The sequence below is a fragment of the Pleurodeles waltl genome, chromosome 9 (genome assembly GCF_031143425.1).
Source record: "Pleurodeles waltl isolate 20211129_DDA chromosome 9, aPleWal1.hap1.20221129, whole genome shotgun sequence".
Classification (NCBI taxonomy): domain Eukaryota; kingdom Metazoa; phylum Chordata; class Amphibia; order Caudata; family Salamandridae; genus Pleurodeles; species Pleurodeles waltl.
Window position 1 is genome coordinate 948884576 of NC_090448.1, and position 144179 is coordinate 949028754.

Sequence of the window (144179 nt, forward strand, 5' to 3'; positions counted from 1 at the left end):
ATTAGAGTAGGTCTCCGCGATAATCTTGGGCAGCTCAAGTTCTTGATCCTTTGAAGGAACGTCCCGGAGCCGCATGTGCACCGCTACTGTGACTGTTTCCCCTTTCAGGTTACTTAATATAATTGAGGACACTGTGGCAAAGTTGCCCATTAGTTGCATCCCCAAGACCAGAGCCAGGGCAGCCCTGTATTCATCTTGAATTTGTTTCAACACTTCCGGTAAATTGGCAAGCATCGGTGTATCATGTGCGGTGGTATAGAGGGTGGCAAATACCGTGCCACATGTATTACAGTTGTCTATAGTGGGACTTATAGTGAGGTCCCGTATGGGGAAATACTGCTTCCAGTGCATTACTGGAGCCTTGAGAGAAGCACAGAGTGCTTGTTTAAGAACACAGTGCTGGCGCAAGCAAAGAACAGCTAGATAGAGAGAACTAAAACAAGACCGCAAATTTGGCTATTATAAAAATAATAAACAAATCTGAATAAAATATATCTAGGTTAAAGTGCACAGCGGCTGGCCTAGTGTGCTAAAAAATGTGCATGGAGCTATAACTAAAATGGCTACACAACAAGATGATTCCAAATTCTGATTCCAAGGCTCTAAAACAATTGGCCCGCCCGCCTCGAAGATGGTACACCAGGAGACCGGGAAAGGTTTTGTTGGCAGAGACTTTAAGTATAAAAAAAGCAGCCTCTGTAGGGTCCTCTATGTTCGTGGTCAATGAGTCTAAAGTGTAACAAAGTCCATCATGTCATATATAGGCCAGCCCACCTCCACTACAGCCTTGGCTGTCAAGTCAGTGTAGCTTGATGGGACACCATCTGCCAGCTCAAGGCCAGAGTCCTCTCTGGGCCACATTCCAGTAATAAATAAACAATTGGGGGACAATGCAAGAATCAAGTCATGTGTTTCCATTTTATGCTTCATGAGGTACCAGGTGTTATGCAAAGCACCACAGAGCCCTTTCAAGGCTAGGGTATGTCACTTCATGAACCTGCATACCTCTGACAGGTGGTGGAAGAGGATTAAGGCCATAGCAAATATTAAACAGAAAAGTGCAGTCAAGGCAGTGACTAACTGAGCACTTGTAAACATTTAGCATAGTCTGACAGGCTAACTTAGAGCCCTGATACTGACAGTCCATGAGTTGGGCATGAGCATAATGCCTTACCGTATCTAAGCTCTAGTGGGAACTGCATAGCATTACTAGTCCCTGGTGCCCCCCTGGTGCAGACAGGCTTGCCTTTGTGCGTTTATGAATTTAACTTTATGAATTCCATTTTGTATGAAGTAACTAGTACAATTACTGTATTATCACATTACATACTACAAAATGCAGATGTTAGAAATGGGGTCTTTGGTTGGCAGTCTGGTTACCCCCCGTCCAAGTAAGGAACCACACTCTAGTCAGGGTAAAGGAGAATCACCCTCAGTTAACCCCCGCTCACCCCCTTGGCAGCTTGGCAAAAGCAGGCAGGCTTAGCTTTGGAAGCAAGGTGTAAAGTATTTGTACCAACACACACAGTAACCCAGTGAACCCGCCACAAAAGGACACAACACAGGTTTAAAAAAATAGGTAATATTTATCTAAAGAAAACAAGACCAAAATGATAAACATCCAACATACACAAGTCCAGTTATGAATTCTAAAAGAAAAAGAGTCTTAAATCCTTTTGCACAAAAGTACCTGGGTAGCGTCACAATAATGCCGCACGGGCGAGTGTGCGTCAGAAAAGGCCAGCAATGCTTCAGTTTCGCAAATGAGACCGTGCGTCATTCCTCCTCCAGTCGGGTCGGTGTGTGCTGTTTCTTCTCTCCCGCAAGAGAGCGATGGGTCGATCCTGGATGGGCACCTCGAGTCCAGGCAGGCTTTGCGTTGATTTTCTGCGCCCAGGGATGGTGCGTTGAAATCGAGTCTCGAATCAAGCAACCACACTGCGTCATTAATAGCAGCGCTGCGGTTGTTGCGCGTCATTTCTCCAGCTGCTTTGCGTCGATCTCCCAGCCACGATGCAGGCAGAGCATTGATTTTAGCCGTGAGATCGGCGATGCATCGTTTAGCAGCCACGAGGCAGGTGGTGCGCCAAAAGTTTCCCCGCACAGCGGTCTTTGCCTAGATTGCTGTCCTTTTCTACCAGCTGCACCTTTCAAGGGCCCAGAGACAGGTTAGGGCACCACTTGACAGGCAGAACTCTCAGCAGAAAGCCCAAGTGCTGGCAGAGAGAAGTCTTTGTTGTCCCTGAGACTTCAACAACAGGAGGCAAGCTCAGTTCAAGCCATTGGAGATTCTTCATCAGTGGGAAGTCACACAAAAGTCAGTCTTTGTCCTCTCTCAGGCAGAAGCAGCTACTGCAGGCCAACCCAGCAAAGCACAGCCACAGGCAAAGGGGCAGTACTCCTCCTTCAGCTTCTTCAGCTCTTCTCCCGGGCAAACGTTCCTCTTGGTTCCAGACGTAATCTTATTTTGAGGGGCTTTGGGTACTCTTCTCATACCCCGTTCTGCCTTTGAAGTAGGCCTGCTTCAAGGAGAAGTCTCTGTTGTTTTCAAGATCCTGCCTTGCCCAGGCCAGGCCACAGACACACACCAGGGGATTGGAGACTGCCTAGTGTGAGGGCAGGCACAGCCCTTTCAGATGTAAGTGACCACTCCTCCCCTTAGCCCAGATGACCCATCAGGATTAGCTCCCTTTGTGTCTTTGTTTACAGGAGAGGTGCAAACAGTCCAACTGTCAAACTGACCCAGACAGGGAATCCACAAACAAGCAGAGTCACCAAATGGTTTAAGCAAGAAAAGGCCTACAATCTAAAAACCAGCTTCACTAAAAGATGTGTTTTTAAATTGTGAGTTCAGAGATCCCAACCTCCACATGTCTATCTTCTCCCAAAGGGAATCTGTGCTTTAATAATATTTAAAGGGACCCTCCATTTTAACCTATGAGAGAGATAGGCCTTGCAACAGTGAAAAACGAATTTGGCAGGATTCCACTGACAGGACATGTAAAACACATAAGTACATGTCCCACCTTTAACATACACTGCACCCCACCCATAGGGCTACCTAGGGCCTACCTTAGGGGTGCCTTGCATGTATAAAAAGGGAAGGTTTAGGCCTGGCAAGTGGGTACACTTGCCAAGTCGAATTGGCAGTTTAAAACTGCACTCAAAGACACTGCAGTGGCAGGTCTGAGCCATGTTTACAGGGCTGCTAATGTGGGTGGCACAGCCAGTGCTCCAGGCCCACTAGTAGTATTTGATTTACAGACCCTGGGCACTTCTAGTGCACTTTACTAGGGACCTACTAGTATATCAAATATGCCAATCATTGATACGCTAATGTACACATATAATTTATACAGGGAACACTTACACTTTAGCACTGATCAGCAGTGGTAAAGTGTCCAGTACATTCAAAACAGCAAAAACAGAGTCCAGCACACAGAATCAACCTGGGAAGTAGAGGCAAAAAGTTAGGGGAGACCATGCCAATGATGCCAAGTCTAACAGGAGATTATGAATCAGAATGACAGTTTTTGGTGTTTAATTGTTGGTCATGCCAGGCTGCCTGCTTCCCAATTCTACTGAGAAATCATGTTCCTCCCAGATCTGCTTAAACATCAAACACCACTATTTGATCAGAAATTCCTTAAGGAGATGTATTCACAATATACAGTCACTAATAAAAGAGTGCAAACAGTGTAGAATGTTCACTTATTTACCATCAGCCCAGGTGGCTGGGGCTGCCATTTCATTATGGCTGCTGAAAGTATGTGCTAAGCACCTGACCCATCTCAAATATGTCAGAGCAGAACGAAACCAGACGCTATGTAGTAGGTGAACTATTTCAGTAGAGTATTGATAAGGATGTGCTTTAAAGAAGAATTGGATAACCAGCTAGATATCTTTCTCCAGCATGCAAAAGCACATGATGTTGCAAGGACTGTGATGAAGAAGAGAGGTAAAAATGGCAGTTTGCTATTGACAAGGCAGTCGACGGCAATTTTGATTCCCGGTTCGATTAACCTTTTTCTCTCTGCTCCAAGGGGTGAAAAGCTCAATATACAATGCCAAACATCAATACTAGTGTAACGATTGGGTCACACTTTCAATCTCACGGACGGATTTAAAGTTTAAAGGGATTTTTATTAAAGACTCAAAGCCAGACTTACATCCATGACACTCAAAAACATTCCATAAATGTAAAGCATTACCAAAGGCAAATTTCAATAACATGTTGAAGACCAATATTCCAATAGTGAAATTAGAGGAATTGGGAAAAAGTGTATGGTGCCTTGAATTCAGGCTTGGGTTCTCGTGCCTAACCATCTATTCAATGTTCCTGACTATTATATATATCAAAAGAATTTTAGACGAAAAGAAATATCAGCACTACAGACTCCTCTGTAGAGGATCTGCAGCAGGTAGCCACAGAATTGAACAAAGAGTGAGAAGTCTGTACTTGTCATAGATCGGCTCTAGTCCAGGGTCGAAGGGAATCTGAATTCTCAGTGAACTAAACAATATTTAAAACCCTAGTTGCTCAAAATGCTGACCTCACAGCCATAATCTACTGGAAAACAAAGTTATGAATTGTATGTCTAATTGACACTTTCATCCTTTCATCCTAGATGTGCTTGTCCTTGGTCTCTCCCACACTTCAGGAATTTGGAAGGGAGTTCTGCTAAGTGGCTATTATCTTCGCACCTGTAGTTCAAAGAAATGCACAGCAAAACAAGCTCCTCGTTGAAAGTTAAACCATTAAAAGAAATTCAGGCCTTCACTCTGGCCACATTATTAAAGACATAAATGCATGCTTGATTTAAATGAGTATATGCATTTCTTATAGAAGCTGATGGATATAAATGGTCATCTAAGCACTATAGTATAAACGTGTTTAAGGAAAGGATTAATAAATGCGGTTTACATGGAAACACTCATAAGCTTTAATCATATGTGCACTTTATTAATATGCATTTAAGTGCACCATATTACATGAAAGCCATTTACACACATTATATATGAAGCTGATTAGTCCCTTGTTTACATTTTAGAATAACATAATGGCACAGCCAAGTTATGCTCTCTTACTATTTACTCATTGTTGCCAGGGACACCTTTTAGTGTTAGTCATGCACAGCAACTGCAACCCCTATAGTGCTATTTGAAAGCTCTGTGACTATTTTTCAGTCCTCATGATGATTAATAATGTATGTAGACCAAGTAAGGCTATGCCTTTTACTAACCTCTTCATTTGTTGTTTGAAACACACAACATTTAATTTTTAACAAAGATTGTGTTTGAAATATAAAAGACTCAACGTTTTTGGTTAATAGTTATAAAATGTTACTTCCTGTGATATCACTGTGGCCAATTCGCCTATGACATCATTTTCACTACCTATATTGTTCGGGTGGGAGGCATCACTAACTGTTTCTGCGACCTTACACCCTAAAAGACAAATCCACATAGTATTTTCACTACTATCTTGAGAGCTGTTTTCAGTTCATTCAATCAATCAGTCTACTGGTGTGCTATTCTCCAGTAGGGTCTCAAAGCGCTGTGGGGTATGTCCTCAGGGTTCTTGAAGTCCTTCCTGAATTGAGGTGGAGAGGTAAGGTGTTCCACAATTTTGCCGCAATGTAGGTGAATGATCTCCCTACAGGGAAGGACTTCTTTATGCGAGGTACAGTGGCGGGCGACTGCTGGGAGGAGCGGAGAGGTCTGGCAGAGGAGTAAAAGGTGGTGCAGTTGTTGAGGAGAGCCCCGTAGGTGTGAACGAGGAGCTTGAACTTGATCCTCTTCTCGACAGGGAGCCAGTGGAGATCTCTCAGGTGTCCTGTTACGTGTTCTCGGCGAGGGATGTTCGGGGAGAATCTGACGGAGGCATTTTGGATTTGTTGTAGCTTGCTCAGGTTCTTGTTTGTGGTTCCGGCATAGAGGGCATTGCCGTAGTCATGTCTGCTTGTGATTAGTGCGTGTGATCCATCTGAAGATTTTCTGTAGGAGACAAAGGGTGTGGAAACAGGTGGAGGCAACAGAGTTGACCTGTCTTGTCAGGGTAAGCGCTGAGTCGAGGACAATGCTGAGGTTGCATGCATGGTCTGTGGGGGTGGGGGCCTGCCAAGTGTTGAGGGCCACCAGGAGTTGTCCCAGGCTGAGGACGAGGGTCCCAGGAGGAAGATCTCAGTCTTGGCAGAGTTTAACTTAAGGCAGATCTCGTTCATCCAGGTGGGGTCTGCTTCCATCCCATCCTGGAAGTTAGTCTTGGCCATTGTGGGGTTTTCAGTCAGAGAGATGATCAGATGGGTATCCTCAGTGAAGGAGATGATGTTTAGTCCATAGTTCCTGATGATTGAGGCGAGCAGAGCCATGTAAATTTTGAAGAGCGTGGGACTCAACAAGGATCCTTGGGATACTCCACAGCTGATTTCTGTAGGTTCTGACAGGTGTGATGGGAGTCTGACTCTGTGTTCTGCCTCTCAGGGAGGAGTGCATCCACCTGAAGGGCCTTGCCACGTACGCCTGCTGTGTGGAGTGTGGCACGTAGGCTGCAGTGGGACACTGTATCGAAGGTGGGCGGTAGGTCTAGTAGGACGAGGGCTGCTGTTTGACCGTGGTCCAGGGGATGTCATCTGTGACAGCGAGCAGGGTGGTCTTGGTGCTGTGATTAGTTCTGAATCCTGATTAGGTGATGTCCAGGATGCTGTTGTCCTCGATATGTAGGCAGAGCTGAGCATTGATTGCTTTTTGGCGACCTTGTCTGGTAAAGGAAGCAGCGAGATGGGGCAGTAATTCTTGAGATCCATTGGGTCCAATGTGGGTTTCTTCAAGAGCGGGAGGATCTTGGTTCCCTTCCAGTCCTCTGGGAGGGTGGCTGACTCTAGGGAGCAGCTGATGGTCTTGCGGAGCACGTGTGCGATTGAGGCACCGGCCTGGTTGAAGATGTAGTGGGGGCGAGGGTATGTTGGGCGTCCAGAGTGGTTGCTGCTCATGATGGAGTGAGTCTCGTCCATCGTGAGAGGGGTGCAGGTGTGCAGGAACAGTGGGAATTTGGTGGATCCGGATTGGGGCGTTGTTGGTGAGTTCAGAGAGTTCGGAGAATCTTGGGGTCCGAAGCTGTCATAGATATCCTTGATTTTCTGATGGACGAAGGCGGCTAGTCTGTCACAGAGGTCCTGGGACATGTTATTGGTATCAGCTTGTGGTTTGGCGAATTCCTTGATGTCAGCGAAAAGTTATTTTGTGTTGTGAGTGGTGGCATTGATGCAGTCCTGCAGGGTGGTTTTTCTGGTCAATAAGATGAGGCCACAGCAGGATCTTGTGGCGGATTTCAAGGCTGCAAGGTTTTCTCGTGTTTGCTGTTCCTCCATTTCAGGCGTGAGCTGTAGGTGCAATGATGGAAAAATGGATGCAGTGGTAGTCAGTCCAGTGTAGCGGTGTTGAGTCTTCTATGGTGACGTTGCTACTGCCAGAAAAGCGATGTGCATTGGTGAGGTGACCAGTTGCTTGAGACCGACTGTGTCAAGGTTCTCGAGTAATGAAGAGATGTTGTGGTCATCGATATGGAAGTTGAGATCTCCAAGGAGTATGTCGATGATGGGGGCAAGTGCGTGGGGGGTTATGAGGTTGACTATAGAGTTGCTGAAGGCTGAGCGTGGGCCGAGTGGTCTGTAGATCAGGGTGCTGTGGATGGTGGTCTTTGGGGTGACATGCACTGGAAGTGGAGGTGCTCCATGAGGGGGGAGGGTTGCTGTGTGTTGATTGATAGTAGGAGGGTGGTCTTGTAGCCACTGGCTAGTCCGCCACCTGGTCTGGAAGGTCAGTCCTTGGGTAGCAGTTTGTAGTCGCTGGAGATGGAGATGACCATATCTGGTTCAGATGCTGTGTTTGTCCATGTCTTGGTGAGGAAGGTAATGTCCAGGCGGATGGAGTCTATAAGGTCACAAAGTTCCACGACATCCTTGTGAATGGAGCGGATGTTGAAAAGGATGCACTTGACGTGGTCTGGAGGAGTTGGTGGCGGTTCTGCAGCTGGGAGGTCTTGTTTTGGGTGTGCAGAGAAGGGGCGGTAGCAGTTGTGACAGGAAAAAGATCCGTGGGAGGCGAGGTGACAGGTGGTCGAAGGTCCTGGGTTCAGTGCGTGGAGGCTTTCGGCATCGTATTGGTGGATGGTGCGAGAGCCAAGGTCTGTGGCACTGGGCCTGGTTCAGGCGCAGATGGTTGCAGACAGAATTGCCTTCAGGGCAGCCCCACATCAGTCACCCTTAAGAAGGGGATGGATGGGGGAGGGATAGGTCAGTTGGGAGGCGGGAGGGCTGGAAAGTTCTTTGAGGGTGGGGCTGCGGGAACGCAGGGGCAGGGAGCGGGAAACGCAGGAGCAGGAAGAGTGCAAAAAATGCACAAAAAAACAGAGAAAAGGAGTAAACATCAAAACAGCAAAAAAGAGGGGAAAAAGGAAAAGACAGGCAAACCAGACAGACACAAATGGCCACTAGGCCACCAGGGATGAGTCGCTAGCTGGTGGAGGTGGGCCTCGAACACAGAGCTGGTAGGCTCTGTCAGGCACAACAGACGCAGTGTGCACGCAGTAGGGAGAGACGGACGCTGACCAGAAAGGTCAGTGAAGTCACCCCTCTCTGCGCAGCAGCCACCCTCAAGAAGGGGAGGGAGGGGGGATTGGTCGGCTGGGAGGTGGGAGGGTAAGAAAGTGCTTCGAGGGCGGAGCTGAGGGGTTCAGCTGTGGCAGGGAGTGGGAAGCACCAGAAGAGCGCAAAACGTGCAAAAAACACAGAAAGCACTAAAATGAGTAAAATAGCAAAAAATTGGAAAAAGAGAGAAGACAGGCAAACCAGACAAACACAGATGGCCGCTAGCCCCACAGGGATGAGGCACTTGTGGGTGCCTGCGGGAGAAGGCGATCCTTGAACAGAGAGCCGGCAGGATCTGTAAGACACAACAGTGGCAGCAGCAGTGGACATGCAGGTGGGAGAGGTGGACGCTGCCAGAAAGGTCAGTGAAGTCGTCTTTTCTTCAGTTCATTGGGATCTTCTGTGGGATATTAGAAGGAAGGAGCTTTTCACATAGAACTAAAGATAAATTTACTGAGAAGGGTCATCAAGAGCTCCAGAGGACTGGATGTATTTTAAACTGCCCATTATTGCCACAGTTTAGAGAAAAGTTTGTTCTTTTCAAATAACATCCACTTGGAAGTCCTTTAACCATCTCCTGTTGCGTTTAAATGTTGTTATTTAAAAGCCTCTTAGACTTGGACCACAGAAACTCGGCATTAATTGCTGCTCTCATATGGTACTATCAGGCATTTTAATTGTGCTCTGTATGTCAAGCAGCAAACAAAAGCGTTCAATGAGAAACTGCCAATTAAAAGCGCCGCCAGCACAAAAAACACGTCATGACTGGCTTCTCTGGGTTAACTGAGGTCATTACCACATCAATTTCACAGGTAACTATTTATTACAAAGGAAGTTTGATATGGTAGCAGTGCCTTGGTAACATCAAACACGTGCCCTACAGAGATTTTTTACAATATCTTAAATAGCAACAGTGACGGCAGACCTTCAGAACAATTTTGTTTAACAAAATTCGAGTCTTTTCTGCATACGTTTTGTCTTTTGAGAGTTGAATGGAGGGCACTTTATGATACCAAAGCTGCTTGTTTTGAAAACAGAGTAATTGTTCCAGCGCTTTTGTTAAACGTAGAACTTCTGAAGCATAACAGTACTCTTTTGGGACCAACCTGAAATTGTTTACACATAGATGTGCCAAGATGACCCCTTGCAACACAAAGACAACCTACATCCTGGTGTCTTCCACAGCAAATAGGGAAATGTATGAAGCGACTTCACATTAACTTAGGACCATTTTGGTGTTGATAGCAAACAATTTTCCAAAACGTTTATATAAAATAAAATCTGCGAATAGACAATAACTAGGAGTGAACAGAATTTGTAGAGTTTCACTCCGTTGAATTCAACGACTTAATTACAAACTCCACGAGATTGCACAGATTTCGGCAAGCTGGCAGAAATCAGTAGATCATGCTGATTTTTAGTGCCAAGAGCTTGTTCCGCGCTGAGAAATCAGTACAATTGCACCACTTGGCATGCCAAGGGGTTCTGCTGCTCAAGCTGGTTTTACTGCCGCTGGAGTAGAGAGCCAACATTGGGAAAGCTCACCGGATGCCCTCCTACAGACTGAAAATTGTGCTAGAGAATGACAACTCTCACTTGCCAAGTTACTGTTGGCCAGCTGCGCTCAAGAAAAAACTCTGTCACGTGGCAGTCGGCCGAATGTGAACAAAACTTTTGCGAACTCCACCAGAGGAGCAAAGTCTATCACTCACGCCCTAAAAATAACATCATGCAATGTACTTTTAAATATAGAAGCTAACATTTGTTACTATTACTAAAAGCTGGTTTATTTCACACCTTTTTAAAATGATGGCATACTAAAAAAAAGTATAAATAATATGCGATGATGTCTCATTTAATGTGGCAAACCATAGGCGAAGTACAAATCACCATCATACTTTCGCACAGTCAGCGAGATAACAGGACTTCCGCAACAAATGGGAGAAGTCATGTTTGTCCAGAGTGTGTGTTTTTCTGCCCTATTGAGAGAGCAAGAGAAAGTGGCCATCCTGATGGTGTTGTCTTGTCCACCTCAGCAATTGACGACATCATGTTGACAGTGTGGCTGTGACTAAAAATTGTATTACTCCACATGCCGAATGTAGGCTCTGCACTCTAGCATCATTGTCCTCAGCACCTGCTTCAAGCATCGAAGCTATGTTGGTCTTGCACGAACTGTCAATTAGTGTTCATGATGTGCTGGCACAAAAATCATAGCATGTGTAGGACAAATGTTATGTGTGGCAATCTATCCTCACGTCTGGGGTACATTCCCAGTACCTATGAATGGTGGTGTCAATTCCATATTTCCAGCGATGGAATAGCTGACACACTTTTTTTTATTCCTGCATAGCACCTCTAAACATCTTAGGTCTTCAGAGCCTACTTCAGTCTAGCGCTATAAATTTAGAATGAAACTACTTTTACAATAACATTACTTCACCTTAGGTTCAATTAAACCTAAAATATGTCTTTAGAGTTTAAAGATCAAGTATGAGTTGACTACAGATCAACGAAGCATCACATTTGCCAACACCTTTTTATTATTGTAAAGTTCTAGCATGATTGCCATATGTTTAATCCAATGCACAAAAGTTGATGGCAGAAAACCTCATACATTGTCTAAACCTCTGGCATCACAAACTGCTAGGTGTGGACCTCTCCAGAAGTGAACACATGCACCCGAGACTGGATTTGGTCTTGTTAGAAGTCATTAGTGAGGGATTGCTTGAATAATGTGGAACAGCAAGCAACTCAAACTGCACTCAACTGATGTGCGGTTTCTTGTGTTTGTACTCACAAGAGATATGAGTTCATAATTTAAGGTATGCTGTTCATATTGAAGGTGGGCCCATAGCAGAATCTAACATGGTTGGTTCCTGTCTGAGGTAGCATGGTGGCCAAAAATTGATGGACTGGATTGCGGCTCAGAGTCATTGCCAGTTGCTGAGAATTCTTCAATCAATTCACCCATTGCTTCTTTTTCCTCAGTGCAATTATTTAAGTGCGACAGGTATGTCCAAATGTAGATTCCATACTGACTGTGCAATAGGACACATTGTAACAAGGCCAAAATAGGCTGAACCAATCTGGAATTACTTGTGTTTCCTTTTGAACAGACCATGCCTGACAGTTCTGGTTGAACTGTTCCTATTGGAGCAGGACCAAAACTGATTTGCGTAGGGGTGGTTCCAGTCTTTGGAGGTATGTTGGGCACAAACATTGAGAATAGGATTGCAGGCTAGATTAATTGCCAATTGCTGAAATGAATGCAAGTAATCCACCCATTATTTTTTTATTTCCTCTATATCTATTCCAAGCTGCAGTTATGCACTCAATGGGCTCACTTTCTATCAAACTATCGTAAGCCCATATTGTATCTCAAGCATCCACATGAACTTCAAATACTTTCTGTCACATGCAGTTTTTATCTTCTTTACTTCATGTTTGCGATTAGTAACTCAATGCTATCTGTTGAAAAATATAGTCGTAGAAGGTGCATTCTAATTTACATCCCACATGGACCAAACAAGTTCCAAAATAATTATGTATAATTTTTAGGCCCATATTTATACTTGGTTTGCACTGAATTAGAGTCATTTTTTTAAGCCAATTCAACACAAACCTAACTCCATATTTATTTCTTTGGCGCTTGACACGTCCAGTGCCAAAGTGACGAGTTAACATCATTTTCTGGACGTGAACACCTACCTTGCGTCAATGAGATGCAAGGTAGGCGTTCCCATCCAGAAAAGGACGATATGGCCTTTGCGCCATATTTATCCCCCATGCTAAAATCCAGCACGGGGCAATGGGGGCCTTAAATGATGGCGCTAAGCTTGATTAGCGCCATTATTTAACGCCTGGTTATGGGAAGGCGTAAGGGGACCTGTAGGCATATTTCCATGGTCAGAGACCATGGAAAGTGCCAACAGGTGCCCTTCCCTGGCCCCAGGGACACCCCCACCCACACTATGAGGTCACCTAAGGATTGGGGACCCATCCCAGGTAAGTCCAGGTAAGTATATATCTTTGTTTTTATCCAACACCTCTCGGGCCCTGACATGGGGCCTCCTGCACGGCTCTGGCCCCAATGGCCATGCCCAGGGGACATTCATCCCCTGGGCATGGCCATTGGGGTGGTGGGCATGGCACCTGTCTTTACTAAGACACGATCCATGTCAATGGGGGTTGTGCACCAGAAAATGGCGCTACATTGCTAAGAGGCAATTTTTCTGCCTCTGAACAATGTAGTGCCATGATTCGGTGCACAAGCCCCGGTTTCCCCTACGCCTCCCCAGTCCTGTTAGTGTCCTTTCCAAGTATGATGACAAGGCATTAGCGCCAGCTAGCGCCATTCCATAAATATGGCGCCCAGCTGGCGTCTTGAAATGGCGCTAGCCGGCGCTATACTTTTTGACACAAAACTGCGCTAACACAGTTTTGCTTCAAAAAGTATAAATCTGCCCCTTTGTTTTGTATCGCTCAGGAATGTCTCTTACTGAGAACTGGTCTTACCAATACTGGGAATGGTAAATAAGGCCCATATTAAGTAATATGCTGGCTTCTACAAACTTCAATAGCACAGTAAAAGTGTATAAACCGTATGACAAATCGAAACTAAGTAAACCTACCCTTTTACAAACTACATCACGTTTACATAAAATTCAACCTTAAGGAATAGGTACTTGGGTGCATTCCTCAGATGCTGTCTATACAGATATCGAGCAAGTTGAACCTTGCCCCACCAATAAATCTGCGATTTATAGATATTCCCCATAAGTCATTGATGTGTATGCTTTGGTGAAGTTTAATAATCCATACCAGCTGGTAAGAGTCATAAGCCACAGACCGAATCATCTGCCCACATCACATACATTAGTGGGGTTAGACCTAAGCCTGGAGGAAACCTAATACGCTTTGCACAAATGTAGGCTGCTTTGCGTTCATGATTTTTATACATGCATACTAGGGAAGTACTCTGACCTATGGGTATGGATATTTAATTGTATCACTGAATGTTCCTAGAATATAATATCCACTGCAGCACTGTCACCAACATAACATACATAAAGGTACACTTTGACCATATTTAGTCCTTCGCATTTAACAAGGACAGTGCTCTCATGTTACTGGCCATGGATCCTACGCCCCTGAAACCACTTTGATTGTAAGGTAAAAGATTCCTCTCTTTTGTCCAATGGACAGGAGATGCCAGCAAAGGACTGGCAACTATCTCGCCATTAAATCCCAACAAAACAATTAACCTGTAAATTGCTGGAACTAGATTTCTTCTTTTAAAAATGGACTGAAACAAACTGACATTCAAAAAAGGGGCGTAGTTCCAGTCCTTCATTTAACAAAACAGAAATGGGCAAATGCACTACAATACCAGTTTCAAAACCTTGATTTAATGTGTGACCAGTCTTTTTGTGACAAGTATTGAATTGTAAGAAGCTCCCTACACAGTAATAGGTCAGCTGCTAACATTCTGAATAGGAGTGGGTTGCAATTCAACCTACCTCAGTAATATGCACGAGGTAGGTTGTAAATTGAGACTCACTCTGATTGGCCACAGTCACAGTGGTGATGGTCTGCCAAGGTGAGGAGACCAGTGAGAGAGCGTAGCTTAAAATTTGCATACATTAGATGTGAAATGCACATATATAAATGTCTAACAATGCTGCATATGAAAAATGACCATAAAACATTAGTTGCTTAGTGTGTATTCTCACCGTGATTATAAGTGTGAAGTTACTATTGTGCTTATGAACTAAAGTTGACTATAAGAAATAATTGCTTGCACCATGATTAATTGAATAACGCTTACGAATATTGCATTTGTATTAAAAACCCATAGGCCTTAAGTTAGCGTGAGTTAAAGATTTAGCCGTGTAACTCTCATATTAAAGCATATTTTCTGTTTTCCAGTGTGCTGACTCGCAAAGGGCCATGACCCAGCATTTGTTCTTTTTCTTCGTTTCATGTGACAATAATGGTTTCTTCCCATCTGCATATTAGCTGTTTTTGCAATGGACTCTATACAGTTTGCAACAAAAGTTGAAGTATTCAAGGACATTTGACCATGGAAAAGAGAACTTTTGACCTGAGAAACGTGCCAAAGCGATGACACCCTCCGGATGTGCCACCTCCGAAGACGTCAATTACGAAGACCAATCAAAGTGTTATAAATTATCCTGGGGTGACAATTTGGATTACCTAATGTATAATTTGATAGTCTAAAGATAGTGGGGTATAGCGAATATCCAATAGAATTTTGGGGGAAGGTATTGCGAAAAAGGGATAAAAACTCATGACACAGAAGAGTCGAGAGAATTAGGTAGGGAATGATATCGATTGCATTCAGAAACTTTGTCACTCTGTTTGGTGATTTGAGACTTAAACAAACCATCATCATCCATAGACTGCCCCTTTACACTTTTCCTCCTTATGAGGGAAGTGTCCCCTGTCCCTTAGACGAAGTAGACTGACGGCGGTCTAACTGATGCCCTGAAGACGAAGACTGATCCTGTGTGCTGACTTAATCCTTGGAGGGTAATTATGACAATGCTATTGTAAATTTGCCTATTTGCTTTTCCTTTCTAGGTACCAACTGCTGTATTTTGATTAGAGACCATAGTTTAGATGTTTTCCAAATTGATGTTCTAAATTGTTTTGCATGAAGTCCAACATGCCGATGCTAATTAGATCGCTAGACTAGGTAAATCTCCCTGACTAACACGAACTGACTTGACTGACATTATTCCATGCTGAACTAAAAATTACATGATATTCTATGTGTTCTGATCTATGTTTACTTTATGTTATGTTCTCATATTTGTGATCTTTGCATTACTGAAGTCCTATTACATTTACCATATTGTGACTATGCTTATATGTTTCTTGGTTTTGAGATTGACACTTTGCTAGTAGATTGCAATCAATAGAGAATAAAACTCATAACATGCTATCACAAAGTGTGGTTATTCATGGCTGAAAAGTCATGGTTGCGTCGACAATTTGATTAATGTCTTTATCCAAAGTAAAGTGTATTGTGGTGATAAATATAAGTGACCTTATTGATATATTACTTGACATATTGATTAGTTATCTCGTCCTACGGTGTCTCACCACTGGGTCAAAAGATTCATTGGCCTAAAACGAGTCCTGATGTGTATAAATTGACATAGAAGGACGCTTTAACAGTTCTGGTAGCAGAGCGACGGTTTGGCCCTTGGGGGCCCTAGGACGGAGATTCATTGTTTAATTTGTTTTTCTGTGATAATGCAAATTGGAGATATGATGGGTTTCCAAGTTCACCATGACTTTCCCGGGATCTCGGAGCCTGCCTAAGTGAGTTGGGAATGTTCTCGGCGCCATAGTATATGTGGTTAGGGTTTTTGCGCTTGCTTATGCATTTTGCAGGTGATTGTGAAGGTTTGTGTGTATTTAGGCCAAACTAAGTGTTGTTTAGTAGGAGTGGGCGTACTCCGCAGTATGAGAGTAGGGAAGTCGGAGTACTTCATATGAGTGTGACGCTTGGTGCTCAAAATTATCCACGTGGTTGGTTGTTTATGTACGGACCTGTTGAGGTCTAAGACTCCGGAGTATGAAGACAAAAATGGTTTATGTTGTAATTTGTATGGTTTAATAGGTCAATCAGGCGTGGTTGACAAGTCAAGTTTGAGTCATGATGTGTGTATGAAACCTTCGATGGAGATTTGACAAATTCTAAAGTGCACTAGAAGGAGTCATTGACAAGTCGAGAGTAGAATTTGTGGGTCGAATTCTGCTTGCGTATGCGGGAACTGATAAGGAGAGAGTAGCGGCCGAGGCTTCAAGTGAAATCTCTGTAAAGTTCTAAAGCGAATGTGTCACCCTTCCTGTAGTAAACCGGCAGATTTTGTTGTCATTTAAGGTGCTCGCAATAATTGCATTAGTTGTATGGGTTTTTTCTATGGGTTCAGTGAGGAGTAGACAAGCCACAAGACTTTGTCAGCCGCAGTGTGTATGTGAGTGTGACGTCAGTGGTGCCGCACTGAGATAGGTCAGTTGTCGAGAGGGGTCGCGCACGGATTGGCTGCCGTCCGTGAGAGGCAATAGGTTGAGAAAGGCGGGTGAAGAGTGTCCTGGGAATTAAGTCACTTCTGATTAAATACAAAACTAAGAAAATAGCAAAATGAATCTATTGGCATGATCCTATTTCTATTCCTAAAAATGCTGCAGAGCTGTTAAAGGATGCTTATTGGCATAATGTTCAGGTTGGACAATTTGCTGGTTCTATTCCATTGTCCATGTCCGACAATTGTTTACTTGTTAAATGCCATTACGAATTTGAGCCCTTTTTGGATGCAAAGTTATCTCCATTTGCTCGTGCCCTCTTTATCAGGTTTAGGATTGGGTCCCTCCCCCTGCGCTGCCTTACGTACAAATGGTCCAGTTCAACTAATAGATCTAAAGGTTGCCCGACGGGTTGTAAAAGTGCAGAAACTGTTTCACACGTTTTCTTCCACTGTCAAGCATATCACAAACAAAGAGCACTTTGGCTCATCCCGCTTTTTAAACAATTAGGAGTTAGATCCTGCCTCCATGCTGAGAGAATTTTAAAAAGCGACCCGTCCGTCAAGATAGCTCTACCAGTGGCAAGTTTTTTCGAGTCTATCTGGAGGTTGAGATTAGCAAGTTTAAGGGATAAAATGGTGTAGTTATTGTCTAGTATTATTTATGTATATTTATCTGACTTGGATGTATGACTGTAGCTTTTTTTTGCACAGGACATGGATCTTGGCTTGGGTCCTTATGGATTATTTATAGACCTATGGAACTGTTCCCTTATTTTATGCCGTGAGAATTTTAAAGCGAAAATCATCCACCAAGACAGTTTTTTTATTGGGGGGAAAAAGGGGAAAATTCTTGTACTATTATGATATCTGAGTTCAGCAATTTCAAGGAGCAAGAGTGGGGAACTAATTTTTAGACTTATCTATTTATATTTATCAAATTGGATGTGTGATTGCTCCACAGTATTCAGATATTGGTGTATTATATTTTTTAACTAGTGCTGATTTAGAGAATTATTTTCATTTTTGAGTATTGTTTTCATTATATTAAGTGATGTTTATCTGACTGCTTATTTCTTGTTTGTTTTTAAAACCTGTCTTGCCCCTTTTAACTGTACTTTTACCTTTTTTATTTTATTATTACCTCCGTGCTTTTAGAAGTCCTTTCTTTCTTTGTTGTGTATTGTACTTTAATGGTTTGTTTTTACACACCGAAATAAAGTTAAATGATGATGATGATGAATTTTGTTAAAGCGTTCAAGAGTGCTCTGAAAGGAGATGTGTATATTGTCGCAACCGATGGGGAACCCATACCACCCGAGGGTACTCCAGCTTATATAGTTATGGAAGAGAAGGGTGTCGCACCTTGTTTATGGATGAAACAATGGCGCAAATTAACAGAGAAAGAGGGATGTCTAGCGTTCCCAGAACATGGGACGTTTAATCCAAAGGGATTGGAAAATTTGAGGTGGATGTTAAGGACACCAAAACCACCTCCGAGACCAGCTCAGTATGAGGCTTTGGCAATTTGGGACTTGATGGCTCTTAAACATAGACAAGAAAGGTTTCAGAGAAGACTGAGAAGGGCAGAAAAATCTTATGCAGAGGCTAGGTTGGATAATGTGAACAAAATGTGGAGGCAGGGAACTGTAGACGGATTGAAATTGTTCCCAGCAATAGCACAGGGGGAAGAGACACAGGGAAAGAAAGCCTCTTGCAAAACAGATAAAGACTCGAACAAATCTAAAGAGAATAAAAGATCTTGGGAAGAGGAAGATGATTCAGACGACGAGAAATTTATGGATAGATTATTACATGATCGTCCGCCACCATATGCGGTGAGCAACAGTGCTCCAAGTACTAGTTTGGATCCTGGGAACCAGACGCAGGAAAAGGGAGTTACTGATACGGCACAGACTAGCGATATAGCTTCGATACAGAATGGTGTCAGTGTACCCACTGCACCAGACATACCGATACAGTTGCAGCCTCCACCGCAGATACAGAGAATCTACCCCGACGTCCCAGTGCTTGAGACAACTACAAATCTGAAAGTACCGCCAGACCCGATATATACAAAGCCAAAGCTAATACAGATTGAATCAACTCCGAAATTGCTTTCGCAACCACAGCCACAGCTGATACCAGGGTGTAACCCAGTGGCTGGACCGCCATTAGTACCTGTCCCGGGTACCTTAGAACAGACATATGGAGTTACTGCTCCATGGAGTTTGGGTCCGGGTCAGACACCTGCTGCCATATCATTACCAATTACTGTTGGTCCACCGGTACCACTATATGCACAGGACAAAACAGGCATGCGTGATCAGGGAGTGATGACTCAAGATGTGATAAGAGGAGGGTCGATGGGAACTCCCCAGATTATGGCCCCAGGAGAGCAAACATTTGAACAAACAAGGCCTTTAATGGACCTTAGTCCGGTAGGAGCACCGCTCGAAGCCATGCGTCAAGCAGGTTTAGGAGTTTTAACTCCACAAACAATGAGTACGAACACCTCACATTCCCCAATGATGCATGCAGGGAACATTTCACTGCAAGGTTTTACAGTTCAACAGTTAAATGAATGGTTAGAAAAAACCTATACTTCACAGAAGACCGCAGTGGTTACAGTCGAACCAGAGAAAGAAAAACAAGATGAATACCTGAACTTTGTACGACTAGGGGCGGAAGCTGGCGAGTTGGTAGAAGGGACAATGGGAGTAAATAGATTGGAGTCATACACAGAGGCAGAATTGAGATACTTATGCCCCAAGATTACTAAAGAAGTAGGTAAGGTGCATCAAAGATTATCAAACCTGGCGGACAAATACAATATCGATATTGGAAACACTAAACATTTGAAAAGAAGTTACAGATTAGATTTTGATTCAAAGGATTTCGAGCACATTAGATCTGCAGGAATGAAGGCACATTTGAGAGAACTGTTGCAAAGCGCACAAATTTGGGGTGCACTGGAGATATGGGAAGGCCGATGGGCAAAGAATAGAGATAAGGGAAAGGGTGACAGCCCAGGGTCTAATCAAGCCAAGACCTCACCGATTTGAATTTGGTAAAAATATTACCTATGAGAGAGACAGCTGGTGGTGTTTTAGTTCATGTGCCTTGGACTAGAGGAGACATTCAAAGATCATCTGCGGCGTCCCACAAGGCTCCTCGCTCAGCCCGACTCTCTTCAATGTCTACATGAGCCCCCTCGCCGACATCGTACGCAAACACAACATCAACATCACCTCCTACGCCGACGACACTCAGCTGATACTTTCCCTCACCAAGGACCCCACTGGCGCCAAGACCAACCTGCAAGATGGAATGAGAGATGTCGCAGAATGGATGAAACTCAGCCATCTGAAACTGAACTCAGACAAAACGGAAGTCCTCATCCTCGGAAACACCCCGTCCGCCTGGGACGACTCCTGGTGGCCCACGGCCCTTGGCACCGCACCAACCCCCTCAGACCACGCACGCAACCTAGGATTCATCCTGGACCCTCTTCTCACCATGACCAAACAAGTCTACGCCGTATCATCCCCCTGCTTCCTCACCCTCCGCATGCTCCGAAATATCTTCCGTTGGATCCCCGCCGACACCAGAAAGACCGTGACCCACGCCCTTGTCACGAGCCGCCTGGACTACGGTAAAACCCTATACGTAGGAACCACGGCTAAACTCCAGAAACGCCTGCAGCGAATTCAAAACACCTCCGCCCGCCTCGTCCTCGACATACCCCGCAACAACCACATCTCCGCCCACCTGAGACACCTGCACTGGCTTCCCGTCAACAAAAGGATCACCTTCCGGCTCCTCACCCACGCACACAAAGCCCTCCACAACAAGGGACTTGAATACCTCAACCGTCGTCTCAGTTTCTACACGCCCACCCGTCAGCTTCGCTCCGCTAACCTCTCACTCGCCGCCGTCCCTCGCATCTGCCGCACCACGGCAGGTGGGAAATCCTTCTCCTACCTGGCGGCCAAGGCATGGAATTCCCTCCCCACCAACCTTAGGACCACCCAGGACCACCTCGCATTCCGGAGGCAACTCAAGACCTGGCTCTTCGAGCAGCAGTAACCCCTTCCCCCTAGCGCCTTGAGACCCTCACGGGTGAGTAGCGCGCTTTATAAATGTTTTTTATTTGATTTGATTTGAAATAGTGCAGTGACGAGATTGAGTTGAAGCAGAAAAAGTTGAAGGAAAAGGTGATGGTGATGCAAATAAGGGCTGCACAGGCAGGAATACAGGGAAATGGAGTTCAACAGATGATACAACAGCAACCACAAATGAACGGTGTGTTTCAGACCCAACCAAGGGGTCGAGGTCGAGGGTTTGTGAACCGCGGTTCAGACTTGAATACGGTTGTAATTCAAAATGACATACAAGGGGCAAAAAAGATGTCACCATGTCATGCGTGCGGGGGCGTGGGGCACTGGAAACGGGAGTGCCCAAATATGGTGCAGGATGGTGTTGTTCAGCAAGGTACTAATGTTGGTGCATTACAAAATTCACGAGGCCCGAAAATAAGACATCAGAACCCGAACTTTCAGAAAAACATGGTGCAAATGCATGGGGTACAGCCCATGCAGCAGATGCAAATGCCGCATTTTCAGTTGATACAATTACAGCCGGTACAGCAGCAGATTCCTATGGTGCCTAGACAGCAAATGCAATTACCAATAGCTCCGATGGGCAGCAACAGGTGATGCTTTCTCAGCAGGTCACAGGCCAGGTAACAAATCAAAACAATACTGTACAACAGTTCCCTTTATGAGGTGAAAATGGCATGAATGAAGATTGGTCAGATGATAGTTCCGACAGTGAAGAGTGCAGGCTAGCAGCATCCTTAGAGGTGGATCAGAGAGGCCCCTATGTCGAGGGAAAGGTGATGGGGTATAACGTTTCATTCCTGGTTGACACAGGAGCTACACGCTCCACAGTCAGAAGTGCGGAAGTTCCAAGATTGCCTCTGTCAGGGCGTACCATAAGAGTGCTTGGAGTAGCAAATCAATATTTGACTAACCCGATTACAGATCCAGTGCAGGTTGAGATCGGCAACTTCCAGGGGCTACATAGGTTAGTAGTCTGTGACTCGAGTCCAGTCTCCCTATTGGGAAGAGATCTGTTGTGTAAAACAAAATGTTCGATTACCTGTTCCAATGACGGAATTGAAGTACAGACAAATAGTGACGATGAAGGAGATGAAAGTCAGTTTATAGAGGAAGAAACAGGAACAAATGAAGGCTACCCTCTGATTACTTTATTCCCAATGCATACACTGATCGATTTACCTGTCGAGCTACAAGGGACAGTAACAGAGAAGGTATGGGACTTGACTGGGAAAGAAGTAGAATTGATAAAAGGAGTGGAACCGGTTAAAGTTCAGATAAAACCAAATGCAGTGTTTCCCCAAGTGCCACAATACCACAAGACCCAAGATGTTCTTATCGAAGTGTCACAAATAATTGCAGACTTTCTCAGGCAGGGAGTTCTGAAAGAGGTCTTGAGCAGCCCATTTAACTCTCCAATAATGGGTTTAAAGAAGCCCTGTGGAAAAGTTCGAATTGTGCAGGATTTGAGGAAAATAAATGAAATTGTGATAAAATGTTGCCCTGTGGTGCCCAACCCAGCAGTAATCATGTTCCAGGTCCCTTGTGATGCTGAATGGTTTACTGTAGTAGACCTATCGCAAGCCTTCTTTTCAGTACCTCTTCATGAGGATAGCCAATTTTTGTTCCGTTTCAAATTCCTGGATAAAGTGTACAGTTGGTGCAGAATTCCTCAGGGGTTTTCTGAGTCACCGTCCATCTTCAATCAAATATTGAAGAAGGACTTCGAGCCAATAATGCTGCCTTTTAATTCAACTCTTGTGCAGTACATTGATGATTTGCTAATTGCGTCCAAAACAAGGGACAGTTGTAAGTATGATACTATTGCATTACTGAATCATCTGGGAAAGAACGGACATAAGGTGTCACCCAGAAAACTACAATACTGTCAGAAGGAGGTGAAATATTTGGGACATTTGATTGAGAAGGGTTCCACAAGAATATCAAAAGAAAGAATAACAGCTGTCTTGCAAATGAACCCCCCAACGACAAAAAGAGGATTATATGACGGAACACCGAATTAAAAACAACTACTAACCTTAACAACGAGGTCGGAACACCGACCTCGTCCTTACTACTAATGATTTTACCACGAATGCCTTAACAACGATATTTTGTTGTAAAGGCATTCCTGATAAAATCATTAGCAATAGGCACCATTCACCCTACATCCCTCACCCCACCCCCCCAACCCCACCCCAAAACCTAAAACCCGCTGACCCCCCACCCACTCCCCAAAACCAAAAACGCCCCACCCCCCAACCCCACCCTAAAACCTAAAACCCCCTGACCACCCACCCACTCCCCAAAACCAAAAACAGCCCACCCCCCCAACCTCACCCCAAAACCTAAAACCCCCTGACCCCCCACCCACTCCCCAAAACCAAAAACGCCCCACCTCCCAACCCCAAAACCTAAAACCTCCTAACCCCCCACCCCCTCCCCAAAACCAAAAACGCCCCACCCCAAAACCTAAAACCCCCTAACCCCCACCCCCTCCCCAAAACCAAAAATGCCCCACCCCCCCAACCCCACCCCAAAACCTAAAACCCTCTGACCCCCAACCCCCACCCCAAAACCTAAACCCACCACTTACCTTCGCCAACTCCCTTCTTTGTACCTTAACCACGCATGTTCGTTGTTCAGAACATACGTAGTTAAGGCACAAAAATACAAAGTTGTGGTTAAAAAAAGCGTTGTTACGCTTTCATTAACCACGACTTTCGTAATAAAAAAGTCGTAAAAAAGGATGTTTCCCCAAAAAGAGATGTCAGGATATTTTTGGGAATGGTGGGCTACTGTCGCCAGTGGATACCCAACTTCTCGATCATCTCAAAGCCATTAATAAAACTGACAGGGAAAGAAATTAAGGATGAGCCATATACTATAACCTTGTCAAAAGAAGAGCTTGAGTCATTTATGGAATTGAGAGAATGCATGTGCAGGACCCCAGCACTAGGAATGCCAGATTACGAGAAACCATTTCTGTTGTTTTGTCATGAACGTGATGCTTGTTCTTTGTCTGTCTTAACACAGGTCCACGGAGATGCAAATCGCCCTGTAGCATATTTCTCAGCTACCTTGGACCCTGTCGGAGCAGCCTTACTGGGTTGTTTGCGTGCAGTTGCAGCAGTTGGTCAGAGCCTTTTACAATGTGAAGGCATAGTCATGGTATACCCTCTAACATTAATGGTTCCACATTCAGTTGAAATTCTGTCAACTCGAACTAAGACTCAGCACATGACAAATGCACGTCATAGTAGGTATGAGACGATCATACTGGGGTCACCAAATTTCATTCTTAAGAGATGCACTGTACTGAACCCGGCAACGTTACTTCCTAATGAAAATACTGAAATCAAAGATGGGGAAGAATTTGAACATGATTGTCTTGAGGTGACTGAGCTGTGTACCAAACCCGTCCAGACATACAGGACACCCAGTTAAAATAAAATGATTGTATCATGTTCGTTTATGGGTCCTGTCTAAGAGATTCTACTGGAACACTGAGAGCTGGCTATGCGGTATGTACCTTAACTGGTATTGTCGAAGCCTCCTGGCTCGAAAAAGTGTTTTCTGCACAAGTGGCAGAATTAATTGCCCTTACTAAGGCATGCCACGCAGCTGTAAATTTGAAAGTCACCATCTATACTGACAGCAGATACGGATTCGGAATTGTACATGATTTTGCCCAGCTTTGGTCACAGAGAGGTTTTATGACCTCATCTGGTTCTCCTGTGAAAAATGGTGAACAAATAAAGGATTTGTTACATGCAATTCAGTTACCTCTTGAAATTGCCGTTATGAAATGCAGTGCTCACATTAGATCACAAGACTTTGTGTCCATGGGAAACTGCTATGCCGATCAAGTCGCAAAATTTTGTGCATTGAACTGTATATCGTTCAAGGAGCAATGGGAATTGTTACCACAAAGTGAAAATGACACATGTTTAAACTTAGCATTGCGGGTAGTTGACACATTGGACGAACTAAAAACATTACAAAGCCGTGCAAGCAAGGAAGAAAAACGCTCTTGGCAAAGAATGCAATGTGTACAGAGAGCTGATGATTTATGGGTTTCAGAGGAAGGGAAATTAGTCTTGCCAAACTGTCTCCTGTCACAATTTGCCAGGCTCTATCATGGGCAGGTTCACCTGGGAAGAGATGCCATGATCAGGTCATTCAAAATTGATTGGTTTAATCCAAAATTCAGACATGCCGCAGAAATTATTTGTCACAGATGCATCATCTGTCAACAGATGAATGCAGGAAAAGGAACTGTGGTAACATTAAGCCACATTGGAAGAGCTGGAGGTCCATTTAACAAAATGCAAATGGATTTCATTGAAATGCCTGCTTGTGGAGGACTGAAGTATGTGTTGGTGATCGTGTGTGTTTTCAGTCATTGGATTGAGGCATATCCCACACGTAGAAATGACAGTCTTACAGTAGCAAAACTACTACTTAGGGAACTGATACCAAGATTCGGGTTTCCGGTTTCTATAGAATCAGATAGGGGTAGACACTTCGACAATGAGGTTGTGTGCTGCACTTGACATCGAGCAAAAGCTGCATTGTAGCTATTGCCCCGAAGCATCAGGACTAGTAGAGCAAATGAACGGTACTTTGAAATCGAGAATGGCAAAAATGTGCGCAGCAACTAACATGAAGTGGCCAGATGCCTTGCCTCTAGTGCTGATGTCAATGAGAAACACCCCAGACAAGAAAACGGGACTATCCCCCCATGAAATCCTCATGGGCAGAGCTATGAGATTACCAGCAGTACCTGCAAATGCACTAGTGAATATTACAGATGATATGGTGTTGGATTACTGCAAAGGTTTGGCTGATGTGATTTCATCTTTCTCTCACCAGGTGGAAGCTAACACGTTGCCACTGATCGGCGATCCAGGCCACTCTCTACAAGCTGGTGACTGGGTGGTTGTCAAGAAGCACGTGAGAAAATCATGTCTAGAACCACGTTGGAAAGGGCCATATCAAGTAATATTGACGACTACTACTGCTGTAAAGTGTGCCGGGGTTCCCAACTGGATACATGCCAGTCATACAAAAAGGGTAACATGTCCTGTTGAAGAGGAACCTGAAGTTTCCGGCACAACAACTTTAGAAATAGAAGTCTCATGGCCAGAGAACAGTCAAGAAGAAACTGAGACTACCGGAGAGCCCACTGAGAACAGCCTTGTCCCTCAAACAGTCAATGAGTTCGAGAGAGGTGACAGAGTGCCTATCTCAGAAGAGGCGTCAGGAGAACTAAGTCAAGGAGAGGTTCTCCCAGAAGCAGACGGATACGGGTTAGAGTTCGAACCCGGCACAGAACCGGAAGAAGAAGGAGAAATTGTAGAGAGGAATCAGAACGTATCAGAATCTCCTGAACCAGCTGCAGGTCTGTCAAGAGAATGCACCATATCACAAGAGGAGGGTGCTATCCAGCGTCCTGAAGGAACACTTCGAGAAAAGACACATAAAGGCGACAATTGGCTAGATAAGCCACTCTTCAAGATAAAAGACGTATCAAATGACACAATAATAGAAGAAAACGATACTTCTAGAGTGGATGATCTGAGTGAAGGAGAACAACAGGGTGAACGAAGGTTAAAAAGAAAAAGAATCGCAAACAGAAGATATAGAGGTCCTGAATGGGCGTATGCTACAACTTCTGAATGGCAACAACAATTCTTAGCATTTTGCTTTGATCGAGAAATACCAGGCCAATACTACGGTACCTGAATGAATCTGGGAAAAACTTGGTTAAATTCTGAAAAACCTTGAAACTGAAAAGAGACATTATAAACTACTGAAAGTGACACGAAAAACTGGATTGACACTAGAACCTGATTACGACAAGCTGCTAACCTGATTTGACAAAAGAGGTCCTGGAGTGAGTGAAGACGCTGTGATATACGTAGAAAAAAAAAAAAAAAGGAGAGAAAGGGAGTTTTTATCCTCAAGTTGATTGTTGATCTGCTAGTCTGATTCTATACAAACATGGTTTATAATAGAGGTAGTAGCAAGGGAAGTAAAGTGTGTGGTTGGCTAGGACTTATTATAGGTGTTGTGTGTGCAGTGATAATTGTGGGAGTGATTGTAGGAATGCCATGGATAGAGAAAGAAACTATTAACGCTACTCTAAAACCTGAAACTACCACACTAACACCATGGGAAAGATTTGAGCAGGGTGCAAGGCATATGCATGAGGGAACTAATGCAAAAGGGGAACTTTCTACTAATGTCTTCTATCGCTTACTAAATGAGTATGTGGAAACTATGGATGCGAAAGATTGTTATGTATGTACTAAAATTCCTTCATCTGTGCAGGAGGGAGTTACATGTCATAGCCTCCCTTTTACTTACGGGATTAGTTGTAGCTTGCTATTAACAAGATTCTATAATCAAGAGCATGTGCAATATTTTTATTCAAACTTGGATGTTGTGTTTTCTTTTGTGCTTGTGATTGAATTTTTAAACAAATTAGCTAAGGAACATGATATAAAAATAGTTAGGGGATTCTTTGACCCGACGCTTACATTTGGGACTGCTTATGCACATCGTAATAATTTAACTTGCTTATTATCACCTGTAGAGAAAAGCTTTTTAGATCACACAGATGATAGACGCAAAGCATTAAATGAAAGATTAGAAAAAGGATTAGAGAAACGCACATACGCAAATGATTATGCTTACACTGCAATCAAGACACAAGGCAAATTAGCTATAGATGCATTACATGTGGGTAGGCTTTGCATATATAGGCCAAAATCTGAACAGGATAATTTGATTGTGGGAACGAGTGAATGCAGGCATGTGTTTTTATTTCATAGTAAATGGACCTTTATGCTAAATGGACAAGATCCAGCGATTCCTGGGATCTATTATAACTGTGGGCTAAATGCTTATTACCGTCTCCCTAAGGGATGGTATGGGACATGTTATTTGGGAATAGTATTCCAAAAGATTTACCAAATTGATGACTTAAAACAGATACCTAAGACGTCTGAACTACAACATCCTAGACAAAAACGAGAATCAGTGGCGGCTGTCATTGGTGATATATTTGGAGCTATAATCCCATCAGTAGGGGTTATCTTGAATTCTATGAAGATTCAAAAGTTGTCTACTATAGTGAATAACATGCTGACAAATTTTACAGGGACTATAGTCCTGATGGATACTGAACTTGCTGCAGAAAGAGCTATGACTCTTCAAAATCGGCTTGCTTTAGACATTCTTTTAGCTAAAAGTGAAGGAGTCTGCAAGATGCTCAATGAGCATCATTGTTGTTCATTCATACCAGATAACAGTAAAAAGATTAGAAGTATGCTTACTAACCTTACTAGAGATAGTACAGATTTGAAGGATTTGAAGGAACTCGGTGTTTGGGAGAAATTTGGAAAAGGAATTGCCAGGGTTGGGAGCTGGTTTACCAATATTTGGAATGGGGTACTTGCAAAAATTTTGATGGGTTTATTAATTGTTCTGGTTTGTCTATTAGGATTATGGGGGGCGTGCAAAATTAATGACAGAATAAAGAGATATTGGACTTAAAGAGCCAGGAGAAACTATGAAAGTGAAAGAGAGAAAATGTTTAACGAAATATAGGAAAGCTCACATAAAGGGCAAGATGTTGAAATGCGCATTATGCGCAAGGTGAAAAATTAAAAATTAAAAGTCAAAGGAAAGGTTTATGTGATGACGAGCGTCATCAGAGGAGGGACTGAGAGAGCGTAGCTTAAAATTTGCATATATTAGATGTGAAATGCACATATAAATGTCTAACAATGCTGCATATGAAAAATGACCGTAAAACATTAGTTGCTTAGTGTGTATTCTCAACGTGATTATAAGTGTGAAGTTACTATTGTGCTTATGAACTAAAGTTGACTATAAGAAATAATTGCTTGCACCATGATTAATTGAATAACGCTTACGAATATTGCATTTGTATTAAAAACCCATAGGCCTTAAGTTAGCGTGAGTTAAAGATTTAGCTCTGTAACTCTCATATTAAAGTATATTTTCTGTTTTCCAGTGTGCTGACTCGCAAAGGGCCATGACCCAGCATTTGTTCTTTTTCTTCGTTTCGTGAAACAATAATGGTTTCTTCCCATCCACATATTAGTTGTTATTGCAATAGACTCTATACAGTTTGAAACAAAAGTAGAAGTATTCAAGGACATTTGACCATGGATAAGAGAACTTTTGACCTGAGAAACGTGCCAAAGCAATGACACCCTCCGGATGTGCCACCTCCGAAGACGTCAATTATGAAGACCAATCAAAGTGTTATAAATTATCGTGGGGTGACAATTTGGATTACCTAATGTATAATTTGATAGGCTAAAGATAGTGGGGTATAGCGAATATCCAATAGAATTTTGGGGGAAGGTATTGCGAAAAAGGGATAAAAACTCATGACACAGAAGAGTCGAGAGAATTAGGTAGGGAATGATATCGATTGCATCCAGAAACTCTGTCACTCTGTTTGGTGATTTGAGACTTAAACAAACCATCCTCATCCATAGACTGCCCCTTTACACTTTTCCTCCTTATGAGGGAAGTGTCCCCTGTCCCTTAGACGAAGTAGACTGACGGCGGTCTAACTGATGCCCTGAAGACGAAGACTGATCCTGTGTGCTGACTTAATCCTTGGAGGGTAATTATGACAATGCTATTGTAAATTTGCCTATTTGCTTTTCCTTTCTAGGTACCAACTGCTGTATTTTGATTAGAGACCATAGTTTAGATGTTTTCCAAATTGGTGTTCTAAATTGTTTTGCATGAAGTCCAACATATCGATGTTAATTAGAGGCTAGACTAGGTAAATCTCCCTGACTAACACGAACTGACTTGACTGACATTATTCCATGCTGAACTAAAAATTACATGATATTCTATGTGTTCTGATCTATGTTTACTTTATGTTATGTTCTCATATTTGTGATCTTTGCATTACTGAAGTCCTATTACAGTTACCATATTGTGACTATGCTTATATGTTTCTTGGTTTTGAGATTGACACTTTGCTAGTAGATTGTAATCAATAGAGAATAAAACTCATAAAATGCTATCACAAAGTGTGGTTATTCATGGCTGAAAGGTCATGGTTGCATCAACAATTTGATTAATGTCTTTATCCAAAGTAAAGTGTATTGTGGTGATAAATATAAGTGACCTTATTGATATATTACTTGACATATTGATTAGTTATCTCGTCCTACGGTGTCTCACCACTGGGTCAAAAGATTCATTGGCCTAAAACGAGTCCTGATGTGTATAAATTGACATAGAAGGACGCGTTAACACCAGCATATATGTGTCTTTAAGTAAAGAAAACCTTTTTGAAAAGAAATAAATGCATCACATTTTCCTTAAAGGAAACAGGACTTAATTTAAAAACAAGCTCTTCTTTTTTAAAATGTTTCACTGATAATGAGCCATTGCCTATTCTCCCTGAAACATTTTTCAGCATTCACAAGGGGGACAGGAGTCCAAAACATATTCCTTCCCTTTTACCAATGGATTACCAGAAGGTTACATTTCACTGGGGGTTGGTCACATTTCAATGGGTTGCTACTCTAATTTGGATCACAAATCCTTGATACATCTCACTCCAGATCGAAGGGATGCCAACAACACGTCCTCTCCAAATAGTAATTTGGTTTGGAGTCACAAATCAATTTTTTAGGATTCTGTACACATTTACTTGCTCCTTAAGTGCCTTAAGTACGTTGTTAAAAAAGTTTTTGCTGTCACAAACAGCAATTCGGACTGTTTGCTGCCATAAAAGTATATTTAGCTCCTAGAGACAATAAGGGGGTCATCACGAGTTTGGTGGTCTTAGGTCCACAATGTTGGTGGTCATAATGCCAACAGGCTGGTGGAGAAGACCGCCATATTATGACCATGGCGGTCTTCCCAACAGAATACAGCCAAAGCACCACCGGCACCGCCAAAGGGGTCAAGCCGCCACGGACAACAGTAGCCACCTTCAGACCAGCGGAGACCATGTTTCCGCAGGACAGATTACGAGGCTTCACACCGCCAAAGTTTCCACCCCGGTTGCACCACGGAAAGCCTGGCGGAAACCAACTCTATAAAAGGATACTCACCTCCAGGACCACATACTCTTCTGGAGCCACCATGGAACCAGAACTACACGTCTTCCTGCTGCTCCACGACTTTGGAACCAGTAATGACGATGACAACACCAACCATTAGTACACACACTTACCTGCCACTCTTGTGAAATGTCAAAGTACCTACGCACACACAACATACACACACAGGATGGCTGGCAAGGGTGACACACACGATACCTCACATTGCCACGCACACTCACACACTGCCACATACGCACACACATATACAACTACACACAGTGAGCCCATCACACAGATACACACAAACAAAAAACACACTACAATACCCAGATACACAGCAGCGGCAAACTCACACAACAACGCACAACACAACTACCACAAAAACACAAAAGCACCCTTAAGAACACACCTCCACATCACAATACAATCATACAACACAACATCACAACTCCAGAGACAAGTGCCCACAATGAGACATGCAAACAGCGAGCCATTACACATACCACCCAAACACTCATCACAACGGTTCACACATACCAATCCACACACACACACAGTACAACCTACAAATGCACACAACACCGCAAATTACACATGTCAACACAACCACCTCACAATATCAGCACAATTACATGTCCCCAACATACACATGCCCATCACCATACACACCTATCACTGGGGGACAAATGTCATGCACACAACCATACATGAAGGCCAGGCACAACTGGTAGCACAACCACCAGTCACACACAAATGCTTACACACAAACAATATCAGCCAATAGCAAAACTGCCTTAAGAAGAGGCATGCAGGAAAAAGATGTTACTTTTGAACCAGCAACAGATTCGCCCTGATAATTATTAAAATACAGAAATTAATATCTAAAAATATGTACAAAGGCCATAGGCCAGTCCAAACTGTCCAAGAGATAAATGCACAAAATGCACATGTCTGTGCCCCAACTTGACTCCTGACTGCCATACAACCTCCACTGGTTGGGGCATCAAGGGAGCAGGCAGGCACCTCAAGGATGGGGGGCAAGAGAGGGGAATGGGTTTTGGATTGGGATGGGGATGCTTGTGTTTGAGCATCAGATGGGGGCTTTGGTCTAGGCTTAGGGGAGGATTGGGAACTCTTAGAAGGGGTCGACTTCTTGGTGTGGGGGGATGTAGGACGCTGGCCTGGTGTGTGTTGGGTACCTATGGTACTTACACCTTATACCAGCTCCAGTTAACCCTTATTAGTGTAGTGTAGGCAGTGTCTAGAAGCCAGGCTCTCTAGAGGTAGCTGTGGATGAGTAGCCAAGACTTATCTAGGAGACATGCAAAGTTCATGCAATACCACTGTCACACAGTACTCACACACATGAAAGACAATACTCAGTGTAACAAAAATAAAAGTACTTTATTTTGATGACACAAATACCAAAAATACCATAGAGACTATACTTCCTTAGGAGGTAAGTAATACACAAATTATATACACTAGTATGCAGAATTAGGCATAAAAACAGTTAGAAAACAGTGCAATTAGTGAAATTCACAATAGTTAGAAATGGGCCTAGATGGAGCGCAAACCATATACTAAGAAAGAGGAATGTGAAAGTCGGTCCCCCACCCAGACAAGTGTAGTGTGTAGAGGGGAGCTGGGAGTACTAGAAAAGCCCAACGTTAAGTACCACAACCCACCCCAGTGACCAGGAATGCAGGAGTAAATCACAGTAATTTTCACAGAAGAAATACGAAAACCCCTGAAGTGACTGAAAGACACCAACAGTGGATTCCTGGACACGAAGACCTGTGGAAAACGGGGACCAAGTCCAAGAAACACAGAAGGGTCCAGGAAGAGCAGGAGCCCTTGCTAACCCCAATGAAGGTGCAAAAGGAGATACACCAGTGGAGAAGAAAAGTCAGTACTGCATCCAAGAAGAGGAAGTCGGGTTCCTGGAGGGTGCAAGTGATGTCCCACGCTGGATGGAGGATTGCAGTCGGGTTTGCGTCATCATAGTCGGCCAACAAGCCTTGGCTTACGCAAAGTTCGCGGTTAACAGAAAATGGTGCTGCCTAGGACTAGGAAGGACCAGGTGGAATTTACCCAGGAGGGGGAGTCAAAGGGGCCCTCAGCAACTCAGAGAGCCCACAGAAGAACAGGCAACACACACAGGAGTCCCACAGCATGGGGGCAAGAAAGTTGTAGAAGAGGCCCATGCAACACTACGATAAAGTTTCCCATGCCGCTGGAGAACCACTCAGGAAGCTGTGTGCCGCAGTATAGAGTGATGAGGGCTGGAGCTAAAAGATGCATGAAGGACTCCAACAAGGCTTGGCAGCTGCAAAAAACGTGGTGCACGGGGGTACTGTCTTGCGTGAGGAGGCAAGGTCTTACCTCCACCAAAATGGGACAGCTGGAAAAGAGGACCATCAGGACCACTTCAGTCCACCACCCATGATGCAGGATCCATGCAGCTCAGCAGGAGAGGGGATCCAGGCAGCCCGTCGTCATCACAGTTGGTGCCTGCAGAAGCAGGTGAGTGACTCCTTCACCCCAAGGGAGATTCATTCTTCCTTCTTTTGCAGGCTGAAGATGGGCTGTCTTCAGTGGATGCATGACTTGGAAGCTGTTGCAATTGCTGGCAGGAGCTGAAGATACAATGTTGCAAGAGGCCTCTAGCTTCTTTGGTGCAGCTTGTAGGTTCCGGGAGGGTCCAGATGCAGTTTCATCAGTGATGAGTCAAAGTGGAGGATGCAGAGGATTCCTGCTGGAGTCTTGCAATCCGAACCTGGGGAACCACCCAAGGGAGAGACCCTAAATAGCCCTGAAAGGGGTATTGGTCACATAACAAGGTAAGAACTTATCAGTGGAGGGCTCTGACATCACCTGCTGGCACTGCCCACTCAGATGCGCCCAGAGTTCCCTGCCAACCTTGAGTCCAAGATTGCAAAACCCAGGGACCCTCTGGAGTAGGTCTGAGCACCACCCCAGGAGTAGTGATGGACAGGGGAGTGGTTATTCCCCTTTCCTTCATTCAGTTTCACACCAGAGCAGGACTGGGGGTCCCTGAACTGGTGTAGACTGATTTATGCAAGGAGGGCACCAAATGTTTCCTTCAAAGCACTTCCAGTGGCTTGGGGAGGCTACCCTTCCCAAGCCTGTAAAACCTATTTCCAAAGGAAGAGTGTGCAACACCCCTCTCGCTAAGGAAATCCTGTGTTCTGCCTTCCTTGGCTTGAGCTTCTCAAGCAACAGGAGGGCAGAAACCTGCCTGTGAGGTGGCAGCAGCTGGGGCTACCTGGAAAACCTCAGAAGGCTGAAATGGCAATACTGGGGGTACTCTAAGGAGCCCCCAGAGTGTATGGAATCATACAACCAATGCTTGCAAAAGCCATGGGGTATGATTTCAACATGTTTGATATCAAACATGCCTATGTTCGGAATTACCATTATATAGCTGGACATAGTTAGTGGCATATGTCCAGTACATGCATAAAATGGCATCCCCATACTCACAAAGTCCGGGAAAATGGTCTTGGAGCTCGTGGGGGCACCTCTGCTAGTGCAGGGGTGCTCTCACACACAGGTACTTTGCGTCCTGCCCTCAGGGCTGAAGGGAATGCTATATGGGTGACTTATAAGTGACCTGGTGCAGTGAAAATGGCAGTGAAAGGGTGCTTGCACCTTTTCACACAGGCTACAATGGCAGTCCTGCAGAACCATTTGCATGGGCTCCATATGGGTGGCAAAATATATGCTGCAGCCAATTGGGATCCCCTGGAACCCCAATGCCCTGGGTACCTAGGTACCATATACCTGGGACTCATAAGGGGCTACCAGTATGCCAATTGTGGCCGAAATACTGTGTTAACAGTGACCAACAACCGCATTTATGGGAAAGAGCATAAATACTGGGATCCTGGTTAGCAGGATCCCAGTAGACACAGTAAAACACACTTACAAACAGGCCAAAAGTGGGGGTAACTAAGCTAGAAAGAGGCTACTTTCCTACAGGAGAGGGGCAAGGGAACTTGCAGGGGGGGTAGGGGAGATATTGGAGGTGGAAGGGCTGTATTTGGGGAGGGACACTGATGTATCACGGGTGGGAGAGGAGTAGGGAAAGGGAAAACTCTAAAAGGAAATGCTTCTTACTCATATGTGGACAGTCATGGCAAAATGGTTTGGGAGTGGAGGGAGAGGTAGCACTTGTAAGAGGTGTATTGGTGGATGTTTTGGGTGCATGTGTGAGTGAGGTATGCTTGTGGGTGGTGGGTGTCTGTTGGTTGGGTGAGTGTGGCCGTTTATGTGTCTTGGGAGGAGGGGGTGGAGGTGATGGGAGATGCCGTGGTGGATGGGTGACTGTTTGTTCGGGTGGTGATTGCAGGCATGGTGGATGTGCTGCATGTAGGTGTGTTTGTAGTTGTGGTGACAACGGATGTGGTGACGGGTGGATGTCTGATTATCTGCTATTGTGGTGACTGTGGGTAGGATAGGAGCTATGGCTAGATCTGTGGGTGTGTGGTGACTGCAGGTATGTCAGCTGTAGTGTCAAGGGTGCTGGGGTGGTGGGAGTGTCAGTGCAGGAAGTGACTGTTGCCGTGTGTGCAGGTTGGTGTTGTTTGTGTGCAAGCCGGTGGTAGGTCTTGTGGTGCTTGCGTTTGTCTGAGCTACCTTTGGATGTTGAGGTGGATGCATGCTAGTCTGTGTGCTTTGGCTGGGTTTGGGTTTGGTAAGAGGAAGGTGGAGGGGGGACGGTAGACAAAGAGTGACTGGCAGCTGACAGTGGAGAGGCCAGAGCCTGAAAGGATCTCCGTAGGCCTCCAGTGCATCGTGAATGCCCTCCAGGAATGCATTACTCTGCTGGACTTGAGTTGCCTCTCTCTGGATGGCATTTACATTGGTCACTGGACCCACAGAGATCGACCTCAGGAGGTCAATAGTCTCCTCTCTGAGGGCAGCAGGGCTGAATGGGGCAGGTGCAGAGGTGCCTGCAGCGAAGGAGACGTCCACCCTCTTGGGAGAGTGGGAACGGACAACTGGGTGGGGAGCTACAGGGAGGGTGGTTGTAGAAAGGGATATGGTCGACAAAGATGGTGCTGGGGTGGTCCCTGAAGGGTTGGCCACCACCAGGGAGTGTCCACTGGAGGAGAATTCCGAAGATTATGATGTTCGGGTCTCCCTCATGGCACTCCCCTCGCCCTCTGGGCCACTGGGTCCCTTGCTGTGGGTGGTCTCAGCACTCTAGGTCCAGTGGCTGGCAACTTACCCAATCTCTTGCACCCTGTCTCCTTAGCATGCCAGCGCTGAAGCGCAAAAAAAGAGAAAGGGAGGGAGGAAGAGAGAGGTGTAGGAGGCTGGCCTGGTTTGTAGTGGGTACCTAAGGTACTTACACCTTATACCAGGTCCAGTTATCCCTTATTAGTGAAATGTAGGCAGGGTTCTATCATCTCAGGCTGTCTAGGGGTAGCTGTAGCAGAACAGCCAAGGCTGAACCAGGAGACATGCAAAGCTCCTACAGTACCAATATAGTTACACAGTACTTACATACAATAAAAGACAATACTAAGTGTTACTAAAAATAAAGGTACTATATTTTAGTGACACAAGGCTAAAAATATCTTAGAGGCAATACTCCTTCTGGAGGTAAGTATTATACACAATATATACATTAATAACCAAAATCAGATAAGTAAACAGTCATAGAATAGTGCAAACAGTGGAAAATACAATAAATTGCAATAGGCCTAGGGGCAACACAAACCATATACTAAAAATAGTGGGGGACGCGCTGTACCGGAGCTGGTTGGGGCAGGAGCCCTTTAAATCTTTGATTCGCGCTCCCGCCGTCGCGGGAAGCGCTGCACCCGTCCAATAGGGCAGGAGCCCTTTAAAACTTGAACAGCGGCCCCGCCGTCGCGGGACGCGCTGTACCGGAGCTGGTTGGGGCAGGAGCCCTTTAAATCTTTGATTCGCGCTCCCGCCGTCGCGGGAAGCGCTGCACCCGTCCAATAGGGCAGGAGCCCTTTAAAACTTGAACAGCGGCCCCGCCGTCGCGGGACGCGCTGTACCGGAGCTGGTTGGGGCAGGAGCCCTTTAAATCTTTGATTCGCGCTCCCGCCGTCGCGGGAAGCGCTGCACCCGTCCAATAGGGCAGGAGCCCTTTAAAACTTGAACAGCGGCCCCGCCGTCGCGGGACGCGCGCGGGCGGCACCCGGGCAAAGCCCGGGCCAAGGGCGGGCCCGTCCTTGCCCGTCATTGCCAGGAAGAGGCAGGGCAGGGCCACCCCCCTGACATCTCTTCAATAATCTCTGGACTGGACATCTATGAACATAGGGCTCCCTGAAGGTACTGTGACGCTTTGTTTGTTCTCCTTGCCTCTCAAACCGTCCCTGTTACTGTCGCGCTGCATTTGCTGAGGGGGCAGGAGCCCTCCAAATCCAACTGTTTATCCGGACTGGCCATAAGGCCCATTCCACGAAGGAACCCTCTGTCCCCCGCTGTCACCAACGGGTAGAGATTTGTTCTGGGCCCCCCCCTCTGTACCCCTGTACCTTTGTGTTTCAACCCGGTCCCCTAGAGACTAGAGCCCTCTTTTTCCCTTTTTCCCTTAATATCAAAGTACTCTGCCTTAGATACACGAATATAGCTCTTCGAGCTACCGCCTACTACTTTAATTATGGGTAAAAGGAAGCACTCGAAACCAAACATTTCAACAAATTTAAAAGACAGTTCATCTATATTAAAATACATCTCTGGGGCGATGGGAATGATAGATAAGCAAATTGCTACTGTTGAAGGGAAATTGTCATTATCCAAAGATCAATCTCATGACTCATCAGGGTCTGCACTACTGCAACATAACTCTCCATCTAGTGAACCTGGGGACGGTAAATCAAATCCAAGGCTTACAAATGGTTGCATTAAAGACTCTTCGAATATAATCTACTCAATGGACGAAATATCCCCTGTTGCTAAGCGACCAAGGAAACCGGAGACGGGCTTGGGGGACAAGACCTTAAAGAAAACGCCAGTGATAGACTTAATAATTACCCCTACTAAAAAAACTTCTAAAAAATTAACCCGGAAGAAGCCCCAAACCTTAGCAGGAGACACTGTTCGATCACTCCTTATAAAACTTCAGGAGACAGTAAACTCACTGAAATTATCTATCGGCGTCACTCTGGACTCAATGTCGGAGCGCCTTAAGGGGGTGGAGTCTAGTCTTGAGGCAGGCCTTGAAACAATAAAGTCCTTACAACGGGAAGTCATGTATCCTACAAGTAAGGATCCCGGAAACACATTGCGGTCCTTAGAACACGAGAACAACACACAATCTATTCCATTTAACAGGCCAAGTAGTACACATCGAAACGCTGACTCCCAGAAGGAGCCTCAACTTCACCCAAATGCTTCCTCTACGAACCAGCATAACCAACCCTCACTTCCACCTCATAACTTTCCCTCAGATAAAAAACTACTGAATCCCACCTTATGCAAGATAGCCAGTAGTGCTACGCGCAGGACAGCAAATACAAATCCCCACTTAGAACCGGGGAGAAACACAAATAGCTGGCCTAGATCAGCGAATCTTGCTTATCTCCCTAGTGACCTATTACATCTTCCCCCGGAGGCTACACCATATGTAGTGGTCCTGGCAAATGTCCCACCTATAGATGGCCAACAACGAGAAACTTGGACAGCCTTAAGAAATAAGGCCCTTAATTGGATCGGGGCCCGTATGAGCCCTGGAATGGTGAGGACTCTTTTTGATGATATAAAAATGGTCAGAAGAATTAAATGGATAGGAACCAGCAGGAAAGCACTGCTCGGAGACTGCGTGGTCCTTTCTTTTGGCTCACCACATTTAGTGAATAGGATTATTCTTGACCTGGGAGCCAGAAATCCTAATTCACAAGGAATTTCGCTATTACCCTTGGGATATTTTTATCAAAGACCAGAGGGGAACAACTCCATCTGCTCACAGAGAGCTGTAGCATCCTTATCTAGTCCCGACTTGTCTAAAATGTGCAACAGATTTTATCCCCTCTCAACGATGGAAAATATAGACTGACTGGACATGAAACAGCTAGCACTCCAGGATAGAGAAGTACAGATAAAACATAGATCAGGGTTGGAACTACAAAAGGAAGATACATCACATAAATCGGTTCCTATAAGGAATGAGATGTTACCTCGTTTAAGCCAGGGCAATGATGAACTTAGTATTATACCAAATACCACTATGGGCAACATTCCCCCTCTTCCCCCAAAGAACCGGTCCTGCAAGCTTCAACAGAATCCTAACCAGAAACCTGAAATAGCCCTATTATTCTGGAATATCGCAGGTCTAGCTAACAAATTAGGCAACGAGATCTGGGTTAATTTTCTAGAAGACTATCTATGTGCCTGCCTACAAGAGACGTGGCTTCTAACCCCTGTCCATCTAAATGGATATAAAACATTCCACACCCCTGCTGAGCAGTCAAGGCAAGGCAGACCTAAAGGGGGACTGTGTACATATATCTCCAACAAGCTGCCCCTACAGAACCTAGCAATGAAATTTATGAGTCCATATTACCAAATGATAGAGAGTGACTTAGATCGCAATACCCACCTGGTCATTATTAACTTTTATAACAATGCTCCTCCTGGAGAATTTTCCAATACTCTCGTGAAAATGGGAAATGACTTAAAAAAAATAGGTGAAAAAAATAACCGTGAGATCCTACTGATATGGGGTGGTGATTTTAATGTCCATCCGTGTAAAGTAAATTCAGATAAGATATGTGGATGGGACTCGGAAGGTATAGGTTCAAGCCTTCACTTCTCTCATAACATCCAAGGAGATGAAATGAATTTGCTAGCTCAAACCTATAACCTATCCTTTGCAAATGAACTACTCTCGTACGAACCACACTTCAAACCAACGTACAATGGAAGGGGCGCAAACACAGTGATCGATTATGTCCTAATGTCCACCCACTTCGCACACCATCTTACAAACTATACTTTGCACGACATCGCAATTAGTGATCACTACCCCCAGAGCATAAATCTCCTACTATCCCTCCCTTTAGTAGATAGGGAAGACAGCATCACACTGATAGATGACATTTCACTGGTGCCGTGCAATGGATACACTATGAAGTGGTCTCAGACAGATCCCAAGTCTCTATTAAAACAGGTTATATGCCAATGTAAACATGCTTTCGCAGATTGCCTAAGAGAAAACCCACATCCTGAACAATGTCTAAGTGCGTTTACGAGGATCACCCAAACCATCAAAGAAGCCCTCACTATTAGAAGCGACAAGATAGGGAAAAAAAGGATGTACGGATGGTTTGACCATAACTGCACTCAAGCACACAAGAGATTGAAAAAGGCCCTAAATGCCCCAAAAAGATGCATGAGTGACATACGCAAACGCAGACAGGAATATAAGTCAGCAATAAAGGAAAGGAAACTGTCTATAAAAACAAACCTGTGGGAAACCCTCCATATAGCAAGCCAGGAGAAAGATAATATACTTTTCTGGAAGACAATAAATTCCCCTGTGCTAGGGGATAGAGACACTCCTAGAATGGAAATTGCCATCTCTGAGGAAGAGTGGGTAGCACATTTCTCTAATATATATTCACTGACGAGTGCTGCATTAGATCATACACATGACCTCGACCATCAGGAAGGCCCACGCCTAGACCTAACCCCCCAATTTAGCCTCCAGGAAGTAGAGGAAGCTATAAGTGACAGCAAACCAGGGAAAGCCCCAGGCCCCGATGGCGTTCCGATCGATATATTTAAGGCCAATATTGAGCTGTGGGGTCCTATACTGACGCAGACGTTGAGGGCCATCAGCACATGCGGACCCCCACCATCCTGGAGAGTCTCCAACATAATTCCCATATACAAAAAGGGTGACCGCCTTAATCCAGCGTGCTACAGGCCAATCTCCCTGCTGGACACAACAGCTAAACTAGCAGGGAGAATAATCCTGAACAGACTGCAATCATGGGCAGAGGAAAAGAACGTCCTATCCCCGGTCCAGTATGGATTCCGGAAAGGAATCGGAACAGTGGAACAAAGCCTAAACTTAAGCATCATCATCGCAAAGTATACCAAGATTAGAACAGGTAATCTGTACCTGGCTTTTATTGACCTATCATCAGCTTTCGATTGTGTAATCCATGACAAATTGTGGGACATCTTAAAAAACATGGGGGTGGAACCAGCCCTCATCCAATTTATTCGCGAAATGTACACAGGGTGCAGAGCAAGAGTGAGGTACGGCCCAAAAGGGGAATGTACTCGCCTCTTTGGTCTACACAGAGGAGTGCGCCAAGGCTGTGTTCTTGCACCGTTTCTGTTCTCAATGTATATAAACAATTTAGACAAAGAATTGGCCACTAGGTGTAAAGATGTACCACAAATAGATAAGCAACCTGTCCCAGTATTACTTTACGCAGATGACGCAGTATTAATGGCCAGAACCCCAATAGCTCTCCAGAAACTTCTAACAACCTGTATTACATACATGACACAGTTGGGACTTACCGTTAATCGCTCTAAAACCTTCATCATGAACTGCGGAAGGAAGCATGGCAAGACTTATAACACCACCATTCTAGATAGCAAGGTGGAAATGACGCAAACCTTTTCATACCTAGGCATCACATTTGATAAACTGGGTTCCTGGGCCAACTGCAGGAAGATGAAGAGACTACACCTGACCAAAACAACGACGGCACTTCGACTCTTCTCCAAAAGGCTTGGGGGGATTACACCACCCAACATGATAAAGATCTATAAAGCCAAGTGTATTCCGGCCGTTACGTACGGGGCAGGAATTTGGGGACATACAAACTGTGATCTAGTGCAGACAGTGGAAAATGACTTCCTACGGCATCTGTTGAAGGTACCAAAAGGCACCTCATCGTATGTCACACATTCCGAACTCGGGGTTCCCTTTATTACAGACGTGATAAAGATCCAGCCACTACTATTATGGCATAAAGTCTGGACTTCGGAACACACCAGTTTTAATAAGGCTATCCTGACCGATTGTACGAAATCACTATATACATCAAGGGTACCATGGCTAAAATACATCATGACCTTCTTCGAAAAAATGGGCAAGCAAGACTATTATACCAACCCAGTTTCCTTACAGAAGATATCCAGGAAGGACCTGAGTATCCTGGCATCAAACTATCTAGAAGACACACGATGGGAGGGGGAATCAAAAAAAACCTCAGTCATTCATAATCAAATAATTTTGACGGCTGAGGGTATGCAGCCGTACTTGGTAAACATGGTATCTCCTCGCTACCGCTACGTTCTCACAAGATTTAGACTAGACACATTCCACCGTCTAGTTTCATTTCCAAGTATGAATGATTGGACCACTGTGTTAAATCCATGTCCCTGTGATGCAAAAACACCCCAATCTACAATTCATGTGGTTTTATTCTGTAATTTTTACGCCTATCAGAGGAAGCGTTTAGTCGCTCCACTTCTAAGGACAATTAATCTACCCCAGTGTCGCACAGCTTATGCCTGTCTCCAGTCATTATCTTCTTTAGAGATGTGTGGAATCCTAGCAAATTTTTTATGTTCTGTATTAAAGATAAGGAAATCTATGGAGGAGGCGATTGAATTGTAACTCATTGTGATAGGGCTTCTATTTTATTTTTATTTATTGACATATTAGACTGTTTTTATTGTAGGCTTTTAAATCTTTTTATTATTCTTACCATTTTTATCTTATCTCCTTGACTTTTTCTTATTAGTGAAATTGTATGTATGCACCATAAATGGAGTTCTTTTATGACTGTTATGTCTTTTATGACTTGCTGAAAGTCGAATAAAGATTTTGTACTACTACTACTACTAAAATAGTGGAATGTGAATGTCGAATTCCCCCGTAGGCAAGTGTAGTGTGTAGAGAGGCACTGGGAGTGTAGGAAAACAGCAAAGGTAAGGAAAGTACCCCACCCCAGAGCCCAGGAAAGCAGGAGGAAGGTACAGCAAGGTTCCTCAGGACACACTACAAGTCGTGGTAAATGATTTTGCAAGAACCAAGCAAGACTGCAAGCAACAAACAATGGATTAATGGACCTGAAGACTGTGGAGAGGGGAGACCAAGTCCAGAAGTCAAAGAAGAGTCCAGTAAGGACAGGATACTTTGCCAACCTATAAGTAGGTGCAAAAGTGGATTATCCGGTCAAAAGTACACCAAAGAAGATAGCTGTGGGTTCCTGCATGGTGCAGGAGATGTCCCACGTCGGGTTGTTGGATGCAGGCTGATTGCGTTGCTGGATGATTCCACCAGCAAACCTTGATTCAAGCAAGTACACAGTTTGCGTCAAAGAGAAGCTGCCTGGACCCAGGATAGACCTGAGGGTCTCAACTCAGACTGAGGAGACAGAGGGGCTCTCAACACTTCAGAGAGCCCTCAGAAGACCAGGCAGCACCCACAGGAGTCCCAGAATATGAGGACAAAGAAGATGCAAAGGGCAGTCATCGCAGCACTACACAAGAAGGTCCCATCCCACTGGAGAACAACTCAGGGAGCTGTGCCTCAGGGAGCTGCTCAATACCCAGGCAGGCAGAAACCTGTCCTTGAGGTGGCAGCAGCTGGGGCTGCAGTGGAAACTTCAAAGAGCTGGTTTGCCAGTACTGGGGGTCCATGGTGGAGCCCCCAGGGTGCATTGGATTTGCCCTCAGTACCAAATTTGGATTGTGGGGACATTTCCATGATCTTAGACACCTCACATGGCCATATTCAGAGTTACCATTATGAAGCTACATATATGTATTGACATATATGAAGTGCACGTTTATAATGGTATCCCCGCACTCACAAAGTCCATGGAATTGGCCATTGACGATATGGTGGCACCTTTGCTAGTGCAAGGGTGCCCTCACACACAGTAACTTTGCACCTAGCCTTCTGTAAATGAAGGTTAGACCTATGGGTGACTTATAAGTTACTATGGGCCAGATGTAGGAAGGTCCGGATTTGCGATCCGGAAATTGCGAGTCGGTGCGACTCGCAATTTCCGAATCGCAAATCCGGATGCAATACGGTGCCTCAGACACCGACTGCGACTCGCTATGGGGTCGCAAAGACCCACCTCATTAATATTAATGAGGTGGGTTGCATTTTGCGACCCCATAGCGAGTCCCTGCACTCACAGGGATGGTGGCCTGCTGAAGTCAGCAGACCTCCATGTCTGTGACTGCTTTATAAATAAAGCAGTTTTTTTTTTTCAGGTTGCCGCCCGTTTTCCTTAAAGGAAAACGAGTTGCAAAATGAAAAAACTTCCGAAACCATTTGGTTTCGTTTTTTCAGAGTAGGCAGTGGTCCATAGGACCACTCCCTGCCTTGAAAAAATATTTTTGTCGACATTCACAAAGGGGAAGGGGTCCCATGGGGACCCCTTTCCTTTTGCGAATGAGTTACCACCAGTGTGACACTGGTGGTAACTGCGAGTTGCTTTGCGACCGCATTCGCGGTCACAAAGCAAGTCTGAATTGCGATGCGAGTCGCAAATAGGAAGGGAACAGTCTAGCCGTTTGCATGTGACATGCAAACGGCTTGCTACATCTGGCCCTAAGTGCAGTGTAAAATGGCTGTGAAATAGTGTGTGCACAATTTCACTCAGGCTGCTGTGGTAGTCCTGAAGAAACATTTGTATGAGCTCCTTATGGGTGGCAAAATAAATGCTGCAGCCCATAAGGATCTCCTAGAACCCCAATACCCTGGTCCCTAGGTACCATATACTAGGGACTTATAAGGGTGGTCCAGTGTGCCAATAAGAATTGGAAAATGGAGTGACTAAACTGTAGTGATAGATTTGGTAAGTAGAGAGAGCATACACACTGGAGTTCTGGTTAGCAGAACTTCAGTAACACAGTCAAGCATACTGAAAACACAAATAGGCCACAAACTGTGAGCACTGGGGTCATGGATAGCAGGATCCCAGTGAGACAGGCAAAACACACTGACAAACAGGCAGAAATTGGGGGTAACATGCCAAGAAAGATGGTACTTTCCTACACAACCCCCCAAACGAGGGACAATGAGGCTAACCTTGCCTAGATGAGTCTTCATTGTCTAAGTGGAAATATCTGGAGAGTCCATCTGCATTGGAGAGGATATTCCCAGGTCTAATTTCCACTGTAAAGTCCATCCCCTGATGGGAAATGGACCACCTCAACAATTTAGGGTTTTCTCCTTTCATCTGTTTTAACCATAACAGAGGTTTCTGGTCTGTCTGAACAATGAAGTGAGTCCCAAATAGTTATGGTCTCAACTTCTTCAGGGCCCAGACCACCGCAAAGGCCTCCCTCTCTATGGCTGACCAATGCTTTTCTCTAGGGGTCATCTTCCTACTGATAAAAGCAATAGGTTGATCCTGGCCCTCTGAGTACAGTTTTGTTATCAATGCCCCAACCTCCAGTTCAGATGCATCTGTCTGGATAATTATTTGTTTAGCGTAATTTGGGCTTTTTAGGACAGGTGCAGTACACTTAGCCTGCTTAAGCTCCTCAAAAGCTCTTTTACAGCTAGCTGTCCACTATACATTTTAAGGCATATTTTTAGAGGTGAGGTCATTAAGAGGGGTAACTGGAGCCATAGTTCTTAATGAACCTCCTGTAATACCCAGTAAGACCAAGAAAGGCTCTGTCCTGGGTCTGAGGAGAAGGGGGAGCCAAGTCAAAAATAGTCTGTATCTTCCCCTGTAGTGGTTCATTGTGTTCTCTACCTACCAGGTGGCCCTGATAAACCTCTTTCCCCTGCTCTATCTGGCATTTTGAAGCCTTGATAGTGAGGCCTGCCTTTCGCAGGGCTTCCAAAACTTTCCACAGGTGGACCAGCTGGTCATCCGAGGTGGAGCTAAATACAGCAATATCACCTAAATATGCAGCACTGAAAGCTTCTAGACCTTGGAGGACTGTGTTCACCAGCCTCTGGAAAGTGGCAGGTGCATTTTTCAAACCAAAATGCATAAGTGTAAACTGATAATGCCCTCCAATGGTTGAAAATGCAGTCTTTGGCTTAGCATCCTCTGATAACTTGATCTGCCAATAGCCTGCAGTAAACCTTTTTTCTCCATCATAAGATGGGGTTCACTCCAGTTGTCCTGGAGTGCTCTTGGTGCCACAGGCTCCAAAGCCCACACCTTCTGTCCTGGGTGGTACTCAGTCGGGACAACCTTCTGGTCATGTGATTGCTTTTGAATCTCTTGGCTGGCACAAAGGTTCTTAGTGACCTTTTTCATATACTCAGCCACCCTTGATCTTAAGCCAAGTACATTGTCCACAATGTCTTGTTTAAGAGGCTTCAATGGTTTCTCCCACCCCTCTTTCACAAAAGCAAGGGGACCCCTAACAGGGTGACCAAACAGGAGATCAAAGGGGCTGTAGCCCACTCCTTCTTGGGGTATCTCCCTGTAGGCAAAAAGGAGGCATGGCAGGAGGACATCCCATCTTCTTCTGAGCTTTTCAGAGAGTCCCATGATCATACCTTTGAGGGCTTTGTTAAATCTCTCAACCGGTTCATTTGTTTGTGGATGATAGGGTGTGGTGAACTTGTAGGTTACACCACACTCCTTCCACATAGCTTTTAAGTATGCAGACATGAAGTTACTACCCCTGTCTGATACTACCTCTTTTGGAAAGCCCACCCTGGAAAATGTTCCCAGGAGGGCCTTTGCCACTGCTGGTGCTGTAGTGGTCCTTAAGGGGATGTCTTCAGGATATGTTGTTGCATGGTCCACCAAGATGAACCTATTACCAGAAGCAATTGGAAGGTAAAGGGGGCCAACAATGTCAACCCCTACCCTTTCAGAGGGCACCCCAACCACTGGCAGTGGGATTAAGGGGGCCTTTGGGGTGCCTCCAGTCTTGCCACTGACTTGGAAAGTCACACAAGAGCGACAAAACTCTTTTCTGTCTTCTGACATATTAGGCCAGTGAAAGTGAGGGAAAAGTCTGTCCCAAGTTTTGCTTTGCACCAGATGTCCGGCCAAGGGAATATCATGTGACAGAGTTAGGAGGAATTCCCTATACTGCAAGGGAATAACCAGTCTCCTGGTAGCAACAGGTTTTAGGGTCCCTTGTCTCAGTATGAAGGAGATTGTTCTCCCAATAAACTCTGTGTGAATCACTGATATCCCCATTTTGCTGTTTGCCAGCTTGCTTTCTTAGACCTTGTAGTGTCCGAGAGGTCTGGTGTGCCACACTCAGTTGCTCCCTGGCAGGCCCACCTGCACCCAAGAGTTCAACTGTGTCAGCGTGAAGCTCCTCTGGTGTAGGTTCTGCACAAAGAGTTGACCCCTCCTCATCAAAAGTGGAACCTTCTGGAGAGGGAAGGATAGTGGACAAGGGTTTGCCCTTTCTACCCCTAGTTTTTGGGAGCACTTGGTCCATTGTTCCAGGATCCAAGTTTCCCTGCCTTATTTGCTTCTTGGCCTGAACCCTGGTAAGAGCAAAGATATGCCCTGGAATGCCCAGCGTGGCTGCATTGGCCTCCAACTCCACCTCAGCCCAAGCTGAAGTTTCCAAATCATTGTCCAATAGACACTCTACAGGTCAGTCAGTGGATATCGCAACCTTTTTAGGACCAGTAAACCCCCCACCCCAGTTGAAATTCACAACAGCCATGGTGTGGCTAACAGTGTTATTATGGGCATCAGTAACTTGGTACTGATGACCAAGTAGGTGTTGCTGAGGGGCAACCAGTTTCTCCGTCGCCATAGTGACACTGGCACCTGTGTCCCTGTAGGCCTCAACCTGAACACCATTTATTAAGGGTAGTTGCTTGTACTTATCCATATTAAGGAGACAAACAACTAAGGTGGCAAGGTCAATGCCACCATGAGAGACTAAAAAAGCCTCAGTGGTACTCCCTAACTAGACCAACCGCCACTATGTTACCAAAAGTGAGCCCATCTACACCCTTTGTTTGGCTACTTGTAGAGTTTTTCCCACCACCACTGCTATTACTAGGGGCACTAGTGGGGGGTATGGTGGTGGGAAGCTTGGTGTTTCTCCTGGGACAAGTGGCCAAATGGCCTGTGTTCTAACATAAATAACATCAAGGCTTTTTCTGATGATTAGAAGAGGGTTTGGACCCACCACCTCCAGAGGATTTTTGAGGGCCTGATGAAGACTCAGAAGACTTTCTATCCTTATCCCCTCCCTTGTCATGGGACTTACCATACTTCTTCTTGCTGTCCTTTTCACCTCCTGTATGAGCTTTTCTGCTCACCCTTTTGTCTGCCTTCTTTCCCAATTCTTGGGGAGAGGTCAGATCTGCGTCCACAAGATATTGGTGCAACAAATCAGACACTGTAGGAAAGTACCATCTTCCTTGGCATGTTACCCCCATTTTTACCATATGTCAGTATCTTTTGGCCTGTCTCACTGGGATCCTGCTGGGCAGGACTCCAGTGCTCATAGTTTATGGCCTGTATAGTGTCTGTATAGTGCCTGACTGTGTCACTGAGACTCTGCTAATCAGAACCTCAGTGCTTATTCTCTCCCTGCTATTAAATTTGTCACTGTAGGCTAGTGACTTCATTTACCAATTTCAATTGGCACACTGGACCCCCCCCTTATAAGTCCCTAGTATATGATACCTAGGTACCTAGGGAATTGGGGGTTCAGGAGATCCTTATGGGCTGCAGAATTTATTTTGCAACCCATAGGGAGCTCAGACAAACCCTTCCACAGGCCTGCCCTTGCAGCTTGCGTGACATAGTGCACAGACTATTTCACAGCCATTGTCACTGCACTTATAAGTCACCTATATGTCTAACCTTCACTTTCTGATGGTTAGGTGCAAAGCTACTAAGTGTGAGGGCACCCTTACACTAGCAAAGGTGCCCTCACATGGTTCAGGGCCATTTCCTTGGCCTTTGTGAGTGTGGGGGCGCCATTACACGCATGCACTACATATAGGTCAATACCTATATGTAGCTTCACAATGGCAACACCAAATATGGCCATGTAAGGTGTCTTTGTTAAGACAGAAGTCATTTTCAAGGGGGTTGTGCATCAAAAATGGCGCAAGTCCGGTTACAGCCATGCTTTTTTACTCTAACCTGACTTGCACCATTTTTCGACGCACAACCCCCATTTTTCCCTACCCCGGCGCTGCCTGGTTAGAGTCATTTTTTTTTACTCTGACCAGCCCACAGTGCCGGCTAACGTCAATCTATAAATAAGGCACCCGCAAGGCGTGTTGGAATGGCGTTTGCCGGCACTGGTTTGCGTGAAAAAGTATAAATATGGGCCATGGTTGGTTGCTGCAATAATCCATATCACGAGGTGTAGTGTGTCCTAAGGAAATCTGCAGTACTTTGTTCCTGCTTTTCTGGGGTCTGGGGTGCGGTAATTTACTTACCTTTACTGTATTCCTACTCTGCCAGCGATTCTGCACACACCATACTTGTCTATGGGAGAAGTCGCAATTCGCATTCCACTTTCTTAATATATGGTTTGTGTTGCCCCTAGACCTATTTTATCCCATTGCATTTTATAGCATTTCCTATTTTTGCACTACCTATGTCTTATTACTTACCTTAGTTTGGTGTCTAGTGTATATACTGTGTATAATACTTACCTCCAGAAGGATTAGTGTCTCTAAAATATTTTTGGTACTGTGTCGCCCAAATAAATACCCTTATTTTTGGTAACACTGAGTATTGTACTTACTTGTATATAAGTACTGTGTAACTATAAGTGGTATTGCATGAGCTTCGCATGTCTCCTAGTTCAGCCTAAGCTGCTCTGCTATAGCTACCTCTATCAGCCTAAGCTGCTAGAACACTACTGCATTTTACTAATAAGGGATAACTGGACCTGGTATAAGGTGTAAAGCCAAGGTGACCCCCTACAAACCAGGCCAGCCTCCTACATACACACAATTGTTAAGAATATGTTCTCTCAAGATCAGATTGTATAAGCCTTCATAGTCAGACACCTTACTGCCATGCAACCAACCTTCTAAGGCCTTCACTGAACAGTCCACAAAATCTATCCAATCATGTGAAGACTCTTTTCTGGTTTCTCTGAACGTGATGCTTTATTGTTCAGTGGTTAAGCCAAATCCAATCAAGAGTGCAGTTTTCAGAACATTGTAGTTGTCTGAGTCATCTTCCCTAATAGTAAGGAGTCTATCTCTCCCCTTGCCAGAGAAAGACAACCACAGGATAGCAGCCCGCTGTACCTGAGGGACCCTCTGAACTTTACAGGCCCTCTCAAGTGCAGCAAACCACTTGTAAATGTCATCCCCCTCCGTGTAAGGGGGGACAATCTTGTGCAGGTTTCTAGAATAAAATGTGTTTTCTCTTACACTGGAATGTCTGAAACTACTGCTACTGCTTCGAACCATGGGAAACTAACCCCAAACCCTGTCTTTCCCTTTCCACAGCTAGGGATTCTCTATCTAAGGCCAACTGTTGCTGCTGCAGCCTCCGTCTGGCCTCCTCCAACCTCACCTGACTTCCCTCTCTAAAGATTGATCCTCAGGGTTAGATGGGTGGGACACCTCTGATACAGAAGTGACATGGGAATGAGCAGTGGTTGACCTTTCCCTAACTTGAGTTACTCTAGTGACATGGCCTCTAGGTGTGAAGGGTGTCACACCTATATGCGACCCTTTCCCACTTCCAGCTACTTTCAGAGGTTTGTTAAGGGAAAGATCTGTAGAAGGACACTCCCCTGGATCTTCAGGACCCTCAACTGAATCTACCTGGGTGGAATCTCCCTCTACCTTCTCTTCTCATTGTACCTGACCATCAGGATGCTCCTGGTCATCTTGCAAGAGGAGAATCAAGAGACAGTCCTTGTTAGGGTTCTTCCCAGTCCCTAAGCTTCTTTCCAAGCAGAGACCCCTCAGACTTTTGAAATTCAGACTTTCATAAGTGGTCTTAACAAGCGTGTGGGCAGCCTTTACAACAGATATAGTGAAAGAAAAGGTTAGGGAGAAGAGTAAAAAGTTGGCACTCTATTTAACCTAACTTTTTAGAGGAAAAAAAACACCTTTTTAGAATTTTGAAAAACTTTACAAAGTTTAAAAGAACTTTTTGAAAGTGAAAAATGACTGCTCGGCATAATTGTATATAGCTCTAACTATTGGAGTTCTCTTTTCTTATGAAGAGCACCAGTAACAAAGTGGTAAAGCAATTGCAAGTAGTTATCTCACCGCTACACCACCAATGTAGGAGGCTGGCCTGGTTTGTAGTGGGTACCTAAGGTACTTACACCTAATACCAGGTCCCGTTATCCATTATTAGTGAAATGTAGGCAGGGTTTTAGCAGCTTAGGCTGTCTAGGGGTAGCTGTAGCAGAGGTGGAAATGCTTTGAAGGGCACAAACACTGCCCTCCTTGCATAATCCAGTATACACCAGTTCAGGGACCCCCAGTCCGTGCTCTGGCACAAAACCACATGTGTCATTTTTCATCCACACTCCCCCTTTCGATCCCCCACCACCCAAACACACACACACTTGCAAACACACAACGCAGACACACATTCACTCACACTGGCATACATGCATTCATTCATGCATGCATCCATGCATCCATTCATTCTCGCATACATCCGTACACGCATTCACACTAACATGCATACAAGCATTCACAATTCCATACACCCACGCAAACAACACTACACACACAGTTGCATACATACACACACACAAAACACCCATTACCCCCGACCCTGTTGGAAACCCAACTTGCCTGCATCCAGGGGGTCTTCTGGCAGGGAACGGGATGGGGCACTGCTAACGCCAGCAGAACACCACCAGGCCGTATCATGTGTCATGATACAGCTGGCTGCGGTCTACTGGCGTTGTGCCTCTGGTAGCAGCACCGGCACCTTACCACCATCTACAAATATGGCCACAGCCGTATTTCCATTTTTGTGGCGGAAATCCGTCTGTGGTCATAATCTGGCAGATGGATGTTAGCTGCGGCGACGGTCTTTTGGCGGCCGTCACCGCAGCGGTAAGCAACTTATACCTTCATTGTCTTAATTAGGGCCATTGTCTGAATTGTCTAACAATCATGGACTTTTGCACTCAATTGGAGACAGATCTGATACCTGCAATTCGCAAGCCCTTTGGCATACCTCCATTTTGTCAGTGATACACTTCTTGGCCACAGGGTCCTTTCAGAATACAGTGGCTTTAACAGCCGGGATGTCTCAGCCCTTGTTGTCTTGAAGGCTGTACTGTCTGCAGTATTGAAACATCTGGACAGCTACATCAGGTTTCCCCATCTAGAGGATTTGGCCTATGTGGAGGCAGAGTTTTATGATTTGGGACACCTTCCTCATGTCGTAGGAGTCATTGATGGCACCCATGTAGCCCTGGTCCCTCCTAGTGCCAATGAACAAGTGTATAGGAACAGGAAGAACTACCACTCAATCAACTTAAAGGTGCTGCGTCTGGGACCAGTACATCTCACAAGTCACAGTCAATTTTCCTGGATCTGTGCACGATTCCTACATCATGGGGAACAGCAATGTCCCACATATGATGGCACAACTGCAAACAGAGAGGGCCTGGCTGCTTGGTAAGTTAGTATTGTTGTGTGTGTCTGTGCGTTATGTCTCCTGTCATCACAATGTACCCAGTCCCACATAAAACATTGGAGTTGTTGTCTGTTTCTGTACACAGGTGACACCTTTTATCCAAATTGTCCTTGGCTGTTGACACCAGTGAGGTACCGAGCCACACCATCGGAAATCCGTTACAATGAGACCCACGGGAGGACAAGGCGTATAATAGAGCGTACATTTGGACTCTTTAGGGCAAAATTCAGGTGCTTGGACCTATCTGGAGGAGCCCTCCTCTACTCGCCTCAAAGGTATGCCAAATAACCATTGCCTGCTGCATGCTCCACAATCTAGCCCTGAGACGTCAGATACCATTGATAGCAGATGAGGGGGAGGCAGCTGGACCTGTGGCTGGAGATGGAGGCATGACAAGTGATGAAGAGGCTGAGGAAGAAGGAGCCACTGACTCTAGGGCAGATCTCATGAATAAGTATTTCAACTGACATACAGGTATGTGAAGTGGAGCATATGACCTGTTGAATGAACACAACTTGTAGTAGATGGCTGCCTTTACACCTCCCTTCTAGCTTCATCAGTGGTGGTGTCATATGCTCTAATGCCTATGTGTGCGTTGTGGATGCAGACAGATAGTAAAGTGTGCAGTACAATATGTTCACCTATTTTGTGTATAGTTACAACAGATCCTGACATACATTTTTGTAATGTTTCAAACAGTATTGAGGCATGTTTCTTGCTTTCTCCTATCCTCTTTTCATTCCACTCACTGAAGTAGCCATGTACTGTTTGGCTCTGCAACCTATGCTTGAGGTATTAATTGCCAATAGACACTGTTTTTTGCTGACAGACATGAGAGAAGAATCAGCTAGGTAGCTGATAATTTGTGTGCAGATACTGTATGCCGTACCTTGTTAGGGCTTTCTTCACACAATTCGGGTTGCGCCTGCTTCATTCCTTCCTTGTACCAGTGGGGGTAGGGGAGAAGTTTAATGGTTTATTATGTGTCAGCTGTAGTACATGGCCATGTTTGCTGTTAGCATTATGCCCTGTGGCTTCACAATGGGCAGGGTACCTATTGATTAATTTGGGAACGATCTGCGTTTGTATACTGACGTTGCTGTCCAAGTTGCGGGCCACTGTATATATATATAAAGGTGAGTGAAAACCCTACAGTTATGGGGCCTAATTTAGTGTATGGTTTAAGTATTGTGTTCCTCAATGATGTGCTTTGTATGTTCCATGGTATAAGTGCATATGTAGCTATGCAATGGTAATGTGAATATCCTGTACCTGGTGATGGATAGTTCCTTTCAGCTTGGTAGATAGTCTATAATGGCCATGACTATTTTTACCTGTAAGTGTGCATGGTATGACACCATGCCTTCCATCCTGATGATACCCTCTGTCAAGCTCTATTTGCAGATTGGAATACTGACTGTACCCTGGTGATACTCTGGATTTCACACTCATATCTGGCCTGTAACATTTTTGTAGTACTGGGCCTCCTGCTGAGGGTGCCTCCCTCTGATGTCCATTGCACTGGCTGTCGATGCAGGGGGGCATGCCCAGACCACAGTTGGCAAGCATGACGATTGTTGATATTGTATTAAAGACACTTATACAATATCTGTGTTAAAAGTAGATTTATTGTGCATATAATCATAGTGATGGTCAAAATAAAGGCGCATAGATTAACATAAAGGTGATGAGTGAGGTCATGGCACGTGGATTCATCAGGGTAGCTGCTACAGCAGTTGGTTTCACAGGTCCAGAGTCCATGGGAAAATGTAATTCTGGCTCAGAACAGTCAACATGATGTATCAGTGGCATACGAGGGAGACAAATCAAGAGAGGTTCACCTCCTGACAGTGGGTTTGGTCTTTGCATCTGCTCCAGCCAGATGTCTGGATTGACCTCAATGTTTTCAGAGGGGTTGTTCGGCTACAGAGGGAGCAGTTTCTGGGGCTTGCGGTTGCCCTGGCAGGGCCTCCTTTACACTAGCTGCCGCAGATGTAGATGGGTCAAATGTTAGGGTGCTAGTGGTAGGGGACTGATGCTGCCTGGAGCGTCCACTGAGGGTGTTGTTGATCTACCGCAGCACCCCTTCAATAGAAGCCATGGTGGCATTATGGGGGTCATTACAACCCTGGCGGTACAAGACCGCCAGGGCTGTAATTACGGAAGCACCGCCAACAGGCTGGCGGTGCTTCCCTGGTCATTACGACCGCTGCGCCGCGGTCGCACCACCGGGGCTGGCGGTTTCCCGCCACAATGGCCCCGGTGGTAGTAGTCCGCCAGGGCAGCGCTGCTAGCAGCGCTGCCCAGGGGATTACGAGTCCCCCTACTGCCAGCCTTTTCCTGGCGGTTTGAACCGCCAGGAAAAGGCTGGCGGTACGGGGAGTCAAGGGGCCTCTGCGGGGCCCCTGCACTGCCCATGCCACTGGAATGGGCAGTGCAGGGGCCCCCTGACAGGGCCCTTTGCAGCTTTTCACTGTCTGCATAGCAGACAGTGAAAAGTGCGACGGGTGCAACTGCACCCGACGCACGGCCACAACACCGCCGGCTCCATTTGGAGCCGGCTCCTGTGTTGCGGCCCAGCGGGGATCTCCAAATGGCCGCGGCGGGGTGCAGCTGCATTGGCGGCCACCCGGCGGTCCGATCTTGGCGAGCGGCTTCAGCTGCCCGCCAAGTTCGTAATGATGGCCTATGTGCCTAATCCTGCTGCATGATTTCCTGGTGGTATTCCCTCTGCTGACTTTATTTTCCCCCAGCATAGTAATTATTTGGCCCATCCTGTCCTGGGAAGACTGGTATGCTCCCAAGACTTGGGAGATGGTTTCCTGGTCAGTAGCCAGGTCCCATCATCTGGCCCACAGCTTCCCTCCCACGTCCCCTACCCCCAGATGCCTGTGCCCCTGGCATGGTACGCCCACTCCCAGTGTTATCAGGACTATCATTGTCTGGTGTGTCAAGGTTCGACTAAGATCGCTGTACTGTGGGGCACACAACTGATTGAGCAGTCCTTAGGACAGAGGTTTGTGAGCGATTGGTTGGCAGTGTATGCCCTGGGGGTGGGAGGGGTTGATGTGGGCAGGGTAAGGCTGGCACTCGCTAACTGACCGTGTGTCCAGATGGGCCAGGTTGGTCGTCACGGTCCAGACATCCTAGCATGTTGTCCACACTGGGCCATCATCCTGAGGGGGGTTGGCAGTCTCCGGTATCCTCTCCACGGTGGCTATGGCAGGGTTACCTGTGAAGGAAGCTAGAGAGAGAGTCCAGGTTAGATTGTGTGTTTGGTAACAACTTTGTGAGGTGCAGATAGTGACTTAACTTGATTCCCTGCGATGAAATTGACAGCTACTGAACAGCATACCTTTGTTGCACATAATACTCAGTGACTTGGTTTCCATTGTCCATGTTGGGAGCTGTCATACAAGTTTGGTACAGTTTGCACTGCAGATGGGTTATGGTTTATTCTGATATTTGACATGACTGTTACCTTGTGAATGATCAGGCTTGCTAGAAGTCATACATGATAGCTGCACAATGCACAATAGTGTCCGAGTGGAAACACAGTTTTCAAAGTTGTAATAGGATGTGAGTATGTAAAGGTATTAGTCCAGCATCTAGATGTTGTGCATGCGCATCGACTCTGCCATGTTACTTTTCAACCCAGGTGAGTCTATGTCTGAATTAGGAAATTGGATCTGTGGCCATTTGGAGTGGTCACTGAGCTGAAGCTGTATTTTGCTTTGCGTGCTATTGTGAGTGTGCCATTGCACTGCTGTCATTGCCATGTACTAGTCCTCACTGCTACAATCTAGATGGTGTTGCTAGTACTTTAGTTGTACGCGCATTACATGTGATGTGTTGTGCACATTCCAGGTTTTCACAGTGATGGCCCAGTGCATTCTGGTGGTTGTAGTGATATGATTGGCCAGTAATTTACTTGCCATTGGCAAGGGCTGTAAAGGGTGTTGGGGTGAGTAGAGGTATGGCATTCAAGAGAGGGGCAATAGGTCAATAGGTGGGAGGTTTAGTAGGGCATTTAGTTAACTGGTGAGTATTTAGATTGTGAAGAGGCATGCAGGACAGGACAAATGTGTTACATGACTGTAGTAGGTACTTACCAGACTCCAGTCCCCTGGGTATTCCAGTCAGGCCCTCTAGATGCAGTATGTCCATGACCTTCTCCTCCCAAGATGTGAACTGTGGGGAAGGAGGTGAGGGCCCACTGCCAGTCTTCTGCCCAGCGATTTGGTGGCATGATGCCATGGATCGCACTTTCCCCCATCGGTCATTTTACCTCCTCATGATGTCGTCTCTTGTACGTGGATGTCTTTCCACTGACTTGTCCCTGTCCACTATCCTTTGCCACAAATTAATTTCCTGGCAATTGATGTTTATTGGAGCTGTCCTCAAAACAGTTGTGGCTCTAGCCTGGCAATTTCATCCTCCATGACCCTCAACTCCTTCTCAGTGAATCAGGGGTGTTTTTGTGGGGTCATGGTAGTGGTTATGTAGACGGTTTGTGGGGGAGTTGTGAGTGTAAGGGTGCAAAGTTGTGTACTTGGGAAGGTGTGGGCGCTGAATTGTGAGGGGGAGTGTTAGAAATGGGGTCTTTGGTTGGCAGTCAGTTACCCCTGTACAAGCAAGGACCCTCACTCTAGTCAGGGCAAAGTAGAATAATCTTCAGGTAACCCCCGCTCCCCACTTGGCAGCTTGCCACGAGCAGGCAGGCTTATCTTCAGAAGGAATGTGTAAAGTATTTGTACACCACACACAGTAACTCAGTGCAAACACTACAAAATTACACAACACAGGTTTTGAAAAATAGAGAATATTTATCTAAACAAAACTAGACCAACACGACAAAAATTCAACATACACAAGTCAAGTTATGAATTTAAAAACAAAAGAGTCTTAAATCCTTTAGAAAACAGTGAGAACATTGTTAGAGTACAAATGTACCTGGGTAGCATAAAAATAAAGCTGCACAGGTGATTGTGCGTCAAAAAAGGCCAACAATGTGTTGATTTCTCACTCACAAGCAAGAGCGTGCGTCGTTCCTCGTCCTGTCAGGTCGGCGTGCGTTGTTTCTTCTTTCCCGCAAGAGAGCGATGCATCGATCCGGACAGGCAACTGGGGTCCAGACAGGCTTTGCATTGATTTTCCGCGCCCATCGATGTTGCAGTGAAATCCGGTCGCACGGTGTCAAGAAACTGCGGTTCGTGGGGGCTTTCGTCATTAACATCAGCCTCTGCAAGTGTTGCGTGTCGTTTCTCTAGCCACTTTGCATCGATCTCTCAGGCGCGATGCAGGTGAAGCATCGATTTTAGCCCCAGGGCCAGTGGTGCATCATTTGTCATCCAAAAAGTGGATGGTGCGTCAGTAGTTTTACCGCATGGCAGTCTTTCCTTGGATTTCTGTCTTTCTCCACCAGCTGCACCTTTCAAGGGCCCAGAGGCAGGTTAGGGCACCACCTGGCAGGCAGACCTCTCAGCAGAAAGCCCAAGTGCTGGCAGAGAGAAGTCTTTGCTGTCCCTGACGCTTCAAGAACAGGAGTCAAGCTCAGTTTCAAGCCCTTGCAGATTCTTCACCAATTGGAAGTCACATAAAAGTCAGTCTTTGTCCTCTCTCAGATAGAAGCAGCTACTGCAGGCCAACCCAGCAAAGCACAGTCATAGGCAAAGGGGCAGTACTCCTCCTCCAGCTCTTCTCCTTGGCAGAGGTTCCTCTTGGTTTCAGAAGTAATGTAATTTTCAGGGGGGTTGGGTGCTCTACTTATATCTCTTTCTGCCTTTGAAGTAGGACTACTGCAAAGGAAAGTCTCTCTTGTTTGTGAGATCCTGCCTTGCCCAAGCCAGGCCCCAGACACACACAAGGGGGTTTGAGACTGCATTGTGTGAGGGCAGACATAGCCCTTTCAGGTGTGAGTGACCACTCCTCCCCTCCCTCCTAGCACAGATGTCTCATTAGGATATGCAGGATACACCCCAGCTCCCTTTGTGTCACTTTCTAGAGAGAGGTGCAAACAGCCCAATTGTCAAACTAACCCAGACAGGGAATCTACAAACAGGCAGAGTCACGGAATGGTTTAAGCAAGAAAATGCCTACTTTCTAAAAGTGGCATTATCAAACTCACAATCTCAAAACCAACTTCACCAAAAGATGTATTTTTACATTGTGAGTTCAGAGACCCCAAACTCCACATGTCTATTGTTAGACCTGACAGCCTTAGGATGGTCACCCCTAACTTTTTGCCTGCCTCCCTCCACTTTTTGGATACTGTTTTTGCTGGTTTTAGGACTCTGCACACATTGCCACTGCTAACCAGTGCTAGAGTGCATATGCTTTCTCCCTTTAAACATGATGACACTGGATCATACCCAATTAGATTATTTAATTTACTTAAAAGTCCCTAGTAAAGTGCACTATCTGTGCCCAGAGCCTGTAGATTAAATGCTACTAGTGGGCCTGCAGCACTGATTGTGCCACCCACTTAAGAAGCCCCTTAACCATGCCTCAGGCCTGTCATTGCAAGGCCTGTGTGTGCAGTTTCACTGCCAATTCGACTTGGCATTTAAAAGTACTCGTTAAGCCAAAAACTCCCCTTTTGCTACATATAAGCCACCCCTAAGGTAGGCCCTAGGTAACCCATAGGTCAGGGTGCTGTGTAAATGAAAGGCAGGGCATGTACCTGGGTAGTTTACATGTCCTGGTAGTGTAAAACTCCTAAATTCGTTTTTGCACAGCTGTGAGGCCAGCTCCTTCATAGGCTAATATTAGGGCTACCCTCATATACTGTTGGAGTGGTAGCTGCTTAGCTGAAAGGAGTAGGAAGGTCATATTTAGTATGGCCAGAATGTTAATACAAAATCCTGCTGACTGGTGAAGTTGGATTTAATATTACTATTTTAGAAATGCCACTTTTAGAAAGTGAGCATTTCTCTGACCTTAAATCCTTCCGTGCCGTACAATTCACGTCTAACTAGGTTCCATTGAGAGCTCCCTTGTGCATTCACTCAGACAAACCCCAAACACAGGATGCTCAGCCTCACTTGCATACATCCGCATTTTGAATTAGTCTTCCTGGGCTGGGAGGGTGGAGTGCCTGACACTTACATGTCAAAGGACTGAAGCCTGCCCTCACACAAAGGACTGCCACTCTCCCTACTGGGGCCCTGGCAGACAGGATTGAACTGAAAGGGGACCTTGTGCACTTCTAAGCCGCTTTTTGAAGTCTTCCCCACTTCAAAGGCACATTTGTGTATTTAAACAGGGCCCCAGACACAACCAACTCAAACACTTCCTGGAGAAGAGAACTTGAACCAGAATCTGCAACCTGCCCAGAAGAACTGCCTGGCTGCCCAAAGGACTCATCTGACTGCTTTCTGTGAAGGAGTGCTGCCTTGCTGTTGCCCTGCTGCCTTGCTGCTCTCTGGAAGTGCTCTCCAAGGCCTTGGATAGGGCTTGCCTCCTGTTCCCTGAAGTCTCAGGACCAAAAAGACTTCATCTCTGCAAGAAGAACTCCTTGTGTGGTGAAAAATAACAGCGCACAGCCTGCATCGCAGTGAAAAATGTACTGCCCGCCGAACCGGAACGACACAGCCCGACTTCACAACGAGAAGATCGATGCAGCACCAGCCTAGCGACTGGAAATTTTCTGCATGACCCACTAGATCAACGCACAGCCAAGCTGGAATGACGCAGCCCGACTTCCAGAGAGGAATTGATGCAGCGCCTGCAGTGCAGTAGAATGTTTCACGCAACCACCCACCGGATCCACGCAGCCCCTGTGACTTCGTCCTGCTAGCGCCGGAATTCGGCACACCAATCCCCAGGACGTCTGAAAACCTGGAAACCCAAAGAGGATCCAAGACCGAGTGCCGGAAATCGGAAAAATAAATGACGCATTGTCGTGTGCGGCCTGAGAAATCGACGCACACCTCCCTGTTTTCCACGCATCTCCTCCTCTGCGGTTCTTTGCGGAGATTTTGAATCCAAACCAAGTACTTTGTGCTTGCAAGAGAAATGTATTGCTTTTAGGAGACTGAAAACACTTTATATAATTTTTACAGTTATATTTCAGCATATACTTATTGCATCTTAATAGTTTTGACCTGCAAATTATAAGATAAATATTATATATTTTTCTAAACACCGTGTGGTGTATTTTTGTGGTGTTCTTTTGTGTTATTGTATGATTTGTTGCACAAATACTTTACACATTGCCTTCTAAGTTAAGCCTGACTGCTCAGTGCCAAGCTACCCGAATTTAGATTGTGTGCGACTTACCCTGACTAGAGTGAGGGTCTTTGTTTGGACAGGAGGCAACCTGACTGCCAACCAAAGACCCCATTTCTAACATCTATCTGCTCCCAAAGGGAATCTGCCCTTTAAAATATTTAAAGCTGCCCCCATCTTAACCTATAAGAGAGATAGGTCTTGCGACAACGAAAACCGAATTTGGCAGTATTTCACTGACAGGACATGTAAAACACATACACTGAACCCACCCATAGGGCTACCTAGGGCCTACCTTAGGGGTGCCTTACATGTATAAAAGGAAAGGTTTAGGCCTGGTAAGTGGGTACACTTGCCAAGTTAAATTGGCAGTTTAAAACTGCACCCACAGACACTGCAGTGGCAGGTCTGAGCCATGTTTACAGGGCTACTAACGTGGGTGGCATAACCAGTGCTGCAGGCCCACTAGTAGCATTTGATTTACAGGCTCTGGGCACCTCTAGCGCACTTTACTAGAGACTTACCAGTAAATCAAATATCCCAATTATGGATAAACCAATCACCAATACAATGTTTTCAGAGTGCATATGTGATTTAGCACTGGTTAGCAGTGGTAAAGTGCCCAGATTCCTAAAGCCAACACAACAGGTCAGAGAAATAGGAAGCAAGAGGCAAAAAGATTGGAGATGACCCTGCAACAAGGAAAAAAGTCCAACACGACCCCCCACCAGCTAAAGACAGGGAAGACCAATTGCTACCTCGATGGGCTTCCCTGTTTGGGGCGATAGAACAGGGACCGGGGCCCACAACAGCAGGGGCATGCTCCAGTTCTTTGCTTTCCTGACTCCAGTTGGATCCCTCTACCCATGCTCTCAGGGCCCACTAAGCTAACCCACAGGGAACCCTTCTCTTCATCTGCAGATACCACCTGTGCAGCTCCTAAGTTTTCTTTGGTCACAGATGTATCCCAAGTGGCAGACAGTACCACCAGGAAAAACACAGTGGTGTGGCCCACTCCACCCCTGGGATGTGACTCCTGTCCCACCCAGGGGCAACTCTGTCCACCAGGACAGAAAGCCACAATTGCCACTGACAGCTGTCAGGGATGAGAACCATGTCCCAGGCCTCTTAAGGCTCTCCAACCACTGTGGCTGTGGAGAGTGGGGGATGGTAGCTGCAGCCGCAGGGGACCCTTTGACTACTTTCCCTTCCACCAGGTCAGGGATGATAGCCTGACCCAGGTCATCCTCTCTGGGGCTCTGAACTCTCCCTCCACCAGAGTCCAGAAATGTCAGGCTGCTTGTGGAAGCAGTCCAGTACAATTCTGTCACCAGTGCAAGGATGTTAACCTGCAACTGGTCTTCCAACCTGGGGGCTGAACCTTCAGGTTGGACCAGGGACAGGGGTGAGGCTTCCCTCCCCATGTCCTTCCTTCTGGGGTCCTGCACCCCCTTCAGGTCAGGGGGAACACCCTGAACCTAGCCTTTCAGTCCAGGGTCTGCACCCTTAGATTGAACTGGGGTCAGGGTTGAGACTCTCCCTCCCCTGCCCCTACTCCCAGAGTTCTGCACCAACCACCATGAGAGTACCCCTAGAAGTCAACCCAGGGGGGGGTGATTGGGCATACAGCCCAGCTTTCAGGTCAGGGTTTACCACTGCACCTGGTCCTCCAGTCTAGGGTCTGTACCCTCTGACTAGACCATTGCTTGTCAACCCAGGACTTCCTGTGGAACACACTTACCGTCCGCCAGGTCATAGCTTACCCCCTGAACCTGACCATCCAAACCAGAGTCACCAATCTGCAGTTGAACCACTGCCTGGCACACCAGGACTTCCTTGGAAGCACACTTATTCCCCATCAGGTCAGAGTTTACCCCCTGAACCTGATCATCGAACCCAGGGTCACCACCCTGACGTTGAACCATTGCCTGGCACACCAGGACTTCCTGGGGGACACCCCTACCCCCAACAATGGAAACACCTTCCTCCAGTGCTACCCAAGAGTCTGGATGGTGCAGGTCTCCTGACCTCTGCCCATCTGGCAGAGTCTGGATTCCCATCAACCCAGAAATGGTCTCACCAAGGTCATTCCTAGGGTGCTCTGACCTCAGATCTAAACCCTGACCCTCCAGGTTCTCCACTGAGGCCCTCAACACCTTCTCAACCCTCTGTCTGGACTTCTGCACCCCCTCACTAGGAGTGGTTCCACCAAATACAAGAATTGGTGGGATTCTGGCTACAGCCACACCCCAAGTTCTCCTGATCCCTCAGCAGATGGCCATACAGCACAGGTTAGGCTCCCTGTCTCGTGTTCCCTCATGGAACCTTCCAGGACCTGGGACTGGATCTCGGGCGCCATGGGCCTGAGCCCACCCCTATTCCCTCTCCTCTGAGAGTGGACATGGGCTCCCTCACCCCTCCTACAACACGGGGACCTACCTGGGACACTGCAATCCTTTCCCACCTCACCTGGTTGGAAAATACATAAACCCCTCCCCTCAGGAGCACCCCCACACGCTTCTTCGGACTCTCTGGTACTCACCCAGAGGTCTCCCTTCAGTGTAAGTTCCATAGGGTCAGAGAACTCACACTCCACCTAGCATTAGCATAGCTCTGGAAAACAGGGACTGGACATATGCTCTCCAGCAATTACATCACACAGCCCCCCACATGAATTAACCAAACTACCCTTCACCCAACCATCCAGTGACTCATCGTTGAGAAAGTATCCCACATAATCCTCCTGAGACTGGTGAAACAGCACCTGACTGTCCCTTTCACTCAACCCACACTCTTCTGGGATGTCTCTGTAGGAAAGTAGCATCTTGCCTGGCATGTTACCCCCATTTTTACTGTATGTATGTTTGTTTTTGCCTATGTGTCACTGGAATCCTGCTAGTCATGACCCCAGTGCTCATAAAGTATGCCCTGTATGTGTTCCCTGTGTGGTGCCTAACTGTATCACTGAGGCTCTGCTAACCAGAACCTCAGTGTGTATGCTCTCTCTGCTTTTAAAATTGTCACTGCAGGCTAGTGACTAATTTGACCAATTCTCATTGGCACACTGTGTAGGAGGCTGGCCTGGCTTATAATGGGTACCTTGTGGTACTTACACCTTGTGCCAGGTCCAGTTATCCCTCATTAGTAGAATAGAGGTGTTTCTAGCAGCTTAGGCTGTTAGAGGTAGCTATGGCAAAGCAGCTTAGGCTGAACTAGGAGACATGCAAAGCTCCTACTATACCACTTATATCATATAGCACAATATCATAAGAAAACACAATACTCAGAGTTACTAAAAATAAAGGTACTTTATTTTAGTGACAATATGCCAAAAGTATCTCAGAGGATACCCTCACTTACGAGGTAAGTAATATACACAAATTATATGTACACAAACCCAAAACAGGTAAGTAACAGTAAGAAAAGTAGTGCAAACAATGTAGAATCACTATAGGATGCAATAGGTAGGCATAGGCCTAGGGGGCAACACAAACCATATACTTCAAAAGTGGATCAGGAATCACAAATGGACCCCAGGCCTATGGGAGATTGTAGAGGGTCGCTGGGACTGTGAGAAAACAGTAAGGGTATCCAAAATACCCCACCCCAAGACCATGAAAAGTAAAAGTAAAGTTACCCTACCATCCCAGAAAGACACAATAGTCGTGATAGGGGATTCTGCAGGAACAATAAGCACCAGCAAAACACTGAAGACGGATTCCTGGACCTGAGGACCTGTAAAGGAAGGGGACCAAGTCCAAGAGTCACGGAACTGTCCAGGGGTAGCAGTTGCCCACTAAACCCCGGATGAAGGTGCAAAAGGGCTGCCTCTGGGTGGAAGAAGCTGAAGATTCTGCAACAACAAAAAAGGCTAGGAACTTTTCCTTTGGATGGAAGATGTCTCACGGCATGCTGGAGGTTTCAGAAGTGTTTCCAGGCAGAAATACCACAAAGAAGCCTTGCTAGCTGCAAGAGTTGCGGTTGAGGTTTTTGGGTGCTGCTGGGGAACAGGAATGACCAGGATATCGCCCCTTGGGGAAGGAGACAGAGGGGGCGCTCAGCAATACAGAGAGCCACAGCAGAAGCAGGCAGCACCTGCTGAAGTACTGGAGCAGGCACTTAGAAGATCTGAGGACAGTGGTCCACTCAGAGTCACATTGGATTGTCCCACAACGTCGGAGTCCAAATCTGCGAGTTGGGCAATGCAGGACAGAGTGCTTGGGACCCAGGCTAGGCTGTGCACAAATGAATCCTTGGAGAAGTGCACAGAAGTCGGAGCAGCTGCAAATCACGCAGTACACAGGTTTGCTGTCTGGCGTGGGGAGGCAAGGACTTACCTCCATCAACTTTGGACAGAAGGGCCACTGGACTGTGGGAGACACTTGGAATCAGCTCCTGTGTTCAAGGGACCACGCGCGTCAGGATGAGAGGGGACCCAGAGGACCAGTGATGCAGAAGTTTGGTGCCTGCGTTGGCAGGGGGAAAATTCCGTCGACCCACAGGAAATTTCTTCTTGGCTTCCAGTGGAGGGTGAAGGCAGACAGCCCTCAGAGCATGCACCACCAGGAAGCAGTCGAGAAAGCCAGCAGGATGAGGCGCTACAATGTTGCTGGTAGTCGTCTTGCTTCTTTGTTGCGGTTTTGCAGGCGTCCTGAAGCAATCAGCGGTCGATCCTTGGTAGAAGTCGAAGCGGGAGATGCAGAGGAACTCTGTTGAGCTCTTTCATTCGTTATCTGAATAGGAGAGACCCTAAATATCCAGAAAAGGAGGTTTGGCTACCAAGAAAGGAGGATTGGCTACCAAGAAAGGTAAGAGCCTATCAGAGGGGTTCTCTGACATCACCTGCTGGCACTGGCCACTCAGAGCAGTCCAGTGTGCCCCCCAACACCTCTGTTTGCAAGATGGAAGAGGTCTAGGACACACTGGAGGAGCTCTAGGCACCTCCCCTAGGAGGTACTGGTCAAGGGGAGCGGTCACTCCACTTTCCTTTGTACAGTTTCGCGCCAGAGCAGGGCTGGGGGATCCCTGGCCCGGTGTAGACTTGCTTATGCAGAGATGGGCACCATCTGTGCCCATCAAAGCATTTCAAGAGGCTGTCGGAGGCTACTCCTCCCCAGCCCTTCACACCTATTCCCAAAGGGAGAGGGTGTAACACCCTCTCAGAGGAAATCCTTTGTTCTACCTTCCTGGGCCAGGGCTGCCTGGTCCCCAGGAGGGCAGAAACCTGTCTGAGGAGTTGGCAGCAGCAGCTGCAGTGGAAACCCCAGAAAGTTACCCGGGTTCTGTGCTAGAGACCTGGGGGATTATGGAATTGTCCCCCAATACCAGAATGGTATTGGGGTGACAATTCCATGATCTTAGACATGTTACATGGCCATGTTCGGAGTTACCATTGTGATGCTATACATAGGTAGTGACCTATGTATAGTGCACGCGTGTAATGGTGTCCCCGCACTCACAAAGTCCGGGGAATTTGCCCTGAACAATGTGGGAGCACCTTGGCTAGTGCCAGGGTGCCCACACACTAAGGCCCTCATTACAACCTTGGCGGTAAAAGACACGTACCGCCGTGCAGAAGACCGCCAACACACCGCCGCGGAAAACCGCCACAACTATTATGACCCACAGCATGGAATCCGCCAAAATTCAGACACCCACACAAGTCTGCCACACCAAAGGTCAGTGATAAAATGGCGATAACAAAACCTCCACCGTCACGCCAACAGAAATACGCCCACACCATCACGACACAAGAGTCCACGCAGCGGTCTTTCAACCGCGGTATTCCATTGGCGGTACACACTGCCGTGATCAAAATACACACACTCCTATAAAACACATCCACATTGGACAATTCGAAATACACACACCTGATACACATACACACACCACTCCCACACACCCAATACAATATAAAACACACATCCACATCACCCACAAACCCCTACGACCACAATTGAGAAAGAAGCACAGAGAGAGACACCACCATCAACAATACAAGCATCCACAGGCACACAACACCATCACCCACAGAACTTCCATGCACCTCACACTACACACCACTACATATCAGCACACTTATCACCCCACACACCACCCCACACATCACTTACACCACCCCATGGCACGGCAACGACACCCCAGATTCTCGGAGGAGGAGCTCAGGGTCATGGTGGAGGAAATCATCCGGGTAGAGCCACAGCTATTCGGATCAAAGGTGCAGCACCCCTCAATTGTAAGGAAGATGGCGCTATGGTGAAGAATAGTGGACAGGGTCAACGCAGTGGGACAGCACCCAAGAAATCTGGAGGACATCACGAAGAGGTGGAACGACCTACGGGGGAAGGTGCGTTCCGTGGTCTCAAGACACCACCTGGTGGTTCAGCGGACTGGCGGCAGACCCCCACCTCCTCCCCCACAACTAACAACATGGGAGTAGCATGTCTTGGCGATTCTGCATCCTGAGGGCCTCGCAGGAGTAGCTGGAGGAATGGACTCTGGTAAGTCAAATCTTAACTATTACATCCCCCACCCTACCTGCATGCCAGCACATACCCCCACCCTCACCCTCACCCCCATCACTCTAACTCCTCACAAATATCCCAACATCACAAACCACACATCCTAACACCAAGCCCTGCATGCAACAACAAAGCATGGACACCCATCACTAAAGCATTCCCACTGCACATACCCATACACCCCCCTAAACCATCATCACACAAGGTCCCACACAGGAATGCAAGCACTGGGGTACATGGTCACCCAACCATTGCACACCATGCCACACACATGTGTAATAAACATCCTTTTATACCCCTGCAGGACCCCTACCCAACGTCACCGGACAGGAGGATCCACACATGTCCACACCACCAACCGAAGAGGCCCACAGTGATGACAGCACCTCTGTCCAACTGGATCTAGATGACCAGCCCGGCCCATCGGGGACCTCGGGACAGTCGGTTCCCAACACCCAGTCACAGGCCACCATAGAGCTTCCCCCCTCTGGAAACACCAGCACAGCACCCACCCAGCGGGCCCATACCTCCGTCCCCAGGACACGTCAATCAGCGTGCGTCCACTACTACAGGGAACCCAGGCTAACCCACCACCCCACCAACAACAGGGACCTGGGGGCAGTGGTAGTGGGCACACGGTCCAGGGGGCGGAGGCCCAGAAACACAGGGGAACTGGGATGGCTGCTGTGAGACAGGGGGCGGGCAGGCCCAGGGAACCCACTCTCCACGAGGCCCTCTCCTCCATCATGGAAGCCTACCACCACTCCCAGGAGACGATGGCAACGGTACTGGCCAAGTTTCAGGAGACCCAGCGCCTGCAGGAGGAACTGTATATGGGCTTCAGGGAGGAACTCAGAACCATCAATTCCACCCTGGGCACCATCGTAGGGGTGCTGAAGGAAGTACTCAACACCATGAGGGTCACTCTGTCACTACAAGGGGCTCCTGACACTAGCCTGGACGATGAACTGCCCACCACCTCCGCCGGCGCAATTGGACAGGAGGCACCGCCACAGGACCACCACACCAGCACTCCACCCCCTGCAGAGGGAGAACCACCTCGCAAACGGTCCCTGAGATCCAGTAACAAGACAAAGAACGATGCCAAGACCCCACCAAGAAATGAGACCACCCTGATTGCCATCCCACTGTCCCACTTTGTCACCCTGTCCATCCTTAAACTGCACCAGCTCCACTTCCTATGCCCATTTAGGCAATACACCTGTGAGACTAATAGACTGGACTCTGCCATGGACATTCCTCCGCCATCACCCCTCACCATTTTACAACCCCCTCCAATATTGAGCACTTAAGTAAACACCCTTAAAGCACAAAACAATCTGGAGTCAGTCTGTGATTTCCGAATACTGTATTAGCAATAACTGTGGCAAAAAGCTCTTTCATTTGTAATGTCAACATACCTATGTGACACAGCTCTAGTCCATGAGGAATCAAAGCAGATGTCACACTGTAGGACCCAGACTGTGAAATCGTAAGGGAAAGTGACAACTCAGTGACCATACACTGGGTAAAAACGACAGACAGTAGAGAGGCAGTTGTGTTTAAGTACATGTAGTAGGCAGGTCTGTATTCTTGCCTGTGTTTCACTGGAAATATTGCTGGATCACTGAGTCCCTGTTGTCCATTTCTTCCTCCTCTGCTTCCTCGTCTTCACTGTCCACAGGCTCCACAGCTGCAACAACACCGCCATCTGGACCATCCTCCTGCAGAAAAGGCACCTGTTGTCGCAAAGCCAAGTTGTGAAGCATACAGCAGGCCACGATGATCTGGCACACCTTCTTTGGTGAGTAGAATAGGGATCCACCTGTCGTATGGAGGCACCTGAACCTGGCCTTCAGGAGGCCGAAGGTCTGCTCGATCACCCTCCTAGTTCGCCCATGGGCCTCATTGTAGCGTAACTCTTCCCTTGTCCTGGGATTCCTCACTGGGGTCAGTAGCCATGACAGGTTGGGGTAACCAGAGTCACCTGCAAATGGCGAGGGACAACTGTTAGACACACACTAACCTGGAGGGATATCCCCAGACAACCATTCCCACTGACTAGCTTCCAGGTGCTCACCTAATAGCCACACACACTGCCTCTGAAGTTGACCCATCACATAAGGGATGCTGCTACTCCGCAGGATGTAGGCGTCATGCACTGAGCCAGGGAACATGGCATTCACATGGGAGATGTACTGGTCTGCCAAACATACCATCTGTACATTCCTGGAATGATAACTCTTCCGGTTTCTGTACACCTGTTCACTCCTGTGCGGGGGGTTACCAAAGCCACATGTGTCCCATCAATGGCACCTATGATGTTGGGGATATGTCCCAGGGCATAGAAATCACCTTTCACTGTAGGCAAATCCTCTACCTGAGTGAAAACGATGTAGCTCTGCATTTGTTTCAGCAGGACAGACAACACTGTGGACAACACATTGGAAAACATAGGCTGGGACATCCCTGATGCTATGGCCACTGTTGTTTGAAATGACCCACTTGCAAGGAAATGGAGCACTGACAGCACCTGCACTTGAGGGGGGATTCGTGTAGGATGGCGGATAGCTGACATCAGGTCTGGCTCCAACTGGGTACACAGTTCCTGGATTGTGGCACGGTCAAGCCTGTATGTGATTATCACATGTCTTTCCTCCATTGTCGACAGGTCCACCAACGGTCGGTACACCAGAGGATGCCGCCATCTCCTCACATGTCCCAGCGGACGGTGCCTATGAAGGACAACAGCGAGCACAGAGTCAAGCAACTCAGAGGTACGTACACACAGCACACACAGAACACAATTCATAATCTAAAAAGTGGCCTGTATGTGTGTTGAGTCTAGGCCTAGGTATGTGTGAAGCAGTTGAAAATGAAGCCAGGTGGGCCCCTGAAATGGCGGCTGCCTGACCTGTACAGTGGGACAATGGGATGTGAGGTAACTGCGCTGGCGTTGTACACTGTCGCGGTAGGCGGTCGAAGACCGCGGCGCAATGCTGCATTGGTTAACATTGGACCCTATGGGTCCCAGGAGCCAATGACGATGTACGCCGGCGGTGACAGTACGCACCGCCGCAGACGTGACCGCCATTTTCTATCTGTTCAATCACTCGATACCTGATCTTCGACAGGAGAGGACCTACACTGCAAGTGCAGCTGTGACCTCGGTCTGGAAGAGACAATGGCTCGAGTGTCTGGGGAAAGGGCCCCTGCCTTCACATCGGAGGAGTTGGAGAAACTCGTGGATGGGGTCCTCCCCCAGTACACACTACTCTACGGTCCTCCAGACAAACAGGTAAGTACACTGGGAGCATGCTGTATGGGCTATGCCTGTGTGGAGAGGGGTGGATGTAAGAAGGAAGGGGGGAGAGTGCGGCGTGCATGAAACAACGGTGAGCGCATGTGCCACATGGCAAGGGTAGGGATGGGGGCCAATCACTTTGACGGTGCAGTTGGTAATAACTTTCTCTTCCCCCTGTGCAAATCATGTAGGTCAGCGCCCACCAGAAAAAATATATTTGGCGTGCCATCGCCAAGGACGTCCGGACCCTGGGGGTCTAAAACAGACGGAGCAACCACTGCCGGAAAAGATGGGAGGACATTCGCCGCTGGAGCAAGAAGATGGCGGAGGCTCAGCTGGGGATGGCCTCCCAGCGTGTGAGGGGTGCCCGTCGCACCATGACCCCCCTGATGTTCAGGATCCTGGCGGTGGCGTACCCGGAGTTGGATGGGCGCTTGAGGGCATCACAGCTGACATAAGGGGGTGAGTACACTCGCATTCTGCTGATTTTGTGTGCAGTCGAGGTGTCTGGGTGGGGGAGGTGGGCTGTGGTTTTCCCTAGGCCAGGACGAGTTTCGTAGGCAAGGTCCCTCTGTAAGGCAGGCCATGTGGCACCCCACCCCACCTCTGTAGAGTGCCAAGTACACCTAGTCATGCCCCGGTGTCATCCATGTGTGCAGATGTCGTCCATAGCCTAGTAGGCCATTTCCCACGAATTGAACAGTGGAGCCCAAGAGCGCGGCGTAGCGCAGGGGGCTTCTGTGTCTGTCGTGTCCGTCAACGCTAGCGGTAATGCATGCACTCAGCATGTCTTTCTTCTGTCGTCCCCCCTTTTTGTGGTCTCCCTGTTCTTGTGTGCATTAGCATCATCAGGCTGAGGAGCAGTGGCACCGGAGCACGAGGGGGCTGCATCCCACATGGCCATGGAGGGCCACACTACGGAATCGGACTTCACCAGTGGGACGGAGGGCGAAGGGAGCTCCACGGCGGGGACAGGAGCTGAGACCAGTGACACAGACTCGTCCTCTGATGGGAGCTCCCTAGTGGTGGCGGCAACATTTGTGCCCCCCCCATCTACAGGTACAGCCGCCACCCCCCCTTCCAGCACCACCCTCCCAGCAGCCCCTCAGCCTTCGCCCCGTGCCCGCTCACCCGGGAGGGTGGGCATCACCTTCGCCCCAGGCACCTCAGGCCCTGCCCCAGTCATCCCTGCTGCCCTCAGTGAAGAGGCCATTGACCTCCTCAGGTCCCTCACTGTTGGGCAGTCTACCATTTTGAATGCCATCCAGGGTGTAGAAAGGCAATTGCAACAAACAAATGCATTACTGGAGGGCATTCATTCTGGTCAGGCGGCCCTTCAGCGAGCTTTTCAGACTCTGGCCTCACCACTGATGGCAGCCATTCTCCCTGTGTCTAGCCTCCCCCCTCCACCTTCCTCCACCCAGACCCAATCCCCTGTACCCCAGCCTATCACAAGCACACCTACAGACCAGCATGCACACACGTCAACACACAAGGGAAGCTCAGGCAAACATAAGCACCACACATCCCACAGGCACTCATGCAAGCATCACACACATGCAGACACACCAACATCCACTACCTCCACTGTGTCCCCCTCCTCCTCGTCTCCCTCCTCCCTCCCAGTCTCGTCTACACTCACACCTGCATGCACTACGTCTACAGCCACTACTACCATCACCAGCACACCCACCACCACACCCCGCTCATGTGCAGTCACCACCCCCACTACCATTCACACGTCCCCTGTGTCCTCTCCCAGTGTGTCAGTGACGCCCCCTCCCAAGATACACAAATGCAGGCACACACCCACCCAACAGCCATCCACCTCACGACAGCCTCCAGCGCATGCACCTTCACCCAAAGTCAGCAAACGAACACCTCCTACAACCACAACCTCTTCCTCCACTCCCAAACCCCCTCCAGCTACCGGTCCCAGTGTCTCAAAAAAACTTTTCCTGTCCAACCTTGAATTCTTTCCCACACCTCCCCCACCCCGTCCGTCTCCTAGGGCCCGAACTAGCCCCTCAGCCACAACATCTCCGGGACCAGTGGTGCCTGTAGTCACCGGAATCTGGAGTGCACCGGCTACCAGGGCAGCCAGTGTGGCACGGAGCCACAGCACAGACAGTCCCCCACCTGTGAAGCATCAGAAGTTAGCCAGTGCCTGGCGGGAGAGAGGGAAGATTCCAGCCACCAAAGCCGCTCCCAGGGGTACAGTTGGGAGTGTGGAGTCAGCTGCGACACCTTCCAAGGTGGGGAAGGGGCACAAGAAAGTCAGCAAGTCTGGGAAGAGCAGCACGGAGGAGAAGACCGCCATCATCCCCGCTGCCCAGGAGGCCACCGCCAGCACCAGCCCAGCTGCCCAGGAGGCCACCGCCAGCACCAGTCCAGCTGCCCAGGAGGCCACTGCCAGCCCCGCAGGGACAGAGAGGACCGCCAGCACAAGCCCCGGTGGGACAGAGAGGACCGCTAGCACAAGCCCCGCTGGGACAGAGAGGACCGCCAGCAAAAGCCCCGCTGGGACAGAGAAGACCGCCAGCAAAAGCCCTGCTGGGCCATGAAGGACTGCCAGCACAAGCCCCGCTGGGACAGAGAGGACCGCCAGCACAAGCCCCGCTGGGACAGAGAGGACCGCCAGCACAAGTCCAGCTGGGACCGAGAGGACCACCAGCACAAGCCCCGCTGGGCCATGAAGGACCGCCAGCAGCTGAGTCACTGCAAAGGAGACCGCCGCTCCAAGCACAGCTGAACAGGGCACCGCCGCCTCAAGCACCGCTGAACAGGGCACCGCTGTCTCAAGCACCGATGAACAAGGCACCGCCGTCTCAAGCACCGGTGAACAGGGCACCGCCGTCTCAAGCACCGCTGAACAGGGCACCGCATCTCAAGCACCGCTGAACAGGGCACCACCATCTTAAGCAACGCTGGCCCATGAGCGCCAAGGGCACTGACGCTACTGAGTTCGTCACGGGCAGAATGAAGCACTCTGGGCACCATGCCCCCTCCAGAACCAGTGGAGAGATACATCCACTATCTCTGTCCTTAGCAGGATGAAGCACTCTGGGCACCAAGCCCACTCCAGAACCAGTGGAGACTGTCATCCACTACCTCTGTCATTTAGCAGGATGAAGCACTCTGGGCACCATGCCCCCTCCAGAACCAGTGGAGAGATACATCCACTACCTCTGTCCTTAGCAGGATGAAGCACTCTGGGCACAATGTCCCCTCCAGAATCAGTGGAGCCTGTTATCCACTTGAGAGACTGTGGCTTTGCACTCCCCAGGATTGCACAGTGGGCAACCCACCCACTGTAGAGACTTGAGAGACTGTGGCTTTGCACTCCCCAGGATTGCACAGTGGGCAAACCACCCACTGTAGAGACTTGAAAGACTGTGGCTTTGCACTCCCCAGGAAAGAACAGTGGGCAACCCACCCACTGTAGAGACTTGAGAGACTGTGGCTTTGCACTCCCCAGGATTGCACAGTGGGCAACCCACCCACTGTAGAGACTTGAGAGACTGTGGCTTTGCACTCCCCAGGATTGCACAGTGGGCAACCCACCCACTGTAGAGACTTGAGAGACTGTGGCTTTGCACTCCCCAGGATTGCACAGTGGGCAAACCACCCACTATAGAGACTTCAGAGACTGTCGCTTTGCACTCCCCAGGAAAGAACAGTGGGCAACCCACCCACTGTAGAGACTTGAGAGACTGTGGCTTTGCACTCCCCAGGATTGCACAGTGGGCAACCCACCCACTGCAGAGACTTGAGAGACTGTGGCTTTGCACTCCCCAGGATTGCACTGTGGGCAAACCACCCACTGTAGAGACTTGAGAAACTGTGGCTCTGCACTCCCCAGGATGGAACAGTGGGCAACCCACCCACTGTAGAGACTTGAGAGACTGTGGCTTTGCACTCCCCAGGATGGAACAGTGGGCAACCCACCCACTGTAGAGACTTGAGAGACTGTGGCTTTGCACTCCCTAGGATTGAACAGTGGCCATGTGGCCCTCTCGTGGATTTGGTGTTGTGCACTCAACCGGCTGAGGTGCCCCCCCCTTCCCCCCTTTCCCTCCCCCTGAGGTGCCTGTTTTGTTGCTCTCTGATGCCCCTGCAGTGTTCTTTCCGTCATGGTTGGGGATCTTGTGTGGGCCTCGCCCATACCGTGTGTGCCCAGTGTTCCACTGACTTAATTGGAGCACTACCTGGACTACTATGCTTGGTATATTTTGTACATGGTGTATATATATATTTTTGCCTACTTTATTTTAATATATTACAATGGTTACACTCATTTTCTATTGTCTTTGCATTCTTCCGTGGGGGTTGGGGGGTGTAACTGTGATGTATCATGCTGTATTAGTGTGTGTGTTGTAGTGGGTGAGGGTGGGGGTGGGGGTGTTGCGTGTGTGTGTGTGTCTGTTTTTTTCCCTCCCCCCTCCCCTGTGTCGTAGGTGCAGTACTCACCGTGGTCTTCGCCGCCGGCATTCGTGCTCCTGGAAGAGGAACAGGAAGAATATTGCATGGAGAATTTGGAGTTCCGGGTACATGGTGTCCTCGTTCCTCGTGGGGTGTGTAGAGGTGAGCGTTTTCCCTTCGAAAACCTGTTTCCGCCGTGTTTTTATCCGCGGTGAATCTGCCCCGGAAAAGGTGGCAGATTGGCCTGTTTTGATACTCTGGGCGGTACTTTGTCCTCTGCCTGTCTGTTGGCGGTGACCGCCGCGCTGTTTGTTTGTACCGCTGTGGCGGTCGGAGTGTTAAAGTGGCTGTCTTTGTTGGCGGTTTCCGCCACGGTCGTAATTGCAAAATTTTTACTGCCGGCCTATTGGCGGTCTTACCGCTGCTTTAGCACCGAACGCCAGGGTTGTAATGACCACCTAAGTAACTTGGCACCCAACCTTCACCAGGTGAAGTTTAGACATATAGGTGACTTATAAGTTACTTATGTGCAGTGAAAATTGGCTGTGAAATAACATGGACGTTATTTCACGCAGGCTGCAGTGGCAGGCCTGTGTAAGAATTGTCAGAGCTCCCTATGGGTGGCAAAAGAAATGCTGCAGTCCATAGGGAGCTCCTGGAACCCCAATACCCTGGGTATCTGAGTACCATATAGAAGGGAATTATATGGGTGTGCCAGTGTGCCAATGAGAATTGGTAAATTTAGCCACTAGCCTGCAGTGACAAATTTAGAAAGCAGGGAGAGCATAAACACTGAGGTTCTGGTTAGCAGAGCCTCAGTGATACAGTTAGGCACCACACAGGGAACACATACAGGGCACATACTATGAGCACTGGGGTCCTGCCTAGCAGGATCCCAGTGACACAGGGGCTAAAACATACATACATACAGTGAAAATGGGGGTAACATACCAGGCAAGATGGTACTTTCCTACATATGTGAATGGCATTTTTGTTGCAAAAGATTGTGGGTTATGTTGGGGGGTGTTATATAATGCATTAAGTAGGTGTGCTGGATGTGTGGATATGTGTCAGGTGTGGGATATTAAGACTATCCAATGTGGTGTTGTATTCTGACAGTAGTGAGTTTTGACCACAGCGGTTTGTACCGCGAATGGTTTTCCGCCATGAAATAAACACTGTGGTGATTTGTGGCTTGTAATCTGGTGGGTGTAATTTTGTTGGGCTGGTGGTGCTGGTGGCAGGACCACCTCTTTCTCTCCCTCCAGTGTACTGGCGGTGTCGAAATGTTGGCAGTCTTTTGGCGGTCTTCACAGTATGACTCTTGATATGGCCGTTGGATTACTGCCAACATGGTGGTCTTTTGACGGTCGCCATCATGGTGGTATTCTAAAAAGACCACCAAAGTCGTAATGAGGCTCTAAGTGTCCTGTATTGGAGAAGAAAGCAGGAGGTCATTTCACAACTTTTTAAATTAGGTTAAGAAAAAGAAACACTTAGTGACTGGAAATGATCTGATTTCAGAATAACTGATTACTGTAGATGTTCTATGTACCTTTTACCAATTGCTAGACGTAACAGGCAGTCAACTATGTATATCTCATGAAATCTCCTCTCACCAGTGATGACATGCCTCTTTTGCCCCTTTCTTAACCACATCATAAATGTACGGCATCTGAAAATGTGTATAACTTTTCCTCCTAATATTTATGTATCTCTTGTGAGAACGACTCCTACATTCTCTATTGCCAGCAAGGTGCAACATTTATCAGTTGCCCTTACTAAATCTCAGTAGAGCTTTCCGGAAGTACATTTTGTATAATCAGATCCTTGTTTGACTTAGGGTCTGATTTAGAACTCTGTGGATGGGTTACTCTGACACAACGTTAACGGATATTCTGTCTGCCAAAATCAAATTCCATTATATTGTATGTGATGCAGATTTTGGCAGACATGATATCCATCACCGTTTTGACAGAGTAACCAAATCCCGAAGTTCTAAATCAGGCCCTAAATCTCTTCCATATGTTTTAAAGGCTGCCAGTAATGGTGGTGAAAGTAGAGCTATTTCAAGGAAGGCTGAACTAAGGAGCCATAAGTAACTCTCAACCCCCCAAATAATGTACCTCCTTGCCTCTCGTTTAAAATCTTCTATACAACTGATTAAAGCTCTTGTCATTTTTAGAGTAAAGGTTTCAAAATTGCCCCTTATTGTTATAGTGCAGTTTTGCCTTGTATCTGTGAGCTGATCGTTTATGGTTCTGATGCAGTTCTCAGCTATCAAACCATCTTACTCTGAAAACGACACACAGGAGATAGCAACTACTTTTCTACTTTGCCATTGCCAGCACATTACTTGTGCTCCCCTAGTGATTGGACCTCTAGTTACAAATTTATAAGAAATTATGTCGGAACATATTCAATTTGGGGCAAGACTATTAAAGAAGGGCTCATCCCTGTATCATTGTGGCAGATAGGGCATTGCCAAATGCTTTCACAGCACCCTAAGTGCTGATACTTTAGGGGGGGGAAGTTGGTGGTTGATTAAGTTAGGGTTAGAAAGCCATTTGGCTTTCCTTCAACAAACATGCTTTTTCATCTAGATGACATCTATAAAAAGGCACTGTGCAGTATTTTAGATAAATTCTCATTTGAGTTAAGTATCACTAGCCCTCATCTTTTTCTCCTCAGTGGTTGAAACTATGCATGTGGATAATGGCATGACTCTCTTCAACCGTGATCTGAGGCTACCATGCTTGGACATCATCTGCAAAGGTCAGTAGACGGAACGAATGACTCCATTGGCAGTTCCCTGGTTTGGACTATTATGGCCCAGAAAACACTCAAGAGCCAAGCCCTTCCTTCTTTTAATCAAATGACATCCTCATATGCCTGATGCCTCACACTCTATAACCTCATATCCACACTAACATTTCCTCCAGGTCAACATTGACACCTTAAACCTTTTTCTTTACAGCTTGCAACTCAAGCTTTAAGCAGACAACACCTAAATGAACAGCCCAAGTTCCCATATAAGTTGACAAAGCAAGCATGTACAACCAGACCCCCGTACTACTGAAAGTAGAAGTAACTTTCTCCAAGTAGGTCAGGGGAATCAGGATCATTGCTTCCATGTAGACTTTATTAACCCCGGGGAATAAGTGATGTCATGAAGCAATGCAGTTGGAAAGCACTACTGCCACTGTAGGGGCCAGGCCTCTAATTGTGATCTTTTCTGGAGATGTGCTATTTAAGTTGATGATCCGCCCACAAGAACAATGTATTGTACTGAGTACAATGTAAATGTGAAAATGTAAATGATATGGCATAGATTGCTCTTTTTTTTCCTTCAGTCATACCCAGACTCTTGTGTTGCTTTTGGATGAACTTGTGAAGAGGAAAAATCACATCTTCCTTCCCTTATTGCTGCATACTCACCTATCAGGATGTTCTATAGAAAAGACTGAGTCTAAGACTCTTCAACCTTGGTTGCCCCTCTTTTCGACCTCTCACTTTGCAGTTTGGGATTTGGAAACAGACCTCTAGTACCACAGTTAGGTGTAGTGGACTCTGCACTAGGCAGAAGACAGTCCAGCTAATGCACTAGTCATAGGGCATCATTCAGACTAGTCAAGAACAGCTAACACAGATACAACCAAAGGGTAATCCATACCGGTGACCATATACGCTAAGAGGTCTGGATCTTTGAGCTGATTTATCCTTGAGCACTTTTGGTCAAATGGTCCAGCCCTTCCACTGCTCTGAAAAAGGGAAATTAGATCACTAAGCATGCAAAGATTGCCAATACAGGTTGTTCATCTCAACTGACTGAAGCCTGATCTTTCACAGGAGGAAATTGAACCATCCTTTGCATGCAACACATGGTTGAGGAGACGAGGAAACCACTTCCTGACCTGCAGCAGAGAGTTGTAAAATGTAAATCAGTAGGGACACCAAATCACTCCTCTGCTGCGATTCCTACAACTGGAAACAATGTACTATAGTGCTGACTTCAATCAGTGTCTATGATATTCACACAAAAAAAGTCTGCCAATAAAGAACAACATTACTAAGATGTTATAGAAAGTCCAGGACTACATAAAGGTAGAAATAGCAAAAATGTAAACCTGTCATCTAATGTCTAATAGGACAGCCAGAGTTGTTGGCACCTAAGAAATGAGTGGTGCACACATGTTTCAGCAGGGACTCTCAGTGCTTGAACACAATATTCATGACCCAGAATAATCTGATTCCTCATGTTGGCAAGATTGCATGTAAATTGGACCAAGAGAAGTTCCAAAGTCCATTTTATTTTTATTATGTCAACTAAAAGATTGATATGGCACCTAGGGGGTCATTCTGACCCCGGCGGTCTTAGACCGCCGGGGCCAGGGTCGGCGGGAGCACCGCCGACAGGCCGGCGGTGCCCCGCAGGGCATTCTGACGCCGCGGTCGGACCGGCAACACTGGCGGTCTCCCGCCAGTGTACCGCCGCCCTTTTGAATCCTCCAATGCGGCGCAGCTAGCTGCGCCGCCGAGGGGATTCAGACCCCCCCTACCGCCATCCAGTTCCCGGCGGTCCGCACGCCGGGAACCGGATGGCGGTAGGGGGGGTCGCGGGGCCCCTGGGGGCCCCTGCAGTGCCCATGCCACTGGCATGGGCACTGCAGGGGCCCCCGTAAGAGGGCCCCTACAAGTATTTCACTGTCTGCTTGGCAGACAGTGAAATACGCGACGGGTGCAACAGCACCCGTCGCACCTTCCCACTCCGCCGGCTCGATTATGAGCCGGCATCCTCGTGGGAAGGGAGTTTTTCCCTGGGCTGGCGGGCGGTCTTTTGGCGACCGCCCGCCAGCCCAGAGAAAAACTTAGAATACCCTCCGCGGTCTTTCGACCGCGGAGCGGTATTTCGGAGGGGGGAACTCTGGCGGGCGGCCTCCGCCGCCCGTCAGGGTCAGAATGACCCCCCTAGTGTCAATCGGAAACTAGGATTTTGACAACAAAGGGTTAATATCGGCTTAATGGGTTACTCTGTGGTTTGAAGAATACACTTGCCACTTTTTAGAGGCTAGTTCTAATGCAAATCAGCCAGCACAGAGCTTTAATTTGAATCAGTTTGTGCCAATTGTTGGTTCAAATTAGCCTGGGCTGAATTTTGTCCCTGAATCAAACAGGACATTGCTTGCTTACTGCTGTGACAGGACAGAGTGTAGGATGTCAGTTCCAAAATATCCAATATCCAATGAATTACATGAACTCTGATGTGTTCACAGTTCCGGTGACAATAGGTCCAGTTGTTCTTTTGTATGCTCCGGACATAGCTGGGAATAATCCACACACCTTAAATGTCCTGAATGTACATAATGTTCAGAATGACCAAAATACCCCAGTTCCATCAAACAATGCACATGGATTTGTGAGCCTGAGTGGTTCAGAGGTAGAGAGAATAAATTTTCTTCCGAGACCGTTCACCGCTACACAAATTTCAGATCTGACTTCATTGAAAAATCAGACAGCATTTACTCCTTATTAAATGTTTCCTGAGAGATCCTCACCATATTTTGTGCCCAGATCAGAACCTTCTATGCAAATCAACTGTAGTACCCTGAATAGAAGTTTACACTTTAACACTCCAGAAGCCATGTCTATTTCAAATGTCCCAAATCAATTAATTGCCGGTCATCAAAGAACAGAAATTCTACTGAATAATCCAATAAGCCTGCCAGGCTTTACTGCCCAGCAAATAAATGAGCGGCTGATTAATCTGAGCCCTGAAGATGCAACAGGAAGAATGAGTTACAGTGCAAGAGGAGAAAACACCCCAGAGAGGTGGACCATCGCACATACCCAGATTGAAGTTAGACTTAAATAATGATACTGAGAAATGTAGACTTTTTTCATTTAAAGAATTACACTGAGGATTAATTGTGGTTCATGTGGAAAGACTTTACCAAACATGCAGGTCAAGCCTATAACAGAATAGCTGAATTAGCCCAGAGATATGATATTGATTCAGAGAAAATCAAAAGCATTGCAGATCCAGCTTCACTGGATATTCTGAACATAAGATCTCTTAGAATGAGCTTGCAGATAAGAAAATTGATAACCTAGAATCAGAAATGAGGAGCTTTAGACAAATGGGTAGGATGATGGGCAAAGAAAAGAGATCAGAGGAAAAGGAAAACAGAGTTGCCTCCAGAAGGAGCAAGTCAAGCTGAGGTAAATGTAAAAATGCTTCTCATGGCAGAAACTCCTGGTTTAGGATATGTTTATGTACCTTGGAGTAGAAGCGATATTTTGTCATTCTCAAATGGTTACCCAAAAGTGAGAGATAAATCAGTAGAATGGTATAAGCAGACAGAACAATTTGTAGAACTTTCAAAATGCCTGTGGGACGATTTGAATACATTGTTTGACATTGTGGTTCAGAGTGACACATGGACTGAGTAAGGTTGCTGTCAATTGGCTGGATAGTGAACATCCAAGAACCTCAGTGATAAATCCACCATCTGAAAAGGTAATAAAAACATATCAGAAAGAGATTGGCTTTTGCGTGTGTGTGTGTGTCTGTTTTTTTCCCTCCCCCCTCCCCTGTGTCGTAGGTGCAATACTCACCGTGGTCTTCGCCGCCGGCATTCGTGCTCCTGGAAGAGGAACAGGAAGAATATTGCATGGAGAATTTGGAGTTCCGGGTACATGGTGTCCTCGTTCCTCGTGGGGTGTGTAGAGGTGAGCGTTTTCCCTTCGAAAACCTGTTTCCGCCGTGTTTTTATCCGCGGTGAATCTGCCCCGGAAAAGGTGGCAGATTGGCCTGTTTTGATACTCTGGGCGGTACTTTGTCCTCTGCCTGTCTGTTGGCGGTGACCGCCGCGCTGTTTGTTTGTACCGCTGTGGCGGTCGGAGTGTTAAAGTGGCTGTCTTTGTTGGCGGTTTCCGCCACGGTCGTAATTGCAAAATTTTTACTGCCGGCCTATTGGCGGTCTTACCGCTGCTTTAGCACCGAACGCCAGGGTTGTAATGACCACCTAAGTAACTTGGCACCCAACCTTCACCAGGTGAAGTTTAGACATATAGGTGACTTATAAGTTACTTATGTGCAGTGAAAATTGGCTGTGAAATAACATGGACGTTATTTCACGCAGGCTGCAGTGGCAGGCCTGTGTAAGAATTGTCAGAGCTCCCTATGGGTGGCAAAAGAAATGCTGCAGTCCATAGGGAGCTCCTGGAACCCCAATACCCTGGGTATCTGAGTACCATATAGAAGGGAATTATATGGGTGTGCCAGTGTGCCAATGAGAATTGGTAAATTTAGCCACTAGCCTGCAGTGACAAATTTAGAAAGCAGGGAGAGCATAAACACTGAGGTTCTGGTTAGCAGAGCCTCAGTGATACAGTTAGGCACCACACAGGGAACACATACAGGGCACATACTATGAGCACTGGGGTCCTGCCTAGCAGGATCCCAGTGACACAGGGGCTAAAACATACATACATACAGTGAAAATGGGGGTAACATACCAGGCAAGATGGTACTTTCCTACATATGTGAATGGCATTTTTGTTGCAAAAGATTGTGGGTTATGTTGGGGGGTGTTATATAATGCATTAAGTAGGTGTGCTGGATGTGTGGATATGTGTCAGGTGTGGGATATTAAGACTATCCAATGTGGTGTTGTATTCTGACAGTAGTGAGTTTTGACCACAGCGGTTTGTACCGCGAATGGTTTTCCGCCATGAAATAAACACTGTGGTGATTTGTGGCTTGTAATCTGGTGGGTGTAATTTTGTTGGGCTGGTGGTGCTGGTGGCAGGACCACCTCTTTCTCTCCCTCCAGTGTACTGGCGGTGTCGAAATGTTGGCAGTCTTTTGGCGGTCTTCACAGTATGACTCTTGATATGGCCGTTGGATTACTGCCAACATGGTGGTCTTTTGACGGTCGCCATCATGGTGGTATTCCAAAAAGACCACCAAAGTCGTAATGAGGCTCTAAGTGTCCTGTATTGGAGAAGAAAGCAGGAGGTCATTTCACAACTTTTTTAATTAGGTTAAGAAAAAGAAACACTTAGTGACTGGAAATGATCTGATTTCAGAATAACTGATTACTGTAGATGTTCTATGTACCTTTTACCAATTGCTAGACGTAACAGGCAGTCAACTATGTATATCTCATGAAATCTCCTCTCACCAGTGATGACATGCCTCTTTTGCCCCTTTCTTAACCACATCATAAATGTACGGCATCTGAAAATGTGTATAACTTTTCCTCCTAATATTTATGTATCTCTTGTGAGAACGACTCCTACATTCTCTATTGCCAGCAAGGTGCAACATTTATCAGTTGCCCTTACTAAATCTCAGTAGAGCTTTCCGGAAGTACATTTTGTATAATCAGATCCTTGTTTGACTTAGGGTCTGATTTAGAACTCTGTGGATGGGTTACTCTGACACAACGTTAACGGATATTCTGTCTGCCAAAATCAAATTCCATTATATTGTATGTGATGCAGATTTTGGCAGACATGATATCCATCACCGTTTTGACAGAGTAACCAAATCCCGAAGTTCTAAATCAGGCCCTAAATCTCTTCCATATGTTTTAAAGGCTGCCAGTAATGGTGGTGAAAGTAGAGCTATTTCAAGGAAGGCTGAACTAAGGAGCCATAAGTAACTCTCAACCCCCCAAATAATGTACCTCCTTGCCTCTCGTTTAAAATCTTCTATACAACTGATTAAAGCTCTTGTCATTTTTAGAGTAAAGGTTTCAAAATTGCCCCTTATTGTTATAGTGCAGTTTTGCCTTGTATCTGTGAGCTGATCGTTTATGGTTCTGATGCAGTTCTCAGCTATCAAACCATCTTACTCTGAAAACGACACACAGGAGATAGCAACTACTTTTCTACTTTGCCATTGCCAGCACATTACTTGTGCTCCCCTAGTGATTGGACCTCTAGTTACAAATTTATAAGAAATTATGTCGGAACATATTCAATTTGGGGCAAGACTATTAAAGAAGGGCTCATCCCTGTATCATTGTGGCAGATAGGGCATTGCCAAATGCTTTCACAGCACCCTAAGTGCTGATACTTTAGGGGGGGGAAGTTGGTGGTTGATTAAGTTAGGGTTAGAAAGCCATTTGGCTTTCCTTCAACAAACATGCTTTTTCATCTAGATGACATCTATAAAAAGGCACTGTGCAGTATTTTAGATAAATTCTCATTTGAGTTAAGTATCACTAGCCCTCATCTTTTTCTCCTCAGTGGTTGAAACTATGCATGTGGATAATGGCATGACTCTCTTCAACCGTGATCTGAGGCTACCATGCTTGGACATCATCTGCAAAGGTCAGTAGACGGAACGAATGACTCCATTGGCAGTTCCCTGGTTTGGACTATTATGGCCCAGAAAACACTCAAGAGCCAAGCCCTTCCTTCTTTTAATCAAATGACATCCTCATATGCCTGATGCCTCACACTCTATAACCTCATATCCACACTAACATTTCCTCCAGGTCAACATTGACACCTTAAACCTTTTTCTTTACAGCTTGCAACTCAAGCTTTAAGCAGACAACACCTAAATGAACAGCCCAAGTTCCCATATAAGTTGACAAAGCAAGCATGTACAACCAGACCCCCGTACTACTGAAAGTAGAAGTAACTTTCTCCAAGTAGGTCAGGGGAATCAGGATCATTGCTTCCATGTAGACTTTATTAACCCCGGGGAATAAGTGATGTCATGAAGCAATGCAGTTGGAAAGCACTACTGCCACTGTAGGGGCCAGGCCTCTAATTGTGATCTTTTCTGGAGATGTGCTATTTAAGTTGATGATCCGCCCACAAGAACAATGTATTGTACTGAGTACAATGTAAATGTGAAAATGTAAATGATATGGCATAGATTGCTCTTTTTTTTCCTTCAGTCATACCCAGACTCTTGTGTTGCTTTTGGATGAACTTGTGAAGAGGAAAAATCACATCTTCCTTCCCTTATTGCTGCATACTCACCTATCAGGATGTTCTATAGAAAAGACTGAGTCTAAGACTCTTCAACCTTGGTTGCCCCTCTTTTCGACCTCTCACTTTGCAGTTTGGGATTTGGAAACAGACCTCTAGTACCACAGTTAGGTGTAGTGGACTCTGCACTAGGCAGAAGACAGTCCAGCTAATGCACTAGCCATAGGGCATCATTCAGACTAGTCAAGAACAGCTAACACAGATACAACCAAAGGGTAATCCATACCGGTGACCATATACGCTAAGAGGTCTGGATCTTTGAGCTGATTTATCCTTGAGCACTTTTGGTCAAATGGTCCAGCCCTTCCACTGCTCTGAAAAAGGGAAATTAGATCACTAAGCATGCAAAGATTGCCAATACAGGTTGTTCATCTCAACTGACTGAAGCCTGATCTTTCACAGGAGGAAATTGAACCATCCTTTGCATGCAACACATGGTTGAGGAGACGAGGAAACCACTTCCTGACCTGCAGCAGAGAGTTGTAAAATGTAAATCAGTAGGGACACCAAATCACTCCTCTGCTGCGATTCCTACAACTGGAAACAATGTACTATAGTGCTGACTTCAATCAGTGTCTATGATATTCACACAAAAAAAGTCTGCCAATAAAGAACAACATTACTAAGATGTTATAGAAAGTCCAGGACTACATAAAGGTAGAAATAGCAAAAATGTAAACCTGTCATCTAATGTCTAATAGGACAGCCAGAGTTGTTGGCACCTAAGAAATGAGTGGTGCACACATGTTTCAGCAGGGACTCTCAGTGCTTGAACACAATATTCATGACCCAGAATAATCTGATTCCTCATGTTGGCAAGATTGCATGTAAATTGGACCAAGAGAAGTTCCAAAGTCCATTTTATTTTTATTATGTCAACTAAAAGATTGATATGGCACCTAGGGGGTCATTCTGACCCCGGCGGTCTTAGACCGCCGGGGCCAGGGTCGGCGGGAGCACCGCCGACAGGCCGGCGGTGCCCCGCAGGGCATTCTGACGCCGCGGTCGGACCGGCAACACTGGCAGTCTCCCGCCAGTGTACCGCCGCCCTTTTGAATCCTCCAATGCTAGCTGCGCCGCCGAGGGGATTCAGACCCCCCCTACCGCCATCCAGTTCCCGGCGGTCCGCACGCCGGGAACCGGATGGCGGTAGGGGGGGTCGCGGGGCCCCTGGGGGCCCCTGCAGTGCCCATGCCACTGGCATGGGCACTGCAGGGGCCCCTGTAAGAGGGCCCCTACAAGTATTTCACTGTCTGCTTGGCAGACAGTGAAATACGCGACGGGTGCAACAGCACCCGTCGCACCTTCCCACTCCGCCGGCTCGATTATGAGCCGGCATCCTCGTGGGAAGGGAGTTTTTCCCTGGGCTGGCGGGCGGTCTTTTGGCGACCGCCCGCCAGCCCAGAGAAAAACTTAGAATACCCTCCGCGGTCTTTCGACCGCGGAGCGGTATTTCGGAGGGGGGAACTCTGGCGGGCGGCCTCCGCCGCCCGTCAGGGTCAGAATGACCCCCCTAATGTCAATCGGAAACTAGGATTTTGACAACAAAGGGTTAATATCGGCTTAATGGGTTACTCTGTGGTTTGAAGAATACACTTGCCACTTTTTAGAGGCTAGTTCTAATGCAAATCAGCCAGCACAGAGCTTTAATTTGAATCAGTTTGTGCCAATTGTTGGTTCAAATTAGCCTGGGCTGAATTTTGTCCCTGAATCAAACAGGACATTGCTTGCTTACTGCTGTGACAGGACAGAGTGTAGGATGTCAGTTCCAAAATATCCAATATCCAATGAATTACATGAACTCTGATGTGTTCACAGTTCCGGTGACAATAGGTCCAGTTGTTCTTTTGTATGCTCTGGACATAGCTGGGAATAATCCACACACCTTAAATGTCCTGAATGTACATAATGTTCAGAATGACCAAAATACCCCAGTTCCATCAAACAATGCACATGGATTTGTGAGCCTGAGTGGTTCAGAGGTAGAGAGAATAAATTTTCTTCCGAGACCGTTCACCGCTACACAAATTTCAGATCTGACTTCATTGAAAAATCAGACAGCATTTACTCCTTATTAAATGTTTCCTGAGAGATCCTGACCATATTTTGTGCCCAGATCAGAACCTTCTATGCAAATCAACTGTAGTACCCTGAATAGAAGTTTACACTTTAACACTCCAGAAGCCATGTCTATTTCAAATGCCCCAAATCAATTAATTGCCGGTCATCAAAGAACAGAAATTCTACTGAATAATCCAATAAGCTTGCCAGGCTTTACTGCCCAGCAAATAAATGAGCGGCTGATTAATCTGAGCCCTGAAGATGCAACAGGAAGAATGAGTTACAGTGCAAGAGGAGAAAACACCCCAGAGAGGTGGACCATCGCACATACCCAGATTGAAGTTAGACTTAAATAATGATACTGAGAAATGTAGACTTTTTTCATTTAAAGAATTACACTGAGGATTAATTGTGGTTCATGTGGAAAGACTTTACCAAACATGCAGGTCAAGCCTATAACAGAATAGCTGAATTAGCCCAGAGATATGATATTGATTCAGAGAAAATCAAAAGCATTGCAGATCCAGCTTCACTGGATATTCTGAACATAAGATCTCCTAGAATGAGCTTGCAGATAAGAAAATTGATAACCTAGAATCAGAAATGAGGAGCTTTAGACAAATGGGTAGGATGATGGGCAAAGAAAAGAGATCAGAGGAAAAGGAAAACAGAGTTGCCTCCAGAAGGAGCAAGTCAAGCTGAGGTAAATGTAAAAATGCTTCTCATGGCAGAAACTCCTGATTTAGGATATGTTTATGTACCTTGGAGTAGAAGCGATATTTTGTCATTCTCAAATGGTTACCCAAAAGTGAGAGATAAATCAGTAGAATGGTATAAGCAGACAGAACAATTTGTAGAACTTTCAAAATGCCTGTGGGACGATTTGAATACATTGTTTGACATTGTGGTTCAGAGTGACACATGGACTGAGTAAGGTTGCTGTCAATTGGCTGGATAGTGAACATCCAAGAACCTCAGTGATAAATCCACCATCTGAAAAGGTAATAAAAACATATCAGAAAGAGATTGGCTTTTTGAAAAACAAGGTGTCCTCTAAAGACACTAATTGGCTGAGAATTGACAGGTGGACACACCAGTCTAATGAGTCAATACATTCTTCTTAAGAGAGATTGTTGCAGGCTTTCAAGCATGTCAGCGGCACTCAAGCCATAGAATCAAAAGATATGGGTCATTTTGTATTCAGATTTCTGCAGGGATCAAAGCCAGACATAAGTAACATGATACAGCAGCATTTGACTTTTTGGCAGAACAAACTGATTGATGAGATAAGTGGTGAACAGAAATTAAATTAAAGCAGAACACGTTAAAGGGGAAATTGATGGTGATGCAATTGAAGGTTGCACACAATGCTAGTCAAACTCAATAGTCTGTAAGGAATACTGGTAGTATGCAAGGAGTGTAACAACAGGGAGTTAATCGTTTCCAGCAGCAAGGTAGAGGGTGTGGTGTTCCTTCTGAAAATAATGGAGTTTTTGATGTGCAAGCTTTGAAAAGACCAATCTGTGCCACAGTTTTGGCCAGTTAGGCCACTGGAGAAGTGAGTGTCCCCTTAGTGGTGCAAATATTCAGGTACAGAGCAATGGAGTTGTAAAAGGGCAAGGCAATAATCAGGTTCAAATGCAGAGACTTCAGAGATCCTGAATGATACATTCAAATCTGTCCCAGAGACAGCAGATGCAGACATGCACCATTGTCAAAACAACAGAAAAATGTTTGCTGACAGAATTTAAATCAGGTTACCAATGCAGATGCAAATCAGTTAACATCCCAGTTTCCTTTAATATATCCAAGAAATGATTTTTCAGACATATTTCAGTTACGATTATGCAAAGAAAAAGTCGAACGCACGCAAGGTGCTTTCTTTGGAAGTGTATCAATGTGGTCCAAATGTGGAAGTTGATGTGGATGGTCACCATATGTCATTCCTTTTCAACACAGTTACCAAAAGTTCTACTTTCAGTACTGCAGAGGTACTGACTGCCTCTTTCAGGAAAGAGAATCCAAGTTGAAGGAGTTGCTGATAAACAATTGTCCAACCCAGTGACAGAATCTGTCTCTGTAAAAATAGGTTCCGTTGAAGATGAGCATTGATTTTTACAGTGTGTCTCAAATACTGTAAGTCTGCTTGGAGGCAACTTGCTATGCAAGTTAAATTGTCCCATCAGTTGTACCCTAAGTGGTATTGAGATCAACACAAATGATAAAGATGCAGCATTTAATATTGTGATTCAAACCCAGAGTGTCACATTGTACCCAATGTTGAGATGAAGTTTGGAACTTTTCGGGAAAGAGATGGGCCTCCTTATAGTAGTTGAATATTTCATGATAATTGTGAAATGAATGCTGTGAACCCGACAACTCCTCCATATAACATGACACCTGAAACAATTGCAAGAATAGCCACAATGATGAATTCACTGATAGAACAGGGAATCCTAAGACAGATAATGGTAAGTGAATGTAACTCTCTTATTATGGACCTGCGAAAGCCCAGTTGAAAGTTCTGCATAGTCCAGTACCTGGGAAAAGTAACTGAGATAGTTCTTCCTTGTTGTCTCGTAGTACAGAATCTGGCAGTAATTAGATTTGAAATTCCATGTGAAACAGGTTAGTTCACTGTGATTGACTTGTGCCAAGCAATATTTTCCATACTTTTGCATGAGGAGAGCCAGGTTCTCTTTGTGCTTCAGTTTGGCATGGTGCAGAGTCCCACCAGGGAATACTGGGAGCCCTACAATTTTTAACCAGATCTTGAAAAAGAAACTGGAGTCACTTAAAATTCCCTACTATTCAGTTTTAGTTCAGTACATCACTGAACTACAAGTGGCATCAAATACTCAAGAAGCCTACAGGATAGCTACAATTGCCCAGTTGACTCATTTAGCTGAGAATGGACAAAGTTTCCCTGACTAAGTTACAGTACTGAAAGAAAGAAGTGTTGTACTTAGGACACCAAATTGAGAAAGGTGCAAAGAAAGTGTTGCAAGAAAGAATCTTAGTATTTCTGAAAATTAATCCCCCAAAGGCACAGAAAGAAAAGAGGATATTCTTGGGAATGGTTGGCAACTGTTGCCATTGGACATTTGACATATAATGATGTGTCTGATCCAGTACCATTGGATGACAATTGCAAGTGTGCTTTTATAGAGCCAAGAGAAAATCTATGTCATGCCCCTGTTCTGGGAATACCTGATTATAACAAATGTTTTGTTTGTACTGCTATGAGAGGGTGGGATGCACCCTCTCAGTTGTTACTCAAATGCATGGAAATGCCAACAGACCTGTGGCATATTTTTCTGCTACTATTGATCTTGTGGCTTCTGCATCACCTGACTGTCTTGAGTCATTTGCCACACTGAACTTCAGCATAGAAACAGTGCGTAGGCATTGTTATTGGTCACTCTTTGAATGATTTTGTCCCCCACTCAGTGGAAATGTTGTTATACCGCACCAAAACTCAGCATCTTACTAGTGCACATCTTACCCTCTACAAGCAGACAATCTTGACTGCTCAGAATATCAATCTAAAATGTGTAATACTTTAAATCCAGCTACTCATTTGGCAGTTCCTGTGATTGACAAAAATGTAAATGACTGTACTGATGAAATTGAGAACGCCTGTCTGGATGTTTACTGTATTATGCACCAAGCCAAGACCCGACATTCAAGATATTCCCCTATCTGAAAATAATTCTGTAATGTTTGGTGATGTCTCTTGTTTAAGTGACAATGTTGGTACCCTGAGAGTTGATTATGAAGTCTGTTCAGTCTCAGGTGTAGTCAAAGCTCCCTGGGTTCAAGGAGTCTTTTCTGCCCAAGTAGCTGAACTAGTTACCCTTACATGAGCATGCTGCATTTCTAAACAGCTGAAGGTGACATTTTTCACCAACAATCAGTATGGCTTTGGTGTTGATCATGACTTCAGACACTTGTGGTCCCAGAGAGGATTTATGACCTCTTCTGGCTCATCAATTTGCAATGGAGATAAGGTATAAAACCTTTTGAATACATTACTGTTGCCTGCAATAATTGTGGTTGTGAAGTGCTCTGCACACTACAAGTCCACTGATTATGTAACTCTCAGCAACAACTACGTTGATGAATGGCTAGATACTGTGCCTTGAATTTTCCTGCTTTTAATGGAGAGTACTAAAATGAGTCCAATGATAAGACAAGTCAGAGTCTTCTGTTAACTGTTACAGGTACCAAGGAGTAAGTTACAAGATTGCACAAAAAGTATCAGAAGAAGAACAGAAAGGTTGGGTTAGAGCAGGTTGTTTTATAAGAGATGAAGATGATGTTTGGGTTTCAAGTGATGGAAGAGTTGTGGTGTCTAGTAGTTTAATTCCATCTGTGGGTAGGTAACACCATGGTCTGGGTCATGTTGGTTGTGATGCTATGATTAGAACATTCAGACTTGTTTTAAGCCCAAATTCAGATTGATAGCAGAGGCTCTATGTCACATGTCAGTCAACTAATATAGGTAAACATGCAACAGCAATACTGAGGTGGTCATTACAAGTTTAGAAGCTAACATGACTTCCACGCCGGTGGCGGTGGTGAGACAGACACCAGGGTGTAAGAGGCTGCCCTGGCTAATAGTGGATACCTGATGGTACTTACACTTTGCGCCAGGTCCAGTTATCCCTTACTAGTAGATTAGCAGTGTTCTAGCTGCTTAGGCTGATAGAGGTAGCTATAGCAGAGCAGCTTATGCTGAACTAGGAGACATGCAAAGCTCCTAATATACCACTTATATCATATAACACTGTGGGGGTCATTCCAAGCTTGGCGGGCGGCGGGAGCCGCCCGCCAAGCGGGAACCGCCAGAAGACCGTACCGCGGTCAAAAGACCGCGGCGGTCATTCTGGGTTTCCCGCTGGGCTGGCGGGCGACCGCCAAAAGGCCGCCCGCCAGCCCAGCGGGAAACACCCTTCCACGAGGAAGCCGGCTCCGAATGGAGCCGGCGGAGTGGAAGGGGTGCGGCGGGTGCAGTAGCACCCGTCGCGAATTTCAGTGTCTGCTAAGCAGACACTGAAATTCTAAGTGGGGCCCTCTTACGGGGGCCCCTGCAGTGCCCATGCCATTGGCATGGGCACTGCAGGGGCCCCCAGGGGCCCCACGACACCCCATACCGCCATCCTGTTCCTGGCGGCCGAAACCACCAGGAACAGGATGGCGGTATGGGGGTCGGAATCCCCATGGCGGCACAGCAAGCTGCGCCGCCATGGAGGATTCCCCTGGGCAGCGGAAAGTCGGCGGTACACCGCCGACTTTCCGTTTCTGGCCGCGGCTGTACCGCCACGGTCAGAATGCCCAAAGGAGCACCGCCAGCCTGTTGGCGGTGCTCCCGCGGACCCCGGCCCAGGCGATATTTACCGCCAGGGTCGGAATCACCCCCTATATCATAAGAAACACAATACTCATAGTTACTAAAAAAAAAGGTACTTTATTTAGTGACAATGTTTCAGAAATATCTCAGAGGATATACTCCCTTAGGAGGTAAGTAAAATACACAAAATATACACACAAACCAAAATCAGGTAAGTAAGCAGTTAGAAAAATAGTGCAAACCCTGTAGAATACAATAGGATGCAATAGGCCTAGGGGCAACACTAACCATACACCCCAAAAGTGGAATGCGGACCACGAATGGACCTCAGACCTAGTGTAGTGTGTAGAGGGTCGCTGGGAGTGTAAGAAAACACTAAAGATGTCCAAGATACCCCACCCCAAGACCCTGAAAAGTAGGAGTAAAGTTACCCTACCACCCCAGAAAGACAGTAAAGTCGAGATAGGGGATTCTGCAAAGGCAACAACTGACTGCAAAGCACTGAAGATGGATTCCTGGACCTGAGGACCTGTAAAGGAAGGGGACCAAGTCCAAGAGTCACGCAAGTGTCGGGGGTAGGAGCCCACTAAACCCCAGATGAAGGTGCAAATGGGCTGCCTCCGGGTGGAAGAAGCGGAAGATTCTGCAACAACAGAAGACGCAAGGAACTTCTCCTTTGGCCAGAAGATGTCCCACGGCGTGCTGGAGGATGCAGAGTTGTTTCCAAGCAGAAACACCGCAAACAAGCCTTGCTAGCTGCAAGAGTCACAGTTGAGGAAAATGGGTGCTGCTCAGGCCCAGGAAGGACCAGGAGGTTGCCCCTTGGAGGAGGGGACAGAGGGTGCACTCAGCAGCATAGAGAGGCCATGCAGAAGCAGGCAGAACCTGCAGAAGCACTTGAACAGGCATTCAAGATATCTGAGCACGGCAGTCATCCCAACACAACAAAAGAGGGTCCCACGAAGCAGGTGGTCAACTCAGCGAGTTGAGCAATGCAGGACTGAGTGCTGGGGACCTCGACTATGCTGTGCATAAAGGATTCCTTGTAAAAGTGGACAGAAGCCGGAGCAGCTGCAATTCACAGAGTACACAGGATTACTGACTGGCGTGGGGAGGCAAGGACTTACCTCCACCAAATTTGGACAGAAGGACCTCTGGAATGTCGGAGTCACTTGGATCCAGCTCCTGTGTTCCAGGGACCACACTCATCAAGATGAGAGGGGGCCCAGAGGACTGATGATGCAGAAGTTTGGTGCCTGCGTTAGCAGGGGGAAGATTCTATCGACCCACGGGAGATTTCTTCTTGGCTTCCAGTGCAGGGTGAAGGCAGACAGCCCTCAGAGCATGCATCACCAGGAAACAGTCGAGAAAGCTGGCAGGATTAGGTGCTACAATGTTGCTGGTAGTCGTCTTGCTACTTTGTTGCAGTTTTGCAGGCATCCCGGAGCAGTCAGCGGTCGATCCTTGGCAGAAGTTGAAGAGAGAGATGCAGAGGAACTCTGGTGAGCTCTTGCATTTGTTATCTGACGAGAAACCTACAGGAGAGATCCTAAATAGCCCTTAGAGGAGGATTTGCCACCTAACCAGGTAAGCACCTATCAGGAGGGGTCTCTGACATCACCTGCTGGTACTGGCCACTCAGAGGCTTCCATTGTGCCCTCACACCTCTGCATTCAAGATGGCAGAGGTCTGCGACACACTGGAGGAGCTCTGGGCACCACCCCTGGGATGGTGATGGACAGGGGAGTGGTCACCCCCTTTTCCTTTGTCCAGTTTCTCGTCAGAGCAGGGGCTGGGGATCCCTGAACCGGTGTAGACCGGTGTTGGACCTGGCCTTTTTACAGGGTCATCCCCAAACTTTTTGCCTCCTTCCTCCTATTTTTTCTGACCTGTTGTTGTTGGCTTTTGAACTCTGGGCACTTTACCACTGCTAACCAGTACTAAAGTGTATATTCTCTCTGTGTAAATTGTACTGTTGATTGGTTTATCCATGATTGGCTATTTGATTTACTTGTAAGACCCTAGTAGAGTGCACTATATGTGCCTAGGGCCTATAGATTAAATGCTACTAGTGGGCCTGCAGCACTGGCTGTGCCCGTCACTTATGTAGCCCCCTAACCTTGTCTCAGGCCTCCCATTGCAAGGCCTATGTGGGCAGTTTCACTGACACTTCGACTTGGCATTTAAAAGTACTTGTCAAGCCTAAAACTCCCCTTTTGCTACATATAAGTCACCCCTAATGTGTGCCCTAGGTAATTCCTAGAGCAGGGTGCTGTGTGGGTAAAAGGCAGGACACGTACCTGTGTAGTTTATATGTCCTGGTAGTGTAAAACTCATAAGTTTGTTTTTACACTACTGTGAGGCCTGCTCCCTTCATAGGCTAACATTGGGGCTGCCCTCATACTTTGTTGAAGTGGTAGCTGCTGATCTGAAAGGAGTAGGAAGGTCATATTTAGTATGGCTAGAATAGTAATACAAAATCCTGCTGACTGGTGAAGTTGGATTTAATATTACTATTTTAGAAATGCACTTTTAGGAAGTGAGCATTTCTCTGCACTTAAATCTTTCTGTGCCTAACAATCCACGTCTGGCTAGGTTTAGTTGACATCTCCCTGTGCATTCACTCAGACACACCCCAAACACAGGGTACTCAGCCTCACTTGCATACATCTGCATTTTGAATGGGCCTTCCTGGGGTGGGAGGGTGGAGGGCCTGCCCTCACACAAAGGACTGCCACACCCCCTACTGGGACCCTGGCAGACAGGATTGAACTGAAAGGGGACCTGGTGCACTTCTTAGCCATTCTTTGAAGTCTCCCCCACTTCAAAGGCACATTTTAGTATAAAACAGGGCCTCTGCCCTACCACTTCAGATACTTGCTGGAGTAGAAACCTGAACCAGAACCTGCATCCTGCCAACAAGAACTGCCTGGCTGCCTAAAGGACTCACCTGACTGCTTTCTACAAAGGACTGCTGCCTTGCTGTTGCCCTGCTGCCTTGCTGAACTCTTGCCTTGCTGCAGAAGTGCTCTCCAAGGGCTTGGATAGGGCTTGCCTCCTGTTCCCTGAAGTCTCAGGACCAAAAAGACTTCTCTTTTTCAACTGGACTCCTTGTGCGCCGAAAACTTCGACGCAGAGCTTGCTCCACGGTGAAAAATTCACCGCACGCCGAACTGGAAAGATGCCGCTCGACCCCACCAGGAAAAGATCAACACGATGCCTGCGGTTCGACCGGAACTTTGACGCGCGGCCCGCCTTCACCACGCCGCCTGACTTCCAGAGAGGAAATCCACGCAACACCTGCCGTGAGGGAGAAGATTCCACGCACAGCCCACCGGAACGACACGCAGCTGGATAACAAGCCCAGGATCCCACGCACAGACCCCGGGACATCTGGTAATCCCGCGACCCACAGAAGGAGACTGTCCGCGCGCTGGAAAACAACGCACGACTTCCCCGCGTGAAAAATAGCATACACCATTTTTCCACGCATCTCCTCCTCTGCGGCCCTTTGCAGAGATTTTCCACTCCAAACCAGGTACTTTGTGCTTGAAAGAGACTTTGTTTGCTTTTAAAAGACTTAACCGCCCGCCAAGCGGGAACCGCCAGAAGACCGTACCGCGGTCAAAAGACCGCGGCGGTCATTCTGGGTTTCCCGCTGGGCTGGTGGGCGACCGCCAAAAGGCCGCCCGCCAGCCCAGCGGGAAACACCCTTCCACGAGGAAGCCGGCAGAGTGGAAGGGGTGCGACGGGTGCAGTAGCACCCGTCGCGAATTTCAGTGTCTGCTAAGCAGACACTGAAATTCAAAGTGGGGCTCTCTTACGGGGGCCCCTGCAGTGCCCATGCCATTGGCATGGGCACTGCAGGGGCCCCCAGGGGCCCCACGACACCTCATACCGCCATCCTGTTCCTGGCGGCCGAAACCGCCAGGAACAGGATGGCGGTATGGGGGTCAGAATCCCCATGGCGGCGTAGCAAGCTGTGCCGCCATGGAGGATTCCCCTGGGCAGCGGAAAGTCGGCGGTACACCGCCGACTTTCCGTTTCTGGCCGCGGCTGTACCGCCGCGGTCAGAATGCCCAAAGGAGCACCGCCAGCCTGTTGGCGGTGCTCCCGCGGACCCCGGCCCTGGCGGTTTTTACCGCCAGGGTCGGAATCACCCCCTTTATATCACTTTTCAGTGATATCTCTACAATTTCATATTGCATCTTTTATCGTTTTCACATGCAAATAACCAGATAAATATTATATATTTTTCTAAACACTGTGTGGTGTATTTTTGTGGTGCTTTATTGTGTTATTGTATGATTTATTGCACAAATACTTTACACATTGCCTTCTAAGTTAAGCCTGACTACTCAGTGCCAAGCTACCAGAGGGTGGGCACAGGATAATTTGGATTGTGTGTGACTTACCCTGACTAGAGTGAGGGTCCTTGCTTGGACAGGGGGTAACCTGACTGCCAACCAAAGACCCCATTTCTAACAACCGGTTTATGCAAGGAGGGCACCATCTGTGCCCTTCAAAGCATTCCCAGAGGCCAGGAGAGGCTACTCCTCTCAGGAGCTTAACACCTATTTCCAAAGGGAGAGGGTGTAACACCCTCTCTCAGAGGAAATCCTTTGTTCTGCCTTCCTGGGACTGGGCTGCCCAGACCCCAGGAGGGCAGATGCCTGTCTGTTGGTTGGCAGCAGCGGTAGCTGCAGAGAAAACCCCAGAGAGCTAGTTTGGTAGTACCCGGGGTCCATGCTCGAGCCCCGGGATGCATGGGATTGGCACCCCAATACCAAATTTGGCATGGGGGGACAATTCCATGATCTTAGACATGTTACATGGCCATATTCTGAGTTACCATTGTGAAACTACATATAGATATTGACCTATATGTAGTGCACGTGTGTAATGGTGTCCCCGCACTCACAAAGTCCCGGGAAATTGCCCTGAACAATGTGGGGGAACCTTGGCTAGTGCCAGGGTGCCATCACACTTAGTAACTTTGCACCTAACCTTCACCAAGTGAAGGTTAGACATATAGGTGACTTATAAGTTACTCAAGTACAGTGAAAAGGGATGTGCATTATTTCGCGCAGGCTGCAGTGGCAGTCCTTATGGGTGACAAAAGAAATGCTGCAGCCCATGAGGATCACCTGGAACCCCAATGCCCACGGTACCTAGGTACCATATACTAGGGACTTAAAAGGGAGGTCCAGTGTGCCAATTGAAATTGGTAAATGAAGTCACTAGCCTATAGTGACAAATTTAAAAGTAGAGAGAGCATAAGCACTGGGGTTCTGGTTTCACTCAGGCTGCAGTGGCAGTCCTGTGTAAGAATTGTCTGAGCTCCCTATGGGTGGCAAAAGTAATGCTGCAGCCCATAGGGATCTCCTGGAACTCCAATACCTTGGGTACCTAGGTACCATCTACAAGGGAATTATAATGGTGTTCCAGTGTGCCAATCAGAATTGGTAAAATGAGTCACTAGCCTGTAGTGACAATTTTAAAGCTAAGAGAGAGCATAAACACTGAGGTTCTGGTTAGTAGAGCCTCAGTGATACAGTTAGGCACCACACAGGGAACACATACAGAGCACACTTTATGAGCACTGGGGTCCTGGCTAGCAGGATCCCAGTGACACAGGGAAAAATAAACATACATACAAGTAAAAATGGGGGTAACATGCCAGGCAAGATGGTACTTTCCTACAGTCTGCCTTGTTATACCAGTATCTTGTGGACTCAGACCTGACCTCTACCCAAGAATTGGGAAAGAAGGCAGACCAATGGGTCAGAACAAGGGTGAGCAGGAAAGCTCCTACAGGGGGTGACAAAGAAAATAAGAAAGATGGTGAAAAGTCTCAGTATAAGCATGTGGATAAACGTAAACACAAAGATCCTTCTTCAGGTCCACAACACTCCTCTGGGGGTGGGGATAAATCATCTTCCTCTGCTTCTCACTCTACACACAATAAAAAGTCCTGGTGCTATGCGTGCAGAGGTAAAGGCCATAGGCGAGGGGAAAAGTCCTACCCAGGAAAAGCCCCTAAGCCTACCACCACTAATACATCAAACTCTAGTGCCCCTAGCAGTAGTGGTAATAGTGGTGGGACTACTGACAATAGTCAAACTAAGGGTGTAGTTGGGTTCACTTTTGGGTTTATCACCGAAACTGGGGTAGGTATAGAAACTCCCAAGATAGTTTCTGTCACACCTGGTAGCACAGGCCTTACCACCTTGGCTGATTGTCCCTTTAACATGGAGAAGTACAAGCAATCAATTGTAATAAATGGTGTTGGGGCCCAGGCCTACAGGGATACAGGTGACAGTATCACATTGGTGACTGAAAACTTGGTGTCACCTGCACAACACCTCCTTGGACAGAAGTACCAGGTTACTGATGTCAACAACTCCACTCAGTCTCTCAACTTAGCTGTAGTGCAGCTTAGTTGGGGTGGAGTGACTGTCCCAAAGCAGGTAGTGGTATCACCTAGCTTACCTATAAATGTCTCTTAGGTAATGACCTAGAGGCCTCAGGTTGGGCTGAGGTAGAGTTTAGGACCCATGCATCCATGCTGGGTATCCCTGAGGAATTGCTTCCTCTCATTTCAGGTGAAATGAAAAAGCAAAGAAGAGAAAGATGCCTGCAGTCTCAGGATCTTTCTCAACCTATAGGTAAAAAGTGTATCAAAGTATCTCTTCCCCAACTTACCACTAAGGATACCATTGCTGTGGTTGGAGAAACCTCTCCTGGGGTGGAACCTGTACCAAGGGAGCCCTAAGCTACCACAGCTGAACTCCAGAGTCAAAAGTACCTCTCTGTGGAAGCCTTAACCTGATGTGCAAAATTGCCCTGTTTTTAGTAAATTTGGAACAACCCTCCATCCCTCCCAGATAAACTTTAGTGTAGCAGACCTGTCCTAGTGTGGAGCTTATAGGACAGCAGACCTGCCCTGCTCCAACTTAAGAGAATCAGCACCCTGTTCTCTCTTTCAGCCATATATACAAACATTTTGCCCAGGTATGGCCTCACTGAGACAGCACCCCTGTCTAACATTCTCATCCGTAGGACAGCAGCCCTGTTTTAACATAGGCTCAGTGGAACAGTTCCACTGCCCCACTTTAAAACGTACAAATAGAGAAGCTGGGAATATACACTTGCACTGTTTTCCAGGTAGAAAACTCCAAACAGGGTGGTTTACATCCCCACAGGGAAGTAACCATACAGTGGATGATAAAGGGAGTAACCACTCTACTACAGATCTACTCTCCACATATCACCACTTGGACAAGAAAGTCTCAACTGGCCAAGGGTAGCCTTATTGTCCTTCATGTGTGTGTGGGGGGGTTATGTGAGAAAGTAGCCTCTTTTTAGCAAGGTTACTCCCAATTTTTGTCCTATTGTTCAGTGTTTGTCAGTGTGTTTTTACTCTCTCACTGGGATCTTGCTAGCCAGCACCCCAGTGCTCATAGGTTGAGGCTCATTTGTCAATGTGTTTTTACTGTATCACTGGGTTCCTGCTAGCCAGGACCTCAGTGCTCATAGTTTGTGGCCTACATGTGTTGTCAGTATGCTTAACTGTGTCACTGGAGTTCTGCTAACCAGATCTCCAGTGCTTATGCTCTCTCTGTGTACCAAATTTGTCACTATAGTTTAGTGACTCCAAGTTTCCATTCTGATTGGCACACTGGACCCCTTTTATAAGTCACTAGCATATGGTACCTAGGTATCCAGGGCATTGATGTTCCAGGAGATCCATATGGGTTGCAGAATTTCTTTTGCCACTCATTAGGAGCTCATACAAACCTTTCTTCAGGACTGCCACTGCAGCCTGAGTGAAATAGTGCACACACTATTTCCCAGCCATTTTTTACTGCACCAGGTAACTTATAAGTCACCTATATGTCTAAACTTAAATTACTGAAGGCAAGGTCCAAAGCTATTGTGTGTGAGGGCATCTTTACACTAGCAAAGGTGCCCCGATGTTGTCCAGGGCCAATTCCCCGGACTTCGTGAGTGCGGTGACACCATTATAAGTGTGCACTACATATACGTCAATACATATATGCAGCTTCACAATGGTAACTCTGAATATGGCCATGTGAGGTGTCTAAGATTGTGGAATTGAACCCCCAATCCAAATATGGTACTGGGGGACCAATTCCATGCACCTGGGGGGTCCACCATGGACCCCCAGTACTGGCAGACCAGCTCTCTGAGGTTTCCACTGCAGCCCCAGCTAATGCCACTTCACAGACAGGTTTCTGCCCTCCTGGGGAATGAGCAGTTCAATTCCAGGAAGGCAGAACAATGCATTTCCTTTAGGAGATGGTTGTTACACCCTCTCATATTGGAAATAGGTGTTACAGGCATGGGAGGGGTATCCTCCCAGAGCCTCTGGAAATGCTTTGAAGGGCACAAACGGTACCCTCCTTGCATAATCCAGTCTACACCAGTTCAGGGACCCCCAGTGACCACTCCCCTGTCGATCACCACCCCAGGGGTGGTGCCTACAACTCCACCAGAGTGTCCCTGGCATAAGCCATCTTGGATTCCAAGGTGTGAATGTAGGAGGCTGGACTGGCTTGTAGTGAGTACCAAGGGGTACTTGCACCTTGCACCAGGCCCAGTTATCCCTTATTAGTGTATAGGGTGTCTAGCAGCTTAGGCTGATAGATAATGGTAGCTTAGCAAAGCAGCTCAGGCTGAACTAGGAGACGTGTGAAGCTACTACAGTACCACTTAGTGTCATATGCACAATATCATAAGAAAACACAATACACAGTTATACTAAAAATAAAGGTACTTTATTTTTATGACAATATGCCAAAGTATCTTAGAGTGTACCCTCAGTGAGAGGATAGGAAATATACACAAGATATATATACACAATAGCAAAAATATGCAGTATAGTCTTAGAAAACAGTGCAACCAATGTATAGTTACAATAGGATGCAATGGGGAAACATAGGGATAGGGGCAACACAAACCATATACTCCAGAAGTGGAATGCGAACCACGAATGGACCCCAAACCTATGTGACCTTGTAGAGGGTCGCTGGGACTATCAGAAAATAGTGAGAGTTAGAAAAATAACCCTCCCCAAGACCCTGAAAAGTGAGTGCAAAGTGCACTAAAGTTCCCCTAAGGACAAAATAGTCGTGTTAGAGGGAGAATGCAAGGAAAACACAAATCAGCAATGCAACAACGATGGATTCCTGTCTGAGGGTACCTGTGGAACAAGGGGACCAAGTCCAAAAGTCACAAGCAGCTCGTAGCTGGGCAGATGCCCAAGAAATGCCAGCGGTTGGTGCAAAGAAGCTCTTACTAGGCTGAAGAACTGTGAATACTGCAGTGACGACAAGGGCTAGAGACTTCCCCTTTGGAGGATGAATCCCCCACGCCTTGGAGAGTCGTGCAGAAGTGTTTTCCCGCCGAATGGACGCCAACAAGCCTTGCTACACGCAAATCGTGCGTTTGGCGTTTTTGGACTCTGCTGGGGCCCAGGAGGGACCAGAAGGTCGCAAATTGGACCTGCAGAGAGAGGGGACGTCGAGCAAGACAAAGAGCCCTCACTGAAGCAGGTAGCACCCGGAGAAGTGCCAGAAACAGGCACTACGAGGATGCGTGAAACGGTGCTCGCCGAAGTTGCACAAAGGAGTCCCACGTCGCCGGAGACCAACTTAGAAAGTCGTGCAATGCAGGTTAGAGTGCCGTGGACCCAGGCTTGGCTGTGCACACAGGATTTCCGCCGGAAGTGCACAGGGGCCGGAGAAGCTTGCAAAGTCGCGGTTCCCAGCAATGCAGCCCAGCGAGGTGAGGCAAGGACTTACCTCCACCAAACTTGGGCTGAAGAGTCACTGGACTGTGGGGGTCACTTGGACGGTGTCGCTGGATTCGAGGGACCTCGCTCGTCGTGCTGAGAGGAGACCCAAGGGACCGGAGATGCAGCTTTTTGGTGCCTGCGGTTGCAGGGGGAAGATTCCGTCGACCCACGGGAGATTTCTTCGGAGCTTCTGGTGCAGAGAGGAGGCAGACTACCCCCACAGCATGCACAAGCAGGAAAACAGTCGAGAAGGCGGCAGGATCAGCGTTACAGAGTTGCAGTAGTCGTCTTTGCTACTATGTTGCAGGTTTGCAGGCTTCCAGCGCGGTCAGCGGTCGATTCCTTATCAGAAGGTGAAGAGGGAGATGCAGAGGAACTCGGCTGAGCTCATGCATTCGTTATCTAAAGTTTCCCCAGAGACAGAGACCCTAAATAGCCAGAAAAGAGGGTTTGGCTACCTAGGAGAGAGGAAAGGCTACTAACACCTGAAGGAGCCTATCAGCAGGAGTCTCTGACGTCACCTGGTGGCACTGGCCACTCAGAGCAGTCCAGTGTGCCAGCAGCACCTCTGTTTCCAAGATGGCAGAGGTCTGGAGCACACTGGAGGAGCTCTGGACACCTCCCAGGGGAGGTGCAGGTCAGGGGAGTGGTCACTCCCCTTTCCTTTGTCCAGTTTCGCGCCAGAGCAGGGGCTAAGGGGTCCCTGAACCGGTGTAGACTGGCTTATGCAGAATTGGGCACATCTGTGCCCAACAAAGCATTTCCAGAGGCTGGGGGAGGCTACTCCTCCCCTGCCTTCACACCATTTTCCAAAGGGAGAGGGTGTCACACCCTCTCTCAGAGGAAGTTCTTTGTTCTGCCATCCTGGGCCAGGCCTGGCTGGACCCCAGGAGGGCAGCTGCCTGTCTGAGGGGTTGGCAGCAGCAGCAGCTGCAGTGAAACCCCAGGAAGGGCAGTCTGGCAGTACCAGGGTCTGTGCTACAGACCACTGGGATCATGGAATTGTACCAACAATGCCAGGATGGCATAGAGGGGGCAATTCCATGATCATAGACATGTTACATGGCCATATTCGGAGTTACCATGGTGAAGCTACATATAGGTAGTGACCTATATGTAGGGCACGCGTGTAATGGTGTCCCCGCACTCACAAAGTTCAGTGAATTGGCTCTGAACAATGTGGGGGCACCTTGGCTAGTGCCAGGGTGCCCTCACACTAAGTAACTTTGCACCTAACCTTTACCAGGTAAAGGTTAGACATATAGGTGACTTATAAGTTACTTAAGTGCAGTGTAAAATGGCTGTGAAATAACGTGGACGTTATTTCACTCAGGCTGCAGTGGCAGGCCTGTGTAAGAATTGTCAGAGCTCCCTATGGGTGGCAAAAGAAATGCTGCAGCCCATAGGGATCTCCTGGAACCCCAATACCCTGGGTACCTCAGTACCATATACTAGGGAATTATAAGGGTGTTCCAGTAAGCCAATGTAAATTGGTAAAAATGGTCACTAGCCTGTCAGTGACAATTTGAAAGTAATGAGAGAGCATAACCACCGAGGTTCTGGTTAGCAGAGCCTCAGTGAGACAGTTAGGCACCACACAGGGAACATACACATGCACACCTATGAGCACTGGGGCCCTGTGTGACAGGGTCCCAGTGACACATACATATAGGCCACAAACCTATGAGCACTGGGGTCCTGACCAGCAGGATCCCAGTGACACATAACAACCATACTGAAAACATGGTGTTTTCACTATGAGCACTGAGGCCTGGCTATCAGGATCCCAGTGAGACAGTGAAAACAGTGACAAACACCCTGACATACACTCACAAACAGGCCAAAAGTGGGGGTAACAAGGCTAGAAAGAGGCTACCTTCTCACACAACCCCCCCCCAAACGAAGGACAATAAGGCTAACCTTGGCCAGTTGAGACTTTATTGTCTAAGTGGTGATAAGTAGAGAGTAGCTCTGCAATAGACTGGTTACTCCCTTTATCATCCACTATATGGTTACTTCCCTGTGGGGATGTAAACCACCCTGTTTGAAGTTTTTTAGCTAAGCAACAATGTGAAGATGTATTTTCAGAGTTTCTATCAGTAAGTTTTAGGTTAGAGCAGTGGGAATTGTCCACTGAACCTATTTGTAGTGATGGAAATGCCAGACAGGGATGCTGTCTCAGAAAAGCCATAGCTGGGCAAAAACTTTGCCCATATGGCTGGAAGAGAGAACAGGGATGCTGTTTCTCTTGGGTTGGAGCAGGGCAGGGATGCTGTCCTATCAGCTCCACACTAGGGCAGGGATGCTGTCCTAAGTGTTGTGAGGCAGTGCAGAGTTTCTGCACTAAAGTTTCTCTGGGAGGGTTGGAGGGATGCTCCATGTTAACTAAAATGGTGCTCTTTTTCTCACCAATGTTAGTTATCCCACAGAGAGGTACTTCTACCTCAGGGAGTCCAGCTTTGCCAGCTGATGATTCCCTTGGAACAGGTGCCACCCCAGGAGAGGTTTCTCCCACCACAGGAATGGTATCCTGAATGGTAGGGTGGTTAGGGGATACTGTAATACCCTTTTTACCTGTTGATGGAGAGGGATCCTGAGTTTTCAGGCCTTCTCTCCTTTGCTTTTTCATTTCACTTGAAATGAGAGGGAACAATTCCTCAGGGATGCCCAGCATGGCTGCATGGGCATAAAACTCTACATCAGCCCAACCTGAGGCCTCTAGGTCATTACCTAAGAGACAGTCTACAGGTAAGCTAGGTGATACCACCACCTGCTTAGGGCCAGTAACTCCACCCCAACTAAACTGAATTATAGCTAAGGGAAGAAACTTAGTGGAGTTATGGACATCAATAATCTTATACTGTTGTCCAATGATGTGTTGATCAGGGTGCACTAGGTTTTCAGTCACCAAAGTGAAACTGGCACCTGTGTCCCTGTAGGCCAAGGCCTCAACACCATTTATTGAAACTGTCTGCCTGTACTTATCCATTGTAAGGGGACAAGCAGCCAGTGTGGCAAGGCCAATGCCACTAGGTGTGACAGAAACTGTCTTGGGACTGATGACATCAGTTTCCACTATGGACCCATAAGTGAACCCAACTACACCCTTTGCTTGACTGTTGCCAGCAGTCCCACCACTAGTACCACTACTGCTAGGGGCACTAGAGCTTGATGTATTAGTGGTGGTAGGCTCAGGGGGTTTACCTGGACAGGACTTATCCCCTGGCCTATGGCCTCTGTTTTTACACACAAAGCACCAAGGCTTTTTAATGTGTGCAGGTTGGGAAGAAGAGGAAGAATTTGTTTTATCCCCACCCTCTGAAGAGTGTTTAAGATTTGAAGTGGGATCTTTGGTTTTACCCTTATCCCCATGCTTATCTTGAGATTTTTCACCATCTTTCTTCTTATTGCCATCTTTGTCACCCCCTGTATGAACTTTTCTGTTCACCCTTGTTCTGACCCATTTGTCTGCCTTCTTTCCCAATTCTTGGGGAGAGGTCAGATCAGAGTCTACCAGGTACTGGTGCAACAAATCAGACACACAATTATTAAGTATATGCTCTCTCAGGATTGTGTTATACAGGCTTTCATAATCAGTAACTTTACTGCCATGTAACCACCCCTCCAAGGCCTTCACTGCCTGGTCAATGAAATCAACCCAGTCTTGTGAAGACTCCTTTTTGGTCTCTCTGAACTTTATCCTGTACTGTTCAGTGGTTAAGCCATAACCATCCAGGAGTGCATTCTTAAGAACTTGGAAATTATTGGCATCATTTTCTTTCACTGTAAGGAGCCTATCCCTACCTTTTCCACTAAATGATAGCCATAGGATAGCAGCCCACTGCTTTTGAGGGACATCCTGTACAGCACAGGCCCTCTCAAGTGCAGCAAACCACTTGTTAATGTCATCCCCCTCCTTATAAGGGGGAACTATCTTGTGCAGATTCCTGGAATCATGCTGTTTTGCAGGATGACTATGGGGAATACTGCTGCTGCCACCATGGGTATCTAAACCCAACTTCTGTCTTTCCCTCTCTATTTCTAAAGACTGTCTATCCAAATCCAGCTGTTGCTTCTTGAGCTTCAGTCTGGTTTGTTCCACTCTCAATCTATTGAGCTCCCTTTCTAACAATCTGTCATCAGGGTGGGTGGGAGGGACATTTCTAGATACAGAGGTATGATGGGAATGAACAGAAGGAGACCTGTCCCTTACAGAGGGCACCCTAACAGCTTGGCTACCAGTATAATGTGAGAGCACATCATCAGTATGATGTGATTCAACCTCTGTACCAACTATGCTAGACTGTCTAGTAATGGGCAGGCTGAGAAGTTTCTTTCCTGAACCTTTTCCTGGGGGAGTCCCTGGATCAGATTGAGAACCATTAGCTACTTTTTCTACAGATTGGGCACTTATGGCCTTATCCTGTACTCTAAGCATATTAATTAACAGTTCTAAGGAAGGATTCTTCCCTACACTCAAACCTCTCTCTATGCAGAGACTCCTTGCTCCTTTCCAGCTAAGGTGATCATATGCAAGTTTGGACAGTTCAACTTTTTGGCCTGTGCCAGACATTTTTAGAGAGAGTTAAAGTGATAGACAAAGAGAAAAAAGTTTTCAGAACTTTTTGGAAAGACAGAAAAAAACTTTTTAAACTTTTAAGAACTTTTTGAAAGTTTAGAAGTACTTTTCAGCACTTAGAAAAGAGTGAAAAGAGGAAATGCAAAACTTTTTGGCTATGTGTATATACACTGACCTTGTTTTGTATATTTTTCTCTTATGAAAAGTACAATGACAAGAGTGGTAAGTAGTCTCAAAGCACTTATCCCACCACTGCACAACCAATGTAGGAGGCTGGACTGGCTTGTAGTGAGTACCAAGGGGTACTTGCACCTTGCACCAGGCCCAGTTATCCCTTATTAGTGTATAGGGTGTCTAGCAGCTTAGGCTGATAGATAATGGTAGCTTAGCAAAGCAGCTCAGGCTGAACTAGGAGACGTGTGAAGCTACTACAGTACCACTTAGTGTCATATGCACAATATCATAAGAAAACACAATACACAGTTATACTAAAAATAAAGGTACTTTATTTTTATGACAATATGCCAAAGTATCTTAGAGTGTACCCTCAGTGAGAGGATAGGAAATATACACAAGATATATATACACAATAGCAAAAATATGCAGTATAGTCTTAGAAAACAGTGCAACCAATGTATAGTTACAATAGGATGCAATGGGGAAACATAGGGATAGGGGCAACACAAACCATATACTCCAGAAGTGGAATGCGAACCACGAATGGACCCCAAACCTATGTGACCTTGTAGAGGGTCGCTGGGACTATCAGAAAATAGTGAGAGTTAGAAAAATAACCCTCCCCAAGACCCTGAAAAGTGAGTGCAAAGTGCACTAAAGTTCCCCTAAGGACAAAATAGTCGTGTTAGAGGGAGAATGCAAGGAAAACACAAATCAGCAATGCAACAACGATGGATTCCTGTCTGAGGGTACCTGTGGAACAAGGGGACCAAGTCCAAAAGTCACAAGCAGCTCGTAGCTGGGCAGATGCCCAAGAAATGCCAGCGGTTGGTGCAAAGAAGCTCTTACTAGGCTGAAGAACTGTGAATACTGCAGTGACGACAAGGGCTAGAGACTTCCCCTTTGGAGGATGAATCCCCCACGCCTTGGAGAGTCGTGCAGAAGTGTTTTCCCGCCGAATGGACGCCAACAAGCCTTGCTACACGCAAATCGTGCGTTTGGCGTTTTTGGACTCTGCTGGGGCCCAGGAGGGACCAGAAGGTCGCAAATTGGACCTGCAGAGAGAGGGGACGTCGAGCAAGACAAAGAGCCCTCACTGAAGCAGGTAGCACCCGGAGAAGTGCCAGAAACAGGCACTACGAGGATGCGTGAAACGGTGCTCGCCGAAGTTGCACAAAGGAGTCCCACGTCGCCGGAGACCAACTTAGAAAGTCGTGCAATGCAGGTTAGAGTGCCGTGGACCCAGGCTTGGCTGTGCACACAGGATTTCCGCCGGAAGTGCACAGGGGCCGGAGAAGCTTGCAAAGTCGCGGTTCCCAGCAATGCAGCCCAGCGAGGTGAGGCAAGGACTTACCTCCACCAAACTTGGGCTGAAGAGTCACTGGACTGTGGGGGTCACTTGGACGGTGTCGCTGGATTCGAGGGACCTCGCTCGTCGTGCTGAGAGGAGACCCAAGGGACCGGAGATGCAGCTTTTTGGTGCCTGCGGTTGCAGGGGGAAGATTCCGTCGACCCACGGGAGATTTCTTCGGAGCTTCTGGTGCAGAGAGGAGGCAGACTACCCCCACAGCATGCACAAGCAGGAAAACAGTCGAGAAGGCGGCAGGATCAGCGTTACAGAGTTGCAGTAGTCGTCTTTGCTACTATGTTGCAGGTTTGCAGGCTTCCAGCGCGGTCAGCGGTCGATTCCTTATCAGAAGGTGAAGAGGGAGATGCAGAGGAACTCGGCTGAGCTCATGCATTCGTTATCTAAAGTTTCCCCAGAGACAGAGACCCTAAATAGCCAGAAAAGAGGGTTTGGCTACCTAGGAGAGAGGAAAGGCTACTAACACCTGAAGGAGCCTATCAGCAGGAGTCTCTGACGTCACCTGGTGGCACTGGCCACTCAGAGCAGTCCAGTGTGCCAGCAGCACCTCTGTTTCCAAGATGGCAGAGGTCTGGAGCACACTGGAGGAGCTCTGGACACCTCCCAGGGGAGGTGCAGGTCAGGGGAGTGGTCACTCCCCTTTCCTTTGTCCAGTTTCGCGCCAGAGCAGGGGCTAAGGGGTCCCTGAACCGGTGTAGACTGGCTTATGCAGAATTGGGCACATCTGTGCCCAACAAAGCATTTCCAGAGGCTGGGGGAGGCTACTCCTCCCCTGCCTTCACACCATTTTCCAAAGGGAGAGGGTGTCACACCCTCTCTCAGAGGAAGTTCTTTGTTCTGCCATCCTGGGCCAGGCCTGGCTGGACCCCAGGAGGGCAGCTGCCTGTCTGAGGGGTTGGCAGCAGCAGCAGCTGCAGTGAAACCCCAGGAAGGGCAGTCTGGCAGTACCAGGGTCTGTGCTACAGACCACTGGGATCATGGAATTGTACCAACAATGCCAGGATGGCATAGAGGGGGCAATTCCATGATCATAGACATGTTACATGGCCATATTCGGAGTTACCATGGTGAAGCTACATATAGGTAGTGACCTATATGTAGGGCACGCGTGTAATGGTGTCCCCGCACTCACAAAGTTCAGTGAATTGGCTCTGAACAATGTGGGGGCACCTTGGCTAGTGCCAGGGTGCCCTCACACTAAGTAACTTTGCACCTAACCTTTACCAGGTAAAGGTTAGACATATAGGTGACTTATAAGTTACTTAAGTGCAGTGTAAAATGGCTGTGAAATAACGTGGACGTTATTTCACTCAGGCTGCAGTGGCAGGCCTGTGTAAGAATTGTCAGAGCTCCCTATGGGTGGCAAAAGAAATGCTGCAGCCCATAGGGATCTCCTGGAACCCCAATACCCTGGGTACCTCAGTACCATATACTAGGGAATTATAAGGGTGTTCCAGTAAGCCAATGTAAATTGGTAAAAATGGTCACTAGCCTGTCAGTGACAATTTGAAAGTAATGAGAGAGCATAACCACCGAGGTTCTGGTTAGCAGAGCCTCAGTGAGACAGTTAGGCACCACACAGGGAACATACACATGCACACCTATGAGCACTGGGGCCCTGTGTGACAGGGTCCCAGTGACACATACATATAGGCCACAAACCTATGAGCACTGGGGTCCTGACCAGCAGGATCCCAGTGACACATAACAACCATACTGAAAACATGGTGTTTTCACTATGAGCACTGAGGCCTGGCTATCAGGATCCCAGTGAGACAGTGAAAACAGTGACAAACACCCTGACATACACTCACAAACAGGCCAAAAGTGGGGGTAACAAGGCTAGAAAGAGGCTACCTTCTCACAGTGAACACCCTCAGGGAGCATCTGAGTGGCCAGTGCCAGCAGGTGAAACCAGAGAACCCTCCTGATAGGTGTGTACCTGGGTAGGTAGCCAATCCCCCTCTCAGGGCTATTTAGGGTCTCTCCTCTGGGTGTTTCCTCAGATTCGGTGTGCAAGATTCCTCCAGGAGTCCTCTGCCTCCTCCTCTTTAGCCTCTGACCGACAGATCAACTGCAGACTGCTCCAGGAACAGCTGTAACTGCAACAAAGTATCCAGGAAGACTCCTGTGACCTGTAAGTTCAGCTCCAGCCAGCAATTGCAACAGTTTCCAAGGTGTGCACACTCTGAGGACTGCCTGTCTTCACCGTGCACCAGAAGAACCGAAGGAATCTCCCAAGGAGTGACGGAGTCACTTCCCTGCTTCAGCAGGCACCGCTCTGCGACAACAGCCGGTACTCTGGGACTCCTCTCCTGTCGACGAGCGTGATCCCTGGAACACAGGTGGTGGACTGAAGTGACCCTGACTGTCCAAAGGTCCAGCTGTCCAAATTTGGTTGAGGTAAGAGTTTGCATCCCCGTACAGCGACAGTACCCCTGTGAACTGCATCTTCTGCAGCTCCTTGAGCTTCTGTGCATTTCTTCCAAAAGTTCTTCATGCACAGTGTAGACCAGCTCCCCAGCACTTCACCCTATGACGCACAGCTCCCTAAGTTGTTCGCTGGCGGCGTGGGATCCTCCTGTGTAGTGCTGCAATGACCACACTTTGCAACTCCTTTGTCCCCATGTCCTGGGACTCCAGTGGGTGCTGTCTGGGCTTCTGAGGGCTCTCTGCAGTGCTGAGATCCCCCTCTGTCTCCTCAGTATGAGTTGAGACTCCCAGGTGTAGGAGGCTGGCCTGGCTTATAGTGGGTACGTTGTGGTACTTACACCTTGTGTCAGGTCCAGTTATCCCTTATTAGTAGATTAGTAGTGTTCTAGCACCTTAGGCTAATAGAGCTATAGCAGAGCAGCTTAGGCTAAACTAGTAGACATGCAAAGCTACTACTATACCACTTAGCACTATATCATAAGAAACACAATACTCATAGTTACTAAAAATAAAGGTACTTTATTTAGTGACAATGTTTCAGAAATATCTCAGAGGATATACTCCCTTTGGAGGTAAGTAAAATACACAAAATATACACACAAACCAAAATCAGGTAAGTAAGCAGTTAGAAAAGTATTGCAAACATTGTAGAATACAATAGGATGCAATAGGCCTAGGGGCAACACAAACCATATACTCCAAAAGTGGAATGCGAACCACGAATGGACCTCAGACCTTGTGAAGTGTGTAGAGGGTCGCTGGGAGTGTAAGAAAACACTAAGGATGTCCAAGATACCCCACCCCAAGACCCTGAAAAGTAGGAGCAAAGTTACCCTACTACCCCAGAAAGACAGTAAAATCGAGATAGGGGATTCTGCAAAGGCAACAACTGACTGCAAAGCACTGAAGACGGATTCCTGGACCTGAGAACCTGTAAAGGAAGAGGACCAAGTCCAAGAGTCAAGCAAGTGTCCAGGAGGGGCAGGAGCCCACTAAACCCCAGATGAAGTTGCAAAAGGGCTGCCTCTGGGTGGAAGAAGCTTAAGATTCTGCAAAACGGACGGTGCAAGGAACTTCTCCTTTGGTCAGAAGATGTCCCACGGTGTGCTGGAGAACGCAGAGTTGTTTCCACGCAGAGAGACCACAAACAAGCCTTGCAAGCTGCAAGAGTTGCGGTTGAAGGCTTTGGATGCTGCCAGGGCGCAGGAAGGACCAGGAGGTCGCCCCTTGGAGGAGGAGACAGAGGGGGTGCTCAGAAACACAGAGAGCCCTTGCAGAAGCAGGCAGCACCCGCAGAAGCACCTGAACAGGTGTTCAGAGTATCTGAGCATGGCGGTCGTCTCAGCCCAACAAAAGGGAGTCCCACGAAGTCAGAGTCCAACTCAGCGAGTTGGGCAATACAGGATGGAGTGCTGGGGACCTGGGCTAGGTTGTGCACAACGGAAGTCTTGCAAAAGTGCACAGAAGCCCTAGCAGCTGCAGTTCACGCAGTAACAGGATTACGGTCTGCGTGGGGAGGCAAGGACTTACCTCCACCAAATTTGGACAGAAGGGCCACTGGACTGTCGGGGACACTTGGATCCAGCTCCTGTGTTCCAGGGACCACGCTCGTCAAGATCAGAGGGGACCCAGAGGACCGGTGAGGCAGAAGTTTGGTGCCTGCGTTAGCAGGGGGAAGATTCCGTCGACCCACAGGAGATTTCTTCTTGGCTTCCAGTGCAGGGTGAAGGCAGACAGCCCTCAGAGCATGCACCACCAGGAAACAGCAGGATGAGGAGCTACAATGTTGCTGGTAGTCTTCTTGCTACTTTGTTGCGGTTTTGCTGGTGTCCTGGAGCAGTCAGCGGTCGATCCTTGGCAGAAGTCAAAGAGGGAAGTGCAGAGGAACTCTTGTGTGCTCTTGCATTCGTTTTCCGGTGAGAAACCCACAGGAGAGACCCTAAATAGCCCTCGGAGGAGGATTGGCTACAGAGAAAGGTAAGCACCTATCAGGAGGGGTCTCTGACATCACCTGCTGGCACTGGCCATTCAGAGGTGTCCATTGTGCCCTCACACCTATGCATCGAAGTTGGCAGAGGTCTGGGATACACTGGAGGTGCTCTGGGCTCCTGTGTAGGTAGGTAGGTAGGTAGGGTAGGTGCTGGTAGGTGCTGGTCAGGGGAGTGGTCACTCCCCTTTCGTTTGTCCAGTTTCGTGATAGAGCAGGGCTGGGTGGATCCCTGAACCGGTGTAGACTGGCTTATGCAAGGAGGGTACCACCTGTGCCCTTCAAAGCATTTCCAGATGCCAGGAGAGGCTACTCCTCTCAGGCCCTTAACACCTATTTCCAATGGGAGAGGGTCTAACACCCTCTTTCAGAAGAAATCCTTTGTTCTGCCTTCCTGGGACTGAGCTGCCTAGGCCCCAGGGGGACAGAAACCTATCTGAGGGTTGGCAGGAGCGGACTATTCTATTGTGTCCTACACTGTTTGCACTACTTTTCTAACTGTTAGTTACCTGATTTTGGTTTGTGTGTGTAAAATTTGTGTATATTACTTACCTCCTAAGTGAGTATATCCTCTGAGATACTTTTGGCATATTATCACCAAAATAAAGTACCTTTATTTTTAGGAACTCTGAGTATTGTGTTTTCTTATGATATAGTGCTAAGTGAGATAAGTGGTATGGTAGGAGCTTTGCATGTCTCCTAGTTCAGCCTAAGCTGCTCTGGCATAGCTACCAATAAGGGATAACTGGACTTTGCACAAGGTGTAAGTACCAGAAGGTACCCACTATAAGCCAGGCGACCCTCCTACATAACATGCCAGGCAAGACGGTACTTTCCTACACCAGGTCACTCTTGGGTCTGGGCACCTCCTCTTTGACGTAAACCACTTATTTGCATGGACTAAGGCTTGTTGGCGGAATCCAGCGACACAAACAGTCTGCATCTAACAACTCAACGTGAGACATCTCTTGTACTAAGCAGTAACCCACAGCTATCTTCTTTGGTGCATTTCTGTACTTTTCTTCCAACTGGAGAATCAACTTTGGTGGGCAGGGGCTCCTGTTCTTCCTGGACTCTTCTTTGACTTCTGGACTTGGTCTCCTCTCTCCACAGGTCTTCAGGTCCAGGAATCTAATGTTGGTTGCTTGAAGTCTTCCTTGGTTCTTGCATAATTCTTCATCACGTCTTGTAGTGTGTTCTGAGGAAACTTGCTTTACTTTACTCCTGCTTTCCCGGGCTCTGGGGTGGGGTACCTTACTTGCCTTTGGTGTTCTTACACTCCCAGTGCCCCTCTACACCCTACAATTGCCTAGGGGGAAATTCGACATGCGCATTCCACTATTTTAGTATATGGTTTGTGTTGCCCCTTCGCCTATTGCAATCTATTGTATTTTCAGAGTTTGCACTATTCTATGACTGTTTACTGTACTAGTGTATATATTGTGTATAATACTTACCTCCAGAAGGACTATTGCATCTAAGATATTTTTAGCCTTGTGTCACTAAAATAAAGTACCTTATTTTTGGTAACACTGAGTATTCTCTTTTATTAAGTATTGTGTGAATATAGTGATATTGCAAGAGCTTTGCATGTCTCCTAGTTTAGCCTTGGCTGCTCTGCTACAGCTACCCCTAGACAGCCTAAGCTGCTAGACACTGCCTATATTTCACTAATAAGGGATATCTGGACCTGTTATAAGGTCTAAGTACCTTAGGACCCACTACAAACCAGGCCAGCCTCCTTCAGGCATCCCTTCCACATTGAGAGGCTGTCCCTAGCTGGGCCTCTGCAGTCTTCTCAGGTCCTCCCACTGCTTCCTGCAGTGGGTGCTCCACCGGCTATGGACCCCCAGAGTCCGCACTTCCTTTGCGATGGCTCTCCACAACCCTTTTATCTGGTGGGCTCTGACCTGCATGGGAAACATTGAGAAAATGGAGAACATGATGTAAATGATACCACTACAGCTGCAACCTTTGGCGACACACAATATACACGGTCCATGCACATTGCCAATACACCAAACAATACACACATCATGTGCATGCAAAACGTCAAATCAGTCATCACATGTCAATGTGCACACACCACCCAAAATGTGGGACAAAGGACGTTATACTGACCTGTTGCGCTGGAGCCCCATACCACCACCCGTACAGGGGTAGGACCTCTTTCACCAGTTTCTCAAGCTCCTCAGCTGAGAAGGCTGGGGCCCTATCCCCTGCAGTGCATTCTATTGTGGCTCCAAGGTTCAGGACACAGCAGCACCCGAAGTGGAGGTGTTCCTTGCCCAAATGACAGGAGTCAAGTGAGCTTGGCCATACAAAATGGCGGTTACGACCACAGTGGTCATGACCGTCAGCACCGGCGGTGATTATCATTGGTCCCAGTTTCCCATAGATGTCAATGTTAACCAATGAGGAGTTGCACAGCGGTTCCGACCACCTTTTGCCATGACGACTAGCGGGATGAGGTCACTTCCATCTGTCCTATGCATGCAGGACAGGCAGATGCCATTTTGAAATGTTACATGACTGTCCTGGGTTTACACTGCGTCATAACCTGCATATCATCACAAAATGATTCATGTAGGTTACATTTTGTGAAGAATCACATATGTAGTGGGTGTCATGTGACATCACCACACTTGTCACTACAGAGGTTTGTATTGACAATCTGTATAGTGGAACACATAGAAAGTCTTTGTTTGTACATCACTACATGTCCTGTACACGTCCCTTGTCACAGATATGGCATTTTGTGGCATTGTCTGGGTAGGAATGGAGTGTGGAGTAATGTGTCTTTCCACAACACGACAGCCAACTTACTTGACCAATACCTCCTGATTGTCGTATGTCATACATTGGTCACAACATTGTGAGATGTGCCCAGATTGTTGTTTGTCTCCCTGCCAAGATACCACCAAAATGGAGTGATGAGGAATGCACCAGTTTACCAGCCCCTTGTAGATTTTGAAACCATGGAAGAGCTCCACATCATCATGACCTATAGACTGAACCGTGTCCATCAGTGAATTGGTCGCCCAGTGGGAGCCAGACCTCCTGCCGGATTTGAGAAATCGAATCAAAAGAAGAGGGACCAGGAGATTGCAGGTCCAGTGTACAGCCTCCCAATGTCGTCGTTTATCAATCTAAGAGTACACTGTTCCTATCTAGTTAGACCATTAACGTGAGCTAGATATCTACAGGAGCAAGGACCCTCATGCATCACAGTGGATGACTAGCTTCATCATTGGGACAGCTCCTCGTTAGGCTGGTGCTGCAATGCCTAACGGGCTCCCCACAGAGGGGAGCTCTTAACCAGGGTGCTCAGTTGGTTGCACATCCAAACCATTTGGTTTAAAAAGGTGCCCAATTTGAAGAGCCCAAATGTAAGTGGAGTGAATAGAAAAAATTAAAATTGGTTCATCATCGACAAATATCACTCATAATTTAATCAGTTGATTGTGATGAAGACCAAGATTAAAAACAAATCAAAGAGTGAGGGTGATGGATAATGGTCACCCACTCTAAAAAGATAGATACTGTGTGGTATCGCTCTATAACAGGTCTACATGTTTCGCGTCCGAGTGGTCCAGCCGGATCCTGTGACGCTTCTTCTGGACCAAAAAGATAATCTACTCCAACATTCCAGAATAAATATTAAACAATGTCTAAGGATAGGTAGTCACTTACTTAGTTATATTCGTACAAAAAAGTCAACCTAAGTAAATCAAACATAACCCATGATCAATTTTTATCATTAAAAATGCAAGGTTAGTGCATATGTGTGGTTAGTATCAATTACAGTGGCTCACGCTAGTGAAAAAAATAATAATAATAATAATTAAGAGAAGAAGCTTACCATCCCCAATATCAGGATAGTGCTTAGAAGGATCAAGGTCAGGAAAAGGAACTAATATTCTGTTAATTCATAATCAAGAAAGGTTAGAATAATAAGGAGGTCACAGAAATAATTGGCTCGCAATTTGCCAATTCGAATCATTGTTAAACATGGAAGACGTTTATATTGTTAAAATAACATTAATATTAGCAAAGAAACCACAATTAATATAGGACTGTCATGGGAGTATAAAGGTGGAGGAATCAGTAATCATCTTTAAATTGTTGTCATAATAATATGACTAAAGGGATGTCTCAAGTAATTGTTGTCGAGACCTCTTGTCATCGATATGGCATTAGTCGGTGTTATCAAGTGTGGGGCTCTATAATCTTTATACTCGACATTCAGAGGAAGTGAGTAAATGTTATAGCGCACATACGGGTCGGTCAGTCAAAGGGGAGAGGGGAATTATGATGAGAGGGCAGTCCAAGGTATATCATCATTCAATCCCCGTGACGCTGTCCCTAATTTAAAGATCCAACGCTGTTCTATTCTAAAAAGTGAGTTAGGACCGTTAGGGAGATTTTTGGGTGCTTCAAGGACCACCCATCGTAGTTCATCTGGTGTATGTGCAACATCCAGAAAATGAGCACATAGTTTTGTAGTTACTCTCTGGCATCTAATATTACTTCTGTGCTCGTTTATCCGTATTTTCACTGGTCGGGTTGTCATTCCTACATAACGTAAGCCACAAGGGCATGTGACCATATAGATACAGTTCTTAGAATTGCAGTTGGTGTGTCTTCTTAAAAACCATTTACCAATAGGGTCCAGGTCAAGTGTTGTTGTTCTACTCGTTAGCGAGCACACATTACAGTTACCACAGGGAAAGTGACCCTCAACAGGTGGGAGGTCCCATAGTGTTTTTTGTAACGGGACGTCACGTTTTTGTGGACGTGTGTGGACAACTATGTCTTTAATATTCGAAGTGCGCTTAAAGGCAAAGACGGATTTTGGTATAACAGAACCTCCACTCTCTAAAATGGACCACCGTTTGTTAAGCACTTTTTTAATGGTATTAGACAGGGGAGTGAATGTGGTGACACAGGTCATGCGTGTCTGCGTGTGTTTGAGAAATCCCCATGCCATCCCTCCAACAGTCCAGGTGTTGGTAGTCCTGCATTTTCCGGCCAGTGGCACGTTTCAGGTGGCTGTGGCGATGTCACGCCCAAGTTCAGTAAGGTGTTACAGGATGTGCTGGATGGTGTGTTTTGCAGAAAGTACTTAACACATGTAACACCGAAATTCCCTGGTTCAGTACATGATTCCTACATCCTGAGAAACAGCAGTGTCCCTGCATGGATGTTACAGCTATAGGGAGAAAGGGCCTGGATAATAGGTATGTGTACTGCTGTCCATGTCAGACGTTTGATATCTCTCACTTCACAGTCTGCACTATGCCTACCATTGTTACCTATCGTCATATCTCCTTTTCTACACAGGTGATTCCGGATACTCCAACCTGCCCTGGCTCCTGACACCTGTTAGAAATTAAACTACAGGAGGGGAGAACAGGTACAATGAGGCACATGGCTGGATGAGGTGGGTGATTGAGAAGATTTTCGGTCTCTTGAAAGCTAGATTTTGTTGCCTCATTGTGTCCGGTGGTGCCCTACAATACTGACCAGGGAAAGTCTGCAAGATCTTTGTTGCATGCTACATGCTCCATAATCTGGCCCTCAGAAGGCACATCCTGCTGTTGGAGGAGGGGGTCATTGATGCAGGAGCAGTGGTTGAGGCCAGTGACTTTGATACTGAGGAGGAGGCAGACGAGGATAAGGCACATGACAACAGGACTGACCTGATTCGTCACTACGGATCAGACCGCCAGTGGATTGCCGCCATACTAAGACTGTGGTGATGATTTGTGATTCGTGATCTGGAAGGCGGGATGTTGTCGGTGTGGCGGTGCTGGAGACGCCTCTTTCACACCGTCAATCAGGCCTACAGTGTCGTTTTTTGGGAAGTTTTTTGGCAGTGTTGTGTTGGTGACTCGCAATATGGCAGTCTTCAGACCACCATCACTGGTGATCTTTTGGCTCCCGCTCACACGGCGGTCTTTGGTAAAGACCGCCGAAGTCAAAATGACCACCTGAGTCACATAGGCAGGTCAGGAGGACCTATCAACAGGACGTAGCTTGATATTATTAGGCTTCCCTATGCAATGGACTGAGTTGGATTGAGGCCTACCCAACTGGGAGAAATGACAGTCTTACAGTAGCAAAATCGTTACTTAGAGAGGTGATTCTAAGATTCGGCTTCCTGACTTCTCTAGAGTCAGACCAAGGGACACACTTCAACAGTGAAGTCCTGAAAATATGGTTTGGAGCATTACAAGCTGAGAAAAGACTACATTATAGTTACAGGCCAGAGACTTCCAGATTGGTGAAGCAGGTTAATGTAACTCTGAAGGCCAGCTTGGCAAAAGTATGTGTCTCAACCTGTCTGAAATGGCATAACGCATTGACTGATTCTGATGAGTTGTGCAGTACTTCAGACACAAAGACTGGCCTATTCCCTACATGAAATTAACATGGGATGGGCTATAAGAATGCCAGATTTATCTGAAAATGTGCTTGTGAACATCACAGATGACTTGGTACTAGATTATAGCATTATAGCAAAAGACTAGCTGGTGTGGTTCGTTCTGTGTCTCATCAAGATGGATAATCTATTGTCCAGCTGCAGTCGGAACTATGCCATCACCTGTGCCCTGGCAACTCAGTAGTGGTTGGAAAGCACATTGGGAAGTCCTGTTTAGACCTGCAATTGCTGTGAAGTGTGCTTCCCCCCCCAACTGGGTACATGCAAAGTTGCAAAGTTCCAGGTCCCCTTGATACAACACCTGTTCCTGAATGGTTGTTACAGTGAGAAGGAGGGGTCAGGTAGACAAGCTGTTGGGGATGTGCAAGTGACTTTCACAGCACAGTTGCTGTCTCAGGGTGGTCTGAGTGAGTCAACAGCAGTGGCTGGTACAGGAGGTTTGAGACAGAAAGAGTTGCCTCTGCAAAGCTCAGATGCTGATGAGGAACTTAGTGCTGTAGCAAAAAGAGTTGTACCTAGAGACAAATGGCCAAATGAGAAAAATGTGTCAGTAGTGCAAGTGCCCCCAATGATTCCAGAAGAAACTGAGGAATCTGGTCAGAGCAACAGTGATACAGATGAACCAGTAGCTTGGAGATCAAAGAGAAAGAGAGTTCCTAATCAAAAGTACACAGCACATGAATGGACATCTTTTGTAGCATATGACTGGAAGAAGGATTTCCCAACCCTTTGCTTTAACAATGCATATCCAGTTGAACATTCTTGAATTTGTTCTTGTGGCAAACCTAAACTCTGAATTATTGTTGCCATTTGACAAACTGATTTTATTTGGTGATTTTCGATCTGCACAATAATTAGAGGCTTTTTGAACATTTGCTAGAAAAGCTTGATGAATTTTCCAGAAGATCAAGAAGATTTTTTAAATTTGTATTGAACTTTGTTGAAAAGAAAAGGTTGCTATTTGCTTTGCTCACAAATAGAAAGGATGAAGAGGCAGCTGATATTTTTCGTGCTGCAATTTGCATTTTTGCCTTTATGCATTTTGAATTTGGATATTTGAATTTTTGGTCTGAAATAAGGGAACTCATGGAGTCAAATAGAAACAAGAATAGTAAGCTTAAGTATGTATGTGTAGGATTGTTAGTTGTGATAGTCATAATGATATTGTTGCTTATTGGATTACATTTACCCACAACTATAAGTTCAGAGTAAATTTAATCAACAAGTTCCCCGAGTTCTACAAGCCCTATAACGAACAAAATGTATTTGTTCAATGAGAAAGATTTATGTACAGATGGCTTCAGAGGTGATCTGTCTACAAATGTATATTATATGTTGTTATATGAGTATGTAAACATCATGGAAGTTAAGGATTGTTGCGTCTGCATCCAATTACATCAGTTACTGAGGGAATACATTATTGTATCCCATTGACTTATGGAATTTCCTGTAGTTTGTTGCTTCCACTTTTGTATCAGCAAGAGTATATCCTGTATTATTATCCAAATGACAGTTTAATCTTCTCAATTATCCCTATCATGAAACATTTGAGCAACATTACCACATTGACATTTGGTACAGACTATGCCCATAGAAACAAAGCGACCTATATTCTCTCACCAGTATAAAAGGAGTTTATAGGTCAAGTTGAAGACAGAAGAAGAACAATGAAAGCTGATGTAGAGAAAGGAGTAGTGCTACATAGTCGGGGGTAGAGAAAAATAATCATTTATTAGCAGGAAAGCAAGGATCGCTTGCCTTAGATTGGCAACATGAAGTGACGTTTTGCTTTAATAGGCCTAAATCAAAATCTGGCAAACTCTAGGGACTAGTGAATGTAGCCATGATTTTGTTTAAGAGTGTTTGCACTTTCATGTTAGCTGGACAAGACTCCGCCGTAACAGGTGTTTAGTTTATTTGTGGGAAAAATGCCTATTGTAAGCTACCAAACGTATGGCATAGAACATGTTATCTAGGAGTAATCTTTCCAAAGATGAAGCATGTGGATCATTTCAATGATCCTGATTGGGATGAACACAAACATCAAAGATAAAAATGTCAAAAGAGGTGCTGGTGCTTCAGAGATTGTAGGAGATATTTTTGATGACATAATTCCATCTGTGCGAGTACACCGGAATGATCACAGAATAAGGAAGTTGTCAACAATTGTAGATAAGCTATCAACAGATACAGCAGGTGTCTTCTTATTAGCAGACACATAAATGGTTTCCGTAAGATCAATGGCTTTACCAAATTGACTTGTGTTAGACATCGATCTTGTAGCTTACAAGATGTTTACAAGATTTTGCAGGTTTAATAGTGCTGCACTTACATTTCTGACAATAGTAAGGAGCTGATAAAGTATATTGCGAATATAGCAAGTCTGAAAAAGGATCTGAACGATTTAGAGACAACAGGTGCCTAAAAAACAAGAGGTTGTAGTTTTTCAAGAGTTGGAAAGTGCTTTGGAAGCTTAGGGAAAGGAATTGCTAGTAGTAGTTTGAGACCTACATTGACAATAGCTTTGTGTGTCTTAGTTGCAGTTGGTCTCTACAAGGTATGCAAGAAGCTGAAAGAGATGAGATCAAAGAGGAAAAATAAAGGAAGAAATTGAACTGAAGATTAAACGGAGCATATATAGAAGTGGCATTATGCATTTAGAGGAGTCCAGAAGATCTTTCCTGGAATGACCTCAAATATTTTGAACTGTCTAAAAAAAAAAAGGAGAGATAGTAAATTGATGTGATGACTTCATTCTCCGTCAGAGGGGGTATAGATGTAGCAGAAATGTTGTTACTATCTTTGATGTCACAGTCATCATCTATACATGACAGAGTTTGTATTTTTTTTAATTGAAGACTTCATAAGCTAGTTGTAAATTGGTTCCCTGAAAGCCTATATTAATGTGCATTCACTGTAGGTTACTAAATGAAAGTGTGGTGGTATAGCCTTAAAACGTCATGTATAACCAAATAATTCAATTTCATATGATTTCTTATAATGTTATTTAGTAGCATGCACTAAACCAACTATAGATTTTTGAAGAGAACATTTCTAAATGTTACATGCCAAAGTTGAAAATGCATTTCTGCAAGTGCATTAGACAGTCAAGGATAATGCCCATCCTATAGTCCAACTGATCAAAACAGACCAAAATAAATTCAAAAGATTAGAACTTAATAATTTGCATTAAGGCTTTCCAGGACTCTTTATGTGGTGATTCTGCATCATTCAGACCTTTTATCTTCTCTGACTTTAGCGTACCACCAGAATTATCATTCTAGTTCCAGATATTTCTACTTTGAAGTTGTGGTTAACCGATAACTTTATCCCAGTTCTGTACTTCCAGTTAGTCAGCATGTGCATCCAACTGGTGATCCCAATTTTGTGGGTACCATAGGCTGGATAATTTTGGGAAATACATTGTTAAAGTTTAGTACCCTCAAATGATATACTTGTGTGCTAGCCATCTTCAGCAGCAGTAGTCCTCCTCCCCTCTCCTGGATACCCAAAAACATGTCACTTGTTAAGCTTTCTAACTATGAACTAATAGGTGCAACCTAGTCCATTGACACCAAGAACATGACTTTGGGTATTTTGGTGGTGGGCTTAAGGATACTGGTATGTTCCTGGAATGATTGAACTATTTTGCTGGAGACTCATCCTCTAGAACATTCATTTATGGCCTTGTAAGAAAAGGAGGTAAATAAAAAGGGGCAGGGGACTACTGTACAATAGCCAACATGATCTAAGAATTCTGCATGGCATCTCAATCTCATTGGCTGGCTAGAGTAAATCTGATAGTTCAAAAAGAGTTTAAAAACTCTGCTGAGGGCACCAAACATGTTTCCTGTAGATCGGCATTGTCTATAGAAGGTCAGATTATTGTAATATAGCACCATTCCATCAATCATTTTAACAATGTTGGGGGTCATGACTGGAGGTGCTATGATCGTAGGTAAAATATGGAGTAGCACAAACATGTTTCCATTCTGCAGATAATGTACAGCCACTTCCATTTGAGAAAGCTTATGGATCTCATTGCATATGGCATACAGAAATCATTTAGAGCGGTGTTTTCTTGGACCTAGCAATAAATCATGCAAGTCTACATCCTTTGATAGGAGACATAGATATCCTTTAACTGCTTCTAAGGTGTTAGTACGTAACCTTTGTTGGCACAGTTTGTCCACACTGTATGTAGTAACTATACCAGTGTGTTGACCCGAGACATAGCGTGGGTCTGGCCGGATAATCTTGAAACCCCCTGATGAATAAAAAAAAAAGGTAACTGAAATCCATTTGTGTCTATAGGCCACAATAACCTCCCATTGTGACTCAAAATTGTGGCATTATAGGTACCGTTCTGAACCCAAGCATTAGTTCTTCTTCAATCGCATTTAGGAATGCTTGCCAATTGGTCATTTTTTCTGGTGTGGGGATACTGGGGACATTCATTTCTTTTATTTTTGCTAACCCTAAACAGGATGTTTGTGTAACTGTATCATTTAAAAATATCATTTAAACAGGAATAAGGCATGCTCTAAACAAAGCTTCTCTACCCTGATTTTGCCAATCTTGTGTTCCCCATATGCTTTTCACATCAATAGTGGTCTTCCAGTATTCATAACCTTCAACAGCATTCTGAGAAACAAAGGAATCTGAATAGATTAATTTGGTGTCGGATAGCAAAGTTTTACGCATTTTAGAAGGTGGTCATTTAAAATAATACGATATGCATTTGTAGTGTCATGCCCAGAAATATATGCAAATTTGTCTACATTTGTTTTGGGGCTCCCCCGCAGGTGGAGTTGAACAATGATTTCATTGTGTATAATTAAATACTGTTCTATGTCTAGTTGCTCAGCGCAGAAAGTAATGTCCCCAATGGCGATAACAGAACATTTCCCCATAATTTGCCGTGTTCATATACACATCATCACTTTCAAATACAGTGTAAAGCTGCAGCTCAGCAAGCATAAAATCAACTGTTTTAACATACCAGTAATCAGAAACAACACTAGGTGTAATTGCATTAGCCATTGAAATTTTAAATACATAAGGAATTTAGATAACCTCAGTAGGCCCCCATATTTATCAAATGGTACTTTATTCCAAACAATCCCACCCATAATTGGTACTGCTGCAATGTTCGCAATGGACAAGTCTCTTCTAACCTTATGTGAGGATATATATGGTGTTAAAACTTTATCCACTGGCTCGACAGAAGAGCATTTAGGAAGATAATGAACATTTATCAAGAGAAAGAAAAGATTCACAAAACCAATCCATAACAGAAAGGCATGCAATGTCAATAGTATCTACAGATAATGCCATGGATAAACCAAATAGTTATTTTTAAGCCATGTGTACAGTTTAACTGTCTTTGAATGAGTTTCAGTTGCAGATGTAGATTAAATTGAAGAAATGTCATCTTGGCCGATGAAGTAACCAGATGCAGTGTGTGCAAAAACAGGAATCGGTGCATTGCTGCTGGATAGATCCACTTTGTGTGGAGGTTCACAGTATATGATGTTGTCATTTTGTGTTGCACTTAAGTAATAGACAGCCGCATCCTGGACAGTTCTTGTTGGTGAAGTGGTAACAGGATTTAGCAGTAGCTCATTCTCTACCCTCCCCATGCTTGAGGAGGCAGTTGTAGCATTGTTGTCCATGCTGGTATATTCAGAGGTGTTTTCTTCTTTGAAGAGGTATGTCCTTTTGGGTAGTAATAGGGGACCAAGAACTACCCAAGGGACCTCAGTGTTTACTGAGCAGGACTGGCCCCATGGTACAATTGGTTGTTGTCAATGGAGACAAATGTGTTCCCTTTGGAATCAGGCAGCAGTGCTAGAATTACAGTTCTGGTGCCTTGAAATCCCAGGACTGGAACCAGTGCTTTGTAAGGTGGGTCAAATTTCTTCTTTACAGCAATCTTCTCACAAACCAGATCCCCAACTCTAGGAACCCAGCCTGTACATGTTGTTGGTTAATCTTTTATTCCTAACATGGTGGCACTGGCGGATAAATTATCATCACAAAAATGTTGAAACTCCTGTAAGACATTGAAACATTCATTTATGTCAAATGGTGTGTCTTCCAGCACCATACCAGGGCCATCTAGATCTGGGACATACATAAGTATCCCAAAGAGGACCTCATAAAAAGAGTGTGACCTCCCCCCCAAGGACCATCTTGGCAGATTATTCAGTGCTCTCTGGACCACATATAGGTGATAAAGCTAACTGTGACCTGAACTTAATACTTTTGCTGTTAAGGACTGCTTCAGGTCACGATTCCTCCTCTCCACAACACTGTTACCATTGGGATGATATGGGGAAGGGTAATGGAGTTCAAAACCCATTGTCCTCATGGTGTCCCTGAATGCCTTAGAGGAAAAAGCAGGGCCCTGGTCCGAGTGGAAAGCTGAAACGAGCTATGCACAGTTGAAGAACAGCAAGTCTTTAATAACAGTATGAGCATCGGCCGACTGCTTTGGCCATGCTGACAGGAATCTGGAACTAGAATCAACAGTGACCTAGATGTATTTGTATGCACCATCAGGTTGTAAAGGACCACAATGGTTCAGGTACACACATTGTAGTGGCCTATTGGACACTATGAGGAATTTCTCCTGTGGGCGTTGGATGTTGGAGTTCTTTATTTGCTGGCAAATGTCACCAATATAGACCCGGCCCCCAGAAGTGTTTCTGTAGAAGTGATATCGTGGCCACAACACCAGTATGAGCAGATGTGACACCCTCATGCGCTGCTTTGATGAGATCTAATTTCTAGTCTTGGTTAGTGGTCACTCGATCTACCAACCCAAGAACTGTCATAAGGGCAACATACTCTGCACTGATATAGTAGAAATATTTTGTGGGGTATGATTTTGGAAGAGGCTTGTCCTTAGTTAAAGCTTTCACGGCAGCCTGAATCTCATTATCCAATTTTGTGTGAGAACGAGTCACTGCACAGAAGCGGTAGCTACTGCGGATTTGGCAGCTTCATCAGCCAAAGTGTTTTCTACAACGTGCACTCCTACACATTGATGGCCCAGTACATGTGCTACATGAGCATCTTTTAGCTTATCCTTAAGATCAACTACCTTCCCCCACAGAGTTCTGTGTTTGATGGTGTTCTCCTTTGTGTCTCTGAACCTGTTCAACCATCAATGATCACGATAATCATTGTAGGACTGGACACAGTAGAACGAAACACACACAGTCAATGTGAGCTGTTCTGGATCTGTATGTTGTAGTGCCAAGATAAGAGCTTTAAGCACAGCCAGCTGTGTAGTCCCCATGGCCTGCTTGTAGGTATGTTGAGGGTGGAATACACCTTCCCTAATCACTCCGCTCACAGCTCGACAAGCGGCTGAGTATTGAAGTTTTAGACCTATAGCTAGTGTGCTGACCACCAGTGTAAATGACAGTTTCGTATCTGCCAAGTGGCAAGATGTTAGAAGTGGAAAGGGTACTGCTCTTTGGAATGGAGAAATTCTTGTGTTTGAAGTTTTGGGTCAAAGATGTAGTCAACATCGGTGGTGGTCAGGGAGGTTGCCCATTGAATCCAACGTAGATGTAATGCTTTACGGTTAGGTACGCTTGCTTTGGTGAAAGCCTCTAAGGATGGCTCTGAGGTCATGCCAATAATGTGTTCCCCTTAGGGAAGTGGCCTCTCCATAATGACAGCCATCTGTACAGCAGTAAGAATATTTTCTGTGGGTGCCAAGCATTGTCCTGTGTTTGAGTACAAATGTGATTTATATGCTTTGGGCACTGTGTCGCCCTCATTAAAGGTGACATAGGTGAACCTTAAGGCACCAGCAATTATTCTGATGACCAAATCTATTTTGTTGTCACATGTGTTTAAGTGTTTTGCTTCTGGCATATCTTACTGCAACTCGCTTAAGATGCACATGTGTTCATATGTTCCATGTTTACTTGAGAAATCTGAGCACATTAAATCATAGAGTGGTTTTATGCATTGTGCATAATCTCAAATGTAAGTTCTGCCAAAGTTAAAGAAACCAATGTTACTAAGTATTATTGAGGCGACTGTGTGGAAGCTGTGCATCAGTTTCAACCCCAAATCCAGGGCAGGTAGCAGCCCCATGTTAATTTTGAATTTGTTTAAATGCTTCTGGTAAGTTGGCAACCGCCAGGGTACCATGCGTGGTAATGTAAATTGAAGTGAAGACTATACCCCATGTGGCACAGTCGTTCACTGAGGGTACCATGCCCAACGGCAAGCAAATTGTGAGAATTCTATGTTTATCTTGGGGTCACAGATGGGGAAACACTGCTTCCAGCTGGTTCGTCTTTTGTTCTATCCAGAACTGAATTTTTTCATGTTTCGTTGCCACCTTGCCCATGATTGAATGTACTGTTTGCAGGTTTATCCCAGTAAGGTCAATTGGAGACCAGCTGGTGTAGCCCGTGATGAAGTAGTATTCAAGGACTGCATCGTGAATTGTGCCAGGCGTCTGTACAGTGCTACTAGCTCACTATAAAGTTTGCGTTTGCAGCTACTGGCATTGCCTGGATGCCAGGATGTAGTGAATAAGTGGCAAAAATAGACCATGTTGGTCCGTCATTACTTAGGGACCTAACCTCACAGGTTGTATTAAATGTAGTAGGGAGCCATTGAACCAATTTTGATGTTCTTGATAAGAAAGCTGTATCCCTAAATACTATAAGTCTGGTACAGCTGCGGAAAGTTCACTATTTGATATGTGTGAAATGTGTATGTGGTAGTATCTTCTTTAGGAAAGGTGACCCATGAAAAAAATGTTTCTGTTTGGTAAGCTTTATGAGCTTCCACGACAAATGTGACTTCCCTGCCCTCATCTGTTAAGCCATGGGCTACCAGATGTTGTGTACATTTGTGCATGACATTTTCTGGAATGTTTATGGTGTTAGCCATATTGAGCAATAGGTACAGAGAAGGAACACTAAATGGGGAAAAATATTTTTAAAGGTTCAAGCTTGAATAACCTACAGCCAAATTAAGTTCTTCCTATTCAGCTGAGGAGGATTACCCCAAGTCCACGGTTGTCTCTGTATATTGGTACTTAGGATCCCTGCTGAGTGTGAGACAGAGTTACTCAGGATGTCCATGAGTTAGTGCTAAAAACCATCATTGGTGGCGCCATGTTGTAGTTGGAATCTCACTCCCTAGGAAGACTGATGGTTTAGGAGAGACAGCATTTTTTGTTTGTAGGTGACTGAGTCACTCCTACAACAAGTCGCAACTGTCATTCAAACCCTCTTGGCTCACAAGCAGTACCTCACCAAAACTCAGGCAGTAAAGGTGATTTCTGTCAGCCTTACGCATGGACTGTAGATCAGACCTCTCAGGGAGTCATGGTGGAACAGAAGTTACCCTTTTCTCTCATTAGCAATAAGTCTCATACACGCATATGCAATGAAGGAGATGCAGGAGATTTTTTAGTATATTTATTGAAAAGACTGAAATCTACAATAAAATGCCTGTGCTGTTATGATTAGAATAATGAACTGTAAGAAAAGCAGAATTGTGAAGATGAGAGTTGTGAACATAAAAACCTCTACCGTCTTACAATAAGGATTAGATATAAAATTCCTAACCAAGAAAAAAGAATCTCTCCCCTAACGAGAGCTAGGTATGATAAACCTAATCTGCCATTACCACGTCCAAGAGGAGTGTCCTGAAACCCTTGTTATCTTGGAATGAAGTCTCTAGGTCAGACTCCCTGGTGACACAAAGGCTGAGTTTTACAGCACTGTGAAGTACAGCATAGATGACATTTGGGAGGAACCCCTCTTATGACCTTGTCCATGTGAGGTGTACTTATACTGCTCATGTAGTATCCCTGACACAAGTATGTACCTAAGCAACTGATAATGTGGCAGACTTTTGTCGGCAATTGCATAAGCAATCCGTAACAACTGCGCTCGATGTTCCTGTCACACGTAAGTGTGAGAGGCATATAATGACAATACCCATGTGTATCACTGATAGTGACGCTGATAATGACGCCTTCGCAGAAGGCATGGATAACTAAAATCAAAAAAAGTATTTTCAAATATAAGCAGTGGCAGCAAGCTAAATGAAATAATAAAATTAATGGAATAAAACAGAGCATACTAAGTAGATAAAAGGTCACTAGGTGATGGGGGCATCAGGCCTGCAAGCCAAAGGCTAAGCAGACCCCTGTGTCCCAGTGGGGAAATAAAATGGATTAACCACAGAGCGATTATCTCCCAATAAGCCTTTCTCTTAAGATCTTCCTCCTCCAGGGGCTGGCAACTTGTGGATGCAGCAGGATAGACAAAAGAAGAATGAAAACAATGACTCAATTTGTACCCATTCTAAACACATGGTTACGTTTTCTCAGTCAGGTCCTAGGGTGTGGAACAAGTTAATGCCATTGTGTTAGGTAATGCTGACTACAATTTAAGGCTTGGACTAGGATTAGGTTTTGCTATGGACTGGTTAAGTGATTAATCGAGATAGAAGATGAACTGGTGAAGGAGTGGCCATAGAAGAAACTTAGGGAAGAAGTGTGGGAGAAATGTGTCACATGCCATAATCAGACATGAAGTGGTAGGGAAGGGTGGGCATTGAGCAGCTCACCTCTTCCACCAATAAAACTAAATTGCTGAGGGACAGAGACAGAATCAAAATCAAAGGAGACATGTTGATATCAAGAGGAGCATTTATATGAGTTTATTCAGCTGAAAGCGAACAACCACCAATATCTCACCCTATCCAATTTCTCCTAACAGCCACCTTTCCATAAATCCTCTCCCCACAACATTCTACATTCTAAACAAGTAAAAATAGAAAAAACAGAGCATGAGCCAAAAATATTGCCCCCCTCAAACAATTAAACAAGAAACAATACTACTATTTTACAATAACCAAACTTGCATTAGTTTACCACATAATATTCAAGATACTTTGAAATTGATAGCTCAATGCTGGGATAATAATTAGCAACATTGTTTTCCATTAAAACACACTGACCATTCCTAAAGTCTATCACTGCCATTTTGAACCTGGCAGTAATGACCGCACTGTTGTCAGTGGTGTAACTACCGCCAACAGGCCGGCGGTGTAGACCGCCAAATAATGAAGCATAGGAGAAACAGTTAGCGGCCCATCCACCCACTGCCATCTTAGAAGCACCACCGAGAATGGCAGAGGCCACCTCCAGGCCGGCGGAAGGGCCCAATCCGACCAGCATATTATGAACACTACACCGCCAGCAGTTCCGGGGCGGGAACCACCGCCACTCAAAGCCTGGCGGAAACGACCCTTATGAAAGGGAAACACTCACCGGAGGCCCACAGGACACACCAACGCCAACATGGAGCTTTGGAGAGTTGGAAATAATGCCAGTGCTTTTCCTTGCCATATTCCTCCAGGACAGTGACCGCTGATGACGATGGTAAGTCCCCCAGCCTAGCACACAAGGGAGGAAAGGGCACAATTACACATACACGCAACGCACACCCAACCCCTCCCACCACCTCAAATGATACACACCCAACAAAATGTACTTATTAGACACAGGCCAACAAATACCTGTACCATGCACACATCTGTGCACACCACACACCCACAGTGAAACACTGCACAATGTCAAATTTAGTACCAACATGTCTGCTGGGCAGAATATTTTAATGTAAAAAACTATTTACAAAAGGCCAGTGGCCAGTACAAATTCCAGGTAGGGCAAAGATAGCCCAAACTTGACTCCCACGATGTAAAGGAACACTCCACTGAGAAGGGGCATCAATGGGGCAGCCAGGCACCTCAGGGTTCAGGGGCATGGGGTGGTGGGGGTGGGGACTCAGTTTTGGAAGGCTGTCTAGATGTGTGCTTGGGATGGGAAAAGGGAGTGGAGTACTGGAGGGGTAGAGGTTGTGAGAGGGGGGACAGAAAGATACTGGCTGCCGTCAAAGAGGAGGACAGAGCCTGAAAAGATCTCTGGAGGCCAGACATGGCACTGTGAATGCCTTCCAGGAACGCATTACATTGCTGCATCTGGGATGGTGTGTGTTGTGGGTAGTGTGTTGTGTGTGTGTGACTTGTGTGGTGGTTGTTTGGGTGTTGTGGTGTTGTTTTCTGTGGTGCTGTTGGCGTTGCAAAGGATTGTGGGTTGTGTGTGAGTTTGTGTTATGGTGGTGTGGATGTGTGTCAGCCGTGTGGTTTTCACAATTGCCAAGGCGTGCTTCCGTTGTTGGCGGTTCCCATTTCTGAGCGTGGCAGTCATTACCGCCAATGGCTGTTTGACATCCACTGTCCGCTGCACTGATTTGTGCATCTTTATTTGGTGGGCAGGGAGTTTGTAGGGATGGCAGTGGTGGGGTGCTGTTTCCTGCCTTTCCACCGTCATTGGCCCTGGCGGAGAGTGCCGGTTGTAGATTTTTGGGTGGACTGTATTTTTGGCATCATTATTCAGCGGTGTGCAGTCCACCGCCACTGGCGGTCTTTTGTTCACTGTCAGCATGGCGGTCAGAGGTGATTACCGCCAGATTCATAATGAGGGCCTAAATGTTTTCACACAAAATCCATTTGCCTCTCTGGTACAGTAACCAACAGTTCATTGTTCCACACCCTGCCATCACTGGTGCGCACATTACTAGACCAAAGTGGGTGCAGTAAAATTTGACTCACCAGAACTCACATGACCAGTGTTTCCTGACTAATACTCAGCAACCTCAACTAAATATGTTGTCTCTATTTCTCCCACTCCTACAAGTACCACAAACCTGTTTGTTTTGATTGCATATATCGCTCCAGCAACTCAGGATCAGTGTTAGACAAACCCATCCACTCTCTTTTCAACTTGGTATTAGGCACATCCACCACAACATAACAAAAATACCAGTACTGTCATTAGGAGTGGTTCTAATTGCCTATGACATGTCATCAATCACACTCTTCCAAACAAACCTGTTTATAGGAGCTAACTGAAAGCATCCTTTCAGGAGGTGATTAAATCGTTCAACCAATCCACTACTTCTTAGGTGATAAAGGGTAGTTCTAATATGTTTAATATCTGCTCCTTGCAAAAATCACTCCATCTCAAATGTCATTAATTGTATTCCTTTGTCCATCACCAACTCACCTAGATAATCTTCTCTTCTGAACGCTTCTTGCAGAAATTGTATAACAACGTGTGTACTCACAGCATAGACAATTTTTACCTCTGGCCACTTGGTCAAATAATCAGTTGACACTACAGCATACTTAGCAGTCTCACTCATGACCTTATGTGAGCATGAAATATCCAATGCCAACTTATACCACGGTCCCACTGGTAGTTATAACTGAAAATTGATGCATGACCTGTGCTTCATCACCAATGAAACACACGCTGTTGTCACTGACAGACTCCTCCACAGCCCCGTCCACTCCTGGTCACAAAAAGTTCTCACAAACTCTACATTTCATCACCCGACTTCCTACATGTCTCTTGTGATCTAAATCTAACACTTTTTGTCCCCATAAAGCTACAACTACCACTAATTGCTGCAGTTGACACAATAACCCTTGTTCACAAATAAATTCCCATGAGATTTGAAGATATGCTGTAAATTCAGATCCTATGCTATTGCCATTAGGCCAGCCCTTAACAATCCAATCTCTTATTTGCAGCAACATAGGATCACCCTCTTATTCACTTCTCCATCCTGTTAAATACTACAGACAGACATTCAACAGCATAAACAATTGCAATGTCCTTTGGAGGCTGAATATCACACTCAACCTCAACAAGAGGAATTCAAGATAAACAAGCCACAACAACATTTTATTTCCTGAAACAAGTTCAACTTCACAGTCAAACACCTGCAATGCAAACTGCACTGCCACTTCACTATCATGGGAGAGGCTTACTTGCACTTTTTGTAGTAAACAAACTCAATAAGGGTTTATGATTTGTGGAGATAGTAAAATGCACACCCCACAAGTCTTAAAATGTTGCCTACCCCACCACAAAGCCAAAGGTTCTTTTTTATCGTAGATTATGAAGCTTTAGATCCCTTGGGTGCCCTGGAAGCAAAAGCTATCACTCTGCTCTCCAGACTTTGTGTATCAAAATTGTACCGAGACATGCAGTACTAATACCAGTAATGATAATTCTATTGTCACTGGTGTCAAACGTTTTGAGCGGATAAGCACTTACAATGCCCTCTTAAAAGCTGATTGCCATTCATCGTCCCACATATACTTCTCATCTTTCTTCAACAAATTTCAGAAAGGACATGTTTTGAAAGTAAAATTTGGTACAAATTTAGAATAAAATTCCACCAACCCCAAAAAAGAACTAAGTTGGTCTTTATCATTAGGTACAGGATCTTTATCAATAGCTTCTAAAATGTTCATTTTAGGGTACATACATCCTTGAACATGAACCTCATAATCCTTCCAAACACCAAGGATGGAAATGCCAAACTAAATGGCATGCATTTATATCAATAGGCCCGTTGGTTGTCACAAAAGTAGTGATATGCCTGGAATACTTAGTTAACTGCGCTTGGTGATATGCAGCAGACATCGAGGACAGTAACTCTTACACCACCCTTCAGTGCGCTCAACATTTCCAAGATATTAGCAGTAGCTCCTGGTCAACCCATGTATTCCAGTTGGGATCACACAGATCAATACATAAATGAATTGATTTGTCACTTTTTCAGGCTAAAACCACAGGTAAAATCCAATTCCATCTCTCACTCTGCTCAATAATGTCCAACTTGCACAACTTTTCCAGCTCTTTCGAAAATTCTTCCCTTAGACATATTGGTACACATCGAACCTTGCGGACCACAGGAATTGCCCCATCCTGTACAACAATCTTGCATTGGAAACCTTTCAGCTAATTGTTTGATCCATGAATTGTCTTTATAAGTGTGCACTCTAATTGTGCTACCTTTAAATAATATGCTTTTAGAAATTACTTGATTGGGATCCACTATCATATCAAGATCACGTTGATCATCCCACTCCAATAAATTTGATCTTTCTTTGGCAATGAAAACTATGGAAATAGTACACCTGCCCTAGAATTTTAAGTTAGAACTTTAAATTTGCTGATCAACTCAATTTGCTCACCTCTATAAGCAAATATTTTCACCGCAGGGCTACTCAAAGGCAATGTTTGAAATCTTTTAAAAGTGCCTGGACCAATCAGGATAATTGGTGAACCCAAATCCACCACTAACCAAACTTCCACACCATTCATCCGCACATTATACTGGATAGGCTGCCTTTTCACTCCCTGTAAAATTTGTACAGCTGTGAGTTGCTATAATTTGTGTTTTCTAGTTCCTCAATACATAAATCCACATTGTTTGTAAGAACTACATTAAACTTGTTGATCTACATGTTACACTAAGGCCCATATTTATACTTTTTTGCGCTGCATTTGCGTCCCTTTTTGATGCAAAAACGGCGTAAACTTACAAAATACAATTACAGTTTGTAAGTTTGCGCCACTTTTTTGTCAAAACATGACGCAAATGCGGTGCAAAAAAAGTATAAATGTGGGCCTAAGGGGCATGTTTAAAAGCCCCAAGTGCCATTCCAACGCCACATTAGTGTAATCTTTTTACACTAATGTAGCGTTAGAAGTCCAAAAACCAGGGCTTAATTTGTGCTTGTTGTTTCTGGGGCAGAGCACTGCCACTTATTTTTAACGCCAGGCAGTTATTTTTCGGACTCAATCATTTACTGTGAGCAAAAGACACAGATGGGAAAGACGAAGGTGAGAAAAATGAAAAAGCGTTACAATGGGAGAAAACAGAAAGGCTTTAAATGGATAGAAAAGGCCTGAGATGGTTTCAGGATTATGTGGCCTCAGTATTCCATGTCTGCACATTTAATTGCAGCAGCTGTGAGTTTAAGAGGAGAGCTTTGAGCACCAGCACATTTTTATTTTCAAATTAACCAATGCCAAAATGCTTCCTCATATTTACAAAGTGGTGCAATGCATTCATTGAGCCACTATGTAACTCTTTGTGCTACATTATGCCTGTGCCAGGCACAATGTATGCACAGGGGGCGTTCCCCCGTTAGGGCAGTCAAAAAAATGATGCCAGGAAATCTAAGAGATTTCCTTGCACCATTTTGTTCCAGCATTTTTAATGCCTGCTCAGAGTAGGCATTGAAAGTAGGCTTCCTTTACTTACAATGGGCCTCTGGGTGCTTTGCAAGATTAGCATCAGAATTATTGATGCTAATCCTGCAAAGTGCCAGACCTTCATCAAAAATTCAGACGCTAGACCCCTAATTACTGCCATGGTGTGTCGTATTTTAAATATGGCACACACATGGTGGTGCTATGGGAGCACTAAGGGGTGCAAGAAAAGTGGTGCTGCACTCTTAAATATGCCCCTAACATTCTCTATGCTTCCACAGCCGAGCCGAGCACACTCTAGTATAATGACCCATATGATCGCAGTTGAAGCATGTAGAATGGATTGCCAGGCAACTCTTTGCAGAACTGATATGATTTTTGTTCCCACATGTAAAATAAATTTTTGTTATATGTTTTTTTTACAATCAGAACGATTCTCTGCTTTAAGCTTTTCTAGCTTTGCATTATCTTTGCAAATATCCTTGTCTCATTGAGCTTTAATCTGCCTGCACTACAAAGTAGATAACTCCTTAAGATAATAGATTTTCTTGAACTCTACGATTGTTATTTTGCTCAGTTAACTGCTCATGTATGATCTCAACCCTGGCACCATGATAGCTGCACGTGACAGCCAGTTTCCTCAATGACAACATAAATTCTGGACCCCTTGTTGAAATATATGTCTTTGTTATACAGCATGACTTGCTGGACATAACCATTTATCCAACATTTTGAGAAAGATAGGATACTCATCCAAAACTTCCACAAACATAACTTCACTAGCAGCACTCTTTTGGGTCACACAAACCTTCACTTCCTGTCTGGATGAAGTTTTAAGAATACGCCTCCTTTCAGGTCCTAAAGTGTGCACCAGCAGGGCTTTTTTCTTGTTAGTGAAGGTATCCCCATCACTTGTTTTTTAAATAAGTTTCAAAAGCATCTTTCTACTTTTGCCAATTGAGGGGAGGCACACCTGGTTCAGTTAAAAATCACACCATACATGTATGTCCCTGAATGACAGAAACACTCACCAGCAGTAAATATAGTGTCACAATTACTGACTTACAGTTTCTTGTCCACCTCTTCACCTATATTACTATCCCATGCTGATCTACAACATTATATGCAGCAAGATCAGGCAATTTTAACTCACAAATGGGTTAAATCACTAGAGTAAGTCAGGCAAAATGGCAGCTGCTAATGATGTATCACATGGCACAATCATGTGAAGAAAACTGCAGATGGTTCATGCTCCACACCGCTTCTTACCAAGCTGCACAACTTTCACTGGAAACTACAAAATAAATACCAGACTCTACAGGTGGACTTAGGTGACTCCTGGTAACCACAACAGTCACTTATACCAGACCAAAGATCCAAACTGCAGACGGAAATTACTTTGTGTGCCAATATGCTGTAGTTTAGTATTAGCCTGGCATAATCAAAGAGGCTATTATCCGAGCTCTTACATAATAAGATTACTGCCATAATTTGTCGCCGTTCCACATGGCACCAAGGGACAAATAGATTATTTTGCAGGATGAGTAGATTTAAGAAGCAACCTGTTCCATGGACAAGTAGATATTTCATTAAATTCCACACCCCTGAGTAAGAGGTTTTGTAAGAGGTTTTGACATCAATATAATTTTTTATTGCACTATAAGAAGAGAATATCGACAGAAGCAGGAAATGCTTTAGAAGGCAGTAGTATACTGTGAAACGTTTATAGAATGTTTATTAAAAAAAGAAAATATACTTTATGGGCCTGATTCACAAAGGTAAAATAAACCTTTTGAGTAAGCTACTCTTGTTTTGGAATTCACAAAACTGCATTTTAATAGCGATTTTACGAGTGTGGACACTCCCAGGGGGCAGGGAAACTCCGCACATAAAAAGATAAAAAATGCCTATATTTTTATGTTCAGAGTTGGGTACCTCAACTGTGGAGTCTCCACACTTGTAAACGTCAGCCCTGATTTATAATATTTGGTGCAAATCTGCACTAACACAGTTTTGCACCAAAATGTTTAGCACCGGTTTGCACCATTTCTGTGCACCATCGGGGCACCATATTTATGGAATGGTGAAAGCCGGTGCAAAGGGTAGGTTAGCGTAAACAAAAAATAATGATGTTAGTCGGGTGGGGCTGGCAGTATGGAAGAAGGGGGTTTTGTACCAAAAAATGAGGGTAAGCAGGTTAGAGTAAAAAAAAAAGACTCTAACCTGACTAGAGTCATTTTCTGATGCAAAACCGTCCATACCACATTACTCCTGTCTTAGAAAAGACAGGAGTCATGCCCACCACCCCAGTGGTCAGCACAGGGGACCAGGGTCCACTGGGCCTGGGCACGGCCATTGCACCCAGTGCCATGTAGGGGGGGCCATTTTAGGGCCCCAATGGCATTAAAAAAAAAAAAAATTACCTGTACTTACCTATACTTACCTGGGATGGGGTTCCCCATCCTCTGCTGTACCTCTGGTGTGGGTGGGGGTGTCCCTGGGGCCTGGGAGGGCACTTGTGGGCTTATTCCATGGTGTTCGACTATGGAAATAGGCCCACACGTCCCCTAACACAATTTTTTTGGTGCTAAGGCCATGGAGTCATTTTTTGCACAGGAACGCCTACTTTGCATCTCATTGATGCAAAGTAGGTTTCCACGTCCCAAAAATTACTTTAACTCCATAAATTTGGTGCTTAACTGGTCTAGTGCTAAAGTATAAATATGGAGTTGGTTTTGCACTGAATTTGCATTAAAAAATTATGCAAATTTGGTGCAAAACAAGTATACATATGCCCCTTACTATTTAAATGCAGTTTTGTGAATTCCAAAACAAACCTAAACTTACACACAAGGGTAAGTTTACCTGAGTGACTCAGACTCTGTCATTAGATCATGTGAGGGCCTGTGCAAAATGAATGAACTTCTTCAGTCAATATTCTGTGATCTGTGGCTTTAAAACCACTTTTTTCACGTCACATTTAACGCCTTTACTGTCATGGATGTAATGGTTACGTCCATGGCTGTGCCTGTGTGGCGCCATGGATGTAACCATTACATCCATTGAACAGCCCTCTGGAGAAGCACTAGCGCTCCCCCCGAGGGCCACCCCCTCACCCCCCCAGGCCAGGGCTGGAAGGGGAATCCCTTCCCCTTCCACCCCCCACCCCATCCGCACCCCCCATAACGTCAGCACGCGATCGCGCACTGACATCATGAAAGGGAGGAAAGACGCAGTGGAAGCCATTTGCTTCCAGCGCGTCTAGAGAAAGGAGATAGGTTTTACCTCTGAGAGGGAAGGGGTGAATGCCTGTAAAAGACTTTGCAGAGGGAAAGGAAAGGGTTTTCCTTTCCCTCGATGTCTCTTTGAGCATTCCTGCTGCCCAATGGTGATGCGATCGGGCTTCAAGAATGCCCACTAGACACCAGGGAATTAGTATGTGTGTGTGTGTTTACTCTTTTGGAGACCGACCCCTTGGGCAAGGGCTGCTCTCCTTTTGGGGGGCAATACCTTTTTTTGCCATTTCTGCCCCCCTTGGGGGCAGATTGGCCTTATTTTTAGGCCGATCTGCACCCAAGGGGGGCAGAAAGCCACTAGACTCCAGGGATTGTTTTTCGTTGTTTTTTTTTTTGTGTTGGGGGCAGCCCCTTGGGCAAGGGTCGCTCCCAAGGGCCCAAAACCACTATTGGGCAGTTCTGCCCGGCCTATTTTTTTAGGCCTTTGTGCCCCCAAGGGGGCAAGAATCCCCATACCCCACGAATCATGTGTTTGTGTGTGTGTGTATTTTGTGTGGGGGGTGGCCCCTTGGGTAAGGGTCGCCCCCCAAGTGGGCAATGTAATGTAGGTCATTTCTGCCTCCCTTAGGGGCAGATTGGCCTAGTTTTTGTAGGCTCTTCTGCCCCCCGGGGGGCAGAAACCATGAAGACGCCAGGGATTTTTTTATGATTTGGGGGGCACCCCCTTGGGCAAGGGTTGTCCCCAAGGGGCAAAAATTACTATTGGGCAGTTCTTGCCCCCCTTGGGGGCCGATCAGCCTTTTTTTTTAGGCCTTTCTGCCCAAGGGGGGCAGAATCCCCATAGCGCCAGGGATCATGTGACTTTTTGTTTTTTTTCAGGCCCATCTGCTCTCAAGGGGGGCAGAATCCACTTTGTGCCAGGGATCATGTGTGTGTTTTGTGTGGGGGGGTGGCCCCCTGGGCAAGGGTCACCCTCCAAAGAAGGCAATATATTCTATGGCATTTCTGCCCCCCTTTGGGGCAGATTGGCCTATTTTCTTTAGGGCCATCTGCCCCCCAGCAGGGAACACTAGACACAAGGGAACATTTAAAAATGGTTGGTGGCAGGGTGTTTGTCAACTGGCGCAGTATTTGCATTTATGATAATAACAGTTTATTTCTTCTTTTTGTTCTAGTTCAAAGCTTTTGCTTCCTTTGCTGTGGATTGTTGCAGTTCTGGCAGTGGTTGTCCTGCGGTATGCGTAGTTGCATATTTTAGGTACGTAAATAAATTTACTCCAAAGGAGTATTGTTGCTATGCATGAATGACATGTTTGTAGGTGGTGTACTGAGTGCAGCATTGTGTGTGAAATTGTTTTTAGATTTATGCACAATGATTATTGTGTTGTCTTATGTCTAATTTGCTTTTTTTCTCTTTTTAGTGGGATATCATTGGTGATTGCTGTGGCTGTGCAGAGTAGTTGCTGGTGAGTCAAGCTTTTTCAGGCAAGTGAGCGGTATAGTTTTTGAGTTTATAACTCTTAGTGATAAAGCTACCCTTTGTTTGTTACTTATCTGACACAGTGCTACCCTTTGTTTGTTACTTATCTTACACAGTTACTTATCTTACACAGTTGGTGGTGCATTTGTCCAGTTAATTTTTGTAGGAAGGATCATGGCTAGCTGAAGGATGACCGCTCAGCAGGTTGTTGGTATGCTTTCTGAGTCGTCTTCTGACCATGATTATGAGACTGACTCTGCATCTGAGGCAGAGGAGGAAGTGCAAGATTCTGGAAGTGAATTTTCTGTCAAGAGGAATCATCTGATGATGAAGCCACTCTCAGTGCTGATGAAGGGCCTGTTTTAGAGGAGGACACTGATGTGCCGATGGTGCACGAGCCAGCGGCTGAAAGACCTGACACGTGGGTTGCACCAAACATGGAGCAGACACAGTTGCCTGCCTTTACTGGTTTCCCAGGGTATCGAGTTAATATGGAAAACATTTTGCCTGTCAACTTTTTTGAGTTGTTTATGGTCAATATATTTTTGGAAGAGATTGTTGAGCAGACTAATTTGTATGCAAAGCTGTTTTTGAGGGGCAACGCTGGCAGAATAAGGCCACACTCTAGAGCTAGCCAGTGGATTCCCACAAATCTGGAAGAGTTGAAAAAGTTCTTGGGTTTAACTTTTTTGATGGGGCTGATAAGGAAGCCATCACTGTCTTTATATTGGTCTACTAATCCCTTGATGGCAACTGCAATATTTCCTGCCATCATGAGTCGTAACCGGTATGAGCTTCTTCTTCGGATGTTACATTTTGTAGATAATGCTTTAGCCTTGCCACAAGATCACCCTGATTCTGACCTTCTTTTTAAGATTAGACCTGTCCTTGATCATTTGGTAGATCGTTTTTCAGAGATCTATGTTCCAGGCAAAGAAATATCTGTAGATGAGTCTTTGGTCTTGTTCAAGGGTTGTTTGTTTTTTAGGCAGTACATTCCTAGCAAGAGGGCACGGCATGAAATTAAGATGTAAATGCTGTCTGAAAGTACTACGGGATATGTTTATAGTTTCCGGTTCTACACTGGTAGGGATTCCAATATTGACCCCCCTGGTTGTCCACCCACTTTTGGAGTTAGTGAGAAAATTGTGTGGGAACTTGGAAGATGACTGTTTAACAAAGGTCACCATTTATATGTAGATAACTTCTACAATGGAGTTCAGTTGTTCAAGGAGTTGTTCAGAGTGGACACTGTTGCTTGTGGCACAATCCGCTCTAATCGGAAAGGCTATCCAAGAGAGCTTGTCTGTAAAAAAACATGAGAAGTGACAGTGCAGTGCCTTGCAGAATGATGAGCTGCTAGCTCTGAAATTTGTAGACAAGAGGGATGTGTACATGGTAAGTACCATCCATAATGAGAGTACTTCACCTGTTTGGGGTTAGGTTTCCGAAGTGCGCAAACCTGTGTGCATTTTAGACTATAATAAGCAGATGGGTGGTGTTGATAGAGTAGATCAGAGGTTGGAACCTTACACTGCTGCTCGTAAGTCTTAGTTTAGTATAAGAAATTGGCGGTTTACTTGTTCCACTTGGAAACTTTGAATGCTTTTGTTGTGTTCAAGGACAGTTCTCCAGAGTCCAGGATGACATTTGTGAAATTTCAGGACTCTATCATAGCGAGCCTTGTTGTGCTGGAATGGGCAAGAGTTCCTAAAGAAGCAGAGGTGGAGAATGTGGCTAGATTGAAAGATCGTCACTTTGCTGAGCACATTCCTACCATGGCCAAAAGAAACTTTCCTAATAAGAGATGTAGAGTCTGTGCTCAAAAAGTTATCAGGAAAGAGACTAGGATGTACTGCCCTGATTGTCCTTCAAAGCCTGGGCTGTGTGCGAATGGCTGTTTCAGGAGCTACCACACACAGAAGAATTATTGGGAAATTCAGTGAGCGTAAACTGTTGTTTTATATTTTTATATATTCAGCTTCACAGTTGGCATTACTGTCATGTATTCAGTTGGAGCTTTTGTGTTTGTAGTTTTGAACTTATTTATGATTAGTGGTTTCTTTGTTGTTTAAAAAAACAAATGATGGTTTGCGTGGGGTGGCGCTTGGCTAGTGGTGTGCGTGGGGTGGCACTTGGCTGGCGGTGTGAGTGGGGTGGCGCTTGGCTGTTTGTGTGAGTGGGGTGACGCTTGGCTGGCGGTGTGCGTGGGGTGGAGCTTGGCTGGTTGTGCCAGCCAAACGCCAGTCCACACACTCATCAGCTGGTGTGATTGCTGTATCAGGCATGTGGGCGTATGGGCGTGATGGGCCCTTGAGTGGCGCTGTCTGTCGATGTGACTGTTGTAATGTGCTGAGCCCGTGGCTGGCGGTAGAAATGGTCTTGTGCATGTCATGTATGGAGGGTGTGTGAATGGACTGTAAAGTGGTTGGTGCCTTTTCGTGGCTTTACAGCTCACGAGCTGTGAGTCATTGGTTCAGTTTTTTGGCCTTTCAGTTGTTAACAGTGCATTTCATTTTTGTGAAATCTCTTGTAAAATTTGATCCACTGAACCATCACTCACCCTCGTGCCAAATCCAACCAGAATGTGTGGTAGAAATCAGGCGTCGCAGCACACCTGTGACAGGATAGGTGTCTCGGTGGGACCCCGATGATGAAGCATGCCACCAACTTGTTTGATGGGTGAGGGGTCTTTTTAACATAACCAAAGTGTGTTTCTTTTCACAATTTTAGTGTTTGGAACAACTCATGAGTAGGTGGACACATCAAATTCATCTTTTGCAAAACTACCTGTGTTTGGGGGGGACCTATGTTTTTGGTCCTGGGTTCGGCCTTCATCTAGGGAAACCTACCAAACTCAGACATGTTATAAAAATAGACACCCCAAGGAGTCCAAGGTGTTGTGGCTTCCCTGGATCCCTCAACACTTTCTTACCCAGACTCCTCCGCAAACCTCAACATTTGCTTAAAAGAGCATATTTTCCTCACTTTTCTTTGTAAGATCACCGCTGCGGCAAAAATTTCCTACCACCCAGAGTTCCCCTCAGTCTCCCAAGTAAAATGACACCTCATTTATATTGGGAGACTCGGGGGAACACAGAATAGCAAAACAAGTGTTATTGCCCCTTGTCTTTCTCTACATTTTTTCCTTCCAAATGTAAGACAGTGTGTAAAAAATACGTCTATTTGAGAAATGCCCTGTAATTCACATGGTAGTATGGGTACCCCGGAATTCAGAGATGTGCAAATAACCACTGCTTCTCAACACCTTATCTTATGCCCATTTTGGAAATACAAAGGTTTTCTTGATACCTATTTTTCACTTTTTATATTTCAGCAAATTAATTGCTGTAAAACTGGTATTAAATGAAAACCCATTGCAAGGTGCATCTCATGTATTGGCTCTGGGTACCTAGGATTCTTGATGAACCTACAAGCCCTAAATATACCCGCAACCAGAAGAGTCCAGCAGACATAACGGTATATGTTTTTCAAAAATCTGACATCGCAGGAAAAAGTTACAGAGTAAAACGTGAAGAAAATGGCTGTTTCTCACCTCAATTTCAATATTCTTTTATTTCAGCTGTTATTTTCTGTTGGAAACACTTGTAGGATCTACATGAATAACCCTTTGCTGAATTCAGAATTCTGGGGGTCATTACAACATTGGCGGTAAATGCCGCTTACCGCTGTGCAGAAGACCGCCAATACACCGCCGCCGCGGTGGAATTCCGCCACAGCTATTATGACACACATCTCGGAAACCGCCGAAATTCAGACACCCACACAAGTCCGCCACACCAAAGGTCAGTGATAAACTGGCGATAACAAAACCTCCACCTCCACGCCAACAGAAACATGCCCATGCTATTACGACCCACGAATCCCCGCGGCGGTCATTCAACCACAGTATTCCATTGGCGGTACACACCGCCGCGCTCAAAATACACACACATCTCCAAAACACCACCACATTGGACAATTCCAAATACACACACCTGATACACATACAAACATCACTCCCACACACCCAACGCAATATAAAACACACACCCACATCACCCACAAACC